General features: G+C 38.0%; 16 protein-coding genes and 1 pseudogene across 29 annotated transcripts in view; 10 read left to right on the top strand and 7 right to left on the bottom strand.

Annotated features, from left to right (window-relative positions):
• The window catches only part of LOC121772402 (probable leucine-rich repeat receptor-like serine/threonine-protein kinase At3g14840), a 7,757-nt gene extending 3,852 nt beyond the window's left edge, over window positions 1-3,905 (top strand). For 4 of the 6 annotated variants that reach the window (XM_042169492.1, XM_042169494.1, XM_042169493.1 and 1 more), the window contains 13 exons: window positions 1-45; window positions 285-347; window positions 476-538; window positions 625-657; window positions 748-785; window positions 997-1,346; window positions 1,443-1,641; window positions 1,903-2,040; window positions 2,189-2,307; window positions 2,402-2,612; window positions 2,737-2,974; window positions 3,066-3,216; window positions 3,392-3,905. The exon at window positions 1-45 is cut by the window's left edge and continues 21 nt beyond it. In XM_042169492.1, coding sequence (XP_042025426.1) covers window positions 1-45; window positions 285-347; window positions 476-538; window positions 625-657; window positions 748-785; window positions 997-1,346; window positions 1,443-1,641; window positions 1,903-2,040; window positions 2,189-2,307; window positions 2,402-2,612; window positions 2,737-2,974; window positions 3,066-3,216; window positions 3,392-3,757 — 2,014 coding nt within the window. In that variant the 3' untranslated portion in view covers window positions 3,758-3,905. Of the gene's footprint in view, window positions 46-284; window positions 348-475; window positions 539-624; window positions 658-747; window positions 786-996; window positions 1,347-1,442; window positions 1,642-1,902; window positions 2,041-2,188; window positions 2,308-2,401; window positions 2,613-2,736; window positions 2,989-3,065; window positions 3,217-3,391 lie in introns of those variants that run through there. The other 2 variants (XM_042169498.1, XM_042169496.1) reach the window with 2 other exon arrangements.
• A 5,291-nt stretch (window positions 3,906-9,196) lies between these two features.
• On the bottom strand, window positions 9,197-12,005 carry LOC121770967 (B-box zinc finger protein 22-like). The gene is made up of 3 exons (XM_042167755.1): window positions 11,611-12,005; window positions 10,400-10,831; window positions 9,197-9,582 (listed from the first exon to the last, which is right to left on the bottom strand). Exons 1-3 carry the CDS (start codon window positions 11,911-11,913, stop codon window positions 9,355-9,357), a joined length of 963 nt encoding a protein of 320 aa, XP_042023689.1. The 5' UTR covers window positions 11,914-12,005; the 3' UTR covers window positions 9,197-9,354.
• An 879-nt stretch (window positions 12,006-12,884) lies between these two features.
• LOC121772124 (trifunctional UDP-glucose 4,6-dehydratase/UDP-4-keto-6-deoxy-D-glucose 3,5-epimerase/UDP-4-keto-L-rhamnose-reductase RHM1-like) lies at window positions 12,885-16,175 on the bottom strand. 3 transcript variants are annotated; one of them, XM_042169111.1, is made up of 3 exons: window positions 16,039-16,175; window positions 13,606-15,180; window positions 12,885-13,530 (listed from the first exon to the last, which is right to left on the bottom strand). In XM_042169111.1, the coding sequence occupies exons 1-3, from the start codon at window positions 16,087-16,089 to the stop codon at window positions 13,078-13,080; spliced, it is 2,079 nt and encodes a 692-aa protein (XP_042025045.1). In that variant the 5' UTR covers window positions 16,090-16,175; the 3' UTR covers window positions 12,885-13,077. The 3 variants fall into 3 exon arrangements, with proteins under 3 accessions (XP_042025045.1, XP_042025047.1, XP_042025046.1); XM_042169113.1 differs by having other exon boundaries at window positions 15,941-16,126; XM_042169112.1 differs by having other exon boundaries at window positions 15,864-16,125.
• Window positions 16,176-29,608: 13,433 nt separating this feature from the next.
• Window positions 29,609-34,736, top strand: LOC121770909 (probable sodium/metabolite cotransporter BASS1, chloroplastic). Its single transcript, XM_042167684.1, has 7 exons — window positions 29,609-30,305; window positions 31,082-31,175; window positions 31,256-31,289; window positions 31,369-31,423; window positions 33,501-33,584; window positions 34,025-34,312; window positions 34,383-34,736. Exons 1-7 carry the CDS (start codon window positions 29,820-29,822, stop codon window positions 34,548-34,550), a joined length of 1,209 nt encoding a protein of 402 aa, XP_042023618.1. The 5' UTR covers window positions 29,609-29,819; the 3' UTR covers window positions 34,551-34,736.
• Window positions 31,460-33,368, bottom strand: LOC121770910. The gene is made up of 3 exons (XM_042167685.1): window positions 32,912-33,368; window positions 31,946-32,476; window positions 31,460-31,850 (listed from the first exon to the last, which is right to left on the bottom strand). Exons 1-3 carry the CDS (start codon window positions 32,936-32,938, stop codon window positions 31,605-31,607), a joined length of 804 nt encoding a protein of 267 aa, XP_042023619.1. The 5' UTR covers window positions 32,939-33,368; the 3' UTR covers window positions 31,460-31,604.
• Window positions 34,737-35,834: 1,098 nt separating the features above from the next.
• Window positions 35,835-40,855, top strand: LOC121772089 (SH2 domain-containing protein A-like). The gene is made up of 12 exons (XM_042169057.1): window positions 35,835-36,249; window positions 36,668-36,859; window positions 37,327-37,536; window positions 37,627-37,716; window positions 37,839-37,916; window positions 38,006-38,170; window positions 38,314-38,676; window positions 38,854-39,134; window positions 39,388-39,547; window positions 39,809-40,158; window positions 40,426-40,494; window positions 40,594-40,855. The coding sequence occupies exons 1-12, from the start codon at window positions 36,082-36,084 to the stop codon at window positions 40,610-40,612; spliced, it is 2,145 nt and encodes a 714-aa protein (XP_042024991.1). The 5' UTR covers window positions 35,835-36,081; the 3' UTR covers window positions 40,613-40,855.
• A 2,750-nt stretch (window positions 40,856-43,605) lies between these two features.
• Window positions 43,606-45,334, top strand: LOC121770869 (WEB family protein At3g51220-like). Its single transcript, XM_042167653.1, has 3 exons — window positions 43,606-43,636; window positions 43,754-43,905; window positions 44,675-45,334. The coding sequence occupies exons 2-3, from the start codon at window positions 43,765-43,767 to the stop codon at window positions 45,146-45,148; spliced, it is 615 nt and encodes a 204-aa protein (XP_042023587.1). The 5' UTR covers window positions 43,606-43,636; window positions 43,754-43,764; the 3' UTR covers window positions 45,149-45,334.
• A 478-nt stretch (window positions 45,335-45,812) lies between these two features.
• On the bottom strand, window positions 45,813-47,910 carry LOC121771316 (acyl-acyl carrier protein thioesterase ATL3, chloroplastic-like). Its single transcript, XM_042168097.1, has 5 exons — window positions 47,736-47,910; window positions 47,492-47,592; window positions 47,232-47,323; window positions 46,570-46,665; window positions 45,813-46,056 (listed from the first exon to the last, which is right to left on the bottom strand). Exons 1-5 carry the CDS (start codon window positions 47,789-47,791, stop codon window positions 45,937-45,939), a joined length of 465 nt encoding a protein of 154 aa, XP_042024031.1. The 5' UTR covers window positions 47,792-47,910; the 3' UTR covers window positions 45,813-45,936.
• A 1,675-nt stretch (window positions 47,911-49,585) lies between these two features.
• Window positions 49,586-52,021, bottom strand: LOC121772301 (60S ribosomal protein L18a-like protein). Its single transcript, XM_042169338.1, has 4 exons — window positions 51,614-52,021; window positions 50,979-51,057; window positions 50,281-50,395; window positions 49,586-49,852 (listed from the first exon to the last, which is right to left on the bottom strand). The coding sequence occupies exons 1-4, from the start codon at window positions 51,816-51,818 to the stop codon at window positions 49,799-49,801; spliced, it is 453 nt and encodes a 150-aa protein (XP_042025272.1). The 5' UTR covers window positions 51,819-52,021; the 3' UTR covers window positions 49,586-49,798.
• A 361-nt stretch (window positions 52,022-52,382) lies between these two features.
• LOC121772465 (translation initiation factor IF-2, chloroplastic-like) lies at window positions 52,383-57,919 on the top strand. Its single transcript, XM_042169580.1, has 12 exons — window positions 52,383-54,018; window positions 54,102-54,134; window positions 54,356-54,469; window positions 54,619-54,768; window positions 54,854-54,952; window positions 55,295-55,357; window positions 55,563-55,718; window positions 55,795-55,860; window positions 56,116-56,352; window positions 56,458-56,733; window positions 57,165-57,353; window positions 57,440-57,919. Exons 1-12 carry the CDS (start codon window positions 52,639-52,641, stop codon window positions 57,599-57,601), a joined length of 2,925 nt encoding a protein of 974 aa, XP_042025514.1. The 5' UTR covers window positions 52,383-52,638; the 3' UTR covers window positions 57,602-57,919.
• Window positions 57,920-58,989: 1,070 nt separating this feature from the next.
• Window positions 58,990-64,092, top strand: LOC121772481 (kinesin-like protein KIN-14Q). Of its 3 annotated transcripts, none has more exons than XM_042169608.1 (18): window positions 58,990-59,263; window positions 59,358-59,414; window positions 59,557-59,847; window positions 59,938-60,005; window positions 60,088-60,145; window positions 60,241-60,308; window positions 60,390-60,597; window positions 60,681-60,757; window positions 60,832-60,931; window positions 61,025-61,123; window positions 61,200-61,376; window positions 61,471-61,756; window positions 61,880-62,041; window positions 62,134-62,349; window positions 62,438-62,475; window positions 62,583-62,749; window positions 62,867-62,992; window positions 63,066-64,092. In XM_042169608.1, the coding sequence occupies exons 1-18, from the start codon at window positions 59,182-59,184 to the stop codon at window positions 63,891-63,893; spliced, it is 3,108 nt and encodes a 1,035-aa protein (XP_042025542.1). In that variant the 5' UTR covers window positions 58,990-59,181; the 3' UTR covers window positions 63,894-64,092. The 3 variants fall into 3 exon arrangements, with proteins under 3 accessions (XP_042025542.1, XP_042025543.1, XP_042025544.1); XM_042169609.1 differs by having other exon boundaries at window positions 60,393-60,597; XM_042169610.1 differs by having other exon boundaries at window positions 59,566-59,847.
• Window positions 64,093-66,069: 1,977 nt separating this feature from the next.
• Window positions 66,070-71,087, top strand: LOC121771859 (annotated as a pseudogene).
• A 374-nt stretch (window positions 71,088-71,461) lies between these two features.
• Window positions 71,462-76,021, top strand: LOC121770662 (protein NARROW LEAF 1-like). 4 transcript variants are annotated; one of them, XM_042167424.1, is made up of 6 exons: window positions 71,462-71,691; window positions 72,404-73,009; window positions 73,272-73,415; window positions 73,637-73,877; window positions 74,332-74,832; window positions 75,355-76,021. In XM_042167424.1, the coding sequence occupies exons 2-6, from the start codon at window positions 72,521-72,523 to the stop codon at window positions 75,774-75,776; spliced, it is 1,797 nt and encodes a 598-aa protein (XP_042023358.1). In that variant the 5' UTR covers window positions 71,462-71,691; window positions 72,404-72,520; the 3' UTR covers window positions 75,777-76,021. The 4 variants fall into 4 exon arrangements, with proteins under 4 accessions (XP_042023358.1, XP_042023360.1, XP_042023359.1 ...); XM_042167426.1 differs by having other exon boundaries at window positions 71,462-71,686; XM_042167425.1 differs by having other exon boundaries at window positions 71,462-71,680.
• A 475-nt stretch (window positions 76,022-76,496) lies between these two features.
• LOC121772675 (ubiquitin carboxyl-terminal hydrolase 25-like) lies at window positions 76,497-81,810 on the bottom strand. 2 transcript variants are annotated; one of them, XM_042169867.1, is made up of 9 exons: window positions 81,476-81,810; window positions 79,999-80,491; window positions 79,747-79,822; window positions 79,562-79,654; window positions 78,678-78,764; window positions 77,504-78,582; window positions 77,241-77,369; window positions 76,893-77,028; window positions 76,497-76,804 (listed from the first exon to the last, which is right to left on the bottom strand). In XM_042169867.1, the coding sequence occupies exons 1-8, from the start codon at window positions 81,657-81,659 to the stop codon at window positions 76,908-76,910; spliced, it is 2,262 nt and encodes a 753-aa protein (XP_042025801.1). In that variant the 5' UTR covers window positions 81,660-81,810; the 3' UTR covers window positions 76,497-76,804; window positions 76,893-76,907. The 2 variants fall into 2 exon arrangements, with proteins under 2 accessions (XP_042025801.1, XP_042025800.1); XM_042169866.1 differs by having other exon boundaries at window positions 76,497-76,807.
• Window positions 81,811-89,306: 7,496 nt separating this feature from the next.
• On the bottom strand, window positions 89,307-91,406 carry LOC121770703 (9-cis-epoxycarotenoid dioxygenase NCED1, chloroplastic-like). The gene has a single exon (XM_042167473.1). The coding sequence runs from the start codon at window positions 91,376-91,378 to the stop codon at window positions 89,585-89,587; it is 1,794 nt and encodes a 597-aa protein (XP_042023407.1). The 5' UTR covers window positions 91,379-91,406; the 3' UTR covers window positions 89,307-89,584.
• Window positions 91,407-115,426: 24,020 nt separating this feature from the next.
• Window positions 115,427-121,056, top strand: LOC121770631 (coiled-coil domain-containing protein SCD2-like). Its single transcript, XM_042167386.1, has 18 exons — window positions 115,427-115,571; window positions 116,209-116,484; window positions 116,583-117,073; window positions 117,165-117,240; window positions 117,691-117,732; window positions 117,822-117,884; window positions 118,069-118,118; window positions 118,201-118,228; window positions 118,458-118,532; window positions 118,643-118,753; window positions 118,840-118,900; window positions 119,265-119,378; window positions 119,602-119,723; window positions 119,816-119,882; window positions 120,121-120,165; window positions 120,248-120,288; window positions 120,427-120,553; window positions 120,802-121,056. The coding sequence occupies exons 2-18, from the start codon at window positions 116,263-116,265 to the stop codon at window positions 120,930-120,932; spliced, it is 1,866 nt and encodes a 621-aa protein (XP_042023320.1). The 5' UTR covers window positions 115,427-115,571; window positions 116,209-116,262; the 3' UTR covers window positions 120,933-121,056.
• Window positions 121,057-128,697: 7,641 nt separating this feature from the next.
• On the top strand, window positions 128,698-129,188 carry LOC121771227 (VQ motif-containing protein 10-like). Its single transcript, XM_042168001.1, has one exon. The coding sequence runs from the start codon at window positions 128,765-128,767 to the stop codon at window positions 129,044-129,046; it is 282 nt and encodes a 93-aa protein (XP_042023935.1). The 5' UTR covers window positions 128,698-128,764; the 3' UTR covers window positions 129,047-129,188.
• Window positions 129,189-133,595: the final 4,407 nt, after the last annotated feature.

Raw genomic sequence — 133,595 nt, forward strand, 5'->3', positions numbered from 1 at the left:
AGCAGGACCAATTCCTCAAAATCTTGGTGGTCAAAGAGGAGAAATGTGAGAGTTTGTTTGACAACTTTCTGCATTTCTTTTAGTTCTCTGAATCAAAGAGTAATAAAGCTTTTTATTTTGCTGTCCTGATATTTCATATGGTGCAGTTGTTGTCAATAGGGTCCGTAGTTGGTAATTATATGGCTCAACTCTCCTCATATGATGATTCATGTCTACTTTGAGTGTTGGGAGTTCTGAATTTCAAATTTTGTTGAATTGCTAACCTTGAGATGTTCGTTTTCCAGCTACCTGACTGGGAACTTCCTTAACGGGACAGTGCCACAATCGATGGAAGCTAAGGGAAACATGTGAGGTTCCCTTTCCATCCAGAACTTAATATTTTATATTTCCCACTTATCATGGAAGTGGAATGATAATTGTTGCTCAAAATTCATGTAGCAACATAGTTGATTGAAAGCTTACAATTTGACTGCAGCGACCTATCCTACAACAACTTCACATCTCTAAGGCCAGGACCAAGTTGTGCGAGAAACAGCCCGTGAGATTACTATTTAATGCTCATCGTTATGTGTATGCTGTGTCCAGATTTTCTATACTGACTTAGATATCGCCACTCATTTTCAGAAACTTGTTTGCCAACTCAAATGGAAACACCAGGTGAGTTGCGGATTTCTCTTTGATGCATTTTCACTTAAACATCTCATTATTCAATGTAGCATGAATCTTGATATCGCATTCTTTTGGCAGTGAGTACCCCTATTGTGTAAATCCGCAGTGTATGCCAAGTAAGTGACAACTCACTTGTATATAATGGACGATGTTTATTCAGTTAGTCATCCTTGGAAACTAAATACACCTCCTTGGCAAACTAAAAGTTAGTTCATGATTAAGAATGGATTGCAAAACAACTCTAAATGTGTAAATTATTGAGGAATATACTTATTCGTTGTGCATATCCATACTCTAAAAATTCATAACATGTTTTTTTTCCCTCAGATGATTTCTACTTTTTCCATATAAATTGTGGAAGCAACAAAAACTATGGTGATTATCAAGCAGATAGCGATTCTCCAAACTTCTACCAAGCCCAAGGTGAAAATTGGGGATTCAGCAGCACGGGCAAGTTCTGGAATCCTGAAACATATGGAGAAAGTCTTTTTGCATCAAACGACACTTCAGGGCCGGAATCTAATCTTTACTCCACAGCACGCCTTTCCCCCCTCTCATTGACTTATTATGGATTTTGTTTAAGAAATGGAAATTACAATGTGAATCTCCACTTCGCGGAGATCATGTTTACTAGTGACACAACTTACGGAAGGCGTGTTTTTGATATTTATATTCAGGTTTTCATCTAAACATCCCCCACTTTACATGAACATATGCGAAAATATTTATTTTCCAAACTCATTCTTGATGATTTTGAAAACATTTTTACTCAGGGAGAACTGGTTGAGAAGGATTTCAACATTGTGAATGTAGCTGGTGCGGTAAATAAACCAAAAATAATGCCCTATCCAGCATTTGTTGGTGATCACAACTTGGAGATCCGCTTTTATTGGGCTGGAAAAGGAACAACTTCTCTTCCCGATAGATCCGTATATGGTCCTCTCATTTCAGCCATATCTGTCGTACATGCTAGTAAGTTTGATCTGGTTCTAGAGATAGAACACTACAAAAAAAAAAACTAAAAAGAAATCAAGTTCTTTTCTGCATGTTCTCATTTCGTTGGTTGCACTTGAATTTTACCAGTTTCATATTGTACTGGAAGTTTTCATATATCTTCCGGGTATCCACCAAAGTTTTAGTGCCGCTTTTAAAAATTACATATTTGATGATAACTAATAAAGAGATTATGTTTGCATGTAATCTTACCCTACCCATATATATTAATTTGTCCAGCGTATAAGCCTGGGACTGGGAGCATCTCGACAGGAGCCAAAGTTGGTATTGCGATGGCAGCTATTTGCGCACTCGTGTTGCTTGTGGCTATTCTGAGATTGAAGGGCTGTTTGGGGGGCAAACACTCGATGCATCATGGTAATGGACTTTTTGGACATAGTGGATCTTATTTAATTTGTTTTTGCAAATTCAGTCCAACATTTTACAAATGTGATGTTAATTATTTCTTATATGGAGCTTAGTAGTCGTGTGAACTGCTCTTTAATTTACACGAAGCTGCTTACAGATTTGAAGGGACTTGACCTTCGCACGGGGAAATTTACTCTAAGGCAAATCAGAGCGGCCACAAACAATTTTGATCCTGCAAATAAGATTGGCGAAGGTGGATTTGGTCCTGTTTACAAGGTAATGACAACTCAATATTTATTACTCCTACTATAAGATGTTTTTTTTTCTAAATCCATTTTGCTGTCAAGTCTGAAGTTTTGTATATTTTAAGGGTGTTCTTTTAGATAAAACCATCATCGCTGTGAAACAACTTTCTTCCAAATCAAAGCAAGGTAACCGCGAATTCGTAAATGAAATAGGCATGATTTCCGCCTTACAACATCCTCATCTCGTTAAGCTGTATGGATGCTGCATCGAAGGCAACCAGTTGTTGCTTGTCTATGAGTATCTGGAAAACAATAGCCTTGCTCGTGCATTATTTGGTACGATTATACGACAACTTTAACGTTATTACTTCTATCTTTATGTCATACATGAACTAGTTTTCCCATGCCATGTTTTGTAATTTTTGTAAATTTCAATTAATCACATTCATCACTTTTAAAGGCCCAGAAGAACACCAATTGCATTTGGATTGGCCAATGAGGCAAACGATCTGCATCGGGATAGCAAGAGGATTGGCTTACCTCCACGAGGAATCGAGGCTGAAAATCGTCCATCGTGATATCAAGGCTACTAACGTGCTTCTTGACAAAAACCTAGTCCCTAAAATATCAGATTTTGGGCTCGCGAAGCTGGATGAAGAAGACAACACCCACATAAGCACGCGCATTGCTGGAACTTTGTAAGCATAAATCAGTCCGTACTCATTGTCCCTGCCTCAAATATTCATTGCCAAAACCAAAACTTATTCGTTATATATATGTGATTGCTAGTGGATACATGGCACCCGAATATGCGATGCGAGGATATTTGACTGATAAAGCCGACGTGTACAGCTTTGGAATTGTTGTTTTGGAAATTGTCAGTGGGAGGGGCAACAGTAGCATTAGGCCTAAGGAGGATAGCTTTTATCTTCTTGACTGGGTAACAATTTATTCAATTACCTTTCCACACAAAGGAATACATATATAATCATTTATGTTGTTTAACTTAATTATGCATCACATAAACAAAAAATGAAAAAAATGGGCATGTGTTTCTTCAATTCAACATTCTGGACCAAGACTAATTTTACAGAGCTCTTCCAATTTTCACTCAGGCTAATTCCTTGAAAGCGAGAGGAAACCTGTTGGAGCTAGTCGACCAGAGATTAGAGACGAGCTTCAACAAGGAAGAGATCACTAGAGCTATCAATGTGGCGCTCATATGCACGAATGTTGTAGCTGCAGAAAGGCCGAGTATGTCAGCTGTAGTCAGCATACTCGAGGGGAAAGATGGTGTTCCAAAGTTTGTTTCTGAGTCGAGCTTCTCAGCTGGTAAGACAAAACCCGATGGAGTGGAAATGAGTGCATTTGATAGTGAGGTTGTTTCCGCGGATGCGCCATGGAGTGGTTCTTCAACTTCTGCTGCTGATCTCTATCCAGTTGCCCTTGATACAAACTATTGGGAGAAGAGAGGTCTTTAGAGGTAACTTTTGCTGAAAAATGAAACTATCTTGTTGAATTTTTGACGGTATTGTTGAAGATACGAAAAATGACTCAGTATTGAGTTTGCGTTGTGACATTTAGAGTTTTCTCATAATTGTCTATACAAGTTTTGAATTGATTAAGTTATACAGATATTAAACTGTATAGAATACTTATTTGTCAGCACCAACTTACTATATACTTTCATCGGTTTCATTATTCATGGTATGTATTACATGATACCGATTTCTTTACTCTCCTAAATATGACTGTAAAAAATGTGTCTCGTAAACAATGGAACGAAGGGCGTACTGATTTATGGACCCCCCATACCATATGTATGTATATTATCCATCAAATCACCAAATCTAAACAAATCAAATCATTACTTAAAATTCTTCTACGAATATTAAATCTACACAAATCAATTCCTAACTTATTTGAATAAAAGAACAAAATAAAGTTAACTAATGGATTAATTAATAAATTAATTAAGATTTATTCCATATCTTGTAATCCTTCTCCATATCTTCCCATATGAGTGGATCCATGAAGGAGCGAGCTGCTATACATAAAAATTACTCCCCTAGTCCCCCGTTAATTGACACCAATTTCTTTTTTCATCCGTTACCAATTAATTGACAATCTTATTTTTTACTCTCTCCGTTCGCGAAATGTTGTCCAGTTTTGTCGTTAATTGTCCACTTTACTTTTTTCTATTTTTGATAAATGCACCTTCTATTAACTCTTTAGACTCAAATTCTATTATAAAACTAATATAAATGTGAGACTCACTTTTTCCACTCATTGTTCTTCACATTTCTTCACTCACTTTTGCCACTAATTATTCTTCATGTTTCTTAAAACTCGTGCCGAGTCAAACTTGGACAATATTTCATATACGGAGGGAGTACTACTCTTGGTAATAGACCACACATTCCACTAACTCACTTCACTCACATTTTATTATAAAATTAATATGAAAAGTAGGGCGTACATTCCTAATTTTTTCCATCCACTTTCTACTATATTTCTTAAACTCGGGTCAAGTCAAACGGTGTCAATTAATCTATACTACTATATGTGAATCTAAATCATAATTTGTAATAAAAACATAAAAAAATCTATAGTGATATATTATGCTACCATAATTCTCAACCATAAGAGCATCTGCAACGATGGACGGCCGACGTCCGTCCGTCCGTGCCGCTGGCAAGGACGAGCTCCGCCGCCGCTGCGCTCGCGCCGCTGGCACGGCGCTGCTCGCTGCATCGAGCACGTCCGTGCCAGCGAGCAGGTGACGTGGCGGCACGCGATTGGACAACGACATAGCCGTTGCCTTTGAATTTATTTATTTATTTATTAAAAATCGATTTTTAATAAAAAAAATAAATAAATTCAAAGGCAACGGCTCTGCCGTTGTCCAATCGCGTGCCGCCACGTCACCAGCTCGCTGGCACCGATTAAAAATAAAAAAATTCTGCTTCCCAAAAAAAATTATCCGTTTTTAACCGTTTTCTACCACTTTTTAAAATTTTTTTATTTTTTTCCTCCAAAAATACACATTGTCATCTATAAATACCCTCACTTTCACACCCAAAAATTCACACCACACTACACAATTCTCATCAACATTCTCTCATTTCCATTCTCATCTTTATTCTCTCATATCCATTATCATCTTCATTCTCTCATCTTCCATTCTCAACAATGTCCGGCCAAGGCGATAACCCCCCGGGCTCCCACGGTTGGAACCCCGAATGGTTCGGTTCACAACCGTTTCCTAGTCCGGAAACGAAATATTCGGCCCCTCCCCAAACCCAATGTTCGGGCGTTCCGGGTGGCTACCGGTCATACCCAATCGACGACCAAGATGCCCCCGAAGGACGATACGGGTGGACACCCGAGCCTAGGTCAACCGCCCCCTCCCAAACTCCGACTCCTCCTACTCGCGGTGTCCGCACACCGTACACTCCGGTGGAGATGGATAAATTGTTCACGGCATACTTTGAAATCTCCGAAGATCCGATGGTTGGCACGAACCAATCCGGCGATCACTTTTGGTGGCGCAACGCTCGCCGGTACAATGAAAACCGGGCGCCGGGAACAGTCGAACGCAACGAGAGTATGGTGCGCAATGCCATCTACCGAGCCAACAAAGAAATTAGCAAGTTCAATGGCTATTTCCTCCAGGAAGAGCTGTCGGCGGGGAGCAGTCGGAGCGAGGTCGACATCATCACTGCCGCGATGAGCACCTACCAATCCATGAACCACAAGCCGTTCAAGTATCTCAACGTTTGACAGGAGACGCGGACACACCCGAAGTATAGGGGAGGCATAACATCCTCCTCTAGTGACTCCTCCAAACGGTCAAGGTCGGTATCCCTATCTGACGTCGGCTCCGAAGAAGTGGCTAGCCAACTCGCCGGAGCTAACTTGGGTAGCCCCGACGCCGGCCCGAGCGGTTCCCAACGCCGACCGCAAGGAAGGAAGAAGGCGGCGGCCAATCGCCGTTGAGCCGCGGCTGCAACCGCCGATGCTTCCGTTCCCGCTCCCGTTCCCGTTCCATATGCGCCACCTCCACCCCCACCAACTCGTTGTGGACCCTTTTGGCCCAACTCAATATGGCCGATAGGTCCACTATGACCCCCACGCTACTTCGATCGCACGAGGCCATGATATTGGGCCTCCAAAAACAATAGGGAGTAGTGCCGCCGGATGAGTAGTCTTCCATGAGGGTATTTTTAGCTTTTAATTATGCAATTTTTAATTTTTAGGAGTTTACTTATGTAATTTTTAATTTTTATTATTTTAATTATGTAATTTTTAATTTTTAGGATTTTAATTATGTCTTTTTATTTTATTTGTAATTTGTAATATTTTTTGTGGTTTTTTAATGAATTTTATTATTATGGAAATGTTTTTATTTAATTGAATTTTAAATTGAATTTTGTCCGTCCTTGCGAAGAGCACCACTGTGGGTGTTGTGCTCTTGCCTAAGAGCATGCACGAATAGTGGCGTCGGGCCCACAGGCCTGCTCGTTGGCAAGAGCACGGTTGTGGGTGCTCAGTTAGCATCTACAACGGTGAGCACAAGCACTCCGTCAGTCCTTGCCGCTGGCAATGACATGCTTGTCCGCCGCTGCGCTCTTGCCGCTGGCACGGACGTGCTCTTAGCTAAGAGCACGTCCGTGCCAGCGAGCAGGGCGACGTGGCGTGTTTCTATTGGCCGTTGGCATTTTCTTTTTTTCTTTTTTTTTTGTAAAAATAAAAAATAATACCAAAAATTTTAAAAAATATATTTTCGGATTCCCAAAAATATAGCCGTTTTATTACCGTTTTTTTTTGAAATTTTTTTGAAATTTTTTTTAATAAAATTAATCTCAAAACCATCTATAAATACACACATTCATCATCCATTTGGACGAAATTCGATCACTTATGAATTTAACTATGTAATTTTTAATTTTTAGGATTTTAATTACGTACTTTTAAAATTTTAGGATTTTAGTTATGTAATTTTTATTTTTTAGGATTTTAATTATGTAATTTTTATTTTATTTGTAATTTGTAATATTACTCCGGATATTTTTAATGCATTTTAATTTTGTGGAAATGTTTTTATTCAAATTGAATAATAGAATGGTGGGGCCCTTGTGCTCGTCCTTGCGGAAGAGCACGGCTGTGGGTGTTGTGCTCTTACCTAAGAGCAGGCCGAAAAAGTGGGGTCGGGCCCACAACCGTGCTCGTTGGCAAGAGCACGGTTATTCGAATCTTAGGATAAAACAGAAAAAAAAATCTATAATGGTGAAATATTATGCTACCATAATTCTAAACCATAAATATAGTATTTTTATGGTAAGAAATATTTAGACAAAAACGTTAGTGGAAACCTTAAATATGGCAACACTCTGACCTATAAAAATGGCATGATCGATCTCCTTTGTTCATAATTTGATCATAAGAATCTGTCTTTTTTCTTCCATCCATTTGTAACAGTAATGGGGAGGCAAGATTTCTTCAGAAATCTACCATCAGAAATCAGCATCAGCATCAACATCCTCTCACGGCTCCCCATCCGAAGCATTTGAATCAGCAAATGCGTCTCTTAGGGTCGGACTATTTCGATTTCGTCAAATCCAAAATCAAAACCCCACTCCACTCACCATAGTTGGAACGCTGAACTCAACTCGGTGCACCGTTTGGGAATTTGAAGACGAAGATGAAGCGGATGCTCTTCACTTCCATCCCCTCACAGATATTCAAATCCCTTGCAATTAATGTATGGTCGTTAACTCGGGGTTCAGCAAACTTCTATACACAGAAGGGGAGTGTTATAGTTACGTATGCAATCTTCTAACTCGTGAATATATCGATATCTGCCACCCTGATGTATCCCCAATGGGCGATGGGTTGTATTTTGGATTCGGTGTGAGCAAAATTGGGCAATTTTAGGTCGTCTCCGGGTGCTGTGTATCATCATGTATACACCCTCGGAATAGGAACATGGAGGCGCATTGAAGCTGGTGCGACTTCTGGTTGTCGATTCGATGACGAAATTTATTACACTGTATGTAATGGAAACCCCTATTGGGCGGTATATAATATTGATAAAGATGATAAAACCCTAAGGATTTGTGGTTTTGATGTTGAAACAGAATCTTTTAGCATCTTCTCCGCTCCTGATGCACATGGACATGCTGGAGATGAAGGTCCTTGGCGCATGAGATTGCATGTTTTCGGGGGGCTGCCTTTGTTTGTCTTACACTCTAGGCAAAAGCGAATATTTTGTCATCTGGTCGATGAAGGAATACCAAGTCGAGGAATCTTGGACCAAGCACCAGATTAGGATTGATTGTGATCATGCGTTTGAACAGGAACATATGTATGTTGCTCCAATCAAACTTTACAAAAATGGTGATGTTTTGATGTTTTTGGACGACGTATGCCTCATCTACTACTCCAACAAGACGAGAACTACTCAGCGAGTCGGTATGTTTGACGATTGGGATGCCACCATGTTTACTCCTAGCCTCTTCTCACTCAAGAATTTCAGAGGCGAGAATGTGATCTCGTTTCAAACGAGTATGCAACCACGAGCACAAGTTGAGCAGATCGCCGACGAGGTAGAGCCGCCAGCCCCTGCCGGACGACCGCAGTGCAACCGACGGCGCCCCAAGCGATACGAGGATTATGTTCCCCATTGAGCTTGTCCTTTTTATGTTTTATAATTAATTGATTTTTTTAATGTTATGTTATTATTATGGTACGACTCTGTGAGAGTGATAAATGACAATCAATGCGTTAAAATTTGACCATTTTGTAATTATAAATTTTATGTGTATTCCATTTAGTTTTTTTCAGTGGCAAAAGGTTGATGTGGCATGTTGTTATAGATAATGAACGCACAAGAGACGTCAAAAAAACGGTATTGGATCAAGACGATAAACAACTCTGTTTTCATATTGCACACAATATTAACAAGTAGGAATGCAACATTATTTGGTAAGAATACTCATAATCATAACCCTACAAAACTAGCTAATGTGGCACAAGACACAGTAGAAGCGATAAGTAATATTGCAGAGGGGGTTACTCAAAACAAATTATCACCACCGGGGGAGCGTGCAGGTAAGGAGATGATACCGGGCACGATGGCAGCAGAATCGCATGGGGTCTGAGGAATCTTGGGCCAGGCAAGCCCGGATGCTGTCAGGGAAGATGGAATCTCTGGCACTGTCCAGAAAGCATTCGGTGACTGACCCAGACACTCGTCACCCTCGACCTCCAAATCAGTAACTCTCAGGAGAGACGAGCGATCCGACTGTAGCATACAATTATTTGAAGGTGACATTAGGTTTATATAACAAAATATAGAAATACAATTCAAGAACCATATTCCTCTTTCGTTTCAAAGAAATAAGATTAATGGGTAACGGCATTCCAAATACTCCCTCTCTTCCCATAAGCAATCAGGTGTGTCACTTTCTTTTTTAGTTTCAGATGTCACACTTTCATTTTTTGGAAAATGTAAACCTAAACTATCAACTATCGTCAATACATTCAATTATCTTTTCTATTTCATAAATACTCTAATCACATTTTCTCTCCCTACTTGAACACACTAAACAACAACTCATAAATCCTGTGAAGTGCCACCCAACAAGTGTGAAGAAACTGTAATTGAAGAAAAAAAGTGAAACTATATTTAAAAAAAATGAAAATGGTACCCAACGGGAAACCGAATCTCAACTGCCCTAACCTTCATCATCACTGTAGTGGGATCAAATAAAATCATTATTAATAGAAAACCCATTTAAATGTATTCAGTTTTACCACTTATGAAATCAACAAGCTTTATCAAACTAGACAGAAAAAAACTAGATGTCAAAACCATTTAGCCATATAAAATGACCATGTATAGACCATTACATCTTATGTTATTCATCTTTCAAAGTACCTTGAGCTATCACTTCACATCAAATGAGTATGCCACTTCTAATCTTTATATTACTCTACAATCGGGAATATCATTCATGCTCGGTAAATATTATGGCAATAACAAGATGGAAAAGAGTAGAATCTAATCGAATATCATCATCTTTATGTCCAAAACGCATATTGGTATGAGCAGAATGTACCTTGGATAGTTCAGGATCCATGAACTCAAGACTAGAGTCCCCAAGCTCAAGGAATTCATCCAACTCCCACTGTGAAAAGCTTTTAGTCGTCGAGCCGCCCGGAAAAGACAGCTTCGACAATGAAATATCCCCACCTACAGTAGTTTGGACAGGCAGAGTTTTATTGGATTGATCAGTTGTTGCTACCTGCATGGTAGTACTCCTCGGAGCAGGAGGAGGGTTCGATCCTGAGGTTTTCTCGATTGATTGAGAACGTGTCGTCCCCGAGGACACTGGTGGATCAAGTTTGGCTGCATCGAGGCCTACTTTAACTCCAGTGAGCAAGAACCTCTGATGAGCAGAGACCAAGCGATTTGCAGTGTGCGTAGCAATATCACATCTTCTGCAAAGTAGAGCTCGATCCTCAAGGCAAAAGAAGTATCCTGATGTTTCCTTCATACATGGAATTCAAACATCAAAACCTATTGCTCAGTCGAAGAAAATATACTTTGCTCTATATTGTTAGCATACTGGCCGTGCTTTTATTAACAAATGCATGCTTTTCCTTTTCTCTATTTCTTTAACTGAATCAAACATCACGTCAACAAGTTAGTAGTAGCGGTTATCCGCAACGCATTTCAGCTTTCGCAAGAACGCAAACCACCATTTTCATCTGATGGCCGCCTCCTTCCAAAATTATGTCTTGAATGTGTCATGAATTTTTTAAGAAGACATCAAACAAACGTTAACTTTGTTTTTTAAAAAACTCTCATTTACCGTTCATTCACTTAAACCATTTCCATCGAGTAAATCTTCCTTCGTCCAAAATTATGTTCCGTGCCGACATTTCTTCTTATTAGCTAGTCTTCAACTAAAAATCTATTTTATCCCTAGTAAAAGTAAAAAGAATAATCTTCTTTCCCGTTCGTTCACTTCATATCACAAACCATTTACATCTAATAAATCCACCTCCTTATGAAATTATGTTCTGAATAGTTTCTACGGATTAGCTAGTCTTCAACTTAACCTCTATGGAAGCTCGAATCTCCAACAGCTATAACTTACGACAGTTTAGTTTCCATCGAAAACACTACCAAAAGGTAAAGTACATACGATTAAGTAATTCAATACATTCCCCGTTAGATTACGTATTCTTCATAGCTTCAAACAAACCAAACATCAAACATATTGAATGCAGAAAACTGAGATCTGAAAGCATCGAGTGAATTTACCTGGCACACGTCACACTTGGGCATCTGAGACGAAGAAGCAGAGAGAGGAACCCTCTGGTGCTTACCAGAGAGCCTATTGGTGGCGTGCACCTTCTGATCGCAGTCGGCGCACATCGCGGCCTCGTCGGCGCAGCAGAGCACCTTCGCCTCTGCCGCCTCGCAGACGCTGCACTGAATCTTCATTGTGCGGGCACCAGTAGCAGAATAATCAACAGAGGCGGTGGTGTGAGATTTTTGATGAAGAGGTGGGGTTGATCGGGAGAGAGAAGGGGGCGAGGGCGGTGGTGAATTGCTTTTGCGCATGAGTTTGATACTTGTAGAAAGCGGGTGAGCACAAGTGTCGATGTGTGTGTAGTTTGGCAGGATGTGAGGTGAGGGAGGTGTTGGAAATAGAATATGAGAGTCTCAATATTATGGGAAAGAGGGTCTCAATGGAATATATCATTATTATGATAGAGTCTATGTTTATAAGTGCCTAGGTATATATAGTTCTCTAATTCTATAAATATAAATATATAATATATCTCAAATAATTTAAATAAATTACAATATAATCTTTAAGAGTTGTTCAGTTTTATTTTCCGCATTTTACTTTTCAAACAGGAGAGCGTCTGCATACAGACATATAGTCTAGAGAGAAAGTAAGCTGGCTGGAATATTCCGATATTAATATACTACTCCGTATATACCAAAATCGGTTTATCGGGATCATAATTTTGAAAATCATTAGGAACTGTAAAATTTAAATTTCTGCTCAATTTAGTTTATGAGTTTCAAATACTACAATTCTACTATTCATTTGCCACATTAGCAACAACTCAACAACTAAATTTATATCACAGCTTTGTTTTTTTAATTCATCATTTTTAGTATATCTTTATTTATATTGTGAGTACTCGGAATGCGCATTCTACTTAAATGCCGAAAAGTTGAAAAGTAGTAATAATTTTATTTAAATTAAAATATTTACATATTAATAAAACATGTACTACTCAAAATAAAAATAAGTAATACAGTATTAATTAATATTCCCAATTTAGTAAATTTATAGTAACTTGTTTCGAATAAACTTACGGAGACTTTAAAGTAATTAGACAATTCATTCAATGCGACTTTGGTGGATTAAATGAAGAATTCTTTGGCAAATTAGAATAGTTAGTTATTCTAGTTACAGAGTTGCTAATACACTTTCACGCTTTTGCATTGCCTTTTCACTTTTCAAACAGGGCAGACCTCTCAGCTGCAAATAATTGTGTGTATTATACTATAGAAAATGAAGAATAAATCAAACATTGTATAAACCAAACCGTAAATTAACCAATCTCAGAGTTGTACACTCTAAAATTCAAAAACAAGTAGCTAGAAAACTAACATATAGTAATAAAAGAGAGTAACAACAAGGTGCAGTAATGACTAATACAATATGTAATACAGTGTATGCCGCAGGTATACAGATTTGAACCACCCTCAAGCAGCAGAGGTTTTCTTATTGGGCTCGAAAACGTACTTGATCAACGACTCCTCGATGGATAGAAGCTCCGGGAACTCCTTCTTCAGCTTGGAAGCATCCATCTCGTTGTTACTCCTAGCAGCAACGATAACCTTGGCTTGCTCCTCGAGCGTGAAGTTGCTCCAGGTGAATTCCGGGTTGATGTACTTCTTGTACATCTCCAGGATCTCGTTGTGGCTGATGACACCAGGGTTGGTGAAGTTCCATATGCCACTGAGGTTTCGCTTGGCCATCTCGATTGAGATTGGGAGAAGCTCATCCAAGACTGTCATGCTGTTGGGGATGTTCACCACCTTGTTGTACCGAGAGATCTTTGTGATGAAATTGCGTGGGTTCTCTAGGTCGGAGGATATTGGCATCCGAACTCTTAGTGTGCACACATTGTCGAACTCTTTCAGGAGATCCTCAACCTGCAGATTATACATCAAGAATCAGTATACCAAGCAGAATATGCTGCTTATGCTGAGGAGTGTTCAGATCATTACCATGGCTTTGGTCTTAGAATAGTATGAGCCAGCAAAATTGGGCGTGTCTTCTTCCTTAAACCCGATCCCAGAGCCTTCGGGGTGTGCAGCATCATACTCGAATATACAACCAGTTGCATAGTTCATCACTAGAAGACCTTTCTCTCTGCAGACATCTGCAAGAGTCAATGTACCAATGACGTTGGTACGAATTGTCTCCGTCTTGTGAGATTCACACCAATCAACGTTTGGTCTACCCGTTACACCAGCAGCGTTGAACACATGAGTAGGCATAACCGCAGCAATATCTGCCAAAAGTGAAGCGCGATCCTGTAAACGCCCCTTCCCATATTCGTAAGGGATACCCTGTTTCTCACACAGCTTCCCAAGCAAACCCCCGAGCCACCCTGTCCTGCCGTAGATTAAGAACTTGAAGGCTGGTTTCTGAGGCGAGGCGCTGTTTTTGGCATCCGGGACCAACAACTTAGACTGGTTATCGTTACCAGACAATCCTGATTCAGACTGCTCAGACACTCTCTCCGCGCCACCGGGCATCATCAACATTCTAGGGTGAGGTATCAGAGCACCAGAGACATCACCCCACCAGTCGGGGTTGCTAATGTACCACTCCATCGTTTTCCTCAACCCATCTTCCCAAGTGGTCCTCTCGGCCCAACCGATATTCTTCAGCTTCTCATCATCAAGGAAATACCTCTGATCATTGAAGGGCCTATTCTCTACAAACTCAATGCTCTTATCAGCATCCATGTTAAACAGCTTGCATATATCTTGAGCAACATCGATGACCCTTCTTTCCTTCTTCGTCCCAATGTTGTACACGTGGCCGACTTCTCCCTTGTGGAGAACCACTTCAAATGCCTCCGCAACATCCTCACAGTAAAGATAACTCCGCACATTAGAGCCATCGCCATGGATAGGAAGCGTCTGTCCTCTCATGGCCAAGAGGATAAACTTGGGAATTAACTTCTCGGGGAACTGATTCGGGCCATAAACATTGTTCCCACGGGTCGTGATCACAGGCAATCCATAAGATCTACCATAGGCCATGACAAGCATCTCCGCCCCTGCCTTCGTGGCCGAGTAAGGATTCGTGGGAAGCAGCTGTGATGCCTCATGGTTGCCAACAACAGCATCCTCATCCGTCTCCCCATAGACCTCGTCAGTGCTGACATGGATAAACCTCCTGATCTGACTTCCAGTCACCTTGCAAGCCTCCAACAGGACATGGGTGCCATAGATGTTGTTCTTGGTGAACTCGAAGCTGTTGCCGAATGAATTATCAACATGAGTCTGGGCAGCAAAGTGCATAATGGTATCAATATTCTCAGTGATGAGAAGGTAGTTCACGAGGTCAGCACTACCAATGTCTCCCTTAACAAACTTGAAGTTGGGAGAAGAGTTGGATGGGAACAGGTTTTTCAGATTGGAGCAGTAATCAAGTTTGTCAAGAACAATGATCTTATACTCAGGGTAGTTCCGAACTAGCCTATTCGCAACATGTGATGCAATGAATCCGGCAGCCCCGGTAACAAGGATATTCTTGGGCGTGTACGTCGACATTTTCACCAGGGGATTCTGCAACAAATTTGTGCATAAATATCAGAATCTATGAAATCAATTTGAAACCTAAATGTTCACTTCATCCTCAGATAAAAAGCAAACTATCAATATCAAGTTTTTCCATCTCAAAATCTAATACAAAAAGAAACAATTCTGCAGAAATCACCAAAAATAATCCGTTTTTCCCCCCAACGTAGAAAACAAAACCTAGTCTAGATCATTAAATGCAAAGCATTTCTATAGCAGGAAGCAATTAAGCATGAATAAGTTAACTAACTATCCCCAAATCAAACAACAAAATCCATAACTCAAAACTTTCAGGATCTAACAAAAACAAACAAATTTCACAGAAATCACCAAAAACCATAATTTTTCCCCCAATGTAGAAAAAAAACTAGTCTAGATCATTAAACGCATGGCATATCCATAGCAGGATGTAATTAAGCATGATTAAGCTAGCTAACTATCCCCAAATCAAACAACAAAACCAGTAGCTAAACTTTCAAAATCCAATCAAATCAAACATTATCGATTACTGATCAGCAAGCACGAACTTAAACCGACACCTAAACCAAATTACACGATTTAGATCTGCAATTAAACACAACAAAACAAACGCATTGAATTCTCAACAACAACAATAACAAAAAGTCAGAACCGTGAAACAGATCTAGCAAATAAGATCTCAGAAAACTTACATCTTGCAGTTAAATGGCTCAGATTCAGTAGACGATAAAAGAGGAAAAAAGAATTTAAAAAAAAATCAAAATATTACCCCTTGAAAACAAGAGGAAACTGTAATGAATGAGAGAGGAAATGATTTAGACCAAGAAAATTGGATTTGAGTAGCGAGAAGTGAGGAATGTCGATCACCTTCCCGCCCCTATATATGCACAGCACAAGCCAAGGATCTCGGCGGATCATGTAAATTACATTTTTTACTTTTCTCTCTTTTTTTCTTTTTGAAATGCAGTTTAATTAGAAAAATAAGGCTAATAAAATAATTAATTTATCTATGTGGAATAATAAGTTTATGTGTGACAAGAATAAAGAGGAAAGTGGTTTGGTCGTGGGGGGCTGAAGGGAATATAGTGAAATGACGAAATTGCCTTTCAATATGAATTTTGAGTATGTAAACATTAAAAAATCTTGACAAATCTACAAAGATTAATCTGGTAAAGTATTTATTATGATTGACGATTTCCTTTTTTTAGCTTTTCTTTTCTAAGGAGGGAAATGAGTCATGACTGATCTCAAAATCGAAATTTATGGGTCTTAGGGCATCCGCAATGGGCGGACGATGGCACGCCCGATGGCGCGCATCGTCCGCGCCATCCATCGTCCGCACCCATTGTGGGTGCGCGCCATAGGGCGCGGACGATAGTCGCGCCCTATACTTCGGTCGAGGAGGATAGCGCGGACAATGGCCATCGTCTGCCCCATTGCGGCTGTCGCGGACGATGGCCATCGTCCGCCCCATTGTGGAGGTCGCGGACGATCAACCGCAGACGATGGCACGCAGTTTCGTTTTTTTATAAATACCGTTCATTTGTAACATTTCATTTCACTCGATTTCATTTTTGAAACTTACAATTACATAATTACTACGAAATGGATTCAAGCCCCAATAGTCCTACGTTTAGCGCAGGGGCGCATTGGCCGGGTACAGAACCCGGCGATTATCGTTCGTTCGACACCAACACCCATTACGATCCCGATTTCAGTACGGAATCGTATGGGTTGTCTGACATGGAGCCGTCTCCGCACCGCCCAACCGCAGCGGCCGATCCCGACCCCGCCGCGACCGCTTCCGCCCCAGCCAGAAAGAAGCGGAACCGGCAGCGGGCGCAGAAGTTGCCGCCTCCCGGTGATTGCGATGAGTACGCCCCCGGCCGTACGAACTACAACGACGACGAAACTCTCACCTTAGCCCGGTGTTGGGTAGATATATCGGAAGATCCGATATTCGCGAACAACCAGCGACAGATCGCGTACTGGGAACGCATCGCGAACCTCTACAATTCGGTCAAGCCGCCGACCGCGTACAAGCGCAAGCGTGAGCAACTCCGCAAGCACTGGGATCAAGTCAATAAGCAAGTGAACTTGTACGCGGCGGAGTTCGAGAAGTTCACGCGGTCACAGGGGAGCGGCGAGAGCTTGAGCGACGTGCGCGCTAAAGCGCTGTTGTCGTACCGGTCGATGTACGGCAACTTCAAGCACGAGGCCATCTGGGCGCTCTTGAGGGACAAGCATAAGTTCCAAGGTGGAATTCTGCACACTGGTGCGCCGAAGAGGACGAAGACCACTGAAGCTGGTGATTACACGAGCAGTGGCAGTGGCAATCACCCGGTTGACCTCAACCGGACGTACGTGGATAAAGGGAGTTCCGGCACACCGGTGTCCGTCCGGCGTCCTCCCGGCGTCAAGGCTGCGAAGGCCAAGGGGAAGGCGACCGCGACCTCATCGTCGACCGCTGCAACCCAAGCTCCGGTCCCGGTAGAGCTCCCGACCCAGACGACCACCACGTTTGAGTCGTTAGCAACAACGTCGATGGCAAGGACGATGTTGCAGACGCACAGGGCCCTCAAGAAGTGTACCGACCCCGACGAAGCCGAATATCTCCGGGCGTTACTCGATGAGCTGCGTCGAAAGTTGGGAATTGGTCCGACTTAGTTTTTTTTTTATTAGTTCAATGATGTAACTTTTTTTTATTAAAACTTCGTCGTTTGTTATTTTGACCGTTTTTTATTTACTCGTTACTTGTTATTTGAAAACAATTAAATTAATTAAACAAAACAATAAAATGATGATGTGGCGCGCCTTAGGGCGCCCCACTGCAGGTGGAGAGGTAGGAGGATAAAACTGCTGACGTGGCGTGCCATAGGGCGCGCCTTAGGGCGCCCCATTGCTAATGCTCTTAAGTGTCCACTATGGCACGGACACCCGTCTCCCACCGCCACCCCCCTTCTCGCACAGCCGCCCCACCGCCGCGTCCGCCCTGTTTTCATAGCAATAGATAGCCGCGGCCCTCGCCCCACTCCTTCTCCCTCAGCCGCGTCCTCGCCCCACACCCGGCGATTCCTCGTCCGCCGCCAGTCCCCCCAGCCGCCGCGTCCACCCCCGCGGCGGACACCCTTTCCACTATAAGCCGCCCGCCGCCCGCCCGCCGACGCGGCTATAGCCGCGTCCTCATTATAGTGGACACTCAATAGACTCTTCTCTCGTCTTGCGGAAAAAAAAGCATTGTCATATTTTTAGTTCGTCACACGTATATTAAAGGTGAAGGCAGTGACAATTGTCATTGTTAATCGTACGAATAATAATGAGCTCCAACTAAGTTTTCTCACACCTCATAATGACAACAATTAAAAAAACAAATTTAATAGAAAAGCGTAGGCATATCAAAGTGAGGGCTCAAGCAAGAGGCTAAAGCTACTTAAAAAAAATTCTCTTATAAATTTATAAAACCAAACTAAATTTAATATAAATTGATATGCAAAACTCCATATTAATAATCTAAATCACTCCAAAGTTACATATTAATAAAATTTGGAATACATAGATGAGTGTAATTGTGAGTATAGGATTTTAATGGCGTGTTTTGTGTGTGAAAATATTACTCCCTCCGTCCCTGAAAATTTGTCACCTATTTCCTTTTTCGTCCGTCCCTAAAAATTTGTCACATTTCACTTTTACCATTTTTGCTAGTGGACCCTACATTCCACTAACTCATTCACACTCACATTTTATTATAAAACTAATATATAAACGTAGGACCCACATGCCAACCTTTTCAACTCACTTTCTATTATATTTCTTAAAACCCGTGCCGGGTCAAATAGTGACGAATTTTGGGGGACGAAGGGAGTAATACGTAGTGGAGGTAGAGGAGATTCACAGGAGAGGTGGGTGGAAACTTTATTGATGAACAATAAATATTTAATTTATAGTATTATTCTTATTAGGGTATCCACAGTGAGGCGGACTATCGTCTGCCACTGTAGCCATGCGGACAATGGCACATCCATCGTCCGCGCCCTATGCTTCGTCCGCGGACGATAGGCCTTCGACCAGGCATCGTCCGCGGTATCGTCCGCCCCACTGCTAGAAATGCGGACGATACAACACGTTTTCATTTTTTTTAATTCTTCAAAATTTATATATATATACACCACAAATTCCTTTCACTCTTCCATTCACTATTTCATTCTCTATTTACATTATAAAATAAATCCCGGTGATTACCTAAGTCTGAATAGTCCGATGTTCGGTGGTGATGCACAGTGGCCAGGTACATACCCTGATGAATATCGGCCCTTCGGCTCCAACACCCTGTACGATCCCGATTTCAGTATGGATTCGTACGGGCTGTCAGACATGGAGCCGTCTCCCACCCGGGCCCCCGCCCCACCCCGCCGCGCCTCTGGCTTCGCCACCAAGAAGAAGCGGAACAGGCAAAGGGCCCAGAAGTTGCCGCTTCCGGAGAAGAATGAAGAGTTCGCCCCAGGGAAGACGAACTACAACCCGGGTGAAACCATCGTCTTGACGAGGTGTTGGATTGATATTTCATAGGACCCGGTGTTTGCCAACAACCAAAAGCTAATAGCGTACTGGGAGTGCATCGCTGATAGCTACAACGAGGCCAAGCCGTCGGCCGCCTACAAGCGCCATAGGGAGCAGCTCCGCAAACACTGGGATCAGGTGAAGAAGTAGGTCAATTTGTTCTCGTCGGAGTACGAGAAGTTCTTGAGGGAGCAGGGCAGCGGCGAGAGTTTGACTGATGTGCGCGATAGAACGCTTGCGTCGTACATTTCATTGTACGGCGATTTCAAGCATTACAACTCCTGGCTCCTCTTGAAGGACAAGCATAAGTTCCAAGGAGGGATTTTGCCCCTATCGGCTGCGGCGAAGAGGACGAAGAACACTGCCGCCGGTGATTATACGAGCAGCGACAGCGGCGCACCTCCGATGGACCTCAACCAGCCGATGTACGAGGATGAGAGTTCCGGCACACCGATGTCCTCCCGGCGTCCCATTGGCAGCAAGGCTGCGAAGAACAAGGGCAAGGCGAAGGCGACATCCTCACACGCCCCGACCTCGACCCCGACCCCGACTTCGGCTGCGGGACATGCCTACGCGGAGTTGGTGGCGGCCGCCAACCGGAGGACGTTGTTGGACACGCACCACACCCTCATGCAATGCGAGGACCCGGGCTAAGTCGAATACCTCAAGTGGATGGTCGATGATCTGCGCCGCAAGCTGGGAATGATGTAGAGTATGCTCTTCCTATTATATGTAGTTAAATTGTTTTTTTATTTATAACTCTTGTAACTTTTTTTAATTAGTAATATAGGATTTGCCTTTTCATCGTGGCGCTTTTTTTATAATTTTGCATGACATATATGAAAACATAAAAAATTAATTAACAAAATAGTAGTTAAAACTATAGGGCGTACTTTAGGGCGTCCCACTGCAGGTGGAAGGGTAGGAGTAGAGATGCCCAAGGTTTTCGGTTCCGGCGGTTAACCGCGAAACCGTAACCGCTGGTTCCGGTTCCGAATTTGTTAAATTGTTTTTTTATTTATAACTCTTGTAACTTTTTTTAATTAGTAATATAGGATTTGCCTTTTCATCGTGGCGCTTTTTTTATAATTTTGCATGACATATATGAAAACATAAAAAATTAATTAACAAAATAGTAGTTAAAACTATAGGGCGGACTTTAGGGCGTCCCACTGCAGGTGGAAGGGTAGGAGTAGAGATGCCCAAGGTTTTCGGTTCCGGCGGTTAACCGCGAAACCGTAACCGCTGGTTCCGGTTCCGAACCGGAACCTACACTTTTTTCTTGAACCGGAACCGCCATATTTTGAACAGCGGGCCGGTTCCGGATCCAAATTTTACGAACCGAAACTGTACCGGAACCGTGAAAAATCATCGGAAAACCGTGATATCTAGCTGGAACCTTAACCGTCGGTTTTGGAATCGGAACCGGAACCGTGAAACACCCTCACGGTTCGCTTTTGGTTCGACAATTTCCGAAACCGGAACCGGCGATTCCAAACCGTAACCGCCGGTTCTGGAACTGTGAGCATCTCTAGGTAGGAGGATAGAATGATGATGTGACGGAGCATAAGGCGGACTATAAGGCGCACCATTGTGGATGCTCTTAAGGTATTTAAGCAATAACTCCACACGGCTGTTTTTTTATAAATAACTAGTTAGTGGGTTAGTAGAACTAAATTATTTATTTAATTATTTTTAGTATATGTTTGTCATCAAGTCCAATTAATATTGATTTGCTTTAGCACACCTCATTTACTTATTTATTTATTTTTTAAGTTATGTTTGTCATAAGATTTTCACTTGAAGATAGTTCTAGTGTCTTTATTGAACTGTATAGTAAATTTTGCATTGATTTGTTTGGATTTTACGAAAAGTCAGAAGTTTTATTTTAATTTTAGTTAAGTCATTAATTTATTTATTCGTGGGGTGGGCAGCCCCGGGTAGGGGGTACGATTTCTATATTCCAAAAAATTATTGCACTTATTTTCTTTTATTATGGTTAAAGACAAAACGTAGACTTTTTTTTGTCAACTTTCTTCACGGTAAAGATGAACTAAAATCAAGTAGAGTCTGAATATAATTATTGGATTGGAATTTGCGAAAAGTTGGACTCTTTATTTACTTTACAAATAAAAGAATCAATTTAGTTATAAAATTGCAAACAAAACTTACTTTTATACTGCTGTATAAAAAAAATTCTATATGTATATGGAAATAAAAAAAATAATGTTTTTTTGGCGATGATATATAAATACAAGAATATGGATTGATTCTTTTTCTAAATATATAACGTGTTTTTTTTCCTTTCTCAAATGTGTTTATATTTAGATTTTTAGGCGAGATTCATGTGTACGTTGCAATTTATAGTTTGTTCGCACGTTGCTCGTATTATGAATTGAATATAGACAAAATATTTTTTTCTACTATAAAATTAGAGATGTCAATTCGACCAATGAGTTAAGTTAATCGGCTTTGGGTGCTATTTTAACATAAACTTAAATAAAAGTTAGTATGTTACTTTATTACATGTATATGTCACACAAATGATTATCTTTTTATAATTTATATGTTTGCTAATCACTTAAGAAACCGAAACACATTTCACATGCTTAAATATCTTATTAACGTAATCAAGAGTAAAGGAACGATGTGTGACTAGTAACTATTAAGGTTATTATAAAATGGCAAAACATATTTTTGCCCTAACCCTTGTTCTTTGTCTATCTATTTGGACCGACGAAAAATAATTTGAGAGTCATCTCGTGTCGATTTATATCATACTTATTGGTTTTGAATCAATCTCCTCTATAACTATTTATATAATAATCTGGCTTTGGAGTTATGTTTTACACTGTATTAAGTAGTACTATATCATAATTGGAGTTAAAATTAGCTGTGTATTAAAAAAAAGGTCCAGTAAATATACATAGATCTCGTGTTAATTATAAACGAATACAACTAATCAACACCAGTATATTTGAGTGTGCTATTGGCTACAATTTTTAATTATTTATTATAGAAACATGCATCCTACCAATGTTGTCCATGTTCTAGAACTAGAATATCAATAATTAATTATGGCATTGCACATGGAAGCACATGCATTAGCTAGTATATATACTTTCAAAGATTTGGAGTATTACCTAAATACATACTTACATTTTAATTTTTTATTTATTTTCACACAATTGTCAACCACCCCAAATTAATTAAGGCTAATATAAACACTTGAATGTTTACACAGCTTAAATTATGAGTATACTACTCAATGGCATAATTGGATGTCTATAACTTGGCTTCAGCTATCTAACCATGATCACATTGAATTATCACTTTAATTAGCCAATAGCCACAATGTCAATGATAATTCGCTAAATTAAAATTGATTAATTACAACGGTATTACAAATTAGAACAATTTCAAATTTGTATATTTAGAATCAAGATTTATAATTCATGTTTCACGCAATTTATGATTCATTAATAAAAATGTTTGAAGTTTGAACTACAACTTGTACCTAAATCGGCCAATGAGCTGCAAGTAATTATTTATTGAACAACATTTGCAATCTTGAACAATCAGCTGCTGGATGAACATTGAAATCAATCTTATATATGTGCACGTTACATTTTATATTATTAGGTACACCTTACATTTATTAACATAAGTATATTAATTTTAATCGACGTGAACACGATTGTGCTATTGCTGGCATTGATCATTTCAGTTTACTATTTTACTTTAAAAGCATTTTCATTAGTCAACTTGTGAAAATGCTAAGAACAATCTTATATAAGTAGACACGTATTATTCCTCTTTAGCTCTACAGACTCCAATATTAAATTTCTATTCTCCATATCAAGTGATTTTTTTTTGCACTTTTCAGGGTTATACTTAGTACTCCCTCCAACCATGTCCATAAAAAATAGTCTTATTTGTAGAAGACACGAGTTTTAATGAAAATTAGTAAAGTAAAAGAGAAGGAGAAAAATGTGTATAAGGTAAGAGAGAGGGGAAAAAAGTGGGCAAAGTATGATAGATAAACTTTTTATTTTTAGATATGGGACTATTTTTTGTGTACATCTCAAAATGACAAATTGAACTATTTTTTGTGAACGGAGGGAATACTATTTTCAATTTATTGGAAATGGATTTTGCATCAGAAATAGAATAATATCCGTAAAACGTTAGACTTAGTGTATGTAGTTATAATCCGAACTTTAATTTTTTGTTAAAAGCTTCATCATATACTTTATTTTTCAAAATCATTAAAATAATTATAGACTATAATAACAAGATGGTTATTTTTGCACTAAAGTTGCAATTTAGTTCCCAACTTTTAGATATTGTTGCAAATTAGATCCCAACTTTAAAGCAATTCAATAATGTCTGAGTCTAGCATTCTCTTTCAAATTCAACCAACCTATTTAATTTGCATGAGATTGAGGATAGATGTTTAAGCATTCATCCAACATCAAATTAATTTGCTCCAATCTTATACTTTGTTGCAAATTAGATCCAATCTTTTAACTTTAAAGCATTTAAATAATACTTGGAATTTGCAATCTGATACAACTCAAGTAACATTCGATTTAATTCGTAGGAATTTGGAGATGAAATTTACACATTTATCCCTCATTGAAACTAAGAATTTAGTAGTGACAAAATATTGCAGTTATACTTGCATAAATCCCATGATGAATATATGCGCTTATAATAATTTCCACCAATACTTTCATCATAGGTTTTACATTACTTAATTGGGACAAATCTTACTACAAACTTAAATCGAAAACTCCAATTAAAGTCATAGAAGATCCCTCAATGTGGTTGGACTAGACATCATCTCCTACAAAACCAAATAAAACCATGTTAGTTAGGAACAAAATAGTAATTACACATACAAAGCATCTTAAATATATATCACATGATTAATTTGAATATATTACACAAATGTGTCCAACCCATGGGCGGACCCACATAGAGAAAAGGTAGGGCTGTAGCCCTTAATGAATTATTTTCTTTAACATTTTTCTTTTATAAATTTTTTTAATTTATTCATAATTTATACCTATATTTATATTAAAGTCCTTATTAATCATATAAATTACTTAAAAATATTTTTAAACTATATTTTGAAAATATAGCCCTTACTAATGTTTATTTCTGTGTCCGCCCTTGTCCAACCAGGTGAACCACGAACAAACTAACAACTTAGTCAGTTCACTTACCATTCCAAATTTCAAAACATTCACCCCATTATTATTTTTTACAGTATATACTTGATTTATATCTCCTTCATTACTCGATCTTCTTGAGCGATTCTCGTGGATTCGCAATCCCTTTGTCATAGAAAAAAAAATGGGATAGTTGAAATTCGATTACCTAACTAGAGGTTATAGAGTATCATAATTCACGAGGCTTTATGGAGAAAAAATGCATTTAATGAACTACTCCTATATGCATATCATATAAATGGGTGATATAGTATATTTTTGGGCCCCTTTTTAACATGGGCCTTTTAGCGAGCCCACCTCATGCCCAGACTCAAGATCAGGCCCACCTAAGACAAACAAATTAACTAAGGTAGTATTCAGTTTTCTTAATAAAATAATAAAAGATATAATCTATGATTGAATGGCCATATTTAATTTTATAATCCACCAAATATATCAATATTTAATTACGATGAACCTGTTTGCACATAATTTCATGCTGACATTGATGAAGTGGAGAGCCTCTTTGATCATATAGAATGAGTCCACTAAACCTCGGCAGCTCACACTTCCCGCCCATCAGAATCGGCCGCTGCCACACCGCCGAGTTATGGCTCTGCCCTTCCCTCTTCACCACTGCCACCGGCCGCCGGCTCTCCTCCAACTCGCTCCCTCGCCGCCTGCTCCACCCCACCGATCCCAACAGCACCTCCACCGCCGCGCTCCTCCGCGGCACCGCCTCCTTGCATGGCTCGCTCTTCCGCCGCCGCCATACGCCGGCAGCGGCGAAGCATATTCCGATGAGTAGGAAAGAGGCGCATGTGAACATGGCTATGGCCTTTTCCGTTGATAAGTTCCATTTGTCTTCCAACTTCCACAATGCTTCCATCTTCTTGAAATATTTTTTTCGCTAAATGAATTTATTAGGACGTTACACTATATATGGGATTTGTAACAATTGTTTTCATGTGAAATGTGGGACATTTTTAGTATTATTTCGATATAATTAGCCGTTGGGAATTTAATGATCCACCGTTTGAGCCTTCTTAATTTCATTCACGGGCTCCACAAAAGTTGAAGAAAGAAATAAACTTGACTAATAATTATAGTTCTTGTATTATAACCTATAGTTTTTATGGTTTCATTTATGCAGATAGCCTAAAGCTACAGCAGCATCAAGCAATTTTAAATCCTATTGAGCTACATTGGTGGGAAGATTTTAATATGGTTAAAGCCCATATTTTGCTATGCAAGGAGGGAGCGATTTTACTATTTTCGGCTCGACCATAAGAGATATTTAGGCTCTCCGGATGACCATTGGAAAATCTATTTCACTTCTACTTTATGTTTTATTTACATCTTTTATTTTTCTACTAATGAATGAATTATTTGTGTTAGTTTGATCCCACGATTAATAAGGACTCCATTAAAAAAGATTATCCACGCATCTATCTAGGTATCTATCTTTTAATGATATTGTTCAAATGCTTAAAATGAACTTATTCTGAAATTATCTGAGATTGAATTGTTGAATTGTTATGAGATCAAATTTTTGAGCACCATAAATGAGTTTAAACTTAATTCTATACAATTTGGAGCATATATAGTAAAGATTCAGCTCACAGTCAACCATTATTAGGGTTCGTTTGATTGGTATGAGAGTATTGTGTATGATAGGGTAGTTGTATAGGGTTTTACATGATAGTGCTGATAGTATTATATCTCAATCGGACATTTGTTTGCGCTGATAGTGCAAATCATATAACTTATTTGGTCTTTGGTTGGACTACTATAAAACTATGATAGCAATACTGATTGACAAATATGCCCTCATAAACATTTTGTATTGACCAAATTTTCCCTAAGCTTGTTATGGTGTAAACGGTTTCAATGACATGATATTGTGTTGTTGAATGCTTTGTTATTTTGTCCATAGCATAAGGTAATGCAATATGGATAATTATTCACAAGGATCCTCAAACAACCATAGCAAGTCCACATTCTAAAAAATAAATTCCATTCATCATCAAATTAGAGATGAGTTTGAAATACATAATTTTGCTATCCACTTTTTGTAAAATAAAATTTCCATACATTATCGAATTGGAGATGAGTTTGAAATACATAATTCAAGTTACAAACCACAAAATAACTAAATTTAGATGATGAAACCTATGGCACAATATGAAGCAGAAAGGAACCAGTTTTGGAAAATGAAATATGTTTCTCTCGGACAATTCTACTACATAGCAAAGATTACTCAATTCGATTAGTGCAACAACCTACACATTGTTTCTCTCGGACCATATATCTCTAGCAAGATCATCTCTTTTCTTGTTCCAAGAGGCTGATGGTTCGACACTACTGATATGCTCAGCACCATCGTGTTCGGCAGCACTTTCATCCTCATTGTCGACCTCATTGTCGGCAGCACTTTCATCCTCATTGTCGGCCTTATACCCCATCGCATCTTCAACACGGCAAACGATCGTTCGATGACATTCCTTGCCTTAGTGTGTCTCAAATTGAACAACTCTTCTGGTGTTTGAGGTGCTTGTCTTCCGGGTCCCCATTCTTTCAAATGATATCAGACCCCTTTATATGGCATCACAAAGCCTTCAGCATTTGCGTATGCATTTGCGGGCCAATAAGCGTGATCATGAAAGATATAAGGAGCATGTTAATTTGATGATTCCGTATTATCTCCTCTAACAAAATCAACAAGGATGTCATTTCATTACGCCTATCGTCACCCTGATGAAGCATTACACATATTTATTAACAGATTGTTGGTGAAAAACAAATGCATATAAGCTGCTAATTCAATCAAAGCTACAATCACAAACACAAACACAATCTGGATCTATATGAAATATATCACAAAAACCAACACAAGGCAAACAATTACAGGGTCATTAATGAACACAAAGCCTACCCACAAATTGATACAGCCAAAATAAGAACCAATCCATCAAACATCAGTCCTGCAATTGAGGAAGTAGTTCACACATTTTACAGAGTGCTAGTCATACACAAAATCGTTGGTACAATCATAAACACAAACCGAATGTAAATAGCAGTGAACTCAACAACTCATGTTCTTCTAACTCAACAACTAATTATAACAAGCAGATTCGGAGAAAACTGACAATTACAAGGCCATCACCAATCAGAAACAATACACACAAATTGATATAGCAAAGATAGGAACAAATCAATCATCAGTCCAAAAAATAAGCACGTTTTGTAAGCAATTCACCCCAAAATTTCACAAAGTCAGAGTCGGCAGGCTGAATCATCGCTGGTAGTCGATGTACAGTTTCGAATCTGACTATAGTTCAACGAATTTCTACTGAGTTGATAGTTGAATTACAAATTGGTGTACCTTAGGAGCTTCTTCTTCACTAGCCATGGAAATCCGTTGCAAAATTGAGGTTCCCAAAACTGTCGAGCTTCCCAGATGGTTCAAGCACTCTGAGTCGATTTGAAGATTGGAATAAATTAGATTTGAAGATTTGAATCAATGAACCGGCATAAAACGTAGTGAATTATCTTCAATCGTACTGAATTACCGAAAATCGTCGGGGGCAAATTTATCGGCGGCGGATGTGAACTTTGACGCCGGTGCAATTTTTCGGCACAAATCAGTATGAAATAGAAGGAGAGGGGAGGAAGGGGAGGGGTGTTTTAGACAACAGATGTGTAGAACACAATCTGGATCGGCAACATAACTTCAATCACAGCCTTCAGCCTGGTTAGGCGTATATGAAAATGACAGTTAGCTATCATAAATTTTTCGAGTCATGGAGTTTATACCGGGTCTTCGTGTAGTTATATCATACCAATCAAACACTAGATAGAACCTAGATAGCAGCCAATATCTAGGGCTATCATACCAAACAAACGCCCCCTTATATGGATGGCTAACTTGCTGATAGCCAATGCTATATTAATTGTAACCTGTGCATCTTATGGTTTCATTTATGCAGACAGCCTAATGATATAGTCGAATCAAGCAATTTAATTGTGAGAAAGTCCTATTCAGCTCTTTTTGTAGATATTTATGACTATTGATTGAAATATCAGATTAATATTAATTATTATTTGCATATACAATTATGGATAACTTTTATTTTCTTATGGAGAAAATAGAATTATGATAAAATTATGGACTCGGTCTCTAAATACGATATTATCGTCAATATTATTTTAATCTATAAGAGAATAACAATAATAAATTCAAATTGACCACTTAAAAAGAAAGAAGGAAAATGAAGAAAGACGCATCTTATTCACGGGCTACAATATTTAATCGACACTTAAAACAATTTATTAACTTCATAAAATGAAAAATAATTGATTATTTATTATTATTAGGCGCAAGAGCATCCACAGCGGTGTCCTTGCCGACGGCAGGGCGCTGCTCTATGCATAGAGCACGTCCGTGCCAACGGCAAGAGCACGAGACGTCGACATGACATGCTCTGATTGGCCCGTTGGTTTATCATTTTTTATTATTATTTTTTAAAAAAATCGAGAAAGTCTGAAAAATTCAGATTTAATAAAAAAAATTTCCCACTTCCTAATAAAATATATCCATTTTTTTTCATACTTTTAATTTATTTTTTCATTATTTTTATCCCAAAATTCATACTTTCATCTATAAATACTCTCATTTCAAATACAAAGTGGGACCTTGAGCTTGTCCTAGCAGAAAAACATATATGGGTGTTGTGCTATTGTCTATGAACCGAAAGTAAAAGTGGGTCCGGGTCCACATGCTCTTACTCAAATGAATTGACTAAGATCAGTGAGCCAAGTGTCACTCTACTCCGAAAGGAAAAGCCATCGCCGCCGCATCGGAGAAATCCAGTAATGGAGTGGACCACCGCCAAATCTCACTCACCCATCTACGCTCTCCTCCGCAGACCTCCACCTTCAAACCGACCGCCACCGCCGCGTTCACCTAAATCACACTTCTCACCAATCTCAATCAAGCTCAACAATCTCCAATCCCAATCTCAATTTCGGAAGCCCCTTTTCGCAGCCCCGACCTCACGCCGCCCCGAATCGAAACCCACTCACTGCGGCAATTCGTCGAACGCCGTGAATGCAGAAGAGAGGAGCTGGATCGAAGCGGCTGGGGAGGCGGTGTCGACCGCATTTCCAGTGTGGGTGGCGCTGGGGTGCTTGCTAGGGCTGTTGCGGCCGAGCTCCTTCAATTGGGTGCAGCCGAAGTTGACGGTGATGGGCATCACCCTCACCATGCTTGGAATGGGCATGACGCTCACCTTTGATGATCTCCGCGGCGCCCTCGCTATGCCTAAGGAGTTGTTTGCTGGATTCTTCTTGCAGTATTCGGTATCTATCTTCCTTTTTCTCTTATCCTTTTTCGTTTTGTATAGTGGAATTGCAATTCTGTTGAAGTTGAAATTGAAATTGAAATTGAAATTTATATTATAGTAGTAATATTATTATTATTCCATTTTAAGTAATTGATAAAATTGTAACTTAATTTCAAAAAATTTGTTTGGTAAGTGAAAAAAAATTGAAATTTGACATTGACTTTAATTAAATAATTATTTTTTACTCCTACTTTTTCTTGATATACATATACATTAGGTATCTATATTAATATTCTATATATTCGGAGTTGTGTGTGTGTATGCATTAATGTGCAATAACTATTGTGTATGTCGTGTGTGTTTATGTGTGTTTGTCAGTGTGTGTATGCATTAATGTCCAATATTGTGTATGACTGTATGTAGTGTGTGTTTATACTGTGTCAATGTTTTCATTATTTGGAAGTACGATTATTTACTTTGAATCTTTGATTATAGACTTCAATATAAAGGATTAGGAAGATTTGAAACGGAATTAAATTTCATATCCAAATATTTTTGTAGTATCGAACAATGGATTTGAAAATGGAATTAAATTCCACATCCAAATAAACACTTCCAAATTCCCTTTTTTCAACAAGGAAAGATGTTTGGTTGGATCAAGCACAGCAAGAAACTATTGTTTTTGCAAACCTTAGCATGTAACTTGTTGATACCACATGCCGTGTGATGAATTTGAATAGATATGTTCGTTTAATTCGTAATAAAAGCTTAGAGGAGAGATTTTGGTTGCAGATAATGCCATTATCCGGATATATTGTGAGCAAGCTCTTAAACTTGCCGTCATATTATGCAGCCGGCTTGATACTGGTGGGATGCTGCCCCGGAGGTAATTGCTATCAAGTATATCCGTTGCCTATTCTCTCGTACCACAATCTTTTCAGTAGATATATGTCTTTTTTCCTACAGGAACAGCCAGTAACATCGTTACATACATTGCACGGTAGGTAAATCATTGCAATGGCCGTCTTTAATTGATCTCATATGTTGATTGCAAGTGCTGACTAGCTGTGATACCACAGCGGAAATGTGGCTCTTTCCGTGTTAATGACGGCTGCAAGTACGCTCTCTGCTGTGGTTAGTATTGACTCGAATTTTATTTGCACCTTTGAAGGGTTGAGTTTGAGGATGTTTACTGTTTGAATTGAGTTCTCTATATCTTTGATGCACTTCTTTATTTGCTTATTTGTATCACAAGTGTACAATGCAATTAGGGCTGGTTTGATTGCCTTGATAGAGTTTGATAGGATTTGATAGTCTATATCCATTTTTGCACCTTGATAGGCACCTTAAGTCCACGTGGCCTGCTAATTGCATCACGTAAGATCCTCGAGTCACCTGCAGATCCCTCCCAACCGGGCAAGACATAAACAAAGCGAAGATGTCGATCACACACAGCAAGTGTGTTTGTCGTGATCTGTCCTTTCCTATTTCTGTAGCGGGGTGCGTCAGCAAGAGGGACCCGTACATTGATATATGTGCCATCCAAAGCCCCTAGACAACCCTGCATCATCGTCTTTGATGAGGTTTAATGATTGTGTGCATTAGAAAAACAAAAAATATAATACAAAATGATAACATATGACTTCGGTACTAAACCTTAAACCACTTCCACCTTGAATCAGTGCAATCATCATCAATCGGAGTAGGTTTCACCAAAAACAAATCATAGAGAGTAAGCACTCCACGAAGAACTGTATGCAAGTATTTCGACACAGTTTGTGAAGATCGCATGAAATCATGACCGACAATTCGTGTCTTCTTATGGTGGGATAGAATGCACAGAAACATAGAAACTTGTTCCTCGATGGTAACAAATTTCTGGTCAATTAAACCTACCCGGTCTCGCAGGATGCGACATAAACGACCAAATGTGTTTCTATCCATCCTTAAATTGTCTACACATGAACGATCTGAGATGCGCACTAGCCTATCTAACTGCTTCACATGAGCAGGAATTGCATCCATCAGAGGCTCGGCTGTACCTCTACCACCTCGTTTCCTTTTACCGCCATTTGGTCGTATCAATGTGATTAACATACTTATAAGAAGGAGGTTAATTCGATGGTTTCTTAGTATCTCCTCAAGCAAAATCAATGTCGTTGTCAATGCATGACGTTTCTGTTCAACCTATATGGACAAGCAACAAAAACTGCTGAAATTGTACAGTGTACATGTAATATGCATTCATTCAGTGATCCCAGATCAACAAATCAAGGGTTGTGCAAGTTATCACAATGAAACACAAGTTATGTACACTATTTTAATCAAATCCCCTTTCTGTAAAGTGGTATATGAGCAATTAAAATCGTTTGTGCCGTAACAGACACCACTTCCTTCAATTTACACAAAAAGTGGAATGAATCCAACCATCTCTTATATTATCTTCCACCCGATTTCAATAATTGCATAAGAAAAAACTTTCTTAGGTTGGATTTCCACGATTCACATCACTATAAAGCAAGAAAACCTAACAAGTTGGGAAAACAACTAACCAAAAATTACACATAATTCAGTAGTTTTGCTTCATCGAAACCCAATTTCACTCGTTACAAATAGCATTACCTTGCTAATTTCATCTTCCATGTCCATGGCGTCTCCTCCGAAAATGATGGTCCTTCCAATTGGACTAAACTTGAAAACCGGAGAATGATCTAGGTAGCCCAATGATCTAGATACTTTACCCAACAAGAATCGGCCGATTTCAATTGTTGTCGATATTAGAATGAGCGTTGTTCATCGTTTATGAATTTTGGGGACTGTTGAATTTGTTTTTGGGGAATGTTGAATTTGAAATTGTGTACTGGTTGGTTGGTGGAGGGTAATTGCAAGTAGAAATTTATATCATGAATTTAGAGATATTGGACAATCGGTGGCTTTTTGTGGGTCAGTCATATGTGACTTTTTAAGCTAAATAGTGTGAACAGTGTCGGGTTTGCTTGTTTATACCGGGTCATAGTGCTAGACTCTCATGGCAAACAAACACTCAAAAACACATGGATAGGAATGGATATCTAGGACTATATAGGCAATCAAACCAGCCCTTATAGTATACTAAGGTAAGCACGAAAGCTCTAAATACTGTAATATTAATCTTTTGTACCATCACTTTGCATCTTTCTGCTTCAACTGAACTTCTGGCCTTCTTTGGTAGGTTATGACTCCTTTTCTCACAGCAAAACTCGCAGGCCAATATGTTGCCGTCGACGCAGCAGGTCTATTCATGTCGACTTTGCAGGTACGACGACTATGTTGCTGCTGGCAGCAATCAGAATACATATATATATATAGAGTAATGTTATGTTACATATCTCATGTGAGCACTTGGCACTATCCGTGAGTACCATCCTACCATTCTAGTTTAGTTCGCATTGGCATTTTTTTTGTTTTATCCTTTGATTTAATTCTAATACCTAAAAAATGATTATGGATGTGATTAATTTTACAAATAACATAAAAATCAAATCTTGATTTTTTTGGAGGTTATGGAGAAAATGAAATCAGGCTTTGATTTGTATGTAACTTGTAAAATTATTGCCATCAATGATGATGTTTAATGTCTTAAAATCAAACTAAAGGAACAAAAGGAAGAATTAATGCTAGCATGGATTTAACGAAAACGATGCTCACGGATGATGATCAGGTAATGCACTAACCGTATTACTATTGTGTTTTCAGGTTGTGCTTCTCCCGGTTCTGGCTGGCGCATTTCTGAATCAGTACTTCCGGGGCCTTGTTAAGATCGTCTGCCCCGTGATGCCTCCCATCGCTGTAGCAACTGTCGCGATCCTATGTGGAAATGCAATCGCTCAGAGTTCCTCCGCGATCCTCACGTCTGGCCTACAGGTAGTTCTTGCAGTGGCCTTTCTTCACACTTCAGGGTTCTTCTTTGGATACGTGCTTTCGAGAATGTTGGGGATCGACGTATCCTCTTCGAGAACAATCTCCATCGAGGTTGGAATGCAGGTAAAACCGAGAGATTTCTAGAAACACGATTTCTCTTGACAACTACTGCTTATGATGTCTGTTTTTTTAGAACTCGGTGCTTGGAGTGGTTCTTGCGACTCAACACTTTGGGAACCCGTTGACAGCTGTGCCATGCGCGGTTTCCAGTGTGTGCCACTCGATCTTTGGTAGTGCGTTGGCTGGGATTTGGAGACGGGACATCCCCAAGAAAGATCGAGACGAGAAACAAGATGCATAGTTGCAAGGCAAATCTGTCATCTTTTCTCTCTATCTGGTATTGGAATTTAGGCAGCTTTGTATCCCAACAAATTGTAGCTTTGGCGTATTGATATGGTTCTTTGTTGTTGTTGTTGTTTCGATTTTTTATTTGCAATGAAGCAGTGGGGGGCAGTTAAGGTGGTGAGCAAAAGGTTTATTTCATGAATTATTGGATTATTCATGTTTATTTCGTGATATTGCATTTTTTTTTATTTATATCTGCTTCTTACTATGACTTTAGTAGATGATACAAGATGAATGGCCTTTATTGGTATCTTTATAACTCAAAAGTAAAGGTTTTTATTTGATTCTTCTTTATATCTCTACTCCCTTCGACCCTCTTTGAATGATAATCAATCTTATCCTAGGACCTTGGTGCATTTTTTTTTCTTATTTTAAGAATAAAATGCTCACTCTCTTTTTCTCCTGAAAGAAGGAGAATGTTCATATCTAGTTTTCGAAATTTTTCCATGATGAACTACTAATGATGTGGACTGTATTGCTTGCTAATAGAATTTCAAACTATTTTCTCTTTTTCTTTTGTACTTTTTTATTTTGCATCAAAACACAAATTATTTGCAAAGTTTTTAATCTAAAGGGACGGATGAAGTATAAATGAAACGAACCCCACCCTTGCCACCCAATGCCTTGGGGCATTCTTGTCGGCGCAAATAGCCTCCGCCCACCAACTGCTGCCCAATCCCCCAAAATCAACAACATCATCGACCACAATCCAATTCCACGAAGTTAATCTCATCTTTCTTTGTTGTCGACCTCATACACACATTGAAGATAGAGGAAGAGGAAGAAGGTCATAGTCAGGTCAAGGCTATCTCGCCATAGCAAGGCTAGTAACAATTGCATTTGCAATGTTGGGCCAAAAGTGCAATCGCCGGACTCTATCCAACGACTATAAAATTTAATCAAAAGAGCCATGAAGTTTGGATTTATTAATCACTCAACGACAAATAGCATTCGATAAATCACACACCTCCAATGAATTAAACGATGTCATCTAGCTATGAGGAAAGTGTTGTCTGGTTTGGTTAAAAAATATAAAAAATGTACGTGTAGACAGAGTATAGTTTTTTAGTAGGTTAATCGCCAACATTCCTAAACTGATTTTTTTTCCCGAAAAATTTCCCTCAAATATAGATTTTCTTATTTATATTTGATCGAAAACGTTGTGATTTTATGGGACCCTATTTTTCATAATATAGGTGCGAAACATGGAAGCAAAACCCAAATTTTAGAAGCGGGGGAAAAGACCTGAAGCCGAACTGCCGAAGACTCTACCAACCGTCAATTAACAGCCGTCACAACAACTCCACTCTCAACTTCCCCACAAAACAAACCGAAATTACAGGGAAAAAAAAAAGAAAAAAAGGAACCTTCAATTCAAACCATCTTGAAATTCCACCTCACTATTGGTGAAAATCTGCAAAAACCGCCGATTCTCGCAAAGGGTTTCTGCGTTTTGAAGTTTTGATCAAGCAAAATTTTGGGGGAAAATGAGTGATTTCAGTGGAACGGAGGAGAGAGATTATGTTTCCCTGCGGAATCTCAAAGTGGATTTCAGAAGAGAAGACGATGGGGAAGTGGGAGATGGATGTTTTGCGCTCTGTTTCTGGATTTACATTGATCATTGTGCTTCTTTCCCCTCTTCAGTTCTGATTCAGGTTTGCGAATGCTTCAGTTCCCCTTTTTCTGTTGATGATGGAGTAGGGTTCTTCACTTACTCAAGAAAGTTTGAATCTTTAAGGCGCTTGTGTTTTTTTATGCATTTGGGGAATTCTTGTGGTTTGTGTTCTTCATTTGTGCTGATTTAGGTGGCTTAAGTAAATGTGGGATGTTTGGACAATTGGGTTTTCATTTTTATGTCATCTTATGAATTGATGAAGAAGGCTGTTGTGGGATGAGGATGATTTTATGTGTCGTTGCTCAGTCGTTATCACATTGTGTATCGGAAAGCTTGTGGTATGATGCTAGATGATAGTATTGTTATTGTGTTTATGTCTAGAGAAAGTGACGGTATGGTCTTTCATCTCGTTGCTCTTTAAGGTGTATGCTTAGTTTCAATGAATGAACATTATGCAGAAGCATCCAGATGTCGCTTGTAATCCGCCTTTTTTGTACTTGGACGACAAGAAGAAAATGAAGCTCTTTCCGCTGCTGTGTATGTACAAAGAGGCTCTAAATCCCGAAAATCCTATTCCCTTGACTGATGTTCCATGTATCTCCACGGAGACTGAGTTCCCTATGAAGAAATGGGTTCACGTTGGATGTGAGGTATTTGGTTTTCTATCGTTGTTATGCTTACCTACATTATGCTTCCTTTATTACAGTAGTTACTATGAATTGAATTGATCTATGTAAATCCTGTATCTTTTCTACTAAGAGAAATGATGATTTTTTGTTGATCTTGGTTGTTGAATTTTAACTAACTCGATTCTCCCTTATATATGTGGTGATTGATTCGACTTCATCTGAAAATAAATGAATATATTACTAGAGATTGTAGAAATTTACTTGATCAGAATGTATCTCCATTTTAGGAGCTTGTTATATTTTTCCATTAGAAGATCAATATTGCAAGGTGGAAACATAAAATGGGAATTGGGAAATGAGATTGCTTATATATTCCTGTGTTACTTCATAGTTTAACCTTTCTTTCTTAAAGTTTGTGAAGTTGTGAGTGTATGGTTTTTGCTTATGCCTAATGAGGTGAACCTGATAGCTCGGAAATTCCATTTCAGGTCTCGAGGGATCTTATGAGGCTTCATGTAGATGGGGAAATTGTCGGAGTCAATCCTTTGACCTGCTCAATTAACAAGGACTTGCATGAAGAGGGTTTGAAAAATATATGCTTGGCATGCCCCGACGAAAATAAAGATAAATTATATGGCTATGTTCATGGACTTGGTGTCCTGTTCCGTGAACCGTCCATCAAAAACCACTATGTCAAGGTTTGTTTGTTTATCCATGGAATATTAATTATTTTCTTGGTACGAGCTACTCCTTTGTTTCTGAGACTGTTTCCCCCTAATGATGCCCAGGATCCTCCGTTACGACTGACAATTGACCATTCTAGTGCATTGGAGATTGAAGAAGGCAGTGACAGTGTGTGGAGCATCGTTGGGGGCAAGGTAAAATCGATCATAGCACCCTTTATTTTTGTTCATCCGAATACTAATCACTGATGTCTCCTTACAAAATCAAAATTTCTTACTCCTTTAATCTATTTTCTTGTGAAAAATACAAAAAACAGGCATCTTGCCGCAGGATATTTTCTCTGGACGTTGTGCTATTGGATGCATTTGGTGGTCCAGTGAGCAAAGAACTCGAGGTATCCGATCTCCGTCTCCTTATAGTCGTCTTTGATAATCTCACAATTATAACTTTGTATTTACATGCATGCTGCTCTCTTCATCTTAGGCTGTCGCTTCTCTCCTCTACGCCGACAATGGTGTCCCTGTTGAGAACACTACTGATGCGAAATCTCCCCTTCTTATCAACTGTGACGGTATTGAATATGCTTCTCATGAGAGACCGTGCAAACTGATCAACGGGCGTGCCTCTTTTAAGCTCAAGATATCGCAGGTCTGCATTGAGTCGTCTTCTTACCTCTTTCAATATAGTGTTAGGGGTTTATGAGGAGGTGAACTCAGAAATACATCGAAACCTTTATCTATGGGTATATGTTCTTACATATAATTATACCGAGTTCAATTTTTGCATTTCAGCTTTCTTCAAAGTGTGACAACAGGCTGTTCCAGATAAAGTTTAACGTTCCAAGATTGGGAAATTACCCTTTTCTTGAGACCCTATCTATGCCTATTCGCTGTGTTTCACGCGGCAGGAGTGCACGGACAGCTTCTATTACGCTGAGAAAGTCATCCAGTAGAACTTACTATGGTAATGGATGTGAATCGCCTAGTCCTGATGATGGATCAATGCAACTTATCACCAATATTGTTCGTGAAGCCAAACCAAGTCCATCATCAAAGCGGATCAAATTAGGACAAGATATGCCGTTTGCGATGTTCAAAGAAGAAGTTAGGCAATCCAACAAAGTTCACCACTCTCGTGCTTGGACTGCTAATCAGGTAGCCTTTATGCCTTTTTCGACCATATGTTGATTTCTTATCCCTTTTCGTTCCTTTACACTCACTTTGAATATTGCGTGCCACATTGGGATCTCTTTCATTATCTTTATACTCAACGTATGTTTCGTTTGATCGTCCATACTAAATTCCTAACAATCAATGATTTGTCGGAATTAGGGCAACGCACATGCAAGGAGTATGAAGCTGAAACCGGAAGATCATTGTGGAACAGAGAACAATTCATGTGCTTCTGATAATAGCGAAGCAACAAACTCTGACCCGAGAAGTGTGCTCAGTGTTCCGAGTCCGATCTCAGATTTAATAATATTCAAGTACTGCCTGGGAGGTCCAGCGGAGAAATGCCATCTTCTCAAGGAAATTGCTATTCCAGCTACAGAAGAGCAACTAGCCGATTTTGCAAATCAGGTTTCCCTGTTCTCCGGTTGCTTACATCACAGGTAATATACTCTCTCTCACACACACACAACTACATTCAAACATTCATTTTGATTTATTCATCGAGAATTACATATGAGATCTTGTAACTGGTGTCTTGTATGAGCCCTCCATGCTTGGAAAAAGCTTTTAAGAGATTAACAATACACCCTGTATGATTTTCACTTTTTTACGGTTGAACCTGCTTCCATTTTGCCTTGTATCGTTTTATTCAAATATTTTCATTCATCAGTGAAGGAAGCTTGTAAATTTCAGGCATCAAATAAAAATGGCAAAGAGATTGGTCGAGGAGGGGATTCAAGTCTGGACATCAGTATCAGGGAACAACCACCACGTTCTATGGGAGAATCTCGTTTTCATCATTAATGAACAATTCATGAAGATAGCCTGCTCTACTCGTCCTTTAATGGAACAGGTGTCGCTCCTCTCTCTCTCTCATGTGACAGGAAAGAGAATCAAATTAAATGAGTAAAATATACAGTAACTGCTATGTTTTATCTCATAACATGTTCGTTCACTTCGCCTCATCTGCTTACTCATTTATGATTCTGCTTCTTAACGGTTGGGTGATAAATCAAATTCTCCAAAAAAGATGTGCATTTATACGCTGCTCGTTGTTTTCTCCTTAATGTAAAGTTCAAGTTAGGATTACTATTTGATTCTCTTGAACTTACAGGACCTTGAGTGCTTGAGGAGAATAGCAGGCTGCCGGGATGTCGTTATGCAAGAAGATTTCGAGAGAATGTGGTCGTGGCTATTCCCAGTAGCTTTTACCTTGTCACAAAGTGCGGTTAACGCAATGTGGGATTCATTGCCTCCTACATGGATCGAGGGGTTTATCACCAAAGAAGAAGCGGAATCTACACTTCAGGGCCCAGGAGGTCTTCAAGATCCCGGAACATTCCTACTGCGATTCCCTACGTCCAGGAGCTGGCCCCACCCAGATGCCGGTAACCTCGTTGTGACTTATGTTGAAAGCGACTACATCATTCGCCACAGGCTTCTCTCCTTTGATTTCATTCACAGGTTGATCTCTTCTCCCTCCTTTCCAGTTTAGCGGGACTATGACTTGCATAATGCCAGCCAGCTTCATGTTTTAACAGTTTATCCGAACACGGGAAATTCCTGTATACATGTACATGTACTATACTTAATCCATTGATTGTGCAACACGCGACAGTTGGACCTATCATTATCCAAGAACGTGTTAACTTGTCGTATTCGTTCTTATTCATTGAACAAGTTTTGAGATGACCAGTAATTAAGACGCGTTTGCTTTCTTGTCTACTGCAGTTCTCCTTCCAAGGAAACCACACTACAAGACCTACTGCTCCACGAGCCCAAACTCTCACGATTGGGAAGGTACGGTCTCGACTTTTCTATGTAAAACCGTGGTTCCGATTTTTATCAGATGAGTTTGCAGTTGGTGATTGATTGCCACTGTGTGTTGAGATGTTGCAGAGTGGTAAGAAGTGAGTAGAGGCATTGCTGTGGTGAAGGAAGTGAAGATTACGATTTTGCCCCTCGTTTTTGGCTGACGCTTACAGCTTGCTTACTTATGTGTATACTGTATAGACTGCACAATTTATACAACTTATTTAGTTTTTTGTTTACTAATTAGGTTAGAACAAATTAACACTCCCATTTTATGACTAAATATTGGTTATGTTTTATGTTTTATTTACCTCTTTTATTTTCAACTAATGAATGAATTATTTATCAAGTTAGTTTGATCCCAATACTTATTCCTCGACTATCATGTGTACACTAAACAAGGATTCCATACAAAAAGATTATCTATCTATCTATCTATCTCTTAACAATGGTGATCGATTGCTTAAAATTAATTTGTCCTGAAATTGAATTTGTATGAGATTACCTTATTCTAATCAATTTTGACCATACTAGTAAAGATTCTGCCCAAATCCACCATTATCATATAGGGAGTAGTAGTAGAAGATAAAATTTGAAGTGAATAATTGGTCCGGAGAAATTTGTTGCTCATGAATAAGTTGATATTTTAATGGTAAAATAAATGTATTAAATAGTGATATTTATATATATTATTAAAATGTGTCGTAAAAAAACGACTATATTACTAATATTTACGGCATAAATAATTTAGACAATAAACCGTAAAAACGCTATACCTATGGCAGCGTCTTCCTAGAGATGCCCAAGGTTTTCGGTTCGGGCGGTTAACTGCGGAACCGTGAGATTTAAATCGAACCGAAACCGTCACTTTTGGAACCGTGGTTGGGTTCAGGTTCCAAAATATCGGAACCGAAACCGTGCCGGAACCGCGAAAAACCGGTCTAGACCGGAACCTTGTTGCTTTTTGGAGGGGATGAAAGTCGTTTTGCTCTTTGATAGATATTTGAGGAAATTTTGGGGGATATATTTCAGTGAGCTTATGTTCTTGTATCTTTGTTGAATGCCTTTCATTTCCTTGCTTTATTTTAGAGTTGGAAATTAATTTTGGTTACTGATAAAGTTTTATGCTTTATAAGCATATCAAGTGTACTAACTTCTAACTTGTAGTGTATAAACTAAAAGTTTGTTTTGCTTTTGGAAATGATGGCTTCGCTGAAATTACATGTTGCAAGTGCTTTATGAATTCCTTGAGATTCTTGTCTTCATTGTTGTGCTGCATAGCTGTTGCCAGTTACCAGGAATAGGAAGGCTCCGTAGAAAAGCATGCCTTTTGTCCTTCCAATATCCATTATCGTAAACTCTGATAGATTTTCACGTGTTTCTAGTTCGAGTAACGCAACTGTTTTCATCTGCGTAGTTGTATGCAAGGATGAAAAATATCTGTGTTTATGGAAATGTGGTATTTTGGTCTTACAATCATGTTGTTGGAATGGATATACTGATATCGATAAAAAAAATTCAAATTTTGCTATATTTTCTTGATATTGTTTAAAATATGTTCCACAAACCAGCTGCTATCGACGTTCATATTGGAATTTGCTAAATTTCTGGTGGAAATCCTGACCCCTACTATTGAAATCGGCGAGCTCTGGAAAGGAAACCTTGTTGAAATGTTCTGGAAAATGTTTATTTAAATTCCTTCTTTGTCATCAATATCTTTTCGACATACTGTATTAGAGAAAAAGTGTGAAAGGGATATCCATCTGGCATGTGTTGTTAATCAACTGCTATCAAAACCTCTTAGTATTAGTTTTCCATACATATTTAACTTCTATAAATAAAACTGATGCATTATCAAGGAATATTAAAATCTGATTACCTTTGTGAATGACAGATACCAAAGGGTCATGTGTGGATTCAGGGAGATAATATCTATGCATCAAATGATTCACGACAGCATGGTCCTGTTCCTTATGGGCTGGTTTTTGGCAAAGTCTTTTGTAGAGTAAGCCTTGCCACCATGTTCTTGATTAAATATTTGTATACTTTTAATTGATCAATACTTTCACTTTTCTGGTGCACTGGTTTGAAGTTTCAGTCTATATCCAGCAATTGAGACTGTTTGATTTATAGCCTCCCTAAGAATTGTTTGCATCTTTTACTGGGTTCGTTATTCGTAATTTCAGAATAAACTGAAAGAGGTTCGTTAGCCAAAATTGCAGCGTCTGTTATTTCATGGTCGTTGGCGTCTTCTTGGGTTCTGCATTACGACCTCTATCCAATAGCGTGTGTACGAGCTTCCTCCGGAGAAAGTAACATATTTATGTTTTCGACCCAACCTTGAGAGCAAGACTGTTTTGACAGTAAGACAGTTGATATTTATGTTTTGTTTAGTTCTCAAACAGATGTATCTGACTCTGAGTGATCAATTTGTTTGTATCCCACTTTGTTACATCCCACAATAATCAATTCCCTTTCATAATGTCTTTCAAACTATTACACAAACAACTTGTGAACGTCAGCTATCATAGTTGTTGTGCGTTATGCTTCTTATGCCCACATTAACTCACAACTATATTTACTTTTACCATTGCATAATGACTATATCTCAAGTTGCCTCTTACTACAAAAAGCTTAGAACCTCTCCATCACAAAATCAACAACCAACACACATATAAATGTGTGTATCGTGATTGTTGGGATGTGTTCTTGACAACAAAAATAACAAAATTGGGTTCCACAAGAGAGGAGACAAATCCACATCAACAAAATACCTCTTCTAGTATTCTTCATTCAAACCCTTTCACTTAAACCAAACTTCACACCACATACAACCAAGTTGCACTACTTATGGTATTACTTCAATAAATACCCATACACAAGATTGTGACAATAATATTATTTTAAAAAAAATTCTAAGGTGTACATATAAAAGATTTAACTAACTAAGAAAGGCCAACCACCACCTCTCACATAAAATAAAACCCATCAGCATCAATTAACAAAAATGACTAGTGAAGTGGACGCCAAGAAACTAAACAAACTCCTCTATGACAATCATTTCTTCTTTATTTAACTTCCATTTAATCAAAACTCAATACTTATCCCTTCCACCATTCAGCTAACTTAGGTAAATTGTTATTCTTGTTCCACCACACACATATATATAGGTGCTCTTGAATTTTAACATAATCATCATCACATCCAAATAATAATATCTGACTATAGATAAATTTTTCCGGTGTAGCGGAGTTCGAGATGCAAGGAGGAGAAGGGGTGGTGGTCAGAGGCCGAGTCGAGATCGACACTCGACAGCCGTTTCGCTCCGTTAGGGAGGCCGTGATGTTGTTCGGGGAGAAAGTGCTCGCCGAAGAAGTTTACGGCTACAAACTCAAAGAGGTACTCATTTTTTGTTATATAAACTTAACTATTTCTTGTAATTTTATAACACATGCATTTACTTAGCCAATATCAAATAGTAGCCAAATTTTAAAATATACCGTTCTTACCAAAATGTTTATAGTAATCTAAAATCAGAAAATAATTCAAGTCGAAGGTTAGTTCTATTTGCATGATCGCGTGAACCTCTCTGGCATCGCACGAATTTACAATATCACATGAAATCGTTCAATTCTTGTGATCACACAAAACTTTTAATTTGCATGCACATAATTCACTTTTATATGACAATTAAAATATATAGTCTGTATAAAAAAGGTGAAAATTATATTTTTATTCTTTGGCTATTATATATAGGGAAAATTGCCAAAAAAATTGTGATTTTGGTCAAATTCTGGTTTAAAAATAAACTAGAAAAATCGCAATTATCCAATTGCAAAAAAATCAGCTCTCCTACGTGTTATATTTGTTGATGTTGTTCAACTAAGCGATGTTATTTTCTTTATGAAAAAAATGACATTGTTAACTCATCGGCAGTGGCATCCACACATGGTTTCCCGGCTTCATATCAAATAGTACAATTTTCGAATTATTATTTATTTTGTCGTGGGATAGTTTATAATGAATCCAAACGTAATGCTTTTTTTTGGGATAAACCAAAATTGGACTAAAATTCATTATATTTCTGGCAATTTCCCCTTACTAAGCAAAGTGGCTATTTTTTCCACCACGGCCATTAATACAAGTCCATTAAATCATGCTAACTTAGATGCAAAACAAAGCCAAAAACCAGCCATCAAAGCTGGGAGCAGTGAAAGCGGAGCTAGAAGAAACCAAAGAAAGCCTAACAAAAGCAAAAGAAGAAGGAAACCTCATGGCCCACTGCTTAAATTCACTAAGGCAAGAACTCGAACAGACCAAAAAGGAGCTTCGACAACTCAAAACGAGAGAAACCCTACATGAACGAGAGGTCGAAGAGATCAAATTCATCGACAACACGAAAGACATCGTGGAGATGAACACGATTCGAGAGAAGCATGAAGAAGGCGGCAAGATTGAGCTGCAGAAGAAGAGATCAGTCAAGTTTGCTAGCCCACAGCTGCTGACGAAGGTGCTGGATGATGAAGAGTCGAATAAGGTGGTGAAGACGAAGATGAAGACGAAGAAGAAGCCTTTGGTTCCGTTGATCGGAGGGTTGTTCTTGAAGAAGATCAAGAAGGGAGCTAAGGAGACTGAATCTTGAATTTTTTTTTTCTTTAGTTCAAAAGAATTTGGAATATGTTTTGCATGAAAATGGAAGGATTTTACTTTTTTTAGAGATTACTCGAAATGTTGGTTGTAAACACAGATAAAATGAGATCTCTTGAGACCGAAATCCTTCCTTTTTCATGTTTTTTACTATTAATTGAAAGTGGTTGTTTGAGGTTAATTTTTAGTGCATTGTAGATTGACTTTGTTGTTCATATACATTGATTATGAAGCCATTTTCTTGGAATAAATATCATTTGAAAATGTTGAGGGGTCACATATATGATATGACATGTACAAAATACTTACAATCACCTTAAGAAAGAAAGAACAAAAGAAAAGAAAAAAGTTATGGTATCTTTCAAACTTTTGATAGTACTATTTGTTAAAAGTAATCTTTGCTGTTGATTTCTTATCTCATTATGTTTATGTGAAAATACTACCTTTGCTATTGATTTCTTATCTCATTATGCTTTTATGGTTTATAAAGACGTTCATGTGCTAGAGACTCCATCTCCGGGATTTAATATTTATCTTTTACGTGATAAATTAGATGTTTCTAAGATTCGTTAGTTGTTTTTATTAAAAAGTCTTCAATAATAAAAGAACAACACAAACTTATAGTAGTATCTAAAGTCTCAATCAATGCCGCCACATAGTTAAGGAGAAACCATTATTAATCTTCTTTATAAAAACAACAACACAAAAAAAAACAATACTCGTATAGCAAATAACAATAAAAACACAAAATCCAAGTTTATTAAAACAAAATGCAACCATGCATCAATTGTTGGTGTGTGTTTGGAGAAATTTATTGAATTGGGAAATCATGAAAGGTGTGATACGGGTAGGGCGTAGCTTCTCATCTAGTAGGACCAAAGTGGCAGTACCCCATACAACAGGCTGCATCGAAAAATATTGTCGTAAATGAATTAATTGCCTTTAAAATCACAAACTTTGTATAAATTCTAAAAAATCACGTGAACTTAAAAATTGCCACGATGTTCCATTTTTTAAAACCATTTTAATTTTCGCTGATTCTCCACGTGTTCTAATTCCAAAAATCAAACGACACAATTATGTACTACCTCCGTCCCGCATTAACTGTCACATTTAATTTTCTGCACCCGTTTTGTAAAAATAATAATAAATAGTTAAAGTGGAGAAATAGTAAAGTAAGAGAGAGAATAATGTACAGAAGACTCTTCTCTATCTTATTCTCTCTTATTTTACTATTTCTCGACTTTAACTATATTTTAAAAAAACGAGTGCAGAAAAGTAAATGTGAAAATTAATGTGGAACGGAGGTAGTAGTATACTACTCTAACTTAATCCCAGATCTCACCAACTTCATTTAAATTTTTATAAGTCAATGTAGAATTCAAAATAAAGGGAGACAGAAATAAAATGACGAACCTTATAATCTGGTAGCCTGAGGATTTGGTCCTCAAAAAAGAATCGAGTAGTAGAATAGTCATATAACCTCAATTTTAGCACATATTTGTCTTTCCTCTGTTCACAAACCCAAAAAGAGAAAAACAAATGAGATTATGAAATCTGAGAAGTATATACGATTGATGATAGATGGAGCGACTCATTAAAATTATAGTGGTATCAATTTTCTCTTTACATGTTTCATTTTAGCCAACAATAAAATCAGACATTTCAAGTTGGGATCAACTAAAGACATTTCACGTCTTGATGGAGTAAGTAGTAATATTTGGATATAAAGTGAGTTAAAATAAGGGCAAATCGCCAAAAAAAAAACAAATTTTATTCATCCTGCAACTTTAAATTTGGTTGTAAAAATCATGAATTTTACAATTTTTCTCAATTTCATATAAGTCTAATTTGGGTGAAATTTTATTTAGTGTGACATTCTGAAAAATTCTACTAAGATAAGACTGCTTGTGAATTTCACTAGTATAATATTTCTACAAATAAGAAATCAGAATATTTTTCTATGAGAAAAATTAAAAAATAGTTAAATTCAATATTTTTATGAATAATTTTTAAAATCACAATAGAAATTAGAATTTAACCAAAATTTAGCAACCTTAAAATAAAAGGTTTCATACCTTCAAAGGTGAGAGGTATTTGATTGTCACTTCAGACACTGCTAACTTTATATGTGCATCAAAACCGATCTTATCGAGGAGTTTGTATGTACCTGGTCAATTACAATACGTCAAGTAATATTACTCTTTCTTAAAAAATACGTAATCAATAATAAGTTCTCTTTTATTCGACAGACAAATACATGAGAAACAAAATTTCATAAATTTATTTACTTTTTTAATACACATATTATAAATACATTGAGGTTTTGCAGTCTTACCATATTCACAAAGATTGGAATATGTAGCATGATTCACAAGTCCAAGCTGATCCAATTCATATTCTCGAACTTCTTGTTCCAGTTCATAAAACCAACTCATCCTGTCAAATCCACCAACCAAAATGTCACCATGAATTATTAGTTCATTCACTACAAAATTACTATCAATTAATTGTGACAAATTGTATAATGCTAAAAATATATACTATAAAAAATACAAAAAAAAGCCATCTATGAATTTTACCCTTTCCCACCTCCAGTCAATCTGTTATTGACCGCAAGGCTTGCAGAGCTCCTCATCGGCGGCAGCGGCTGCCGTCTGACGAGAGGCGGCAGCTGCTCTGCATGCCGCCGCGGAACGGCAGGGAAGCTAAGCGGCGCTGTTTGTGTGGAGACGTGAGTTAATGAATTATTCAACATTCTTCAAAGTGGATAAATATTGCACCACATGAAGTAATATATACATATATTTATAGGGACATGTTAAACCGAAAACGCTCCCTTATATGCTAACAGAGACCAAATCCTAGCCGTTGGATCTAAGAAATTTGCAAAAAAAAAAGTAATTTGTATATATTTATAACGACCTACATTTGCATTGTTATGATACTCTAAGTTAATGTACATAATGCTTTAAATGCAATTATATAATGTCAAAAAATATAATGTTTAAGACTTTAAGTGTGTTTAGTAATTTGCAAGTACTATGTATTTTCTAATTATATATGTATATTTATAATTTCCAGTAGGACCATTTCATCCTTCAATGACTTATTCGCGTGTATATAATGGACACGGAGAAACTTAGATCCACACCATCTATTTTTAATCTAATGGACCATATTTAGTCTTAGTTTTTTTTATTCATATCCTACATATTATGCATTTACTTAATGTAACAAAATACAATATCTTGATAGAGGTGAGACATAGATTTTATGTTGATAGGAGCTATACATTCTAAATTTCAAGTTTAGAATATCAAATTTCTAGTAATAAATTTTCTATGTTTTGTTGTGATGTTAGAATTATTGCACAACTAAAATTCGACGATGTATACTAATATAAAAATTAAATTTGTTTGATGAGAAATTAAATCCCCACATGCTTGCATATGTGTATGCCATTGTATGCTACCCAACTTTTTATAAAATTTGTGTTACACCAACATGTGTGTTATTTTCTGTTACATAGTAGTACTACTAAAAAGTGAAGCTTAAAAACCTATATACCCTAATTCCGAAATGACCAACCCTATCTAATTAAAAAATTGTCATTTAAAAGTGACATATTAAATGTGAAGAAATGAAATATAAGGCCTAACTGGATGAATGAATCCTAATTTATGATAATAATTTAAAAGATTTAACTAATGCACTCGAGTGGGATACGAGACTCCATGATTATAAGACTAAATCGATGCAACTATACTTTCTAATGCCATCAATAAACTTCTTTACTGTATCTGACTTCACGAGTTAGTTTCTGGATGTGATCGGTCTCATATAATTAATTTATTGTAAGTAAAAATTTAATTAATTGATAAGTACTAAATTCGAGTTGGCCTAACCATCATGAAAGTAGCTATTAATTTATATGCTTAGGGGTTAGGGTGGGTGGGGTGAGACTACATTCAAAGATATACAACATTTTGGATTTAATGAATGATGAAATTTTATGTTGTTAGCCCCATAAAATAAGTAGCAGCAAATGCACTTTTGTGACCAATTTTTTATTTACACTTTAATGACGAAACTAAATAATGAGATACCAGGAGTACATTTTATAGTCTACAATGGACACTTCGTCTAATTTTCTAAATAGAACAGAGCAAGATATGTAATTTGAGATAAGAAATGTAGTCGGAGTTAAGAATGTTATTGGTATTTAAATGATCTCATATCGAAAGTTAGAAAAATATGCAAGCAATATATAGTTACTTATAGTTACAAGAGTATGTAATTTGGGATAGGAAATTCTAGTTTTGTATATCAACATTAAAATTTGTATGGAAATTACTAAACTATTTTATTCTGATTTTGCAACCAATCTATTAGATTATTCTGCAAGATTTCAACATGAAAATAATGAAAATATACAACAGATGGGAACTGTCATTTCACAAATATGGAATTACAAGATTTTGAGTTTTACCTTACATTACAACACTGATTACAAACATGCTTCATTACAGAAATATAATCCATATAACATATATGTATAACAAATAAAACTTCACTGGAGCTCAAGTATACACACAGCAGGCTAGTTTCTTTCAGATGTTTTAGGTTCCCTGTGATTGTTTCATCAGTCGTCGATCCTAGTCAATCCGAAGACGACCGCAATAGCAGCCATCACAGCCTACACAAAGAGAGAAATCAGCACCAAAAACTCTTGCAGAGATTCTAAACATGCCATTAAGGTATCAGGACTCGAAACAGTTGATAGCAACGAAGCTCGGAGAAATAACAGAGAAAATGGCTGCAGAGGGTTTTGCAACTTTCTTAGTTACTAATAGATCATATGTTAGATATAAAATGTTCATTGGCCAATCACAAGCTGTCATAAACCAGGGAGAAGTCGCTATCGATATTTCGTCCTAGGTACCGATTAGCTATGCACGACTTAGCTCGATTTCTGGCTCCACTCACTCCTTCCCTATCAAGTGTTCACTCTAGTTGATGGCAGATTGTATAATTATTAAAATTAAGATCAGATCGTGAACTTGCCGGCATAAGAAGAAGCCTAACTTTAGAGTAGGATGAGAAGGTGAAGATGAGAGTACTTACAGCAATCGTGCAAGCAACGTATCCTGGTTTCTCACGAGGGTCAACTCTGGAACAAATTAGAAGCAATGCACCAACATACCATGGGATTCCGGCAATGAAGAATCCAATAATGAACCTTCGCGAAACAGAGAAATTATTTTACCGATAATTCAAAACAGTAGGTATTTACTACGCAAGAAACTTCGAAAGAGGGAAATTAATATAAGAAAATCAAACGAGATTAAGCAAGAAAGTTTGAGCTACGTAAACTTAATCTCTAGAGTACAAAATTATTCATCCATATGTAAAATTGAAGATGAAACTCTTTATGGGAAAGAAATAACAAAGTTTTAACTTGAAAGAGGAAAATAAATGTAACACACTTTCACTTAAAAGATATCTAAACTCTGTTACTAGAAAAAATCAATAGAAAGATGGTTATCTAATCGAAATTTACACAGCCCTCTTTGCAAAGGAAAGAGGCAAGTGCCCGCCAAATATTCAAAGAACTACTAAAGTATTCTGATATCTTCATAAGATTTTTATTCTCAAGGTTCTGCATCTAAGCAAGCAAAAGATCGCAAAGAAGATCTCAATCAAGATTCATCATCCCAAGTAGCCAACAATGAATTTCTGACAGAAAGTAGCATTGCACCAAACATGTTATAGTTTCAACAAGTTTGGCTGAATTTCGAAAATAAGGAAAAGTTATCCCTTACAAGAACCAGCCGAGGCCGATTCCACAGCAGGGAAGTCGCTGCTCCCTAACAGGTCTTCCAGTTGCAACAGCAGCATAACCTTCATTCATACACATCTCTTTTTATCAGCAAAATTAAGTGTACATACACCCCATCAAAAATGAACTGAATTAGTGCAAAAGATCAAAGATATACTCTTCCTTACACTTGCCATAATCAAAACATCAGATCATATAAATTCAAAGCTACACTCTTCCTTACACACATATCTCTTGGTATCAGCAGTGTTAAATTAGTGCACAAAATCAAAGACATTCCTTTACTTTCCACAATAAAAAATTAGATCATAAATTCAAAAAGAAAAATATTAGCACAAGTTACGACCAATACAAAGATCTCAAAATCAAATCTTTAGGCTCTCTATACATCGAATCATACTTCCTTCTAGTATTTGGGTACACAAAATTACCCAAAATCTCACATTTTCTTACATCCAAATGTCAACAACCAAAACCCCCAACCAATAATTGAAAAAAAAATCTCAAACTACAACAAAAAGTCAAATACTGATCTTGACAAATTACACATTAAGACACAAAATTTCTTCAAGGGTCAGTGGAAAAATCAGCATCTGAGTAAGAGATATATGTATATACCTGGGACAGCTTGATAGCCGTGGGCGTAATAGTGAGATTGCGGCGGCGGAGCTCCGGAAACGCCGGGCGGCGGGACGGGCTGGGGGAAGCCCATGGCCGGCTGCGGAGGGTGGTTTGCAACGCCCTGGAATGTTCCGTACGGAGGCGGCGGTGGATGGTCATGGACATGGTGTTGTTGATAGCTCTCCCTTTTCTCTTCACTCATGATTGATTGATCTTTTTAGCTCACTTTTCTTGTGAATCCTTTCTTTGAGGCAATTCTGTGTGTGGGATGCTGGAAAGATTGAATCTTTAGCAGGGAATTTCGTGATTGAGCTTTGGAAAGACGAAATCCAAAATAGGGAGATGAGACAATAATGTTGCTGTAGAAAAATTGATGGATATTATTATCTATTTTTAAATAATACTACTATTTCTGAAGTTTCACAAGGCTGAAGAGGTGGAAAATTACTGAGGAAACATCTACAAATATCCCAAAGACTTACCAAATTTTTAGTTTAATAATTTTGTAGTGCTTGATTAACATACTTTTAGTTTTAAAAAACATTAAAAAAATCACACATTTAATTTTTTTAAATCAATGATTCGTTATGTGATCTTAAATGCTGAAGTAGAAAGTTAAGTTCTTCATTTCCATAGATTTATTATTAAAACGATTGTGATGCTTAATTCCAATAAATTTTTTTCTATAATTTTTACCTACAATTTTCTTTATTATAAATATAAATGAAACTAGAAAAATAATTAGTTGATTAATTAATTAAGGATATCCAAAACCCATTGCCATCTCCACTAAAACAGAGGATTGTCCCCAAATTTGCCCCTGAATTTTTGCCAGTTTTTCTATCAAATCGTTGCTAGAAAAGTGATCTGGGGATTCACAACAGCTGCATAATCTTCGATTCTCATACAATCAGTAGCTCAAATTATGAATTGCTAAGAAACTGCAGTAATGGAGTGGCGAATTGTTGAATTTCGGTTTCGATACGGAAATTAGAGGTAGGGTTTATGTATAAACTTGAACAATGACTTCTTTACCTTCTTCGCTGAATTTGGGCTCAAGTGTGAGTGCGACGGTTTCATTTTGCAATTTCGATAGTTGTGTGTGTTTGATTAGGAGGGTTCCTTTTCGTCGAAATGGGGGTGTTTTCGCGGCAAGTAATTACATTGCGGAACATGGGAGTTCGATATCTGTTGATTCTACATACAGAGGTAGTAAAGACAACGATGCTGGTTCATTTCTTATAGGAGCTCCCAAGCCAGTTTTGAAATCAGGGTCCAATGTTGATCCCCTTTTAAGCATGGCCTGGGATGAGAATAGCCGTGGGGGGGATTCGGATGGTGAGACGATTATTGATAAGGAGAAGGAGAGAAGTAGAGCGATTGAGTCGCTAGGCGAGGTGTTGGAGAAGGTGGAGAAGCTGGAAACTGGTAAGAAGGTTATTTTATGTGGTGAGAGACCTCCAGCAGATGAGAGAGCTGAGCAAAAGAAGGTGATGCCGATTAAATCAGGGAGTCGCAAGTCTAAGACGATGAAGAGTGTTTGGAGGAAGGGTGACCTGGTGGCTTCTGTGGAAAAAGTTAGGCAGGTTCCTCGTGTGGATGGAGGAGGTTCGACTGGCTCAAGAACTGTTGCTCGGGTTAGACCCTCTCAGCCACCTCAGAAAGTAGAACCCAAGTTAGAGACAAGGCCGTCTGGTGCTGCTCCTCCGGTCAGAAGACCTGTAATCTTGAAAAAGTCACCTGTTGGCGGTCGGAGTGATTTTATATCTGAATCTAAACAGCGGAAGCCATTACTCATTGACAAATTTGCTGCTAAGAAGCCTGTGGTTGATCCTCTGATTGCTCAGGCGGTCTTTGCCCCTCCAAAGCCGAGGAGGAACCTGACAGCTTCCAAGTTTAAAGATGATTATAGAAAGAAGGGAGGACCTCGTAGAAGTATGGGTTTTGGAAAAGATGATATTCGTGATGATGATACGTCCGAACTTAATGTTTCCATTCCTGGTGCTGCTGCTGCTCGTAAAGGTAGAAAATGGAGTAAAGCAAGTCGGAGGGCTGCTAGGCTCCAGGCAGCCAGAGATGCTGCGCCCGTTCGGGTGGAAATAATGGAAGTTGGTGAAGATGGAATGTTGATTGAAGAGCTGGCGGAGAATTTGGCCATCAGTGAAGGGGAAATTCTTGGGTATTTTTATGCGAAGGGAATAAGGCCAGATGGCGTGCAAAAGTTGAGCAAAGATATGGTGAAGATGGTATGTAACGAGTATAAGGTGGAAGTCATTCATACTGTCCCTGTCAGGGTGGAGGAAATGGCAAAAAAGAAAGAAATTCTTGACGAAGATGATTTAGATAAACTAAAAAATAGACCTCCTGTAGTGACTATAATGGGGCATGTTGATCATGGCAAGGTTAAGTAATTTGTTGATTGTTAGTTTGATAAACTGTGTGATTCCTTGCTAGCTCCAACTGACATATTTGTTTCCTTGCACAGACGACACTTTTGGATTATACAAGGAAAAGTAAGGTATGAATTCTATTAATCTACATAACTTGAAATGCTTTTGGGTAAAATCTTTTTTCATTGGGGTATCTCTCCGACTATTACCGCAGGCTACCTACTAGTTAACCATACTGATTTTAATACATTGCTGTGTATAGACTATTGGGCCACATTACAATTATTAACTTAGATCTCATTCATAACATGTAGCTCGAAGGAATTTACCTATACTTCTATATATTTAGGTTGCAGCAGCTGAAGCTGGTGGGATTACACAAGGAATTGGAGCTTATAAGGTTCAAATTCCAATTGATGGGAAGACTCAAACATGTGTGTTTCTCGATACTCCTGGACATGAGGTAAAGCTCGTTAGATTATTTTACTCCTTTACAATACTTTAACAAGATTATCTAAAGTGATTTCAGAAATCATTGTTCGTTGGTAAAAGTTAAATTTTGATCATTGAGTCGTTGTGAAAGCTGCATCTTGATTGTTGAACATCTTCCAGGCATTTGGAGCAATGAGGGCACGTGGAGCCAGAGTGACAGACATTGCTGTCATTGTGGTTGCAGCTGATGATGGGCTCCAACCTCAAACACATGAGGCAATTTCTCATGCCAAGGCAGCTGGGGTGCAAATTGTTGTAGCTATAAACAAGGTATCTTGAAATTTATAGTATTTTTCAATTCTGATGTTACGTTCTGTTTCGATGGATCTCTAATTTCTTTGTCTACTCAATGTAGATAGATAAGGACGGAGCTAATCCAGACCGAGTTGTGCAAGATCTTTCTTCGGTCGGCCTGATGCCTGAAGAATGGGGTGGTGATATACCAATGGTTAAGGTGACAAAACTTTAACTTGATTTTGCAGTTTTAAGAGAAAAGTAGTACTCCCTCCGTCCCAAGGTAGTTGGGGCATATCTTTTGGGCACGAGATTTAAGAAATTGATTTGTTAAACGTTAAAGTGGAAAGAGGAAAGTAAGAGAGGCAAAAAAGTAAGAGAGATGAAGAGAGACGAAAGTAATAGAGGGAATAAAATTTTACCAAAAAAGGAAATGACTCAACTACCTTGGGACAAACAAAAAAGGAATGCAACTCAACTACCTTGGGACGGAGGGAGTACTTGATTTCATACTTTTAGGGTTCTCATGGTGCTAGAGTTCTCATGGAATGTTCTGTAACAGATAAGTGCTCTAAAAGGGGAGAATGTTGATGAATTGCTTGAAACAATCATGCTTGTTGCTGAGGTAACTTCCAATTATACAGATTATTAGTAATTTAGTATGACTATATACACAGTTGGCATAATTTCACTTGTTCACTTTTAAGGGCTAAAGGTGTGAGGTTCAACTCGGTGAAAATATTGTCAATTTTGTTTGTAGTTGTTTATGCTTTGTTAATTTGTTATGTCTAAGTTAATTCTCAGTTTCTGCATCTATTTTGTATATCAAGTTGCAAGAATTGAAGGCAAATCCACATAAAAATGCTAAAGGAACAGCCATTGAAGCTGGTCTTGATAAATCCAAAGGGCCTGTAGCTACTGTCATTGTGCAAAATGGAACACTCAAAAAAGGGGACATAGTAGTTTGTGGTGAAGCATTCGGAAAGGTTTGTTTATGAAAGATCTTTTGTGCTTTCTTCATTTATCGCTTATTCTGAAAGATTCCTTCTTTGCGAATGTCAGGTGCGGGCTCTATTTGATGATAGCGGAAAGCAAGTCGATGAAGCAGGACCCTCTATTCCTGTTCAGGTAAATTAATGGTTAGATATGTTAGTATTTAGCTATTTTCACAACCCCATATTGTAAGATGTAATAATCTATTATACATTCAATGTTCTTGCTAGTTATATTAGGAAACCATATGTAGTTGATTGCACTAGAATAAAAAACAAATTTAGTGGACTCACGACTCTTTGCTCCAATTTAGTTTTCACAAACTCTCCTTTCTCTTTCTGAACCTATATGGAGTATAACTTACTATAATACTCCACAACACTTTCGCAGGTAATAGGGTTGAATAATGTTCCTTCAGCTGGTGATGAGTTTGATGTTGTTGGCTCCCTTGCCGTTGCTCGAGAAAAGGCAGAGTCACGAGCAGAGTGTTTGAGAAATGAACGTATAACAGAAAAAGCAGGGGATGGAAAAGTTACACTTTCTTCTTTTGCTTCTGCCGTTTCAGCAGGAAAAAGTGCTGGATTAGATTTGCACCAACTCAATATCATCCTGAAGGTTGATGTTCAGGTATGCGTATGCCTTAAGACCTTCGGCACGTAGTAAAAGATATGGAGTTGTTAGATGATATGGTCAGCTTCATCTGGTATTAAAACTATCTTAAATGATGGCTAGGGATCCATAGAGGCTGTCAGACAAGCCCTGCAGGTGCTTCCTCAAGACAACATTACTCTCAAGTTCCTACTGCAAGCAACCGGGGATGTGAGTACGAGTGATGTTGACCTTGCTGTGGCTAGCAAAGCTATTATGTTTGGATTCAATGTCAAAGCACCTGGCTCAGTGAAGAAGTATGCGGATAACAAAAACGTTGAAGTTCGGCTTTACAAAGTTATCTATGAACTCATTGATGATGTGCGGAAAGCGATGGAGGGACTCTTGGACTCTGTTGAGGTAAATCATTTTTCATTTAATGTTATTGTGGCTGTTAGTGATCCTATTTTCATTAAGACTGAAAAACTCTACATTTTATGAGTCTGCTTTAATGGGGTTCCAAGCGCTTATAGCAGGTATCTTGTGAGATTTGATCTTTCTTTAAGTAGCCTTTTGTTAGACATTTCCTACTGTTCACAAACCTACACGGTTGAACTGGAATTTAATTGTGGGAAAAATTATCTTGATATGACTGAGATCTTCAGTTCTTTCCTCCCTCTTTAATTTTTTTAATAAATACATAAGCTCGACTGGATGGCACACAAAAAGAAGCAGCCTAGTTGAGTAGACAGGCCGAGGTTGAAGAAGATTCGACTGAAAGTCTGCATTAATAATGTTGCTACTAATGTTATCAATGATTAAGAAATTAAAGTTTGTGTTTTCTTTGGCAGGAACAACTGCCAATAGGTTCTGCAGAAGTAAGAGCTGTATTTAGTTATGGCAGCGGCCGTGTTGCTGGATGCATGGTGACTGAGGGAAAAGTCGTTAAAGACTGTGGAATACGTGTCCTGAGGAAAGGAAAAGAAGTTCACGTTGGCGTTCTTGGTTCCTTGAAACGGGTCAAGGAGATGGTGAAAGAGGTCATTTTCATAATCCTTTTAGGCACAATCTCAGCTCTAGACTTTGAGTGCGCTTCTCACAGGTGTTCCCTCTGTAAATTTCACAGGTGAATGCGGGGCTTGAATGTGGAGTCGGAACTGAGGACTTCAAGGATTGGGAGGTTGGGGACACGGTTGAGGCCTTCAATACAGTGCAAAAGAGAAGAACACTCGAAGAAGCATCCGCCTCAATGTCAGCTGCATTAGAAGATGTCAGAATACAGCTTTAGTGAAGGCATCACATAATACAAAATTTTGAAGCTTAGTAGCATTCCCCTCACAATGGCTCGAGGAATTTGACTCGTGCGTGGTGCAAACCAGTCTACTTGTGCCTGCATATAATGCCGTTGCTACTGTAAATAATTAGGTACGTCGCGATCGATCTTTCCTTCTTTAGTTTTTTTTGTTTAGGGGTCAGGTTTTATGTTGAGAAAACATCAGAAATTACATGTTATAGATGCACTTGGAAAAAAAAGAAAATGAGCTAATCTATTTTATTGTAACATGAAACTATATTTCCATAGTGGTTCTAAAAATATTTTTTGTAACTCTTTAAGGTGTTTTGGATTTGATTGGGGTTTATATTACATTTCCATGTTCCTTCAAGAAATTCTCCAAACAATGTGCTTTAATTTTTTTTCAAAATACAAATCACCAATTTACCCCATGATCGTGATGACTCGAAGCTGATCTATTAATTATTTAATTGTAAGATTAAAGTGAAAAATATTACAGTATATCATGTCTCATGTGGTCATGGTTATTCGAACTTTTAACTCATCAGTTAAAGATGTAACATATTGCTAATTAAATTGGCTATCATCATCTCAATGCCTTAAAAATTTGGCATCCAATGCCCCTAGCTTTGTGATACCAAACAAGTAAAATATCAAATTAAAATGAATTATGCTTAAAATAAACCTAGTATGAATAGAATAGCATGTCATAGCACACATTGCCATGGATGTACCAAAATCCAATCCCTTGGATAGTTGGATAGGTCAACTATCTTTGATGTAAGAATAAAAATGATCTTTGATTAAGAATAAAAATACCATGACATCATTTTATCAAATTTAATAATAATTTTAATTATAAAATTTAAAAATTTATAGTTTTATTTTCTAGTTCCAAAAGTTATTAAATTGATAAAAAACGAATAAAAAGCTACTATAATTTAGATGGAAATTATTTCTTTATTTTAATGTGACAACAAATGCAAAAACACAAACTCAAAGTACAATTTGTTTTAATAACAATTGAAAATACGGATTCATTTCAATGTTTATGATCAAAAGTTTTCGTGTTCGAATACAACGTAACACCTCATTCAAATAAAATGATACAATAACAAAAAAACTATTTCCACCGTATCATTTGGTTTCCTCTCATTTCAAGAATTTTCACTGATTTAATCGGAAGAAAATAAATAACTAATATGATCACGATACACTAATTTAATTTAGGAAAATCTCAAATTTACTGCAAAAGGTAAAAGATCTACTAAACATAATTGATATTCACATAATTAACTTTCTATATAAAAACAAATATTACGATTTTGCCCGCTTCAAATATTCAAATTTGAAAATCTTCATCACAACGGCACAACGAAATTAACTGTCTCTCTCTCTCTCTTCTCACTCACTGAGCCTCTGAAGAGAGTAGTGATTTTTACCAAAAGCAATATAATCTCACTTTTTTCATCTTTTTTCCTCTTGAAACCGAACGATTGTAATAAGTGCTCTTTTAATTTTTGATTTAGTTTTTGGTGGTTTTCAAATCTGAAAAGGAGACCGGTCCTTTATCAATGGGAGATTTTGAATGGAATGACCCACTTCTTATAACTGACGTTTCTTCCCTTCAACATCCGCATCAAAGTCAAACTCATTGTGAGTTTATCCACTACTCAATTTACTTCATAGAAATGTCAAATTTTCAAAGCCCTAACAGTTTGTTAACCCATTCGGTTTTCCCAAATTTCAGGCGAATCGCCGATTTCGATGGACATCGCGGATGAATCTAGCCCGGCCAAGTTTGACGGTAATGTGATCGAATTCATTTGTTTTCAGCATCGCATTTGTCATTTAGTTAATGTTTCGATTGTTTCTTTTACTTTTTGAATTTCAAGAAATTCTCATCTTGAATGGAAAATTTCGAGTATTTGAACATGTGCTAATTTTAGGCCATTCAGCATTGGGGTTTTCATTGGCGTCGCCTGATTTAGTATGCGTTGGATCGCCTGATTTCACTAACCAAAGATATGAGGAATCACCTGAGTGTATGTTGGGTGAAAGAGTTGATGTCTCTTTAGAAAATGGGATTAAGGGTTCTGAAATGAGGGATTCCTTTGAGGGCAAAGTTGCAAAGATGGATGATTTGTTAGCTGAGGCTTCTTTCGAGCTCGCCACTGCTCCATTAGTCGAAGAGGATTTGTCGAATAATGTGGGATCTACAAGGAGTGTCAAGTTTGAAGGTGAGTTGCATTTCTACAAGGAGTATGTCGAGTTCAACATATTTGACGTTTTCTCATTGATGATTGTATACATTTCTTTGTTGATTTCAGGTCTCGATGGGGTTGGACTATCTGGAGAAGTCGAGTTTCAGTGCTTGCCTCCTAGCAAACCGATTAATGTATCTTCTTAATTTCACAAATCTAGTTAGATGTTGGTTAGTTAAGCTCGGGCCAGCCTGACTAATGTTGTATACTTTGTAGGAGGAAGAGAATTGTCCCACTGAGGGAGAAATTATTGGGCTTCAAGTGGAACATGAAGGTAGGTCGGCTGCATTTCCACAAGGGAGTATGTTGAGTTCATCAGCTTTGATGTTTTCTGACCGATGATTGTATACATTGCTTTGTTGATTTCAGGTCTCGATGGGGTTGAACTATCTGGAGAAGTCGAGTTTCAGTGCTTGCCTGCTCGAAAATCGCTTAATGTATCTTCTTAATTTCATAAATTAAGTTAAACATTTGTTAGTTAAGCTCAGGTTACAGATTTGACTGACTAAATTTTGTAGAAGGAAGCAAATTGCTCCACTGAGGGAGAAATTGTTGGGCCTGGAGTGGAACATGAATTACAGAAGGAGCTCTCGGACACTAAGAAGGTTTTGGAGGAGCTGAAGAGGGAATACAATCTCAAGAGTAGAGAATGCCAAGAAGCTTGGAATTCTTTAAAAGAACTTCAAAATGAGCTTATGCGAAAATCAATGCATGTTGGATCATTGGGTGAGGAAGTCATTTTAGTCACGTTAATCATGTTTCCATTGATGATCAGTTCTTGCACTTTGTGCTGACTTTTCATTCTCTAGCTTTTGCAATTGAGGGCCAAGTCAAAGAAAAAGGCAAATGGTTTTCATCACTACGAGATTTGACAAGAAAATTGAAGGTATTGTTAGATTTTAATGTCATTCCAGTTTAGCTGGGGCACGTTTTTATTGATTTTGGGTCTGATAATGACAGATTCTGAAGATGGAGCATATCACGCTTTCAGAAGAGGCGTCTCTCTTCAAGCAGTACGTTGTGGAGATGGAGGGTGTCAGATCCACTCTGCTATCTACATGTACTCTATTATACACTATTTCAACTATCTATCTTAAAATCATCTGCTTAAATGCTTATATTTAGTTTTATATGTATGTATAATGATTGACAGTGAGTACACAAGTACAACTACACGAAGATATAAAAACTAAGTTCCTCCAAACGGTCAAGGAAAGGAAAGAACTCTACAACAAAGTTTTGTCACTGAAAGGTAAGGGATAAAATCATTCTTGAATCTTGATTTCTACATTTGAATGTGAAGAACCTTGATAAATAACTTTGCACAGGAAACATTAGAGTATTTTGCCGCTGTCGTCCTATGAATTCCAACGAGATTGATGGAGGAGCTTCAGTGGCAGTCGACTTTGAGGCTGCAAGGGATGGGGAAATAACTGTTAAATCAAACGGGGTATCTAAAAAGACCTTTAAGTTTGATGCTGTCTTCAGTCCAGAAGCTGACCAAAGTAATTGCCCTCAGAACCATGCTTTTCCGTTGATAACAATTTATTTATATAGCCATTCTCTTACATCACTTTCCACTTTGCTTCTTGAGTGCAGCTCATGTTTTTGAGGAGACAGCCCCACTAGCAACTTCAGTTCTCGATGGATATAACGTTTGTATATTTGCTTATGGACAAACTGGAACTGGCAAGACTTTTACTATGGAGGGAACGAATGAAGCACGGGGAGTTAACTTCAGAACTCTCGAGGAGCTATTTCACATCATGGAGGAACGAAAGAGCACATTCCGATATGAAGTATCAGTGAGTGTGTTGGAGGTTTATAATGAGCAGATAAGGGATTTGCTAGTTTCGGATTCACAGCCTGCAGCGACTTCAAAGAGGTAGATCTTTCATAGATCCTCGGGCATCATGCATTACTCCATTTGTTTAGTGCAACACATAGTCTGTGATATGCTTTAATTTATACCGTTATTAATATTCCATTTGAATTGGCATAAATGCAGGCTTGAGATAAAACAAGTAGGCGAGGGAGGACATCATGTTCCGGGATTAGTTGAAGCACGCGTGAAAAATGTGAGTGAGGTCTGGGAAGTCCTTCGGACGGGTAGTAACGGGAGGGCAGTTGGATCAACCAATGCAAATGAGCACAGCAGCCGATCACACTGGTTTGTATTTCTGTGCACCTTATTCCATTGTATATCTTTGTCACTATCAGAAAGGTACATCAATGCTGAAATGATGTATTTCTTGGATACAGCATGCACTGTGTGATGGTGAAGGGCGAGAACATACTAAACGGAGAATGCACAAGAAGCAAGCTTTGGCTGGTTGACTTAGCAGGGAGCGAGAGAATAGCCAAGACAGAAGTGCAGGGAGAAAGACTGAAAGAAACTCAAAACATTAATAGATCACTTTCTGCGCTTGGAGATGTGATATCTTCTCTTGCAACTAGAAGTTCGCACATCCCATTTAGGTACAGAAATTTTAGTCACTTAGTCATTGCAATGTGAGATTCCATTCGCTGTAATTTTGCTAAGTTTTTTGCTTTTAATTTGGTGTAGGAATTCCAAACTCACCCACTTGCTCCAAGACTCTTTAGGTATGAAGCAAAATTCATTCGTGCATCTTTCTTTAGCACTTTAATGTCCCTATTCGCATGATAAATAATTGCATAGGTGCTGTAGTTTCTAACTTCTTGAATTGCAGGAGGGGACTCCAAGACCTTGATGTTTGTGCAGATCAGTCCCAACGAAAACGACCTAACTGAGACCCTTTGCTCTCTAAATTTTGCTAGTAGAGTTCGCGGAATCGAGTTAGGTCCTGCAAAGAAGCAAATGGACAACAAGACTGAGCTATTCAAATACAAACAAATGGTAATAGTAGCAACTGCAATATGCAATTCCTCTTTTCGAACAGCATAGTTCATGTTTCCTTCTCATTTGTGATATCTGGCAAAGTGTGTTTACATATTAGAAGTTTTTTGTTTGAAGGCTGAGAAACTCAAACTAGACATGAAGGCAAAGGATTTGCAAGTTTGGAAATTGGAGGACACCAACTATGGTCTCAAGGTAAAGATAAAAGAGAGAGATATGAAAACCCGAAACCTTCAAGAAAAGGTATGTTTATATTCTTGATGCACATTCTCTCTCAGCACACATTTAGTATAGTTACTGAACAAAATAATATCAGATCAAAGAATTGGAATCACAATTGATGGTGGAGAGGAAGTTAGCAAGACAGCATGTGGACTCCAAAATTGTAGAGCAGCTGCAGCGACAAGAAATGAAACAACAGCACGAGGAACACCGGTCTGAACTAGGGAAATTTCATCCTCTTACAACTATAGTGCAGGGAGCCAAATCTCAAGTGGAAAGCAAAGATCAAACAAATGTTTCTCTTTCTGCTGAAGAAGATGATGACTTCTCATTCTATCCCATTCCCATGGATGGAACTGCTAGGAACGAAGTAATGGATAAAGAAAACATCCCTGAGATGGCTCAACAACTACGCCCTCAAAAGCAAACGGGCAGAGCGTCTGCCTGTCCAACTGTTCAGAAGGTTTATGCCACACCAAGTCTACGTCGCTACTCCCTCATTCCTCAGCCAACTTTACCAGGAACACCTAAGCCACCACCTACCTCGTTTCTGCCACTGACTCCAGTTCAGGTCAATAAGGCCGAATATGGGGCTGATCTGGCGGGCTTTCCAGAGCAAATACCTTGTGAAAGTTCAAAAGATCAAAGAAACAGAATCAAGAAACTTAATAGTGCACTAAGGAAAAGCCTCCACAAGAAAATCAACACAAAGGGTCCAATGCAGCCGCCCCTTCGTAGGATTGGTGTTAATGTTGGTATGGAGAAGGTCAGAGTCTCGATCGGGGGGCGAGGGAAAATGGGCCAAAGGGTGCTTCTTGGGAATGCTAGAAGAGCAGTAAAAGATGTTCAGCAGAAGCAAAGCCACATAGAGAAAGAAAGAGGGTGGAATATTGGAACAACCTCAGCTAGGACTCTTCTTTAGTGGTTTGAGCTCTTCATGTTTCATGTATTTATCAAGTTAATGCATAGGGATTTCCCCTTTTTTTTCAGTTTCTTTTTTCGATTTTTTTATTGATGATGCTTATCATCTCAGGCAGTGTTTATTTGTTTGATGAGAGTAGATTAGATTTGCTAGTGTACATAAACAAATGAAACTAGATTGAATCTTGTTTTTTTATCAATCATTGTGGCATTTGTATCATCATTGGCAATGTTGTTATATCATTCATATATTTCATCTAATTCGTAATATCTTACTAGTATTTGGTAAGTATGAACCAAAAATCTAAAAATATTATATGGATTTGTGTGATTCTATATGTCACCTCACAAGTTGGTATATAATGTAGTAGTACATTATAAATTAACAAATACTAGTAATTAGGAAAGTATTAGATGATTAAGTACTCATTTAAGTATTACCCTTAGATTAAGTACTCATCTGTAGCATATGGTTTCCCGTTTCAACTAACACATGGCATAGTTGCATACATAAGTAGTTTTATTTTTTATTATTTGCTTCTTTATATATTTCACAATAAATGATTAATGGTTTCTCTTATATAAATAAAGTCCGTAAGCTAAAGAAGCATTAAATTCCTGTCACTCATGGCATTCGGTCAGCAGACATATTCATGCGATGACAAACGAAATTTATTAATTAAAAATTTTATTCGAGTATACGTATTCTATTATATACCAATGTGCAAATTTGTTACTATTAGCTTACAAATTTACACCTACTTTTTTTTTGTTTTTCTAGTTAACACCTACTATGAAGAAGAAACTTAACATTAAGATGAAATGAACATCTTAGTTAAAGATTATTCGATTTTAGCATCATTTGTCACAAACCAATTCCTCAAATTTTATTGTAATGTGACATTCTGTTTTGATAATACACGTATTCCATATGTAATAATGCCATTCAACTTAAAATATATTATCATAGACCGTGTAAGTGATAGATGTTGTGAATAATTCACAATCACACTTTGCAAAAATGACAAACATGACAATAATCAATGGTGAAGTGAAGGACTAAACTAAAAGTTGAGATTGAGATTTACTTATATTCTTTATTTCTCATCCATTGTTGGAGATCATCTTCGTCTAATTATTCAAGATTGAGATTTACTTATATTTTTTTTATCATCCATTGTTGGAGATCGGTGAAGTGAAAGATAAAAGTTGAGATGAGAAAGCATTATCACGTGCCAACTGCATGCAGCCTAAAATTATTATTTCTACCATTTTCATTATTTTAATGGATGTATAGTAATGATGCATTATATTAAGTTGACCGGTGCTACACCAAATAATTGATGAATTATTCAGGGAATAAAAACCCCAACCCTTATTTTATACTACTAATTTATACAACTATGTATATTTCCTTTAGTACTCGTGAATTGGAGTGTAATAATTCACGATAAAAATGCAGCTTAAACAAGTAAAATTCAATGAAAATGAATACTATATAATAATCAAATATGGTAGTGGTGCTTGGTTTACCAATTACCGCATCGGCTGAGATAGTAAGTGAGAAGTGTATAAAATGAGTGATATGGGATTGCGTGGACATGGTGTGGGGCCCGGCTTACACGAGCCGATTAATTGAACCCTAAACTCATTTTCTGTAACAAGATTATTTAAATACTAATAGGAAACTTTTTTAAATTATTTAATCTTTGAATCCACCTCCTGCAACAAGATTTGATGCAATAAGGGTACGGGACAAAGTCTGGGAAATCTATAAATGATAAATCGATAGTCAGTAAATTGTTGACGAACAAGCATACATGAAGCCCATAACTAATATGGAATTGAAGTCAAATTCATGTCACATATCATAATATGTTATTTCATATCAATTTATTGGTGTTTTTTGAATCGAAATGGTGAAGTACAGTTCATTGTATATGGTCGCTCTCCATATTTATTTTCGTCAGATAGTAAGATTTTCTTTTGGTTTTGTCGGAATCTTTTATGTCCAAAAAAAGTTTGTAGGGATTGAAGGAAAAAATAAAGTAAGGGAATCCACACATCATATCTCATATAGTGGAATAAGTGAAGTTAATGCTCATATAAGATCTTATTAAAGAGGAGAGTGGGATGCATGTGTGTTGATATATATAATTAACTCAAAAGTTTGGCACATTGTTATTAAGACTTACTACTCCTATTACATAAGTACGTGTCTACATATGAACTAAAAATCATCTCAAAATATGACATTCATGAGTTTTGCCCTAAATTTGTTATCCTAATTACCAGTGTGAAATTACTATTTTGAACTTTTGAACAAACATGAACTTCTTAGTTCAACAAATTAGTGCATACTTTTTTATTTAGAGTATCACATCACAAACTAATGCACACATGATACAAATATGTTTATGTTGTACTATCACACTTTTTTCACTTATTTACAACTTTAGCATACATGACCCATAATCTATAAAGATTTGTTATGGATAGCCTCAATGGATCACGAATAACACAGATTTAGGTAAGGTTATTTAGGGGTTGAGCGACCTCACCGCTGGTTGGCCTATATGGATCGTAAATCCACCAAATTCAACCTTTAAAGTCACTATTGAAATTATTCAATTCTTTTTTCACCCGTCATCCATTCCCAACAATGACCACCGTGCATCATATATGTCTTTCGATGTCGGTAACAACCTTTTCCATCGAAGTGGGACTCACAAGTTACATTCTCCCAAATCCATCATTGAATAGAACTCCATCATGTCTCGTAAACACACACTACACTCTCTTCATCCATTAACTAAACATGCATTTCTAACACACTTTGAAGATCAAGACAAAATGTGACCAACGTAGTTGCATGAACCTAACACGTCATCAACATTAATTTTATGTTCTCCCTCTGTCTGTCTGTCTCTCTCCACCTACATGTATAAAAGAGTAACAACGCATGCACTCCACAACCAAATCCAATCAATGGATCAAAACGACCCAATCTACTCCTTAACAGATTCCGACCTCGACCTCAGCTTCACCTCCACCACCACCACCACCCTCTCCGCCCGCTCCAGCTTCAACGAATCCCGCCTCTCCCCCGCCCCCACCGCCAGTGGCGGATCTAGGGGGGGCAGGAGGGGGCGGTCGCCCCCTCCGTGCGACTATTTTTCCCTTATCGGGATGTAAATTTACCATGTCCGCCCCCTCCGTTTGCCTCCGGCGTCGCCCCGAACAATAAAAAAATAGCCATGTCCGCACTAAACCAAGCTAATACTATATATTCCGCCCCCTCCATTTCCGGATCCTGGATCCGCCACTGCCCACCGCACTCACCACAACCCCAACTGGACCGCCATCACCTCCACCGCCGCCCTCTCCCCCTCCGGCTCCCTCCACCTCCGCGATCTCAATCTCCTCCGCCTCGTCGGCTCCGGAAACCTCGGCCGCGTCTTCCACTGCCGCCTCCGCGGCCACGACCAATCCAATTTCTCCCTCAAAGTCGTCGACCGTGAAACCCTAACCCCAAAAAACTCGCAGACGTCGAAACGGAGGCGCGAATCCTCTCCTCCCTCGACCACCCCTTCCTCCCCACGCTGTACGCACGTGTGGAGGCCTCGCACTACACGTGCCTCCTCATCGATTTCTGCCCCAACGGCAACCTGCATTCTTTACTCCGCCGCCAGACCCGACGCCGCCTGCCGCTTCAGTCCGTCAGATTCTTCGCCGTCGAGTACCTCCACGCGCAGGGGATCGTCTACCGCGATCTCAAGCCGGAGAACATCCTCCTCCGCGAAGACGGCCACGTCATGCTCTCCGATTTCGATCTCTCCTTCCACTCCGAGTCTCCGACGTTTCCCCAACCCTAGATCGGCACCGCAACATCGTCTCCTCATCCCCTTCCTGCTTCGGTAACCGCCGATCGGAAACACAGATCACGGAATTCTCAGCTGAACCGACCGCGGCGTTCTCGCGATCGCGGGTCGGAACTCACGAGTACCTAGCGCCGGAGCTCGTCGGCGGCGAGGGACATGGCAGCGGAGTCGATTGGTGAGCGCTTGGAATCCTGATCTACGAGCTTCTGTATGGAACGACGCCGTTTAAGGGAGGGAGCAAGGAGAGTGTTGGATATTTTATACACAAAATATAGGAGCACTCGGCAAGGATGAATTATTAAGGATAAGTATTGATAGGTTTCTCACAAAAGGATTGCAAAATACACAAACAAAAGTGCTTCAGCACTACACAAATCTTTTCTCTCTTTCTAACTATGAGCTACGACTATTTTCTCTCTATTCTCACTCACTTCATTTTTTTCTCTTGATAGATATTATAATGAACTACAACTATCCTATTTATATCCTATTTATAGATTTCAAAGATAATAAAGTAGTCAACTATATGTGGCTAACTATAATACATATACATGCTAAGTCACCTCCTCATAATCATTCTTGAAGACAAATTTACTTAGCTATGAAGAGATTAGAGATTGATCACTCATTCCACCGCCAGGTGACGTAGAGAGACTGTAGCCTTCTCATAAGCCATGAAGAAATTACAAAATTTCATCAACTAAGATGAGGTGGTGATTCACCTACTTATCATTTCCACCAAGCCATTTCTTAATATTGAAGCAATTGAGTTTAATAACTCAACAGAGAGCACGCTTCGGAATATTGCGTCGGAGGAAAAGGTGAGGTTTCCGGTGGCTGAGGAGGAGGAGGACGGCGGCGGGATGGCGGAGGCGTGGGATTTGATTGAGAAGCTGCTGGTGAAGGATCCGACGTGGAGGCTAAGGTGCGCCAAGGGTGCGATGGAGATAAAGTGCCACGTGTCTTTTAGCGGGATAAAGTGGCCGTTGATCAGGACGTACCGGTCGCCGGAGGTGCAGGGGATGGTGGTGGAGCGGGGTCGGAGCAGGGCGGGTGTGGGGGGAGCGCCGCCGCGGGGGCGGCGGTGCATTTGGAAGAGGCTAACGGATTTTGCGAGGATTAAGAGCATCCACAATAGGAATAGCCCAGCAATAGCCCAGCCATAGCCTAGCCACAAACTCCTCCTGCCACATCATCAACACTAAAAATCCTCCTACCACATCATAGATAGCCCAGCAATAGCCTAGCCACATCATAAATAGCCCAGCCACATCAATAGCCACATCACTAATAACAATTATATAAAAATGAAATAATTAACAATCACACAATATACGGAATTTAATTTACGAGACATATACGGGAAACATTAATAATACTATTAAAAATTTAAAAAGTACAATAATTTAAAAAAAGTACAATAATTTTAAAAAATTACAATAATTAACAAAAAAGTACAATAATTCACTCCTCTGGTCCGTCGTCGTCTCCTCCGTCGTTGTCGGCACCATCGCATCCGCCTCCGTCGCCGCCGCCGTCTCTACTCCCGGCGGCTTCCCTCCGTGCCGCCTCCAAATCCTCTTGCATGCTCAGGAGCAATGTTTGAAGCAAACTCTTCTCCACGGGGTCCACCGCCGCCCGCCATTCGGCCATCGTCTTGACCATCTGAGCGCGCGTTTGTTGACGCGCGAAGAATTTGAGATCCGTTGTGGATTGGCCAAGGGGGGATGCCGACTGGACCTCCTGGGAACCCTCGGCGACCCCCCTCGCCTCCCGTTGAGCCCGCCTGTGCCCAACCGGGCGAGTTCGGCGAGCGAACGAACGAGGGGTCGGGACCTCCTGGGCCGTCTCGGGGAGGTCGTGGGAACCACCGCTGCTGCCGCTGAAATCACCGGTATAGTTTAGTCGTTGCTTCCAGCCAGCGTCGACACCTACTCAGAACTTCTCGGAGTCGTTCAGCACAAGATAGCAGTTCCAGTAGGTGAAGTCCTTATACACCCCCTTCAGGGGGAAGGCTTTCTCCGCTATCATCCTGCAGTCTTCCTCCGTTTGGCCACTGCTCATCATGCGGAGGGCGTTGGTGTACAAGCCCGAAAATCGGGAGACCGCAGCCCTGATTCGGTCCCACCCCTTCCGACAATCCTCCCCGGTGCATCGCCTCCCCTCCGGGCAAAACCTCTGGTAGGCTGCTGCTATCTTGCCCCACAAGTTGACGATCCTCTGGTTGTTCGAAACGAGAGGATCGTCGCAAACACTCACCAACGCCTTGGACAGCGCGACGTTCTCCGCATCCGTCCACCTCCTCCGTACCGAGCTGTCGTCCTCACCCGGCTGCGAGGACTCGCCGACCCTCTTCCCCTTGTTTTTCTTCTTTGGGGCGCCACGACCCCGCCCTGCGCCCCCCGTTTGAACGGGAGCATCCGGAACACCGAGAAGATCTAACCCCAATTCATCGAAGGAGAAAGTGTCAAATTGGGGCAACGACTGCGCCTCCGTTGGGGTCGATGTGTGCGACGAACCAGTAGAAAAACTAAAACTGGGGCGATAGACGTCCCCCGACGTCCCCTGTGTCGCCGGGGATCCCCCCGTCATCCACTGCGTCGCCGGTGCCCCCCCGGCGTCCCTTGCGTCGCCTGTACCCCCGGGCATCATCTGCATCCCGGGTGCCCACCCCGACATCATCTGGGCACTGGGTGCCCACCCCGGAATCGCCGGAAACCCCCCGTCGGACTCCCCTCGGCTGGCATCCCGGGCATCATCTGCTGCCACGGGTACATGTTGTAGTATGGTGGCATCTGACTCCATCCACTTCCCACGGGGACCGGGGGAGTTTGACCTTGAGACCCGCTACTCCCTGAAGTAGGCTCGTTGTTGAGATCCATTTACCGTTGTTGATCTTGTACAGAAATTTAGATAGAGAGAGTACTCGTTAAAACAAGTGGTGCGAATGAAAACGACGTGCAAGACGCGTATATATAGTGTTTCGGAAAAAAAAAATCGCGCTAGGCGGTGCGCTAGGCGATCCGGACGCTGCAATAGCGCCGAGCGGATCGCCCAGCGCACCGCCTAGCGCCACGGAACCGCCGAGCGCTAGGCGGTTTTTAAATCCGGTAACCGCTAGGCGGTTGCAATAGATCGCCTAGCGCACCGCCTAGCGCCGGCGCTCGGCTAAGCGGTGCGCTAGGCGCTATTGTGGATGCTCTAAGGGGTCGTCTATGTATAGGTTGAACTCTATTCATAATTATTACTCTTATGTTAATCAAAAGATATACGGTTTTTGGTTGATTAAGATATTGTGTGAATATTTGTTGTAAACTAATTTGTAGATGTCAATGAGCAACAAAAGTTTTCAAATAACATGAGATTTTCGTCGTTCAGTATGAAATCTATGTGTATATTTGATTCAAATTCTTGGAGATTATGAAACGATTGAATACAATACATTTTTATGTCTATGTCTATTTATCAATTATCGTATCCAAAAGCTAACCCAAGCTGAAGTAAACTTGATCAATAAAAAATAACCCAACGAAACTCAAAAGTGACATACAGATGCAGTACATATTTTTATGAGTGGGCAATTTTGTTATTCTCAGTTTAACCCCAGAGTTTATGGAATTAACATATTTGACCCGTAGCCTACTTTACTGAAGCCTCCTCACACCTAAGTCCCAAATTCGTGATTAACTGCAAAACTCTGCATTCTTATGTCACTTTCCCAAAATCAGCACTCGCCAACCTCAACCTCCGCATTTCGCTCGTCTGCTCATGCCACCGGCCAACGTACGCCGGCGATCGTTTGTTTTTGAAGCTTTCGGCGAGCGGCATGAAGAGGAGCTGAATATCTCAACGAGCTATTGACGCCGCTCTCCTCCCCGCCTGTCTCATCGTCAGCTATCCACAATCGGTATTAGTACGGTTGAAATCCTCTCTTTTCCTCCATTACGTTTCTGTTACTATTCTAGGCGGTGGCTGTGGTGTCAGTTAGTGATTCAACCAGAAACGAGTCTGCAAAATACGTTAAAGTGCGAAAGTTTGATGAATTTTGTACGTTTGTTAGCCTTCGATCGAGTGTGTGTGTGATTAGAAGGTATGGTGATTTCAGATTTTTAGTGCGGATCGAGGAAATCGATGGTACATGAAAAGGAATTTATTCAGGCTAAGCGCACCGAAGATGCTAAGTATTACTACTATTTAGGAATAAATGTCAACTAGGTGAGAATCAAGTAGTTGATCAAGCATTTTCTGTTGGGAAAATAGATATAAGAAGAGAATGAATCTTACTCATCACTTCATTTCAAGTAGTCATGGATATGTCGTAAATGTATATGTTGATTTACGAGCATTTTCATTGAAGGTTGTCAGTTTCTGTGTTCCGTTCCTTGATTTATATATGTATGTCAGTTTCTGTGTTCCGTTCCTTGATTTATATATGTATGATAACCGTATTATACACTAGAGTATATAAGCAAATGAATGTATAGAAATACAATCCAATGAATATGGTATAATCATTATTTGTGCTTACTTATGATGCCAGCTTCTTTTTGGATAATATCATTTGAAGAATTTGCTTTACAGCTACTTGTGGTTGTATTGCTTTTTTTGTCTGATAATCATTTACTTTCAGGTGCATTGATGTACAACGAAGACCAACTATTGTGGTTTGCTAGAACAAGCACAGTTTTCCTTATATTGGCCTTCTGACTTCATAAAGCCGAATCATCTCTCTGAAGTATACCTACAGATGGACCAAGGAAGGTCACAGTCTAGAACCCGAGGCTCAGGCTCTACACCGTCGGATGAATCATCTTTGGATCTTGAAAAGTACAGTTGCAATCATTCCTTCCGCACTTCACTAAGCCCGTCATCGCTTCAACCTCATGCAACAGGGGGGCAACATTGTGAGAGTAGTGCCGCATACTTTTCGTGGCCGTGTCGAATAAAAGATGAGGCTGAAGAGAGGGCAAACTATTTTGCTAACCTACAGAAAACGGTCTTACCTGAAAGTATTGGACCATTTCCGGAAGGCCAGCGGGCACATACGTTACTGGAGCTCATGACAATTAGGGCTTTTCACAGCAAAATTCTGCGCTGCTATAGTCTTGGCACAGCAATTGGCTTCCGTATTCGACGCGGTGTTTTGACCAATATACCAGCTATACTAGTCTTTGTATCAAGGAAAGTTCACAAGCAATGGCTTACGCCACTCCAGTGTCTGCCAACTGCTTTGGAGGTAAGAGAAAATGCTTATGTTTTGGGATCCGAACCTTCAATTTGTTGAAAATGACTGCTTCAATTTTTTCTCATTTTCTAGAAATAAAGAGATTTGAGTATAATGTTAGATCTAAAGTTTTGCATTCCTTTCTATATTTTATTTTTATTTAGTTTGAAGGATCAGCATGCTTGAAATAGTAAGAGTAGATGCCCGGTGAAGGGTTACTTTCTGAGTGTTAACTCAAATTCTTGATATTTAAATGATACTTTTCTCTCTTCAGGGACCAGGGGGCATCTGGTGTGATGTGGATGTGGTGGAATTTTCTTATTTTGGTGCACCGGAGCCTTCTCCTAAAGAACAATTATATACTGATATTGTTGATGATCTGCGTGGCAGTGATCCCTGTATTGGTTCTGGCTCTCAGGTACACAAACTTTCTTACAAATTTAAGAGTGATTTATAACTCTCAGGAAAGGAGGGTGGGAGCATTGAGTTTGGATATCAAGGAACATACTTTCGAAGTTCCACCAACACAAAAAATTCTTGTGATTGTTAACTTTTGGGTTTGGACAATGTTAAATTGATCTTTCATATTATTCTTAGTTCTTACCACTAATGCTGCATCACCACAATTGCCACTGCCAGGTTGCAAACCAGGAGACATATGGAACCTTAGGTGCTATTGTGAGGAGTCAAACAGGCAGTAGACAAGTTGGTTTTCTCACGAATCGCCATGTTGCAGTTGATCTAGATTATCCAAATCAGAAGATGTTTCATCCTTTACCACCAACCCTTGGACCTGGGGTTTATCTTGGTGCAGTTGAGAGAGCAACTTCTTTCATCAGAGATGATTTATGGTTTGGGATATTTGCTGGCATTAATCCAGGTTAAATATTTTGTTATGTATTTTGCTGGATCAGATCCCATTCAGTTGGAAGAATAGATACAATATATGATTAATTAGAAAAAAAGTAGTTTACATAATACAAAGTTAAATGTGTTATTAATCAATCAAGTCACTGAACTGATAAAATTATTTACTTCAAATAATAGTAATTAAATGTAAAAAGATAGATTTCTTTTGAAAGGAATTTAAGTAGTAGATTCTACATTTTAAGACCTAGCAGCATTTGAATGAGATGGAGCCGAATGTTTTAAATATGGATGTTGGATCCATAATTCCACTTGCTGCTGCTGTTTGATGGGATTATATTGATGCCTTGTTGGTGTTTCCCTCTCCTTTCTTCCATTTACCGCCAGAACTTAATCACCCCTTATAATTTGGGTTATTATTTATAACCTCTAAGTTAACTGAATGACGCAATTCTGAATTTATGCAGAGACATTTGTAAGAGCAGATGGTGCCTTTATACCGTTCACAGATGATTTTGACATGAGCTCTGTAACTACATCTGTGAAAGGCATAGGAGAGATTGGAAATGTCAAAACCATTGACTTACAGTCCACAATTGATAGTCTTGTAGGAAAGCAAGTAACGAAGGTTGGAAGAAGTTCTGGTTTGACTACTGGAACTGTATTGGCATATGCTCTCGAGTATAATGATGAAAAAGGAATATGTTTTCTAACTGATTTTCTAGTTGTTGGTGAGAACCAGCAAACATTTGATCTTGAAGGGGATAGTGGGAGTCTCATCATAATGAAGGGTGAAAATGGTGAGAAAGCACGACCAATCGGGATAATCTGGGGTGGAACTGCCAATAGGGGCCGTCTTAAGCTAAAAGTAGGTCAACCTCCAGAAAACTGGACAAGTGGTGTTGATCTTGGGCGCCTTTTAAATTTCCTGGAACTTGATCTGATCACTGCTGATGAAGCACTAAGAGGTTGGTATTGTTTTGTTTGAACGTTTTAATGCAACTCCTTTTACTTCACTTGCGAAACTAAAAAAGTATATATTCAATATTTCCATCTTTACATCAGGACTTCATTGTTCTATGACATACTTTGTATATTCAAATTGTCTTGATGCTGGAGCGCGCTTTAAAAATTGAGATTCAGCTTGTTGAGCTTGTATAGTTGGGCTCAAACTTGAGCTCAGGGGCAATGGTTTCCTTGTGCTTGGTTTATTCATGTTCAGCAGAATTTAGCTTGAGCTTGAATTTGAGATTAACTATGCTGACAAGATATGACATTTCTGTGAAATTTTGATCTATAATATAGCTAACCATTGCTAGTATGTTTGTCTGATTAATATACACGCGGATTTCATGATTATTGTTAAGTTGAATATGCTCTAGCTACTAAACTTCATATGTTAATTTGATAGGGAACAAAATTATTGACTGTTGAAAATGTCAGTGATTTAATGGTATCTTAAATCTTTTATTGTCTTTGCATCTCTACAGTTGCAGTTCAAGAACAAAGAGCTGCTTCCATGACAGTGGTTGGTTCAACCGCAGGGGACTCGTCGCCTCCTGAAGTAATGCTCCCCAAGGACAAATCTGAGCCTCTTGGTCTCCACATCCAACACATCCCCTTGGAGGATTGTGCAGTCGGGCCAGATATAAATTCGTCCCCCAAAGAAAGCAGTGTATTTGATTTGGAAGATGGGGTGAACACAGGTCTTAATTTCGAGCATCAATTCATACCCAGCTACAACAGGAAGCCCGCTATGCATCATGATGATCGACAAGATAGAGTGGAGTTTGAGAATCTGTCTGCCTTGAGAAACGCCTGTGATCAGGACCTAAATTTTTCTTTGCAGCTGGTCGAGAACGAGCCCAAGAGAAGGAAATCCGAGCCTGCACCTGCATCTGGGACGAAGTAACCTAAGTGGTTGCTTCTTTTTTATGATTGATGATTGTCCCAGTTTCTTGGTGGTGTTTTTGGGCCTTACGAGTAACCTCTCACTCTGACATTGTTTTACCGAGGCTACCAGCTGGTTTTTAATTCAAATTGTAAAATGATGAAATTGAATTTTGGTACTAACTTTAACATTTGTGTATGTTTTGGTTGAAAGGGCTTGCCCGAGGGCCTATTAATCTATCTGATGAAGTGTAGCTTGGTTGGTAAGATGTGTATACACCAATCAATAATAGTATCTATTGAGAAGCTATCTCTATTACTACGAGGGATGTCTGGTTAACCAGAACTGGTAGTTACAATTACCAAACTGAAAATATCTTATTCATCGCCGGCAGTTCTGATTTCCAAACCAAAACCATCTTAATGATTCTACCCATCCAGTTCTAGTTCCAATATTTTCATATTAGAAACAGCGGTAAACTCTCGATTCTGGCCCAAGAAAATTGGTAAAACCAATGAGAAACAGGGGAAATTTGTTCAAATTGGAAAAAACCCAGCAAAAATCATCAGTTTGAATTGGAACCAGAATAATCAATTCCGGTTGATATGGGTTGGGTCAGTTCGGTTATGGTTCCACTCGATTGGAACCAAAGCAGCTTGCTCCGAACCAAAACCAACAGCAAATGTATGTAACACAATACTCCCTCCGCGTTCACCAAAACCAAAACCAAAACCAAAACCAAAACCAAATCGAACGATGCCTGTAGATTTTATAACATTAAAAATTGCAATACATCCAAAACTCCTCGACAGACAGCAATCAAAACTGGAAACGGGTCTATAAAAATGAGGATTGAGCTACGAACAAAAATAATTTTGTACAAAGACTGAATTGTTATCTCCCTCTCTCTCTCTGGACCAACTGTGCAGCTGCGCCGCCTCAGCAAGCAAGACTTACCTAACTCAACCAACCGGGTTATCTCAGTTTGCATCCGCAAAATATTTACAATCATATTCATCGAATGTGAACAGATTACACTCTCGCCAAAACTGCTGCAAGACCAAAATATGAAAAATAAACACTATGCATATGATCATAAAGACACTGTTATATCAAACATCGAAGTGCAAAGCATACCAATGTCTTGCTCGGTTAAGTTCCAGACAGTTGCTTCTCTTGGCTAAATAATTTGAGACGCTCAACCAATTTTGCTTTCAGTGATTCGGGAACCTTAGAAAGAAAAGCTCTCTTCGCTTGTGAAACGAGTAAGCTCCTGCTCAGCCACCATATATACAAATATATTAATGAAGTGTTCGCAGGAATATCTCAAAACTGAGAATGAAGAAAACAAAACATCCACCCGTACCAATACGACTAAACCAAATGCATCAACAAACAAAGTCAAGTATTAAAACCAACCAGATTGGAGCCAAAGCAACAATTAAGACTGGATTTTAAGAAAATTATAAATACAAGAGAGCTCACTTTTTCTCATCGTCATTCAGTGCAGAATTCCCTGTTTCTTGACACAACTTTTTTGTTGCCTGCATGAAACTGCGCACTTCCTCGGACCATCCACATGAACTTAGAATCACAGAAGCTTCCTTCCCAATCCTGAGGTATGTGAAAACATTATTTAGTAAAAAGAACTTAGTCCTGGGAAAGCATGATGCATTTTCAGCAGAAAAATGAGATAATTAGAAAAAAATTTCAATTCTCTACTTAATTATTCAAGTAAAGTGACATACGACTCCTTGAATGCTTCCACTCTTGCACGAGATTGGTCATCTTTGGAAAAAAAAATGCACGGACAATCATCTTCTATCTTCCTCTTTACACATGAGTTGTTAGAGGCCACAATATTTCCATTGGGCAAGTCTTGGCAGTTAAGACTTATTTGTGAGTCAGTCATGTGAGCAGATCCATTTACTTCTGGCAATCTTTTCTTTAAGGAGTTCACCGCCATAGGCCCGTTGCCGTTACTGTGTGGCAAACAAGATAACCCTTCCCCAGTACTCTGAATATCAGCTGACATTTTACCCATACAATTACTGTCACTTGTCAAGCCAGTTCTCTCCTTTTCGACTGAAGTAGGCGAAGCTGCTATGTGTCCATTTTCCTCCACGGGCTCTTTCTTATGAATGACAATCTTCATATTCCCATGGGCAAGGACCTTACTGGTACTCCCAGAGTCAGTAAATGTTCTCTGCTGACTAGGGCAGTCATGATCAATCTTAGATTTAACTGAATCACTTGTCTGGCTGTGGTGGCCAGAAGACTCTTGAATGTCTACATGTTTCACACAAGCACCAGACGTTTGTCCATCAGTTGAACTTAACTCAAGTGAAGTGATATTACTCGTCTCAGGTTGGTTATCAGATAGATCTCCCATATTAGCAGGGCACTCCTCATTATCAGACCTTTGGCATGTATGTGTCTTACTGCCATTGGTCACAAGGATATTATTTGACCTCTTAGTGTTAGAATGATTGGCAGAAATTTTCATGCTAAATGGTTTCTCTGCACAACCTGACTTCAGGATAAAGGATCTACTGCCATTAGTTGACTTGTTGGTCTCTTGAAGATGATTGGAATTTTGTTTGTTACAAACAGATTTATCTGTAGAACCAGATTTTGGCATTGTTGATATTTTATTGCCATTAGGCTCGTGTTTCTTAGATCCATTAACCACTGCATCAACCTGAGTCCTAGGCCTCTGTTTTGCACGGGAGAAGAAAAGCATATACACTTTTTCTGATAAAACCTCCTGTAGGGTGGAGACTGAAACATAAGAATCATTGCAGCAGTACCAGCGGCCAATCGCATCCTGATTATACAAACCAAGTCAGACTAATATACTTCAGGCTACAAACTAAAGTCAAGAGAAATCAATTTGAAGAAATGCAACAACTATAAAAAGACCTTGATATATGCATAGTAGTGCCCAGAATCGGGAGAGAAACCTGAATGTACAACAGTACCAAAGAGGTTATATTCAGGTTGTTGATCCTGCGTAAAAAGACATCATTAGTGAATCAGGATAAATGACTACATAACAATCTTATGATAATGGAATTCTTTACACACCTATCTAAGAAAACCAATTACCAAAACATTTTTCAATTACATATGAAAAGGCAAATGATATAGTTTCCAAATAGAACAGCCTCAGCTCAAACATTTCATCAGTGCATGATAAATTAATCCATGTTTATCAAACAATAAAAGGATATCCTGAATCAAATGTGAAGATACTGCTTTAAACTGACGACCTAACTGGTAAATGATAATGACTTTGAATCCAGTCCACAGAGCAAACTCAAGGATGCCAATTATAATGTCCAGATTATGCGATCAAGTGAGAAGATGAATGGTCAAAAAAGTTGCCTGAGAGAATTTATTTAGAATAAAAAATAAGATTGGCAGTGAGATCATATAATGGAGGAGGTGGAACAGCAACTGAATAACTGAAACTGGTTAGGCCAAAGGTTCACAATAATAGAAAGTGGTGGAAATATAGGAACTATAAAGGTGCAAGAAAGGTTACTCATTGGAACATCGCATTCCCTCCGTTGCATAAAAGAGGATGTAATTAAGTGCGAGATCGATATGACTGAAGTACAGCATAGGCTTTTGAGTACCAAGGGGTGCAGGAAAAAGTTAATAGGATTGGAAACATGAAATAGTAATTAACGAAAGAGGAACAGCAAGTAGGGTGTTACCATATTTACATGTTTGCCTCGGTATTCGGTAACATTTCATGCTTGGAGGAAGAAAAAGAATAGAAACTGTTTCCAGAAATGTACCTTGCTTCCTTTGCACATGTGACTTGACAGCACCAATATCTCGTCAAATGCGATGGGCTTATCAATCTTCGAACCATATATACTCTCAAACCTCTAACCATAAAAAAAGAAGATAAGGAAACAATATTATTCAAATATTCTAAACCAAACTTAACAAATAAAATAAGTCACAGTAACTACCATACCTTTAATTGAATTACAACAACATTTGGAGCTTCAAGAATCGACATTTGCTTCCTTGCTGCGACCAGTTTCTTACATCTAAAAAAGGAACAATTTTCCATGACAGGGATCAGAATTTAAATCAGCAGTAACAAAAGCAAAATATGTTGGTAAAACTCATTCACACACAACTTAGTTATATGTGTAAAGAATAACTGGGTGTGGACAAGTAAACTAATCCATGTTCATAAAACTAAGAAATCCAATATACTTACTTATCACACTTGTACTTATTATTTCCATCCAAGATCTCAGGCTGAAAAAACTTCTGCAAAGCTTCTCGGACTGATCCACTATGCAAAATATCCAGACTTATATCCATTATCTCGTCCACCTTATTTGACTCAGCCCCACATGACAAACATTTTACTTGACTCTGTAACGCCCCTCCAAAGATCTCCTTGATCACCGTTTCTCCAGCCCCAGCAATATCACCACCATTGGCAGTCCCATTTCTCCCGCGCTGTAGCTGCTGCAACTTCTTTAATCTTAAGCAGGTATTATGGCACGCATCAATCACATAACGCAAAAATTCATGTGCATCCTCTTGCCTCCCAGTGCGAAAATGCTCAGCATAAATACGCAGACAGCTATTTATCTTTACAGGCGCATCTGAAACTGCTTCACTACTCAAAGAGCGAGAAATTCGTTTCTCTAATATACAGAATGGACAATCACCCTTCTTCTCCTTTCCTGTCCCGTAGTCACCTATAAATATTTATGGTGTTTATAAGTTTTTGGGCTCAAGTATCCACTATTCATCATTATACCATTGGCAAACACTTATGCTAACTATACATTAGAGAACATTTGAGCTGACTATAGTATCTTTCAATAGCCAGTTAATGAGGCCAGGCAATATGAAAATAAAGTTATAATATCATGAAAAATGCAATTTAAAATTAATACTCCGTACAAGTATAGAACAGAAGTTAAATTTACTTGTTAATTACAGAATAAAGAAACTACAATGTAATCTTAGACAGTGTTTTTGGTCGCCCTTAAGATTGTACGATTTGTTTTTAACATCAACAATTGAAAGCTCTAGCCACTGAAAAGGACAAACCGGGGTCAACATCTCATCAACAAAATGTCTCTAGTCATAAACAGTTATTATCAATTTGAGTTTAATTCCCTATAAAGCTATCCTCGGTACCATCTCGACTCTTTCTAGCTTCATTCCCCTATAAATTACACACCTCCGGACCATTAGCGACAATATATACGCAAGCTCAATCTAATCACTTAGAAAATACTTTACAAAACTAACCAGTATTCCACTGTTATAACATTAATTACATCAGCTCCAATCCTGAATGTTAACTACGAACTAGTAGCACAATAACTGTGTGATAACTAAGTTCCACAAGTAAATCTTACAAATCTAAATGAGCGCATCAAGTATTTTTCTACAAATAACAAGCACAGAATAATCCCCAACCATCAGCTCAAAGTTCAAAATTAATAAACACTGCCAACTGAAATCCTACTCTCCGATACAGTAAATACCACAATCAGATTTTAAAAAAATCAATTAAAGTAAAATCAAACCATAATAACAACCAAATGCACGAGATTCAGTAATTATCAGGGGGAATAGCAACAAACACATGGAAACAAAACGGAACTCAGCACGAAACACTAACACACAATAGATGTAGAGAGAGAGAGAGAGGAGACGAGGAGGCGTACAAACGGAGGAGTGGAGGTAGCGGAGGCATAAATTAGCGAGGGGAGGGGTGTAGGTGAGGCACTGTAGGACGGAGTTGAGGTAGCAGGTGTTGCCGAGGTTCCGGAGCCCTAGCGGCGGCGAGCCGTGCCTCCGCTTCAGCGACTTGAGAAGGCTCGGCTGCCACGTCATCTGCAGCATGACCATCAACGCGCCGCCGCACCATTGGCCGGCCGCCACCTCCGAGATCGCATCAGATGCTCTCCTTCGTCGGATTTTCCCTTTTCCTTTTTTCTCGATTGAAATGAATCGGGAGCTAAAGAGGGGGTTTCTTTCTGGAGTTGGAGGTTTTCAATTAGTAGTTATTTTCAGTTTTTATTGCGTTTTCTTCTTTTCTTTCCTTCGCTTTGTCATTATTTTGAGTGGCTTTTTTGGTTGTTACTATTATAGAAAATATTTGTAATTCAATTAATTAAATTGAATCAATTTTGACTGTTTGGATTTAGTAGAAAATTTTGAAAATCCTGATTACTGGAATTAAATTGAAATAATTTTGAGCGATTGGATTTTACTGAAAATTTTGAAAATCCAAATTATATTACGCACAACATTTTTATTTAAATTAAGCTATATTACTTGCATATTTCTAGTCTATATAAAATGACTAAAATATTATTTAGATTTTTTTAATTTCTCGAATTTTACGGATATGTTTCGGTTGCAATTATAAACATTTTGGATTGGTTATGAACTATACTTACAAAATTCAGATCATTTTGTGCAAGGAAAAACTCGATCTGGAATCTGAATACTCGCTCTAGTTACTACTGTATTATGGATCGTGGGCCCATAGGGAGCTGCGGCTCTCAACTTGGGCCTCAATAGTTGGGCTTGGTTCAACGTTTTTAACTTTTATTGTTCTCTTTTTGAAAAAAAAAATTATAGTACTATATTATCCTCTCAATTAAATACTCCGTATAGTACTAGATTGACTATTTTATATCTAATTATGAAGTATATTCCTTTCTCTTGATGTGTAATAGTACTATAGATGCTAGACATATATTTATCAAATGTATTATAGGTGACATTCTATCAAGTTTTCTTTTACACTCATCAAAAAGCAGTGAAGCAATCCATTATCCATTATCTTAAACAATAAATTTTGCTCTTGGTCGACTGGTCCTAAAACCAAGATTTTCTTGTGAAATTCTCATACATTCAATTTTAAAATGTTTGTACTGGGATGATGAAATGCAACTTTATTGATAAAACGATTTCCCTTTAATAAATCAGTGGTACTTGACATTTTTTGGTCATTTGGAGTAGCGAATTTATTTATTCAACTTAAAAGTAACTGTAAAAAAAAATTCTAACGTCTCTATTTCGGGTTAAAATATCTTGGTAAAAAAAAATTCCAACGATAATGAGAGGTACATTAGAATGTAGAATTACTTTAGCCTATAAACCATAAGGAAAAAAACATATTCAACTTATCAAAAAATATTGATCTACCCAAAATCATTATAAAAAAAAGCAATAAATGAACTTATGAAAACAAAACTCAAATGAACTAACACATAATCATAGTCCACACGACAAAGTTCTCATCATCCAAATTACTAAAAGGAGAAAAATCACAAATGCAATCAATACACACAAATAAACAACAAATATAAAAAAAATGAAAACCTACTATGATTGAGCAAAAACATCCACTTTTAATGGGCCCAAATTCGAGGATCACACCATTTGTCACAAAAACCAATTAAACATACGTTTCGAACTCGAATACTTTAACAAATAAATAAAATAATATGAACACATGAAATAATCAAAACCGAACATCCTAGTCATCATGCATGGCACATTCTAGAACATTAATAATAGTACTATATCACTTCTGAAACTCTCTTGCTAGAAGCTTTACTTCTGGCCTAGTAGCTTCCACGTCTCCCTACCTATTTTCTTCATAATACTTTTATTGGGTTATGGAGTAATATATATAGTTAGTTAAGAAGTAGGTGAAAATTGTCTTACGTTATATCAAAATTTCGAGTTTTCTTAGTGGGTGCAATGCAATATTTGATGCATTGAATCAACATTCTTGATGTTGACATGAAGTCAGAAGGTGGACGAAAAAACAAAAACTTATTTCGATAGAGGCTATATATTCTTAATTTTGAGTTCGAAATTTTGTGTATAATAGGTTATTTCATACATATGTTACATTCATCCAATACCTATATACGAAATGATTCCAATGAGAATGATAAATATCGGTGAAATGATAATCATCTTTAACTTTTGAACAAATAGATTTGCGATTGACGGGTTTTTGACGGGTTTATGCATTTATTACTGGATAAATGCAACACACGAATTCGAATCTCATTAGCCTTTTTGGAAATAAAAAGACACATTTTGATGCATGTGGTGAAATCTTGACTTTGTTTATATGCAGTGATCATGTGTAGAATGCTTCAAAGTTTGAGCCTCTTCAATTCTGAAAAGGATGAATTTGTATTCTTCTCTTAATTTAGAAAGTTTGGTTTCTGAATTTTAACTGCGTATATTATCTTGTCTATGCACTTAGACTATTGAAATGAAAACAAAACTGTCCAAATTCAACATGTCCAAATTCAAAATGTATGGATGAAATTTTATCCCAACTAGAATACGTTCAACACCTTTTATCAATCTGTTCCGACATTTTTTGTTATTTGATTCTTTTTTATAATCTATGTTTTATCGATGGCAAAGTAGTCCATGATATTAATTAAAGCATGCATATATTGATTAAAATAATAGAAAAACCTTATAATATGCCACTTTTATCAAGATCCACGTGTCTGTGTAAATAAACTTGGAAACCCTAAACTCAATAAGGTGGACAGTTTTGCTATATATAGTAACACGAATGGTTATTGGATACTATAATATATAGGAGTAACAAATAATTCAAGATTCTACATATGTAACTAACACGTCACCCTTTTTGCACTGCCCTTTAGAGATCATCATGAGCCAAAAATATTTTCGATGAGATCAATATTTTTTATATATATCCTTAGAATGTTACAGATTTCTCCAGTTTGAGGTTAGGAAAGTTTATTTATTAATAATGTGTGGTGCAGATTTTAGCACGTCCCTTTCAATGTATAAAACGATTTTGATCGTTTAATCGGCCGATCGCTTGATACTCATTAATAATGTGGTTGTGTAACACAAACAATATTTTATCATGCTTAATCACAATTTATTTCACGTGAATGATCAAATACGAATTATAAAACATACCACTTGTATAGTAAAGGTATATTACATAGATTATCAAAATCATTTAGTATTTGATACTAGTAATAGTTTGAGTAGGTCTAGTAAATCATGTAGGTTGGATCATTGGAGTTAGGTCTAATCTGAATTTTACATGTAAAGAAAACTCTCAATTATAACATGAACCTGACTTGCTATCTTCAAACTCAAACACAACTTGAACACTACACATGCCCGTTAATGACACGATTTAATTTGGATTGGTACAACACGGACCTGATATTGCACAATAAAATCTGATTTTAAACCTGGTTTTACATGAACTTGAAGAATAAAACTAAAGTATGATGTTTGTTTAATAAATAAAAATAGATAAAACAATCATATTACTACTACTTTTAAGGAGTTACCTGAACATAACAAAATCCAAACTCAATCTAAAATTACTAGGTTCTTAACGGTTTAACTCAAAGGATATAAACCAAATAAATTTTTTTCTTTACTCAAATTCTTAATTTGTGCGTGTTTATGTCAAGTTTTAATCTCAAGTTGAAATTGACAATTTTAGTATTGAATTAATAATATAGAAGTACTATATTCTTTATTTGCATCATCGTATTTAATTCGTGACTCGTAATGAGGTCAGGAATCACTATATAATTAACGTGAAATCTGACATGGAAAATCGAAACCATATATGGACCAATCCAGCTAGAAAAAGTAGTTTTTTGCTATTATTAGTGAATGAGAAATTTCGTACTACTATAATTCTAGTTTGAGAATACAAATTCTAGAACTAAAATTAATGGCTGTTGGTAGTTTGCAAATGTAGTACATGGTTTTGAGTTGAATATAGTAGTACTAGCATAGGAGTATAATATAAGCATGCTTACACAATTACTACTACATGTCATCATCTTGTGCAGGTGAAGATTGTGAGGCCAAATGGAATGCCACCCAAACTAATTAAAAACCAATTCGATGTACTCCACCTCTAAAATTTGAGGCTACAATTATTCCATTACTATATATAATAGTAATACATATATAGTTTCTTGAAAATGCATGGTTACATTTTTTTGTCACGTGGGTGTGGGTTCTAATTTGAGTCCCTAGCCAAAGGTATATGCTAAACATAATATTCCATTTTGTACAAGAAAATAATGGGGCGTGAAACAGATTTTTAAGTATAACCTTTATTAGTATTTATAATTTAATTTAAATTCAAAAAGTACGTGAAAATGAGATTTCGTCCAAATAAAAGCAGAAAACAATATTTTGTCACAATTTTGATTTTGTTAGCAATATTATAATGCATTGCAATTTATTTTTTTGAAAAATTAATACACAGTGATATTCCAAGTCATCAAAACAACTTCATCAATTTTCTAATATTTTAATGTAGTATAATATTTTATTGAAGTTGTAACGTTAACATTTAATCCCGTGAATCATTGCATGCAAAATCGACGTGTACACGTATAACTAGGCGTTCGTGAGCATAACATATTAAAATATGGTAAATAAATTACAAAATCTTCGAGTCAAACTGCTAAACTATATATAGTAACCATTGTGAAACCTAATTAGAATATATAAATAATATAATAAAAAAATTATGGAGTAAAATAGAGTTAGGTAAAGAATTCCTTACAAAGTTAGAATATGCTGGACTTTACTATTTTAAGGCTAGTGAACTTTCATCTATAACATTATTAACATATATATGTAGTTTCAAGGAAAGTTCGACGGCACATGATCATATGTATTGCTATTAATTTATACATGAATAGACTAATATAAATAATAATCTCGAAATTGAGTTACGATTACTTCATATTTTTGAAATCTTGACTGGTCTTAAATGAAAGTGCAATTAGTTAAAACTATGTACATTGATAGAAACATCCAAATATTGTCAGAATCCCTAAATTGTGGTTGATGTCGTATGATTCAAAGAATTAGTATATATTGATCTCGACATGAACTGATACAATGCATGCAGTGACGAAGGGAGGGTAACCGAGGTGTAACGCCCAGGGAAAAAGTAGGAAATGATCGTCGGTGCATGCATAGACATGAAAGTGGCAATCGGGGAGTGACCTAAATGATTAAAAGACACAAAAAAGTGAAGGATTCCAAAAATATGCAAGTATGAGATTGCAAATTCTAGGAGGGCTTCATAGATTTATAGGTATGTTGGAGAGACTTTGTATTGGTATATGGGAACAACCGTCAATTTATGAGCCAGAGTTGTTACATGGGGTCAATAGACCCCCAACAATCTAAAAAAAGGTAGAAGAAAAATAAATTAACCATCTTATATCCACTCAAACAATACAATCGTATAACCCTTTGTCTCTCTCCCAACATGTCGTTGCTCGTCGTTGTGTCATCAGCAAAATCACACCTCGCATCTTATTTGTCATTGTTGTCATAGCCAGCGATTCTCTCAAAGACGCCACCACCCATCATCGTGCTCCAGGCGACGCCCATCATTTTGTCGTCGTCTCTGAACCCCATCTTGTCTCGTTGTACCCTAATCAACCATACAACAATGCTGATAAATTTCAGATTTTTGTCTTCATTGCAACAATGGACATGTACATTGATGTAACTTGTATTATTGAGATATGAATAGCAAAAGAACAGAATTATTAAATTATAAGAGTCATGTATAATATGAGTACAAAAATTGGTAAGACCCACCAATTTTGAGCAACATAAAACATTTTCTCGAAGATGGAGATAGCTAATAAAGATTGCAAGTTGCAACTAGCACATGTATTGCTTTGAAAGCAATTTAGCCATGTGAAATACTAGTAATAATTAATATATAAGCTACAAGATATTAATAAAACTTTTTTTAATAAAATATGACTTGAGCAGAATTACAAAATTTTAAATGATCTATTCATTTCACAAAGAACTGTAGGGAAAGTTACTAGTACAATAAAAGAACGTATTGTATGCATGAAAAATATAGTATTCCTAATTTTAAATTTCGACGTCGGAATTGTGAAAAAAAATAAGAATAATAAAATGGTAGTTGCAAGTGGAAAATTGAACTTGGAGGCTATTGGATCCCAGTCCCATGGTAAAGGAAAACTATGCATTTATTGTGTCCACATGTATTCATTTAATTCTTAATGTTATGATGTAACATGTTGCTACAATTACTAGAGATAGGGATACATATTCGTGGACTCTTTGTTTCTAGTATACTGTCATAAACATTATGACAAAAAAATCATCATCTTTAATTTCAAGCCACGATTATGACGTTTGTACATACCACATTAGAGCTATATAGAAATGAGTAGAGTATAACCAACATAATTGGTGGGCTGGTTATCAACTCATCCTTTAAGCATAAAGTCAGAGATTCGATCCTAGTCCATATGAATGAAGCAATTCATTTGACTAATCATCTACTATACTTAGTATTTTGACCGTTGTGATAAGGAATTACTCCTTTGGCTATCAAAAGAAGGGATATTGTGGGAAATAAAATAATGATAGCTAACTAGGATACTCTTCGATAGCCATAAATATTGGTCACACATTGGATTTCGATCAAATTCAAGAAGGGCTTGAATTATTTTTTTAATTAACATAATATCGTTGAATTTTTTATATAACTATTGTCATTGTCATTAGCATGCGTAAATATAGTAAATTTAAGTAATACAATTTGACTTATCCTACTAGTTATGGTATTCGACCATTAGCATGTTATCGATGTAGTGATGTATGACTTGAGGTTTGGATTTTCAATTGGGCCGTTAACGGTGGAGCGACAGAGACATAGAGAGATGGAGAGGGAGTGCACCCCACTTGAACCGGCAGATCATCTGCCTCCACATAAAACATGATGATTTTGACTTGGTGATATTTGACATGTGTGCAATTTCACATTATTAAAGAAGATCAAGATAAAAAGCAAACTTTGTTGAAAGTATATTCGCATAATATTTTATAAAATATTCAATTATTAGCTTTTAACAGTAGTGAAATTGGCACTGTACTCATTGAAAATACTATTGGTCGTCGGTAGTATTTTTCTCTTTACTATTAAAACATGGTACTCCAATTCACAGTTACATTCGAAATCCAGGTTATCGCTTTCTTGATATAATTATGTTTTATTTGATGTTACAAAATAAAAATAAAAAAACTCATATGTTGACTTCATGTCGGGATGTTCCAAAACCAAATAGACAAATTTATGTCTTGTCGAACATATATGCAGACCTCTGCACTTTTGCGGCGACATATCAGATGAATTCAACTTGGTATTTCCCTCACATTTATTACATCAATCTTCCAACGTGGTATTTGATTTAATGGATAAACACATGATTTCTTAATCTCAACGGTAATGTTGTCCTCTTCTGTGATCAAATTAATCTCGGATGAGTTCAACGTTTAAATAATCCAGCCATTCGGGGATAAGTTCATCTTAAACAACCAAACAATATTGGGGGTAGATTTTAAAGAATTACGGTATATGATTTGAATTATTCTTTATCCACCCTGGAATTTGTGTATAGAAAGGCAAAAACAGGGGAATAACAGAGCAAAAACAGATAATATTCATGAACATATACAAGATTGATTTTATTCCTAACTAAATATATATATGTATCGAAGTATGAATTTTACTTGAAGAAAAGAAACTGCTGAGCTTCCATTTTCTATGTACACCAAAGCTACGAGCAGAGTCCATCTTAAACCCTCTCACACTCTCATAATAATCCCTAAAACCCTAAAAAATAGGTGCCAAAATCAGGATGACGGCGGAGGAACTCCGGGGACGCATCTCTAGACAATCCCTCAGGCAATTCTCCGCCGGATCACGCCTGTCCGGCGAGCTCCTTCGCTCCGATGAAGGTGCCGTGGAATCCGTACGGAACTCTCGACGGTAGCTGGACCGTCGCCTCGAGCTCCATCGTCGCCGCGTTCACAATCTGCAGCTCCGATTTCCACGCCGCCTCGTCGTGCGCGAATGCGAGGATGTAGCCGTCGTCCTCTGCCTCCGAGTTCGGATCTCTCGGCAGGAAGAGCGGCTCGCCGCCGTACTTGTTCTCGCCGTAGAGGAATTTCTTCGTCTCTCCGGTGATGAGGTCGACCTTCGCGAAGCCGGAGACCTTCGGCCACGGCTCGGCGATTGCGAGATACGCGTAGCGAGTTTTCCGGCCGAGCTTGTTGCGGTTTACCATGCCGGCCTCCAGGTTGACCTGATCGCCGGCGGAGAGGATAGGGCGGCGAGTGGATTTTCCGGTTTTGAGATTGAGGCGGATCTCGGAGAGGACGCTCTCCAATCCTTCGTCGCATTCGTTGAAGATCGAGTCCGGCGGCGTCATACACGAGCCGATGACGACGATCTCGTCCGTCTCCGGCTCCTCCCACGCGTTCCAGAGGTGGAAGCAGAAGCAATCCGGCACTTCCACCCATTTCATTCCAGAAGCATCTTCGGCGTACTTGCTCAACACACCAAATTGCGCAATTTTGTTTTTATCGTACACCACCGGAGATCCGCCGCGGATCATCTCCGATAGCTTGAAAACCACCTGCTGATCTGGAACGATCACGAAATTCTCCGTGATTGCGAAATCGTGCATCATCGTAGGATCGGAGACGAGGATTTCAACGTCGTTTGATTTCTCACCGTTTTTCGAGAATCGGAAGTATTTGAGATAGGGCTTTTTGATGACGTCATAGCTCAGGGCGAAGAGCTCGCCGGAATCAGGATCCACCTTAGGATGCGCGATCATAGTGGAATCCAGCTGTCCGTCGAAATCATAGCGCTCGACGGTTTCTAGGTCTCCATTGCCGGTGACGCGGACGTGGTAGGGGAGGTCGTCCTCCGACATAGCAAGGAGGCGGTTGTTGAAGTAAACAACGCCGGCGTTGGCCACGCCGCAGCCGCGGCGGTGGTCGACGAGGTCGAATAGGCCGCGCGCGTAGAAGAGGAGGAGCCGCGCCACGCCGGAGTGGCCGTGGAGCTCGCCGATGGCTTTGGGGAAAATGGAGCGGCCGAGGGCGCGCTCCTGCGTAAGCCTCTCTGTCTCCGTAAACCGGCAGGCGTAGCTAGCATCGCCGCCGTCGAATTTAACGGCGTGGATCATGCCGTCGCCGTCGAAGAAGTGGTGGCCGGCTTCGGGCTCGAATAGCGGATTGGCGCCGTTGCGGACGTAGACGCCTTGGATGGAGTCAGGGATCTTCCCGACGACCGGGAGGCGGTGGCGGACGGGCTGCTCCGGCACCGGCGAGAAGTTGCCGGAGATTTGGACGCCGGGGTCGGTTGTCTTCGGCAGGGGATGCTGGAGCTCGTGGTGTTTGAGGGCTTTTTCAACGGCGTCAAGCGCCATTGCTGCGGCTTTCTGAATTATGTTCCATTGCGGTTTTGATGGAGAATCGGTTTTCTTGATCACTCTCTGCAGCGGCGCGGCGGGGGAGAGCGGTTTGTAAGCTGGCACCGTGGCGGCGGCGGCGGATTGATTGGAGAAACGGAGAGTGGGGGTTTGGAGGGAGCATTTGATATAATTGGTGTTAAGATTATTTCTTCTTGTGGTGGTGAATGGCAATGATGAAGTTGACGATTTGGGCTTAATCCAAGAATTAGTGCATGAAGTTGAAGCTGCCATGATTATCTATTTTGGCACTAGAATGAGTGCTTTTGGAGGGAGGGAGGGAGGGAGAGAGATTGTGTATTTGATGAGAGAGAAGGGAGGGGTTAGAGTATATATAGATAGTGAATTGTGGGGAAGAAGGTCCACGTGTTGGATGCATGGAAAAGTGATGCATGACAATAAATCAAAGAGCTTGTCATCCTTTCTTCAAACTTCCACACCACCATGTGTGCCTTTTACTTCACCATAAAGAAATTCTTGTTGCACAAAAATTATACTAGTACCCCATAAAGCTCTCTTGGGGGTTAGGGGTTCAACAACCGTCGATTTTGGTTCAAAATGGACCATCTTCTACCAATTTTCTATAAAACTGCTTCGTTTTTATATATTTCAGCAGTTTTTTTTTTAATATTTTACAGCTTTTCTTAATTTTACACCGAAATCGATACATAACAATCGCTATGGTTCCAAAAAAATTAGAACCAAAGCCAGATCTCACACTCAATGGATTGGTGGATATTCAGCCTATAAGAGGAGAATAATGTTTGACGATTGAAATTGTCAGTCCAATTTTGATATGTATAGTCGGTTCTGATTTAAACAATCGTGTCCCTAAGCTCTCTTAGGGATGTATACAATATAAATTCATTGATTATGAATTAGAACTAACGATTTTAATTTGGTTTCAAGCCCTAAGTCTGACATATAGAGATACTTCATCTTCATGTTGTTATTGTGTTAGTAATCGATACTAAATCAAATAGTTTGATGAAAATAAAAATTTGTCGAATGTGCAGTCATTTGTGGTGTACAATGATTACTTGCAAGATGTGGGCATTAACGGCTTAATCTATATTAATTAATGGTCTAATGAAAATATTCGTGTGCATGCTTTTTTTAATATTACTTATTATACAATGTAACATGCACGATTGGTTATGCAGTGCATGATCCACGATAATTCTATGTCAAATATTAAGAAATGTGACAGTGACAAATAACTAATACATGGATTAATGGAAAAGAAAAGACTATGTTAGTTAATTAGTTATAGTTATAATTACTTGGACCATTAGCTTATTATTTTCCTTTATTCTTTTAATTTTTTTAATAAAAAAAGTAGTTATATTACCAACTTAAGATACGTACATACAGTTATAAAGATTTGATAGTATGCAGCACCACATGATTTGTGTCTCCAAAACTAATACCAAACCTTGCAACATATCTTATGGGTTGATCGATCTAGTGGTAGATGTTTTTTTGTAGCCATAGATTCTGAAATTAAACTTCACATTTGTGAATATTTCATTTTTATATTCCATAATTTATGTGTTACTTAATAAGGGATAATATAAATAGGCGACAATAAAAAAAGGTAATTACCCACACAATAGAGAAGGTTGTCGCTAACATCAGAAGGTAGAGGCAATGCAGAGACTGTTATCGACAATTGATGATGGACAAAGAACGTAAATTAAATGAGCCCCAATTTAAATTGGTTGAGCGGAATTATCGCCTCGTGGATACTATTAGCTCCGAAAGCTGAATATAATGAAAATTTTCGACCAGATAAATGAATCGGTGACTCCCCTCAACTTCAATAGAATCCGTCATTTTCTTATCACTACTCATTTGAATTGTAATTTGTAAAGTTATTGATGAAAGTGATTTTTGGCAAAAGGATGAGGTAGGTCCAAAATTTGTGAGTGGTGAAAACCCCGCGTTGAATCCTCTAAAATAGAAGGGAGAACAGTACACGTGGCAGCAAACATGAATCTATGTCAACATCACAACCACTGCCTTTTTATCCGGTCGCCGGTTCAATACAACGTTGCCCAATCTTATTCCGGTTTCTCCACTCGACAATAATGGCAACCTAAATAAATAATACTACTACGCATTTTCATCCTATGCCAAAAATAACACTTTAATAATTGAGGGAAGAGACTATTTAAATTCACCATAAACAATTACTACTACTATTATATATACTATATGGCTTAGACTTGTAAACGTATAAGGCCATCCATAATAGGAATAGTCCAGCAATAGCCCAGCCATAGCTTAGTCACTGTCACATCATCAGCTGTAATAATGGAGTGCTCATTTCAGTTGGAAGAAGAAGGCAGAGTTCGGTAAGCTCGGCTTACCGAGCTGGAACTAGCCTGGAACTAGCCGAGAAGAAGAAGGCAGAAGAAGGAAGCTCGGCTTTGAGCTGGAACTAGCCGAGAAGGAAGAGTTCGGTTGTGAGCCGAGAAGGAGTTCGGTCTTGAACCGAGGAAGGAGTTCGGTCTTGAGCCGAGGAAGGAGTTCGGTCTTGAACCGAGAAGGAAGAAGCAACCTAGCCGAACTAGCCGTTGGAGCAGCAGTTAGTTAGCTGAGATGTAGCGGTTATTCTTCTTGCTTTCTTGATTCTTCTTGTAGTTAGTTAGTAGCAGTTGCTACTTGATTGTAGAGCTTTAAATAGCTCACCGTGTATGTAGTTTAGAGAGTAGTTTAATCAATAAAGAGTTTTCCAGTTTCTCTCCAAGATTATCATCTTCAATACTCAAAGTGTGAGTGTGTGTGTTTCTGCATTGTGTGATCTCATACAACAGTGAGTGTGTGTGTGATCTTCTTGAGTGTGTGAAAGCCTTGTGTGCGTAAATCCCAACAAGTGGCGCCGTCTGTGGGAAGGGATATTGAAGCTGATTTGCAGAGGATCAAACGGTTTCAGAGATGGCAGCAAGGCTTGATGCAGAAAAGTTCACAGGCAAGAATGATTATAGCCTGTGGAAGATGAAGATGAAGGCGGTTTTGATTCAACAAGGCTTGGCCGCAGTTCTTGCAAAACCAGAGGAGAAAGGAAAGGCTCCAGTGCTTGATGATAAAGCTCAGGCAAAGATGGAGGAGATGCAGCTCAAGGCACATTCTGCAGTGATTCTGTGCCTTGGAGATAAGGTCTTGAGGGAAGTTCAAGAAGCCAAGACTGCGGTGGAGATCTTGGACAAGTTAGATGAAGTTTACTTGGCCAAATCCTTGGCTAACCGGCTGTATCTCAAGAAGAGGCTGTATGCCTATAGTTTTTCTGGAGATAGGTCCATCATTGAGCAGCTAGAGGAGTTCAACAAGATCATTGATGACCTGGGATCTGTTGATGTCAAGATTTCAGATGAGGATAAGGCCATTCTCACATTGAATGCCTTGCCTAGCTCGTATGACCAGCTAAGTGATGCAATTATCTATGGAAGAGATAAACCTATCACCTATGCAGAAGTCTATTCAGCCTTGATGGCCAAAGAACTCCAGAAGACAGCCAACAGAGGCTCTGCAAGCTCCAATGTTCAAGCTGCAGAGGCCTTGAATGTGAAGAAGTTCAAGAAGCAGAACTTCAAGAAGAAGTTTGAGGGCTCTAAACCCTCAAGTTCTGATGCTCAGAAGGAAACCAGAGCTTGCTATTGGTGCAAGAAACCTGGACATTTGAAGAAAGATTGTCATGCATGGAAGAGAAAGATAGCCTCTGAGGGACACAACCAATCTGATTGTGTGGAGAGTGCTGATCCCCCGGCTCAACTCATGAATATTAGTGACAGTGGGGTCAGTCATAGGTGGATTATGGACTCAGGGTGCAGCTTCCATATGTGCCCAAATAGGAGCTGGTTTCATGACCTTCAAGAAGCAGCCGGCACTATGGTGCTGGGTAATAATCACATTTGTCAGATCAGAGGAATAGGGAAGGTAAAGCTAAGCCTACAAGATGGCTCTATAAAGATCCTAACTGGGGTGAGGTACATTCCAGAAGTGAAGAGGAATCTCATCTCATTGGGAATGCTGGAGCAGAAAGGGTTCACCATATTGATGAGTCAAGGAAAATTGTTTGTTAAATCTGGAGATGCAGTGATGATGGAGGCTGACAGAGAGCATATTCTCTATTATCTGAAGGCTAAGGCTGTTGATGGAGAAAGCAATGCAGTGTCAGATGATTCCATAATGCTATGGCACAAGAGATTGGGCCACCCAGCTGAAGGAAGCTTGAAAGAACTCATCAAGAAGGGTCTGATCTCTGGAGATTTCAACAAGATGAACCCCTGTGAGCAGTGTATACTTGGAAAGGCTAAGAAGGCACCCTATCCTACAGGTATTCACTCTTCTACAGCCCCTTTAGACTACATACATAGTGATCTTTGGGGGCCTTCACCGGTGTGTTCAATTGGTGGAGGAAAGTATTATCTAGCTATCATTGATGACTATACAAGGAAGTTGTGGGTATATATTCTTAAAGAAAAATCTGAAACACTCACAAAGTTCAAGATATGGTGTAAGGAGGTTGAGCTAGAGAAGGGTAGAAGTGTTAAATGCTTAAGGACAGACAATGGCCTAGAGTTCTTGTCTGCTGAGTTTGATCTGTTTTGTAAAGAGAAGGGTATGAAGAGGCACCGGACTGTTCCTGGTAATCCTCAGCAAAATGGTGTTGTGGAGAGGATGAATAGGACAATCCTAGAGAGGGTGAGGTGCCTACTTCTTGGTTCTGGTTTGAGCAGCAGGTTCTGGGGTGAGGCTGTGTATACAGCAACCTATCTCATCAATAAATGCCCATCTACTGCCCTGAAATCTGAAACTCCTGATTACATGTGGTATGGAACTCATAGTGACTACTCAAAATACAAGGTGTTTGGGTGTGTGGCCTATGCTCATGCTAGGCAAAGCAAGCTTGAAGCTAGGGCTCTGAAATGTATTATGTTGGGGTATCAGAGGGGTGTTAAGGGGTATAGGCTCTGGTGTATTGAGCCCGGTAAGCAGAAGGTCTTGGTGAGTAGGGATGTGGTGTTCTTGGAGGATCAGATGTCATACCTGAAAGATAAGCTGAACTCCAGTGAAGATGAGGGTGATTTCTTCAAGGTGGAGCCTGTGGGGGTTGGCCTAGGAGCAGGTGGAGTTATTGACTCAGGGAGTGAGTCTGATTCAGATAAAGAAGAGGCTCCAACTCAGGGCAACCAGGCTGGTGAGTCTATATCAGACTCTATCAGAGACTATCAGCTTGCAAGGGACAGAGTTAGAAGAGAAACAAGGCCACCAACAAAGTTCTCTGATGTTGTGTATTATGCTCTGTGTGCAGCTGAAAGTATTGATGGTGCAGATCCATTCACATATAAAGAAGCTATGCAGAGTAAAGATAGAGAAAGATGGATTGAAGCCATGAATGAGGAAATAGAGTCTTTACTCAAGAACAAAACATGGATTTTGGTGGACAAATCCAAGCTGAGTACAGATGGTAAGGAAAGGAGGCTGGTAAGCTGTAAGTGGTTGTTTAAAAGAAAGATTGAGACCACTGATAAGGATAGAGTCAGGTTCAAGGCAAGGCTGGTGGCTAGAGGCTTTACACAGCAGGAGGGAATCGATTTCAATGAAGTGTTTGCACCTGTTGTGAAGCACACTTCAATTAGGATCCTATTGGCTGTGGTGAATCAGCTTGACTGGGAGCTACAACAGCTTGATGTGAAGACAGCCTTCCTAAATGGAGATCTAGAGGAAACTATCTTCATGGAACAGCCAGAGGGCTATGTGAAGATTGGAGAAGAAGGCAAGGTGTGCCTGTTACAGAAAAGTCTTTATGGACTTAAGCAAAGTCCTAGACAGTGGAATAAGAAGTTTGATGCACAGATGAAGAAGATTGGCTTCTCCAAGTCAGAATATGATGATTGCATTTACATCAAGAAGGCAGGCAAGACTCCCATTGCCTACCTATTACTCTATGTGGATGATATGCTACTTGCAGGGCCTTCTATGACAGAAATTCAGAAAGTTAAACAAGATCTGAAGTCAAGCTTTGAAATGAAGGATCTAGGAGAGTCAAGGAAGATCCTAGGCATACATATTCAGAGAGATAGAGGCTGCAAGAAGCTGTGGATGCTGCAAACTGACTATATTGAGAAAGTTTTGCAGAGATTCAAAATGGAAAATGCAAAAGTTGCATCAACTCCTCTGTCCTAGAGTTTTAAGCTTTCAAAGGAGCAGGCCCCTAAAACTAAGCAAGAGGCTGATGAGATGGAGGCTATCCCTTATGCTAGTGTGGTTGGAAGTGTTATGTATACTATGATTTGTACAAGACCAGATCTTGCTCATGCTATCTCAGTGACTAGCAGATACATGGCAGACCCGGGGAAGGAGCATTGGAATGCTCTTAAGTGGATATTGAGGTACATGAAGTCAACTAAGGACTGGGGGATTGTCTTCAATGGCTGGGAAGGTGAATCTGAGGAGGTTGTGCAGGGCTATTGTGATGCAGACTATGCTGCAAACCTGGACAACAGGAAGTCCCAAACAGGTTATCTTTTCACCATGTTTGGAACTGTAATCAGCTGGAAATCAGGGTTGCAAAGTGTTGTTGCTCTCTCAACAACAGAATCAGAGTATATAGCTCTCACTGCAGCTGTACAGGAGAGTTTTTGGATTCAGGGAGTGATTTCTGACTTTGGTTTTGACCAAAAGACAATGGTGATTCATTGTGACAGCAGCTCAGCTATGTGCTTGGCTAAACATCCGGGTTTTCATGAAAGGAGCAAGCACATAGACATAAAGTTGCATTTCATTAGAGATGAGATTGAAAAGGGGAGAGTGAAGGTGATTAAGATTAACACCTTGCACAATCCGGCTGACATGCTAACAAAGTCTCTAGGTAGAGACAAGTTTGATCATTGCAAGAAATTGATCAATGTTTGTGCAAGAACTGAGATGAGCCCTCAGGTGGAGAATTGTAATAATGGAGTGCTCATATCAGTTGGAAGAAGAAGGCAGAGTTCGGTAAGCTCGGCTTACCGAGCTGGAACTAGCCTGGAACTAGCCGAGAAGAAGAAGGCAGAAGAAGGAAGCTCGGCTTTGAGCTGGAACTAGCCGAGAAGGAAGAGTTCGGTTGTGAGCCGAGAAGGAGTTCGGTCTTGAACCGAGGAAGGAGTTCGGTCTTGAGCCGAGGAAGGAGTTCGGTCTTGAACCGAGAAGGAAGAAGCAACCTAGCCGAACTAGCCGTTGGAGCAGCAGTTAGTTAGCTGAGATGTAGCGGTTATTCTTCTTGCTTTCTTGATTCTTCTTGTAGTTAGTTAGTAGCAGTTGCTACTTGATTGTAGAGCTTTAAATAGCTCACCGTGTATGTAGTTTAGATAGTAGTTTAATCAATAAAGAGTTTTCCAGTTTCTCTCCAAGATTATCATCTTCAATACTCAAAGTGTGAGTGTGTGTGTTTCTACATTGTGTGATCTCATACAACAGTGAGTGTGTGTGTGATCTTCTTGAGTGTGTGAAAGCCTTGTGTGCGTAAATCCCAACATCAGCACTAAAAATCCTTCTGTCACATCATCAAAATAAGCAAATAGCCCAATCATAGCCTAGCCACATAATATCCACGTCACTATTAACAAATATATACAAAATGAAATAATTAACAATCACACAATATACGAAATTTAATTTACGAGACATATACGAGAAAAGTTTAATAATACTATTAAAATTTAAAAAAGTACAATAATTTAAAAAAGTACATTAATTTAAAAAAATACAATAATAAAAAGGAGTGACAATTCACTCCTCGTCTCCGTCGTCGCCGCCTCCGTCGCTGTCGCCACCATCGCCGCCGCCGCCGCCGGTCTCCCTCCGTGCCGCCTCCAACTCGTCTTGCAGGCTCATGAGCAAGGTTTGAAGCACGCTCTTCTCCACGGGATCCGTCGCCACCCGCCATTCGGCCATCGTCTTGATCAACTGAGCGCGCGTTTGGGCGCGAGCGAAGAATTTGAGATCCTCGGTGGATTGGCCAAGGGGGGATGCCGACTGGACCTCCTGGGAAGCCCCGGCGTTCCCCCTCGCCTCCCGCTGAGCGCGCTTGCGCTCAATTGGGCGAGGTCGGCCACCGACCGAACGCGGCGTGGGGAACTCCTGCGTCGTCTCGGGGAGGTCGTGGGAACCACCGCTGCTGCCGTTGAAATCGCCGGTGTAGTTCAGTCGTTGCTTCTTCGGCCAGCCAGAGTCGACACCTACTCGGAACTTCTCGGACTCGTTCAGCACAAGATAGCAGTTCCAGTAGGTGAAGTCCTTGTATACCCCCTTCAGTGGGAAGACTTTCTCCGCTATTCTCCTGCAGTCCTCCTCCGTTTGGCCACTGCTCATCATGCGGAGTGCGTTGGTGTACAAACCCGAAAATCGGGAGACCGCAGCCCTGATTCGGTTCCAGGCCTTCCGGCAATCCTCCCCGTTGCGTGGCCTCCCCTCCGGGCAAAATCTCTTGTAGGCTGCTGCTATCTTGCCCCACATGTTGACGATCCTCTGCTCGTTCGAAACGAGAGGATCGTCGCAAACACTCACCCACGCCTTGCAGAGCGCGACGTTCTCCTCGTCCGTCCACCTCCTCCGTACCTCCTCCTCACCCGGCTGCGACGACTCGCCGACCTTCTTCTTGTCCTTCTTCTTTGGGGCGCCATGCCCCCGCCCTGCCCCCCCTTGAACGAGAGTTTCCGGAGCTCCGATAGTATCAAACACCAAGTCATCTAATGAGAAACTATCAAACCCCAAGGGCGTTTGAGTCGATGTGTGCGAAGAACCAGTCGAAAAATCAAAACTGGGGCGATAAACATCCCCCGGCGTCGCCGGGGACCCCCCAGGAGTCCCCTGTGTCGGCGGTACCCCCCCGGGCATCATCTGCATCCCGGGTGCCCATCCCGTTGGGGTCGGAATACTTGGTGCCCACCCCGGTATCGACGGAAACCCCCCCGGCGGACTCCCCCCGTTGGCATCCCGAACATCATCTGCTGCCACGGGTACATGTTGTAGTACCCGGGCATCTGACCCCATCCACTTCCCACGGGGATCGACGGAGTTTGTGACCCGCTACTCCCGAAACTAGGCTCGTTGTTGAGATCCATTTCCCGTTGTTGATCTTGTACATAAATTAAGATAGATAGAGTACTCGTTAAAACAAGTGGTGCGAATGAAAATGACGAGCAAAGCGCGTATATATAGTGTTTCGAAAAAAAAAATTAAATTTCGCGCTAGGCGGTGCGCTGGGCGATCCGGGCGCTGCAATAGCGCCGAGCGGATCGCCCAGCGCCACGAAACCGCCCAGCGCTGCGCGGTTTCTCTCTCCATTCGTCCGCTGGGCGACTGCAATAGACCGCCCAGCGAACCGCCCAGCGAACCGCCCAGCGCCGGCGCTCGGCTGGGCGGTCGGCTGGGCGCTATTGTGGATGGTCTAAATATTTCTTCTATTACAAGTTGGGGATTTATTATATTTTTTGTTAAAAGTGCATGAAATATAAAAGATTCATTTTTCATCATTATATGCGTATTTTATACATATTGATTGAATTCATTCATTATGCATGCAAAATAAATTTTATTGTATACTACTCCATATGACATAAATGCATAAATATTTCTTTGTTCCAAGTTGGGGATTCAGAATAATTTTTTTGTTAAAAGTGCATGAAAGATAAAAGGTTCAAGTTACATCATTATATCCATATATATTTATGTATGTAGTTGAATTCATTTACTATGCACGCGCGTGTGGGTATAAGTACATATAAATATAGTCATGATTAAATTTTCTAATGCTTTAATTCCTTATATTTTACTCCTTAGTTAGTCATATGCTCCTATAAATTACGATCAATTAGAAAGTAGTAGTAAATATTTAAACTTTTCTATGAAGATAATTTACAAATTTGTGGGACAAGATAAAAATTAAGATTGGGTTGCGATTTGATTATTTATCTTGGCAAAACTAGCTACTACTTTATTTGGTACGAAGTTTGTTAATTATACACGTTAAAAACCCTCCTGATATTTCAAAAGAATTTAGGAACGGATTCTTGACAGACTAACTTTAGTTAGCTTTTATTTTAATAATTAAACATGAAGATCATAGATTAACAACCATATCTCGACTCATATTTAAATATATATCCTCTAACGAGATTAATTCATTTAATAGGAGTATAATATAGAGTTTGCAGCAGTAGTAGTGTTTTCCATCATGTCATTGATGACTGCAATAAACAGAAAAAGAGCTCATATAAAAATCGTTAATTGGTAGGGCACCAAAAATCAATTATTTATATGCAAATATAAAGGGCTTATTTTGACAGAGATATTAACTTTATGACACTTGCACCCTCATCCCACCTTTCAAAATTAATTAGATAGCTACGTGTTGTTTTTCGACAAGGATTATGTGATGGGGTCAAAACTCCATTACGTATATTTTTTTTATAATTTTTTAATTTGAATAATTTACGTGGGAGGAAGTTTGAGGTGGACTACCCATTCAAACATAAAAGCATTTATATTGGTTAGTGATTTCAAACAAATTTAGAAGATAATTGGTGCATGCATGATGTTAATTGGTGGTTGGTGACCTTGGCAATTCAACGAACAAATTTTTCATATAAATATTAAGAGAAAATTATAATAATTATAGAAGTCTTATATGTAACTCCACTTATCACCAATTAATTTTATAAATGGAACATTTATTATTGTTGGGATTTACGCACACAAGGCTTACACACACTCAATAAGATCACACACACATTCACTGTTGTATGAGATCACACAATGCAGAAGACACACACACTCACACTTTGAGTATTGAAGATGATAAGCTTGGGGAGAAAACTGGAAAACTCTTTATTGATTAAACTCTACTCTAAACTACATACACGGTGAGCTATTTAAAGCTCTATAATCACGTAGCAACTGCTACTAACTAACTACAAGAAGAATCAAGAAAGCAAGAAGAATAACCGCTACATCTCAGCTAACTAACTGCTGCTCCAACGGCTAGTTCGGCTAGGTTGCTTCTACCTTCTCGGTTCAAGACCGAACTCCTTCCTCGGCTCAATACCGAACTCCTTCCTCGGCTTACAACCGAACTCTTCCTTCTCGGCTCGGCTTACAACCGAACTCTTCCTTCTCGGCTCATTCCAGCTCAACGCCGAGCTTCCTTACCGAGCTTCCTTACCGCTGAGCTTACCGACTTCTGCCTTCTTCTTCTCGGCTAGTTCCAGGCTAGTTCCAGCTCGGTAAGCCGAGCTTACCGAACTCCTTTCTAGCCGAGCTTCTTCCAACTGAAATGAGCACTCCATTATTACAATTCTCCACCTGAGGGCTCATCTCAGTTCTTGCACAAACATTGATCAATTTCTTGCAATGATCAAACTTGTCTCTACCTAGAGACTTTGTTAGCATGTCAGCCGGATTGTGCAAGGTGTTAATCTTAATCACCTTCACTCTCCCCTTTTCAATCTCATTCAGCTTGGATTTTTCCACCAAAATCCATGTTTTGTTCTTGAGTAAAGACTCTATTTCCTCATTCATGGCTTCAATCCATCTTTCTCTATCTTTACTCTGCATAGCTTCTTTATATGTGAGTGGATCTGCACCATCAATACCTTCAGCTGCACACAGAGCATAATACACAACATCAGAGAACTTTGTTGGTGGCCTTGTTTCTCTTCTAACTCTGTCCCTTGCAAGCTGATAGTCCCTGATAGAGTCTGATATAGACTCACCAGCCTGGTTGCCCTGAGTTGGAGCCTCTTCTTTATCTGAATCAGACTCACTCCCTGAGTCAATAACTCCACCTGCTCCTAGGCCAACCCCCACAGGCTCCACCTTGAAGAAATCACCCTCATCTTCATTGGAGTCCGGCTTATCTTTCAGGAATGGCATCTGATCCTCCAAGAACACCACATCCCTACTCACCAAGACCTTCTTTTTACCGGGCTCAATACACCAGAGCCTATACCCCTTAACACCTCTCTGATACCCCAGCAAGATACATTTCAGAGCCCTAGCTTCAAGCTTACTTTGCCTAGCATGAGCATAGGCTGCACACCCAAACACCTTGTATTTTGAGTAGTCACTGTGAGCTCCATACCACATGTAATCAGGAGTTTCAGATTTCAGGGCAGTAGATGGGCATTTATTGATGAGATAGGCTGCTGTATACACAGCCTCACCCCAGAATCTGCTGCTCAAACCAGACCCAAGAAGTAGGCACCTCACCCTCTCTAGGATTGTCCTATTCATCCTCTCCACAACACCATTTTGCTGAGGATTACCAGGAACAGTCCGGTGCCTCTTCATACCCTTCTCTTTACAAAACAGATCAAACTCAGCAGACAAGAACTCTAGGCCATTGTCTGTCCTTAAGCATTTAACACTTCTACCCTTCTCTAGCTCAACCTCCTTACACCATATCTTGAACTTTGTGAGTGTTTCAGATTTTTCTTTAAGAATATATACCCACAACTTTCTTGTATAGTCATCAATGATAGCTAGATAATACTTTCCTCCACCAATTGAACACACCGGTGAAGGCCCCCAAAGATCACTATGTATGTAGTCTAAAGGGGCTGTAGAAGAGTGAATACCTGTAGGATAGGGTGCCTTCTTAGCCTTTCCAAGTATACATTGCTCACAGGGGTCCATCTTGTTGAAATCTCCAGAGATCAGACCCTTCTTGATGAGTTCTTTCAAGCTTCCTTCGGCTGGGTGGCCCAATCTCTTGTGCCATAGCATTATGGAATCATCTGACACTGCATTGCTTTCTCCATCAACAGCCTTAGCCTTCAGATAATAGAGAATATGCTCTCTGTCAGCCTCCATCATCACTGCATCTCCAGATTTCACAAACAATTTTCCTTGACTCATCAACATGGTGAACCCTTTCTGTTCCAGCATTCCCAATGAGATGAGGTTCCTCTTTACTTCTGGAATATACCTCACCCCAGTTAGGATCTTTATAGAGCCATCTTGTAGGCTTAGCTTTACCTTCCCTATTCCTTTGATCTGACAAATGTGGTTATTACCAAGAACAACCGTACCCGATGCTTCTTGAAGATCATGAAACCAGCTTCTATTGGGGCACATATGGAAGCTGCACCCCGAGTCCATAATCCACCTATGACTGACCCCACTATTACTGATATTCATGAGTTGAGCCGGGGGGATCAGCACTCTCCACACAATCAGATTGATTGTGTCCCTCTGAGGCCATCTTTCTCTTCCATGCATGACAATCTTTCTTCAAATGTCCAGGTTTCTTGCACCAATAGCAAGCTCTGGTTTCCTTCTGAGCATCTGAACTTGAGGGTTTAGGGCCCTCAAACTTCTTCTTGAAGTTCTGCTTCTTGAACTTCTTCACATTCAAGGCCTCTGCAGCTTGAACATTGGAGCTTGCAGAGTCTCTGTTGGCTGTCTTCTGGAGTTCTTTGGCCATCAAGGCTGAATAGACTTCTGCATAGGTGATAGGTTTATCTCTTCCATAGATAATTGCATCACTTAGCTGGTCATACGAGCTAGGCAAGGCATTCAATGTGAGAATGGCCTTATCCTCATCTGAGATCTTGACATCAACAGATCCCAGGTCATCAATGATCTTGTTGAACTCCTCTAGCTGCTCAATGATGGACCTATCTCCAGAAAAACTATAGGCATACAGCCTCTTCTTGAGATACAGCCGGTTAGCCAAGGATTTGGCCAAGTAAACTTCATCTAACTTGTCCAAGATCTCCACCGCAGTCTTGGCTTCTTGAACTTCCCTCAAGACCTTATCTCCAAGGCACAGAATCACTGCAGAATGTGCCTTGAGCTGCATCTCCTCCATCTTTGCCTGAGCTTTTTCATCAAGCACTGGAGCCTTTCCTTTCTCATCTGGTTTTGCAAGAACTGCCGCCAAGCCTTGTTGAATTAAAACCGCCTTCATCTTCATCTTCCACAGGCCATAATCATTCTTGCCTGTGAACTTCTCTGCATCAAGCCTTGCTGCCATCTCTGAAACCGTTTGATCCTCTGCAAATCAGCTTCAATATCCCTTTCCCACAGACGGCGCCACTTGTTGGGATTTACGCACACAAGGCTTACACACACTCAATAAGATCACACACACATTCACTGTTGTATGAGATCACACAATGCAGAAGACACACACACTCACACTTTGAGTATTGAAGATGATAAGCTTGGGGAGAAAACTGGAAAACTCTTTATTGATTAAACTCTACTCTAAACTACATACACGGTGAGCTATTTAAAGCTCTATAATCACGTAGCAACTGCTACTAACTAACTACAAGAAGAATCAAGAAAGCAAGAAGAATAACCGCTACATCTCAGCTAACTAACTGCTGCTCCAACGGCTAGTTCGGCTAGGTTGCTTCTACCTTCTCGGTTCAAGACCGAACTCCTTCCTCGGCTCAATACCGAACTCCTTCCTCGGCTTACAACCGAACTCTTCCTTCTCGGCTCGGCTTACAACCGAACTCTTCCTTCTCGGCTCATTCCAGCTCAACGCCGAGCTTCCTTACCGAGCTTCCTTACCGCTGAGCTTACCGACTTCTGCCTTCTTCTTCTCGGCTAGTTCCAGGCTAGTTCCAGCTCGGTAAGCCGAGCTTACCGAACTCCTTTCTAGCCGAGCTTCTTCCAACTGAAATGAGCACTCCATTATTACAATTATTGTTAGTGTTTGAGCTCATCAAGATCGGATTGAGCTGGTGGAAGAATCAAGTCAGGAAATAGCCGTTGGGAACCAAAACAGGAACTAGCCGTTGGAAACGGTTATAACCGTGTTCGGCAAAAGGAAGCTGTTCAGCAATTGGAAGCTGTTCGGCAAAAGGAAGCTGTTCAGCAATTGGAAGCTGTTCGGCAATTGGAAGCTGTTCGGCAAAAGGAAGCTGTTCAGCAATTGGAAGCTGTTCGGCAATTGGAAGCTGTTCGGCAAAGGAAGCTGTTCGGCGGTTTTCTTGATCGATACTTCTTAAGGGAGTTGCGATTCATTCCGGAACTAACAACAACAGAAATCAAAAGTGATAGAGAGAGAATTCAAGAGAGGAAGTGTTATCTTTCAGCTGTGCGTTTTTAGCTCTCGAAGCAAGAAGTTTTCGGGCGAGTTGAGGGTTTTCCATCTTGTAAATTCTTGAGAGTTTTGAGTGCTCTTATGTTTGTAATTTCTCGAGTGATCAATAAAGAAACACACCAGATTCTGCCCGTGGATGTAGGCTTACGCCGAACCACGTAATTCGCTTGTGTTTCTTCCTTGCATGTTGTCATTTCATTAATTTGCATTTCGATCATCACAACCGTAGGTTCGTTCTTCACAACGTGGCGCCGTCTGTGGGAAATTCGTCCACTGAATTGATCGAGAAGGCATAAAGTTTTGGGAGTTCTTTCTTTGTTTCCTCAAGAAGGCGCTCAACCTGTTTGAATAATGGCTGCAGCAAGGTTTGATGTTGAAAAGTTCACAGGCCGAAATGATTTTGGCCTATGGAGGCTGAAGATGAAAGCAATCTTGATGCAACAGGGTTTATGGGAAACCCTAAATGGTGGAGGCAGTAATGAGGAGAAGAAGCCCGAGCCTGATGAAAAGGAGAAGGCAAAGGCTCAAGACAGAGAGTACAAGGCATATAGTACCTTGATACTCAACCTCAATGACAGAGTCCTCAGAGAAGTTTCAAAGGAGGAGACAGCGGCTGGAGTTTGGTCCAAGTTGGAGTCATTATACATGGCCAAATCCTTGGCAAATCGGCTGCACCTGAAGCAGAAACTTCTCACTTTCAAGATTGCTGATGGAAAAGGTGTGTTGGAACAGCTCGAAGAATTTGGGAAATGCATCGATGATCTTGAGAACATTGATGAAGAGATTAAAGATGAGGACAAGGCTCTGATGTTGTTGAATTCCTTGCCACCAAGTTATGAGCATTTCAAGGATGCTATACTTCTTGGTAGAGAGTCCAAGATTGGATATGAAGAGGTGTACTCTGCTCTAAAGCTCAAGGAAATCCAGAAATCTAATCCAAAGTCCACTGAAATGGTGTCTGAGAGTCTGAATGTTGCTGATCACAAGAAGAATGTGAAAAGAAAGTCACAGAAGAAGCCTTGGAAAAACAAGACAGCTGACTGGAAAGAGACCAGATCATGCCATCACTGCAAGAAACCAGGCCACATAAAGAAGAATTGTTGGGTTTGGAAGAAGAAGCAGGCCGAGGAAGAGAATGGCAAGAACAATGCTGATATTGCAGAAGAGTTGGTGGTCCCGGAGGCTCTGTGTGTGACTGAGGACATGGAAGAACTTCCATGGATCATGGATTCTGGATGTAGCTTCCACATGTGTCCAACTAGAAGTCATTTTGAGGAAATCAAGAATGCAGCTGGATCAGTTTTGTTAGGAAATGACCAGATATGCAGAATCAGAGGAATTGGGTCCATCAGGCTTAGACTTCATAATGGCTCCATCAGGTTACTCACTGGTGTGAGGTTTATTCCAGAGATTAAGAGGAATTTGATCTCTATTGGAGTGTTGGATGCAGCAGGATATAATTGCATATTATCTGATGGGATTATGAACATCGTCAAGAATGGTGATGTTGTTATGATGGCTGAGAGAAAGAGAAGCCTATACTATCTAAAGGCAAGTGTGGTTACTGGATCTGTGAATCTGGTGCAGGTATTAGACTTAAGAATGTGGCATCTCAGACTCGGACACTTGGGAGAAACTGGAATTAAAGAATTGGCCAAGAAGGAGCTGATTAAGCTGGAAAATCCCAATGAGCAGTTGGGTTTGTGTGAGCAATGTGTGCTCGGAAAGAGTAAAAAACTGCCCTATGGAAGAGGAATTCACAGCTCAAAGTCACCACTAGACTATGCCCACAGTGACTTGTGGGGCCCAGCTACACCAGCTTCATTGGGTGGAGGTAGATACTTTCTATCCATTATTGATGATTTTTCTAGAAAATTATGGGTGTTTATCTTGAAGGAAAAATCAGAGACATTCATGAAATTCAAGGAGTGGTGTAGGGAAGTGGAGGTGGAGAAAGGGTGTTCTTTGAAGTGTTTAAGAACTGATAATGGGCTGGAATTTCTGAGTGGGGAGTTTGATTCTTTCTGCAAGCAGAAAGGTATGAAGAGGCATAGGACATCTCCATCTAATCCCCAACAGAATGGAGTTGCTGAGCGCATGAATAGAACCATCCTAGAGCGAGTTAGATGTATGCTCTTTGGCTCTGGAATGGCTAAGAGATTCTGGGGTGAGGCTGTGAGTATGGCAGCAGTTCTCATCAATAGAAGTCCTTCTTCAGCTATAGCTTTTGACACTCCTGATCAGAGATGGTATGGAAAGGCCATGGATTATTCGAATATGAAGATTTTTGGTTGTATGGCTTATGCACACATCAAGCAAAGTAAGTTGGAGCCAGGGGCCTTGAGATGTGTGATGATTGGATACCAAAAGGGAGTGAAGGGCTACAGACTGTGGTGCATAGAGCCAGGAAATCAGAAAGTTATTATCTCTAGAGATGTGCAATTTGAAGAAAGTAGGATGCCATTTCTAGAAAAGGCTCAAGAGAGCCAGAGGCCATCTCATTCTGAGAAAGAACCAGAGCCTGAGAGGATGGTGGAGATGGGTGTTCCAGAACCTGAGGAGGCTGAGGAATCAGTTCAGGTGGAGGTTTCTGGAGCAGATAGAATTGCTGAGCCTGAACAGCAGATGGGAAATCATAGTGAACAAGAAGAAGCAGATGCTGATGTCTTGAACCCTGAAGAAGAGCAGCAGGATTTGGGTGACTATGTTCTAGCCAGAGATAGGGTCAGAAGAATCCCTAAACCATCTACAAGATACAGTGAAGAAGAATACTTGCTATATGCACTATGTGTTGCAGAAAACATAGAGTATGCAGAGCCTTCAAGCTTCAAGGAAGCTATGAGTTCTAAGGAGAGCAAGCAGTGGATGGAGGCTATGATAGATGAAATACAGTCCCTGATCAAGAACAAGACATGGGTGCTTGTGAAGAGACCCTCCACACAAAAACCAGTGAGTTGTAAGTGGATATACAAGAAAAAGTTGGAGGTTGGGAACAAGATTAGGTTCAAGGCTAGGCTTGTAGCTCGGGGGTTCACACAAGAGGAGGGAATAGACTATAATGAAGTATTTTCTCCAGTGGTAAAGCATGCCTCAATAAGAATTTTGCTAGCTATAGTTGCTCAAAGAAGTTGGTTTTTGGACCAACTTGATGTGAAGACAGCCTTTCTTCATGGAGAGCTTGAGGAAACTATATACATGAATCAGCCAGAGGGATTTGTGATACATGGGAGTGAAGATAAGGTTTGTCTACTAAAGAAAAGTCTATACGGTTTGAAGCAAGCAAGTAGACAATGGCATATCAAGTTTGATGAACATATGCAGAGTATGGGATTTATAAATTCCAGATATGATAGTTGTGTCTACTTCAAATCAAAGTCTGAGGGACCTGCTGTGTATTTGCTATTATATGTAGACGACATCTTGCTTGCTGGACCAGATAGACAGGAGCTAGATAGGGTGAAAGCCTTATTGAAAAAGGGATTTGAAATCAAGGATCTGGGGAGTGCTAGCAAGATTTTGGGAATGGATATATTCAGAAATGCAGATAAGAGGGTGTTGTGGTTGTCCCAAGAAGGCTACATTCAGAAAGTACTGCGCAAATATCAGATTGACAAGAGTAGAACAACCTCAGTTCCACTATCACAACAGACTAAGCTGTCCAAATCACAATGTCCCAGAAATCAGCAAGAAGAAAGAGAGATGAGCCAGATACCTTATTCCAACATAGTTGGGAGTGTGATGTATATGATGATATGCACAAGGCCTGATATTTCTCATGCGGTAAGCGTGGTGAGCAGATACATGTCCTGTCCGGGAAGAGAGCACTGGTTGGCTTTGAAAGGGATTCTCAAGTATCTCAAAGGAAGTAGTGATCTGGGAATAATGTTCAAATCAGAGAATGAAGGAGATAAGGATAGCATTATTGGGTTTTGCGATTCAGATTATGCAGCTAACCTTGATAATAGGCGCTCACAATCTGGGTACATATTTACCTTGTTCGGCTCCGCGGTGAGCTGGAAGTCTAATCTCCAATCCGTGGTGGCTCTATCGACGACGGAGGCAGAGTATATAGCTCTTGCTGAGGCAGTAAAGGAAAGCTTCTGGCTTAGGGGTATAGTTGGTGATTTTGGGGTGAAGCAAGAGAATGTTGTGATCAAGTGCGACAGCAATAGCGCGATTTGTCTCTCGAAACATCAGACATATCATGAACGCAGCAAACATATAGACGTGAGGCTGCATTTCATTCGAGATGAGGTTGAGAAGGGTGCGGTGAAGATTGAGAAGGTCAGCACCGAGCACAATGCGGCTGATGCACTTACTAAAGCCCTACCAAGATCCAAGTTCCGACATTGCTTGGATTTGGTTGGGGTGGTCCGAAATTTGTAAGTATGGGAAGGAAGGTGGAACTGGTGGTGATGGATCTTAGATTGCTCAAAGGTGGAGGATTTGTTAGTGTTTGAGCTCATCAAGATCGGATTGAGCTGGTGGAAGAATCAAGTCAGGAAATAGCCGTTGGGAACCAAAACAGGAACTAGCCGTTGGAAACGGTTATAACCGTGTTCGGCAAAAGGAAGCTGTTCAGCAATTGGAAGCTGTTCGGCAAAAGGAAGCTGTTCAGCAATTGGAAGCTGTTCGGCAATTGGAAGCTGTTCGGCAAAAGGAAGCTGTTCAGCAATTGGAAGCTGTTCGGCAATTGGAAGCTGTTCGGCAAAGGAAGCTGTTCGGCGGTTTTCTTGATCGATACTTCTTAAGGAAGTTGCGATTCATTCCGGAACTAACAACAACAGAAATCAAAAGTGATAGAGAGAGAATTCAAGAGAGGAAGTGTTATCTTTCAGCTGTGCGTTTTTAGCTCTCGAAGCAAGAAGTTTTCGGGCGAGTTGAGGGTTTTCCATCTTGTAAATTCTTGAGAGTTTTGAGTGCTCTTATGTTTGTAATTTCTCGAGTGATCAATAAAGAAACACACCAGATTCTGCCCGTGGATGTAGGCTTACGCCGAACCACGTAATTCGCTTGTGTTTCTTCCTTGCATGTTGTCATTTCATTAATTTGCATTTCGATCATCACAACCGTAGGTTCGTTCTTCACAATTATGATATTTAAGAAAATTATCGGTCCGATAATATATCAGTAACCTAATAGTATATCTAGGTTAGTTCGATGAAGGATAGATCTAGGACAGATCCAACCCGACTAGAAAAATTATCTTATGACCATTTGATTTAAGTGTAACTTATAGATTGAATAGTTCTTTAGAGACAATCTATGATCAAGTTCGATATAAAGGACCACTTAATTAGAAAAAAAATTAGTCCGGCTACTTCACTTTATCCCCGATTAGTTATAAGCTCCAAGTTCAAAATTTCGCGTTAATGTGGAGCCTTGAGTAACTATTACAGATTTTTTTTTTGTCATAGTAATAATTGAATACTAATTAGAGCCTAATTAGACCGAGCTTATTGGCCAATTTCATTAATTAGATAATTAATGTTTAAATGGACGTGTAAGAAGTTTGGTTTAATTAATGGTGATATATATGTGGTCCATCGCATAAAAGTTAGGCACAAGCCCCACCCAAGTTACAACTTTTTTTCTATTCAATAAATATTTTCTTTTTCTTTTTTTCTATTGAAAAAAAATGTTGCAACGTAAGTATCTATCCAATGATCATTGTTGCAACACGAAAAGTTTCATCTTCTTAATCAATTAGTACTACTTAATAAGAGGATAATGAGATGCTTTATAGAAGAATAATTAGGTTATTACCAAGATAAGGATATGATGTAAGTGAACGAAAAAAAATTAAGCTATGTCCATCTAGTATATGCTAAAAAGGAAGACTTTTTTTATTATTAGTATATAGATATAGCTGTAAACTATGTAAGGTTTCTATCATCCCCTTATAGTAGAGTGAGAGATATGAGTGAGAATTTACAAGGTTAGATACAATCACATTTACTAAAATGTACCTAATGTATAAAAAATAGATTAATCTATCTTTAGTGAGGTTTCTTCCCAGTGACATATGGTTTACTTGGTATTTAAGTTGATTTCTTTTTACTTGTCATCTTCGATGCGGAGTAACTCACATATAAATATCTCAATATACTTCCTCAAAAATTCAGATTTTACTATTCTTTTCCAAGAAAAATTAGGAGGATGTAGTTAGGATATAATGACCACTATCTGGTTTTTTTATAATATTGATAAATAATCATTCTTTGAACTCTTATCAGCAATTAGCATGAGATAAGATAAATTAAAGACTATTTACTAGATGATAAGAGCCTTTATATTAATGAGGAATAATTAATCCACACAATTAATGATTAATTACTATATTTGAACTCAAGTTAACTTCTATATATGGATTAGTTAGTTAGTACTACTAGACAAAACAGCCACTTCATGCTGGAATCTAACTGTGACACCTACTTCTACAATATTGGTCGTTTGTTTGTGTATTAGTAACCAATAATCTTAAAAGAGATTTTGACATTTGAATAAAGTCATTGATCATTGTGCATGGATATAATTATGGTTGACCTTTGATATATTGATATATATATATATAGTCATTTGACACACTGTTTGCAGCCTCATTGAAGTAGTTGAATTGAACCAAATTGAGAAAGTTTGAGAATCAATTTTCTACAAAGTCACCAAATTCATTATTTATTCAAGATTAGGTCTAGTTTGTGGCTCAAACTTTTGAGCTTTTCCAAAAAAAAATGACTTTCATTTTTTTTAAAACAACTCGAATTTTGTAGAAAGTTTCAATTTTAGTCCATAGTTTAATGTCGAAAAGCTAATCAATTCTCCATTATCAATTTCTTTTGGTATTTTCTTGAATCAATGAATTGAACAACAGATATTTCGTATGATCTCTACATTAGTAATACATGAAAAATCGATGGGATGTTGAATGGAATTCCAACAAATTGACTCAACTTTCAGATGCTGGATATTTTATTGGGGGCAATATTGAAATTTTCTAGCAAAGTTACTATACTTTTAAGAGCTTACCATAGATCATATACTGACTCATTTGTTTATGCATCAATTATTTTACTACTACACTAATCATATCAATTAGATTGAACAAATAGTAGTATATAGTTTAATATTATAGTTGGTAATCATTCAACATTTATTGGATTACATTGTTGATGAAAAGCCCCAATTGTACCTTAAATTAAACATATTCCACGCTGTCGATTGCTTATCATTGCCAACTTTCTCTTTCGAAAAGTGATCTAATTGTGATTCTATAGCCAACCAAATTATTCTTAATTACAACTTGACGACAAAAAAAAGTGTTGTGTTTAATGTTTTTATCATCCAACAACGATCTTCTTTATGGTTTTGTGTTCAGATTCCCATATCTTTTGAGAGCTTTCTGAATCTGTCAGTTGTTTGATTTAAACTCTTAGTTTAATAAAAATATTCCATATAGTATAATCAATGAAATCTCATTAAATCTTGGAATCGAGAATGTTACCTACACACATCCCTACACAAAAAATGGTAAGAGTAATAGAGACTAGAGAGTGATTAGCGGTACTTTTATGTGATAAAAGATTAAAAGTTACTCCCTTCGTCCCTCTACAGTAGAGACGCTTCATTTTCATCACTCGTTTTGAAAAATGATAATAAATAGTTAAAGTAGAGAAAAAGTAAACTAAGAGAAATAATAATATAGAGAAGACTCTTATCTATATTATTTACTCTCTTACTTTACTCCTTCTCCACTTTAACTATTTATTATTTTTTTTCCAAAACGAGTGCTCAAAATGAAACGTCTCTACTACAGAGGAACAGATGGAGTATAATATTAATAATTACACTTATTAATTAAATTGTAGTTATTGTTAAATAGGAAAATGATATTAGACCTACTTAATATGAGAGTCACTCGTGAATGGCACCATCGTTTAATGTATGTTTAGTTTAGCGTTATATGTTTTGTTTTATGTATTTGATTTAGTTCTAATACATTAAAAATTGTTATTGCTACTTTTAGTACAATTTGTATAAAATCAAAGTTTATTTAATACTTTATTCATTTATTTAAGCTATATAGAAAACGAACAAATTATTAATGAACAATTATAACCATAATATGCTCTATTTGTAAAAAGAATACAAATTCTAATACATTTCTTTTTTATTTTTCTTAAATTGATACAGTAGGATATACTCCCTCCGTTCCATAGTAGTGGCCAGTGGGGCAATTTATCGGCTTGGAGATTAAGAAAGTAGAGAGATGAAGAGAGAGTAAAGTAAATGAGAAGAAATGTGTTGACTTTTACTAAAAGGGGAAATGACTCTACTACTATGGAACGTATCAAAATGGAAAAATGACTCCACTACTATAAGACGGAGGGAGTAGGATATTATAATACTATCAAACTACTATATATTTTTATTATGGCGTGAAAATTTTAAAAATATTAATAAAAGTAAATTAGAGAAAAGAATTTGCATGGTTATTGGCTACTTAGACCATCCACAATGACGCCCAGCCGACCGCCCAGCCGAGCGCCGGCGCTGGGCGGTCTATTGCAGTCGCCCAGCGGGCGAATGGAGAGAGAAACCGCGCAGCGCTGGGCGGTCGCGTGGCGCTGGGCGGTCCGCTCAGCGCTATTGCAGCGCCCGGATCGCCCAGCGCACCGCCTAGCGCGAAATTAAAATTTTTTTTTTCCCGAAACACTATATATACGCGCTTTGCTCGTCATTTTTTTTTTCCGAAACACTATATATACGCGGCGACGACGGAGACGAGGAGTGAATTGGCACTCCTTTTTATTATTGTATTTTTTTTAAAATTAATGTATTTTTTTAAATTATTGTACTTTTAAAAATTTTAATATTATTATTAAACTTTTCCCGTATATGTCTCGTAAATTAAATTTCGTATATTGTGTGATTGTTAATTATTTCATTTTGTATATATTTGTTAATAGTGATGTGGATATTATGTGGCTAGGCTATGTCTGGGCTATTTGCTTGTTTTGATGATGTGACAGGAGGATTTTTAGTGCTGATAATGTGGCAGTGGCTAGGCTATGGCTGGGCTATTCTTGTTGAGGATGGTCTTATGACATGCAAATGGAGAAAATATAAACACACGTGGCAGTGTAGGGAACTTTGTCTCTTCTCCTCTCTTCCTTAAATTCTCCGAACCGAACTCCACTCCCCATACAAATTCAGCTCTAACTGCAACAAGGAAAAGGTGATCCGCAATCGGAACACACAGATTTATCAAGAGACAGAGCCACAGAAGAAGAATTTGATCTTTTTTCCCCCAAATTTTACAAGGTACGGTGTAATTCCTCATGCATAATTAACACTTTCCACGCAATTGCACACATCTTGTTTGTCGAAATGCCGTAACCCTATTGCATGTATTCGAAACTGAAAAGTGCGGTCACGGATTGATTGAATTCTGGTATGTGATCTTTTCTTGATAAAAGATCGTGTTTTTTTTCTGATTGATTTTCGGGCAATGATGTCGGATGCATTGATTGAGTTCAATGGTGTGTTACTGAATTATGATTTTGGAGCAAAATTGTCAGTAGTTCCTTTGATTGTCCTCTAGATTTTCTTATTAGATAGTTAGATTTAGGGATTTGAACAGCTAGTCTTTGGGCTTATGAAGTAGTTCTAGAGCTTTTTGCAGAGACATAAATTTAGAGAAAAAGACAGAGTTTCAAGTTAATTTAGTTCAGGCAGAGTTATAATCTTTAGTTAGTTTATGTGAGCAGACAACATACTCATTTTTAGTGATGATTTTACTTGAGAAAGAAATCTTGGCTGATTGTATGTAGCATATTGAGGACATTTTTGTTTTTGGTATGCATATATGTAGTTGTGAGTATGTTGTTTAGGATTGTATCCTTAGTCAGGATTTTCTCTAGGCTTCATCCCTTTGTAATGCTTCATCAATTGTTTACAGAATCGGATTGGTGATATCCAGAGCAAAAGAGTCTACCTTCCTTGAGTTTTCACCATGACATCACCGATGCATCAACACACTCGCTCCACGTCATCTCACCTAAGTATGAAGAGACCTCAGAACAAGGCAGCTGCTCAAAGGCTTGCAGAGGTGATGGCTCAGCAGCCAGCCGATGACGAAGAGGAGAAGGATGAACTATACGATTTCAGCTTGGGCGGTCCGTCAGCTGGTATAGGACTTGCGGGGGGAAGGCAAGCTCGAAGTAGTTCTCCGATGGTAAGAAATCTTGTGTAGTTACCAATTCGTATGATTAAGCATCAACTTTGTTGTACTTTTAGTAGCTTTCATACCTGAACTTCTTTTTTACTTTCTAGTCAGTTCGTAACTCAGTTGATCAGCCTTCATCAGCTCGTTACCGACCTGCTCAGCCCAAGCCTTTTGAACCATTTTCTGTCTCACCAGAACAGCACCAGCAGCCTTCATCAGTTCGTTATCGACGTGCTCGTTCCAAGCCTCTTGAACCATCTTCAAATACGGAACATCAGCAGCCTTTATCAGCTCGACATGCTCCTTCCAAACCCTTTGAACCATCAACTGAACAGCAGCAGCCTTCATCAGCTCGTCATCGGCCATCAAAGCCTGTTGAGCCATCGCCATCTCTAAACTATTCTATCCCCGGCCGTTCCTCTAATCACATGAACTCTTCGGAGGAACCACCACAGCCTTTGTCAGCTCGAGTAGTTGGCCGGCCAAATTTAAGGGTGAAGACAGTTCCCATGGTGCCATCAAGTGTGTCTCTGTCACTTAAAAGAGTTTCATCTGTAAATCCAGCTGATTCTCAACTTGATAAAGTTAGGGATAAAAGGTAGATATCTACTTTAACTTCCATTGGTTTTCTTCAATTCAATTTTTTTTACTGCAGTTAGAGTTTTGGTCTCACTCTTTATCATTCCCAGGTTATCTCTGGATTTTGGAACTTTCAAATTAAAAGAACAAGGTGGTCAGCAGTCTTCTTCTGCTCTACAAGACGAGGTACAATATTTCATGCATGATCTTGATATGATCCCACATTGGATCTATGAAAGTGTGAATATCATATAAGTGAGAGTCAAACCTTTACCTTTTACCTTTGACTGTGGTTTTAGGTTATGTTAGGGCTCTCTAACTATATGCTTAAAATTTGGTATGGTGAACGTGGATTCGGACGGCCTACGGTTACTTTCACTACCATATATTTACTCCACGGGAAATGTAGGCCGTCCGGATCCACGTTCATGCACCAAATTGATATGGGTATAAGCTAGGAGCCCAAAACCATGGTCAAAAGTTATGAATATTTCGTTCCATTTTATCACTGAAAGAATGCTTGGATTTACTTTGCTATGCTTTCACGTGGAACCAGTGTGAAACTTTCCTTTCTAGTAATGCTAGCAATGTATATTTCGTTCCATTTTATCACTGAAAGAATGCTTGGATTTGCAGCTTGACATGCTTCAAGAAGAAAACGGGAGTTTATTGGAAAAGGTGATCGTTCTAGACTCCTTTTTATATTTACAACTTTTTTACTTATATTCATCTATTGGTTAGCATCGTAAAGTGGCCATCTGTTTCAGCTCAGGATAGCAGAAGAACGGTATGATGAAGCAGAAGCAAGAACTAGGCAGCTCGAAAAACAGGTGAATGATCCTTTGTGTCTATTATAACCTGCAGATGAAAACATTCAAAAAAAGAATTTCTCATATTAAGTTTACTATAATGTGACTTTACAAATTTATTTTTCTGGTTATTTTTATTACTTGTGTGCATTTTCTACACTTAAAATGTGGCTTTCATGTACTATTTTCATGTGTATTCTTTCAGATTGAGTCTTTAGGAGAAGGTGTATCTTTAGAAGCTCGGCTGTTAAGCAGGTGGGTTATGATTTTCCGAACTCTTTTGCTAAACATCGCAATTTCTGTGTGTAAACGTCTCCTTGCTACGCTCACTCTTCAGGAAGGAAGCTGAAATTCAGAAACGAGAGGTATGTAGATTATTTACTAGTGACTCTGGTTTTCCAATCCATATTTATCGGTAAGCGACACTAATACAATTTCAAGCTCCAACTGAAATATCAGAAAGTAAAGCTTTCCCATAAAGACCTGAAAATAGTAACAACTTGCGACATCTCATCAGTAACTTGTGTAGCTCGTTAGTCTTTCGACAGTTTGACAAATTAGTGTGCAAGTTGAACAATGTTTTTCTCCTTCCAGGTTGCTCTTAAAACTGCAGCAGATACTTACGGTGGAGGCAATGAGGAGCTGGCAGTCCTCCGAATGGAGATTGAGGTATGTGGGAATATTAGACATCACCCTTGCCCTTGTTCATTTTCTGAACAACATATATTTTGTCAAGTTCGATTATTTTGAAGTGACGATTTATGTGTTTTGTCTTTAAGGCCTCAAGGGATGAAGCTAACTCTGCTCAGGATCAACTCCACGAAGCCGAGCAAGAAGTTAAATTGCTTAGGATAACTACACAGAGAATGATATTGACTCGCGAGGAGATGGTATCTACCGGTTAAACCAGAACTTGGCTCGTTACTGTCATTCTTTGCTTGTCCTTACTTATTTGATTGACAGTCTAATACTTTAGGAAGAGGTTGTTCTCAAGAGGTGTTGGCTTGCTCGATGCTGGAGCTTATGCATTCGCCATGGTGAATTTTGCTATTCCCGCCTGTCATCTATTCTTTGAATCTTTCCTTTCTCCAACTGAATGTCAATTTGAACTAAATTATCAAAAGGGGTGAAAACCTACAATAGAATGAAACATAGCATTAATTAATGGAAACATATACTCCCTTCGTCCACTACCAATAGTCTTGCTATTGGACGACACAAGTTTTAATTAACTTTTGGTAAAGTAAGAGAGAAAAGGTGGTTGGAGTATTTTTAGTGGAGAAACTTGGGAAAAGAGAAGGTGACTAATTTTTGTGGACGACCCAAAATGGAAAAACATGACTATTGGGTTATGACGAAGGGAGCATTACTTATAGATATATTTTCGTTCATTTTATGCAGGGGTCCATGCTGAGATAGCTGAAGCAAGACATGAATATTGGTCACGTTTTGCTTCACGCCCAGTCGAAGTTATATTGGCAGTCGGGCACAAAGCCAAAGACGCACAATATTCCGGTAAGGCTCCCTTTTTGCTCAACCTTATTTTCATTCTTCGACTCAATTCTTTTCTTCTCAGAAGATTCAAGATGTTTACAGTAATGAATCATGAATGGTGAAGTTTATTTGTTATATCCAACCAAGGCTCTATTTTTATCTGATAGTATTTTCTATGCAATCTATGATTTGGTTGGTGAAACTATACTCCAATTGATCAGTATTTCTCCTGTCTTGTTGTCAGCTACCGATGGTTTAGAAGAAAGGGAGAGAGTTCTGAAGGAAAAGGAAGACCTTACAAACAGGGTCGATGTAGAAAGTATGCTTATGGTTGAAAAAGGTCTCAGGGAACTGAGCTCCCTCAAGGTTCAGCTCCCAATCACACTAATTCTATCAGATAATTCTTCTGGATAATTCTAACTGAACATGAAAATCGTTCGTTTGTCTTTCTTTGAAAGGTAGAGGAGGCAATAGCTGTGGCATTGGCCCAAAAGCGTCGCCCTAGTATTTTAAAATCTAATACAGGTATGTACGGATTCATCTCGCAAGAGTCTTCTTTCTTAATGACTAAACAAGCTATTGCTTTCTTTCGAAATGTGAGCAATATGATTTATAAAGCAACTAAATATCAAAAATATGTTTCTAACCCATCAAAGATGATAGCTTGAAGGAATTCTCTATAGGTTCTATTACTTGTATCTCTGTATAACTTTACAGCCTGAATTGTGTTATTTGGTAACGCCGTCTCAAATTCGATCTGCAGATGAAGGGAAGCTACCAGCTGAGTCCAACTATTCCGATACATTTGGTAGATTACTGTCTTCATGTGTTCTTTCTGTACAATGGAAAACCTGATATCTGAAATATTTACCGAGCATTCTTCTTTTCAGGATTGAGTCCAGATGAGTGCGAAGACGTGCTTCTTAAACAAGTAAGTCCGAATATCTTAGTGCTATATATGTTTTCAGTTGCCTTGATTTGCTTTAGAAATCATATTGATACCTCATAGATTAATGATCATATGGTGTGGCTAATAGAGTCGAATATGTTCATATTTGTCGTGTTCAAGGCTTGGCTTTTGTACTTCTGGAGACGAGCAAAAACTCTAGGGCTGGAACCTGATATTGCTGATGATAGACTGCAATTCTGGATCAACCAAGAGTCCCGGCCGCCTAATTCACATGATGCCGTTGATGGTACTCTCTCTCTCTCTCTCCACCAGCAATGTGACTTATGATTTGTGTTTACTTGCATCTTCCTTCTCTTGTTCAACTAATCCTTCATAGTTTTAGTCCACAGCGTGCTAGCTAGTGCCAGTTGAATATGCCGTAAAAATGATATGATATGAACGAAGACAACACTAATTTTTTTTAAAACTCCAATGCTTACGCACATATTTTTTGTGACGAGTAAACATAAGTATATATATGTGATCGTGTGACAGTTGAGTGCGGCCTTCTGGAGCTCCGGAAGCTGGGGATGGAGGCGAAGCTGTGGGAGGAGTCACGGAGATTGATCGATCATAACCCCTCGCACAAAACGCTGCTGGAAACTGAGTATCAAATTTTGTCATAAGCTTTTTTCTTCTTCCACATTTCCCCTTTTTTATTCTTGCTACATTTTGGTGCGTTGCTTTTATCATTTTATGATCAATCTTGATTGGAAAGTGAGCTATTTCATCTAATATTTTCCTTTTCCATATCGGAGTGTAAATCTAGAGATAACTAAATTTTATGAGGAGTTATCGTTCTGGCACACTAGTTATTTAAGTCGATCTTTTACTTCACACTTTTTACTTAAGAGAATGCGCGCGCACGTGAATCTGAATAGGATCACTCTTGACCTCGTCACCGGTCACCTTTGGTAACATTCGGAGTATATATTAAGTTTGAAATTTTGAAATAATAATTTTCATATATTCTGTTACGATGCTGCGGGCTTTTGCACTTCAATTCGCACAAATATCAACAACTTGATAAGGGCTTAAAATTTCAACAGTTGCTCGGAAATCACAAACGGATAAAATTTTTCCCTTAATTAATTTATATACTTATGAAACTTGAATAATAAATTAACTTAAACTTGGACGAAAACCGTTACCAATTCCATTTAGGAAATTGATTGAGTATATATTCTTTTTCTCCTAATCAACAAATTATTATGTGGTTAGTGTGAATTGGTCCACAAAGGAGTTGTTATATTCAATTACAACTGTTAACTTTTCCCCTTTTTATTCAGTCAAAATGGAAACAATAATGCTATTGGCGCTGTGGCGCAAACTTGTCATGTAACAACAATACACTTTTCCTATTATTGGATAATTTAATCTTCTTCTCGTCTTCTATACTCTAGAAAATCATTTTCTAGATATGATTTTTTTTATTATTGAAATGAATTTTTAATTTTTTTAAGTATCATTTGGATGTGCAAAAGAATCATAAGAATGTAAAATGTATTTTGCATCATGATAAGATGTTGCTATTCTCTTGTACAACGTTTCATATAAAAATTCAAAAATTTAACGATATTATATGAATAAAAAAGATTATTATATTTTAGCAAACTGTATGGCGCCTCGCTATCTTTGTGTGTCTATCAGTGGTTGCTTGTACAATTTTTTCAATAATTTTGTCTCTCTTCTAGAAGTCTTTTCTGAAGCCCGGTCATATGAATATTAAATAATTTGACTGTCATATGAATATTATAAATATTGATACTTATTATATATTGTTTTATTATGTTACATAATCAATGTATATTATAATAAGAAATTGTCATTTCATGAGCAACTTGTGTATTCAAATGTGAAACAACATTATTTTGTTCATATTGATAGGCGATAGCCACATTTATCTCCAATTGTTAAATGTGATTTTATGACATCACAAGTCACTTTTAAGCTGAAATGGGCACACAATTTGACGGATTAAAAGTCAAATTGTCATAAAATATAGACTAAGTTAGTGTGTTTTCATTTTTCACATATATGACTATAGATATAAATGCGTTTTGTTAAGTGGATGTGATTTTATAAGTTTAATATTCCCTCTTTCCCTGAAATATTGTCTCATTTTTTCATTAAGATATAGTGTGATAGAATTATTTGCGTTAATTTGTGTTGTGTTTGAATATATTATTTGATTGATTGGTAAACAAAATTGAAGGATTGTGACTAACATGCCCAAACAAATAGAAATAGTTAAGAACAAACAAAACTAATACAGTAATAACTTAGTAGTATTATGATTTTTTTTATTAATACATTAAAATATGATAAAGAATCAAGTTATATTTGGGTGATAAAATGATCACGCCGTTAGATGATTAGGTGTGGACCAAGTTGTTTATCACGACTCTATCCTTAAAACCAAATATTTGATATATTTGAAACATTTTATCAATCATAACTTTTTTTTACTATTAAACCAAAATTAATAAGCCAATATTGACTTAATAATCTATCCTACAAAAGCTAGACAAGACATAAACAATCACATCCTAGATTTTTAATTAAATCTTTTAAAGACTGAAAATTAAGTCATTTGATTGGTGGTTGTGTTTTGTTCATGTGTGAACATATATAGATTCTTATATACGCCAATTGAAGTCCGAAGATGGTAAGTAATTTCTCCAATTATTCATATTCGTATACAATTATGTGAATCAATAAATTTGAATTATTTTCATTAATTGATTTTGCATAAATTATATTTCACACTTTTGTAAGAAAACCTTGCACGAATCAATAGCAGTACGCATTCCTTCTACAAATTAATAACTCCGTTGCTATTTACACGTGTTTTAATAGTAAATAGATTAATTCTATTGAGTTATATATCGATCTTACTTTTATTATAATTTTAATTTGATTAATTTTGTGAAATAGATTATGAGTCAAATAACGATACCACTTCTAGCTCAATTAATAACTGTAGTGGGTTCAATGACAATTACTAGTAAATAAGCGATAATATTGAAAATAATAATTAAGTGAGTTTGTGTATGAATTATGTACTAATTCAAATACAAGGGACCCTCAAAAATGACAAATTGAATTAATAAATGGAGTGATATTTTGTTTTTCCGTATGAGGGAATTAACTTCTTTGTTTATTCTATGTGTTTGCTTAGTTGCTATTGGTTAATACATATCACTTTAAGTTTAATCAGTATTGTTTGTGAGTAATCTGTCAATGGCATTGCCACACGTCACTAGTAAGTTAATTTATATAAAGAGATTATCTTAATTATGAGCCTTTGAGTAATTAATTAATTGATTTGTCTTTTTTCGGAAACAAATCGAGATTAGTATGACAAGTAAGTATAAAATAAGCAGCTAGTCAAGTCCAAAATTTGAGGAGATCGTTCATAATATTTTAGTTGAAATAAAGAATTCGTGGACAACAATCATCATCGATGATGATGTCACACATTTTAGCATTTTTACGTATTGAATGAGAAACCCAAAAGACAATAAAAACGTTAATTTGCAGTTTTTTCATCGATATTTTTTTTAAATTAAATTATAAATTTAGCTCGATTTACTTAAATTAATAAGAGAATTTATATTATTTTATTATAATTTTATATATTAATCTTAAAATAAAAGGGAATAGCAAAGAAAAATAAATTAAGTAGATAAAGGATTAAAGTTCCATCATAACATTCCAAATTTTAAATTTAGGTAGTCAAGTGTACATATTAAAAAAATAAGTAAAACATAAATTATTAAAATAATCTTAGAAATAATAATGTGGCCGAAAAAATGAAAATGTTATATGTGAATTTTCATACAATTAACATTTAATTATATGAATTGTAATTAAGAATTTGTGCGGTTAAATTTAACCACCCAGAGCTAAATAAACACTTATTTTTACCCTTATTTTAACATCTAAATCGAGTTCAAATTACCACAAATCACACGATATCTATTAAATGCTCTTATTGTATGTCAAACAATTAGTTACAAGTTTTGTTACAATTAAAGCTACCTAGTGTACTTTATTAAAATTCTGAAAACTAAAAACGAAATGTCAATATTACAAATTAATGCTTCTTCAATGGATGAATTTTGAGACCATGAATAATGAAACCATTTAGGTCATGTTTGGTTGTCAGGATTCTGTCTAGGAAAGTAATCTGATTCCTTAAATTTTAAATTCTTGTGTTTGTTTTGATTTTTAATCAAACTGGGAAAATAATCAGAATCCTTAGAACAAGGAAAGTTAGTACAACTTTCCAGGTCCTAACTTTTCTTAGGTATTATTTTTCCCAATTTTAGGATTCTTACATATTTAATGCAATATGTTATTATTATTATTATTATTATTATTATTATTATTATTATTATTATTATTATTATTAATTATAGTATTTTTAAAATAATTTAAAATAATAAAGCATACTATAATTAAAACTTTCATAATTATAACCATGTTATTATAATATTTATATATAATTGTTATTATCATAATAATAATTAATAATTTATTAAATAATTAAAATATAATTATATAATATAAATTACTATATAATAGTAATAAATACTAATTACTATTTTATAAATTAACAATTAATTAATAAAATCGTAGTAAAATTTTATATTATAAAATTTATTTAATTATAATATCTGTAAGTATAATAATAATAATAATATTATTATTATTATAATACTCCATGTAATTATAATTATAATTGTATTATTATATATTGTGATGGATGATCCATATTTAAACTATACATCGTAATAATAAATATAATAATATAATAATTATTATTATTTGTAATTAATAGTTTATTAAATTTTTTATTATTATTGTTCTTTATAAATAAAATATAATATGTATATTTTCAGTTTGATGTGTATAAAATTAAAAATCTTGATATTTTCCAAACACGGGAAAATAAAGTTATTGGGAATCATATTCCCGGAATTCATTTTCCCAGGAATCATTTTCCCTGCCAACTTTACTTTCCCGCCAACTAAACATGGCCTTAATGAATTATCCAAATTTTGAAACGCTCAAGGCATTAATTCCCTATTCTCCTACTTCTGAATGTGGGAGGAACCTTCTAATAACGTAATAACCCGAATTACATAATTTATTGTAGATATTAACTAATGCTCTTTGACTATTTACTTAGTCATTGCCCAAAAATGAAATACGTACCCTTTTCAATACAATCCTAATTTTCCATGTTCCGACGATTGTATTTACAATCCAATTTGTTTGATTGGATACACTAGTAGTATAATTAAATTTCTAACCGTAGTTATAATTAAAAGAATATTTAATGGTAGAAATGTCAAATAGAGCAATATCAAATACGTATTTAATAACAGAAGAATGGAATAATTTACCGAAAACTAAAGATGAAATATTTCAGTGTTCTAAGTGTCATAAATCATTAATGTGGCGTGAACATGCGTAGCAGTCGACATGACTGACTAGATGTATTAAACGACGATATTCTAGTTTCCTATATTTAAATTAAAGACGTGGTTTCAACTAGGTGTATTCTTCATCATTCATATCATACTTAATTTTCCATAAATTAGAGACTATGAGTCATTAAAAATAATATGGAGTACATAAAACTACAATATACTCCCTCCGTCCCCAAAGAATATACATTTTGAGTTCGATACGGGTTTTAATGCATAATTGGTAAATTAAGAGAGATGAAGAGAGAAAAAGTAATTAAAGTATTGTTAATGGAGAATGAGTCCCGCCTTATTAGAGAAAAGAGTTTTCAAAATTAGAGAATGCATATTCTTGTGAAACGGACTAAAATAGAAAGAGTGCATATTCTTGTGGGACGGAGGGAGTATTAATCAATTTTTTTCAATAGTTAAATTAACCGGGGAATTGATGAAGCTTTGTTGAAAGTTGTAGTTAATGTGGTGCGCCCACAGAGTTGAGAAGGTACGGATGACTTGATTAATAAGACAAAGATCAAGCTGCAATCCGGTCAGCACATTTTTTATTGACGCGTCACTGCCCTTTGCGGCTTCAATTCCACCACGACACATACTACTAATTTTATTGTATTTTCACATAAATTCAGCAAAACAAAAATACTCCGTATAATTTTTCTTAATTACTGTAAAGTAATTAACTATGAATATCAAAATCAATTCTCGCTTTCACCTAGGGCTGGGAAAAAATACCGAAATGCCGAAATAGTGGCCTTATCGTACCGAAAAAATACCGAAATACCGATTTTTTGGTATACCGTGATTTTCGGTACGGTATGATACCTTACTGAAATATTTCGGTAAGGTAATGGTATGAATTTTTATATACCGCGGTATACCGCGGCATACCGAAATCCAGTATATACCGTAATTTAAGGTATATACAGTAAAATATGAATATAATAATATATAAAGTATTTTATATATTTTCAAATTATAAAATTTATTGTGAAATATAATATAATATGAATAAAATATACTAGTATTTAATATCCTGTATATTATTTAAATTACTATAATTATAAATAGTATTCTAAAACTCAAATATTCAATTTTCATTGTTATTGAAAGTAAGGTATACCGCAATAGTATGATATACCGAACTTTGGTACGGCATACCGAAAATGAGGTACGGTATCGGTATGAAAATTCTCCATACCGAAAATAAGGTATACCGAAAATTTTGGTAAGATAAATGTATGATTTTTTCGCATACCGATTTACGGTAAGGTTACGGTATGGTGGTTTCGGTAAGGTATACCGTACCTACCCACCCCTACTTTCACTCAGGAGACCCGGGTTTGTTCCCGGAAAAGGAAATATTTTACATTTTATTCTTTAATTTTTTTTATTATTCTTTCACCTTTTTAGTGCTAATAACTTGACAATTTTCACTATTTTCACAAAATTATGCCAAACACTCTATTAGTACATAACAAATTAAATCAAGGGCGGGTCTTGACAAAACAAAGTAATTAAGGGCGGATCCAAGACCAACTCTACTGACAACCCATGAAAGTGTACTAAATAAATTGTCGGTAATCCTACAGTGCGACAGCTCCGCCATAATCCTCGAGAGGTTAGCTTTCATTCTTCGTCCTTGCAACGTTGACGGCAACATTGTCTATACCTTGCAACGTTGACGGCAACTTTCTTCGTATGTGTTCGATAAAAACATTTTAATTCATTAGATCCGCCATCAAATCAAATCCTTGAGGTTTTATGACTGCTCAACTCAATCCTTGAAACTCCCTTAGAAATGGGGTGATTAGTAAGCTTATTATAGAGATTTTATAAGCTTTGGAGCTTATTAAATATTTCAAGAGTTATACATGCACCAAAAGTTTATAAATTGTGAAAACGTAACTTCAATTTGAATTGGATTTCGACTTGACTTTAAGACATTGTGACCTTTATGATTAGATCCTGGGTTTGGTACCTTGGTTTATTTCTTTGTGTTGCTATATATGTCAATATTATGAAATTACTATCTTCTTATAGCTACGTGGCTCCACCTAAATTTTATTGTGGATGCAAGTCTGGACCACACACAAGTTAGGCTGATATATTGACCAATGTTTAGTTTTAGATCGATTATAAGACTTGGAAATAATTGGATCTTGAAAATTTTATTTAGAATCAATGATTAAATTGCAACTAGTGTATGTCAATGAAAATCAAATATAGAGGCTTCCTGCACAAATATAAAAGAGTGTCATATGAACTACTTGTATTTCTTTTTACTATATAGTGGTACTTATTAAAGTGACAATGCAACTTCTAAAGTACAGTATTTTAAATCAAAGTGGAGACAATAAACCGAAACCCTTCTCAAATAAAAACCGAAAACAATACTGGAAATGAGCCACTCACTCCTTAAAAGGGGTTATAAGGGGGAGAATTATCCACACTTATATAGAGGAGCTAGGATCATCATCAAGTCGATGTGGGACAAGATTTAAGTTAACACGCCCCCTCACATGTGGGATGGAATGACACATCGAATTTCAATCACGTGGGTAGGCAAGAGAAAAGATAAAGAGATAACTCTATCATCGACTTGTATCGGCTCTGATACCATATTAGAAATGGGAAGAGTTATTCACATTTATATAAAAGAGTTAGGATTATCACCAAGTCAATATGAAACTGAATTTAAGAGTTTTAACGAGCAATTCTCAAATGACACGTAATCAAACTTTTTAAAATGATGTAAACTTCCAGCGAGGTAAGTAATCTCATCAATTATTTATTTTTCCCAATCGCGTGGTTTGACTTGATCCTTGCAATTGCATGAAACGACGGTCAACTTATTTCATCTCTCAAATCCGTACACACGCCCACCCGTATAAATACTCCTTCTCAACTCAATTAAATCACAAATTAAACAAAACACACACACACACAGCGAAGGAAATTGAATCGAAATGGCAATGCGCGGCGGCGAAAGGAGCGGAGTGAAGGTGGTGATAATCAACACCGAGTACGTGGAGACGGATGCGGTGAGCTTCAAATCTGTGGTCCAGAGGCTCACCGGGAAAGACGCGACGGTGGCGGAGTCTCAGCCGGGAATAAGAAACGAGGCCGCCGCCGGCGGGTTCTGGAAGGCGCCGGGGCTGGATAAGATGATGTCGTTCAAGGATTTCGATAGGATGCTCAAGGAATTGCCGCCGCTTGATGAATTATACAGGCTTTACGCCGATAATTAAGCTTCCGATTTGGGGGATTTGGGTTTTGTTTTCTCACAATTCCATTTTTACGTATATATGAATAATTATTTATTTATTCTTTTGGATTTTTGCGGTGTGTATATATATTGTTTATAATTATTTTCTTATTTATAATATCTGAGTCAGCTGATTAGCCTGAATTGGACGTACCAACAATTATCTTTGAGGTTATATTTTATTTGTTGTCATTTTAAATAATGGCAAAAGTTATACTAAAATTTAGATTTTATTGCAATTATTTATCACTAGCTAGTATTTTATAGGAGTATAAAATTGTACTAACATTGATAAATCAAGAGAATGTCAATGAATTAAACGACATCATATGTTCATAAAAAAAATAATATTTGAATAATTTCAATATATCATAACTTCATGATTTTTCGAATTATAATGCTCGGGTATTTTTCTTGGATTAAAAATTACAAGAATTAAAGAAAATATAGGTACAATTAAAGTCCAAATCATTTAAAATATCATTCTGAAAGTGTCCAAAAATATGTTTAAATAATAAATATCATTCTAAAAGTGTCCAAAAATAGGGTCATTTGTTTATTAACTTAAAATTATAATTATTGGTTACCCCAGTGAGTGAAAAATCTGCCCAAGTTAGTAGACCAGATCATGAGTTAGTGCAGTTCTATATATTTATAATTAATGGAGTACTACTAGTAGTATTATTTACCCCAGTCGAAATCAGATCAGAGTTGGTGAAGTTTTAAGAAATTAACCTACATAAAAAATATGTGGATAATTTATTTTATGCTTGAGAATCTAGTTGATTAGAAGTTAGAACAAATAATTTAACATTTTGATAGTTGGTGTTAAGTTGTTGAACGCATATCTATATGTCTAATAGGAGTATAATCTAATTCTGGTGTACAATCGTTGGTCCACCGTATGGTAGAACAAATCAGATTTTGCTCAACAATTATAGACCTCATTATATCAGTTTTAATATTGAGAAAAAGAAATATGTATATAACATGATATTAAACAATAGGTTCACAAGAAACTGAATTTACGTTGTCGAACATAGTTAAGAAGGTCGTTGGCACTTGGCGGTGTTGGCAGCATATGGATGCAGCGACTCGACAATGAATGACGGAGTTTCCACATCGTGTATAGGTGGCAGCTTGGCCCAATTTAACAAAAAATGTCCTTAATATTTTTCGGTATTGTAGTGACTTGACCATTTCCTCTACAATCCAATGACTAATAAATTAATAGTGATAATAACTAATTTAAGCTCCTTATTAAAAATTCTAAACAGAAAGGATTAATCATTTAGAAAAAACTAATTAGGTTAACCAACCTTAACAAAAATTGTTGGGTTTATAATTTTGAGAATAATTTAATATTAATGCATATTATAAGGTTAGCGGAGCTACAACCATTTATTTATAAGTATCATTTACTGCCTATATCCCTAGGTGTTTTATTTGGAGGGTAATTTTGTGTTGAATACAGTGATCCATTTAAATTATCACTTTGAAATTTGATATCAAACTTTTTCCTAATATTGTTTTCGATATGCAATTTCTCAACAACTATAGTAAACACATTAAAGCGTATACAATAGTACATAGAATTTCCCAACACAATTTTTTATGACACTGGAGTAATGTATTTAAACAATTTATTTAAAGATTGATTATAGTTTGGATTAGCTTTTGTAATATGGTTTTAATTTGTTGTATTGTTGTCATTTTCTCGTGATTGTTTGTTGACGACCTGAGAGGTATTGTTATTCCCACTTATTTTTCTCTTATTTTGTGTGCATGTAGTTCTTTGTATGTGTCTTTAAAGTATATTAATTACGGAGTATAATTTATGGCAAATTTGTTAGTTCCTCAAACTCTCCGAAGACATATTAGCAACCAAAATCATATATAATCATAATATGATAAATATCCAAATAATGACACAAGATAGATGAATTTTATTTGCTGAATCAGGTGAAGGAAACAAAGCAAGTATACTTCAACTGAACTTAGGTTTATAAGGAAACTTCCTAATTTTTTTGTCTCAATAATCGCCGAACCATAAAAAAATACAAACAGTTGTACAATATTGAAATATAATCTCCAAAAGCTGAATCAAGTTTAATTAGGCGTAAATAAAAAACTATTTCTTTGTAGAATAATTTAACCAAATCAAACTGAAACACTATTAAATTAAGTTCGAATTTTTTGATTGGATTGGATTGGATTTTCATTTTCAAAATTCAAATTTTCAGTTTGATTCAGACTGGTTTTTCAAAATCAAAATCAAGTAGTATTAGTATTTTACCATACATGAAAACTACCTAAACAAAATAATTTGACATTCATACCACGATAAAGTTGAAACATATATAATCAAGTGAACTCAAATTTTGAAACCATTGAAAGTAATGATAACTAGTACTCCACACTAGTTATAATTGGAACCCTAAGCTATATATGTCATTATCACATTCCATTTTCTTAGGAATATGATTATATACTATTTTCATACATAACAGTAAAAATATTGCAATGATAAGACAAAAAGTGAAATTAAAAGAAGAAAAAGGGCCAAAAAAAGCAATACATTGTACAAACAACAAACCAAAAAAAATGATAATGATAGTGTAGGGGCATTTGTATACACGCATGATAAGTTGCGCGTACAACACTTTCATTTTTATCTTATTCTTTTTTTTATAAATACATGAGCATTTAAAGGACCTCAAATTAGTGACTTGCATATGAATTAGACTTATATATTCTATTCATGTGTGGAATCGGTATTTTACAGTATGTCCGAAACATTCGCAACAACCGGATCACAAATAAATTTAAACATATATTGCTCATGATCCCACCATACTTATTTAATTTATAGTTAATATTTTTATTTCAATATTCTCACACATTTTAAAAGTATACTAATATTTATTTATAAAACAAAAAGCAATGAATAAAATGCATATTTAAAATAAAACATATAGAATTATTAATAAAAAATTAATGAAGAATTAAGTGAAAAAGTAAAGAAAACAATGAAACATTTTCGGTGAAAATCCGAATCGCAAAATTGATACATGGATCAATGTGAGTGGCTAGTTATACTCGGCCTGGATAACACTATAGTCTGCATAAATCGCTCATGCCTTGATCCACGGCTCGCCTTCCAGTCCCTCGCAACACATGTGTCTAGCCCACGTATCAAGTCCAACCCAGAATTGACACATCACTACAAAAAAATTAATCTTTTCAGGACACAAAAATTAAGACACAATTACTAGCTTTTAAAATTTTTATAAATATCATAATATAGTACGCAAAAGAAGCGTCCCTAATTTTAGTTGAGACACCAACAATAAAGACATTTTATGAAACGTTGGTGGTATAGTTAGACACATAAATTAGTGTCCTTAACCTTTTTTTTATTGTAGTGCATTGAAAAGTGAATGACTACTTTCACTCGGTCTGGATCACACTATAGTTTGCATAAATGGCCCATACCTCGGTCCACGGCTCGCCTAGCTATCCCCCGCAGCGCATAAGCCAAGGCCATGTATCAAGACAGTCCCAAAAAGATTTCGTTAAACATGTCCTAATGTCTAATAATTTATGTTTGTCCCTTAATTATGATGATTTAAATCCCGACTTATTGAATCAACAAGAAGTGTGATAGTAGGTGAACTTATCTTTATTCTTCGTATCAAAAATAACACAAATAAAAATATAGTAAAAAAATTCAAAAGAATAAAAGAAGAAAAGAATAAAAAGGAAGATATATATTCTTCAACTATATTATTTATTCTCAAGTCCTCGATTCTTTCCGGCTATTGCACTCCATCCCTTTGCTTCTGTCCATTACACTCCCACTCATAAATTAGAATCTTAGAGCATCTCCAACAGTGGTGGAATGCTGCTCGTCCGTCCTTGCCGCTGGCAAGGACGCGCTCCGCCGCCGCTGCGCTCTTGCCGCTGGCACGGACGTGCTCTTAGCTAAGAGCACGGCCGTGCCAGCGGCAAGAGCACAAGGCGTCGACGTGGCATGCTCTGATTGGCCCGTTGATTTATCATTTTTTATTATTTTTTTTAAAAAAAATCGAAAAAATCTGAAAATTTCAAAATTAATTAAAAAAAATATTGTCTCACTTCCTAATAAAATATATTCATTTTTTCACACTTTTAATTTTTTTTCCATCATTTTTACCCCAAAATTCATACTTTCATCTATAAATACTCTCATTTCAAACACAAAAAATGACACTATACTAAACAACTCTCTCAATCTCAATTTTTAGGATTTTAATTATATAATTTTTAATTTTTAGGAGTTTAATTATGTAATTTTTAATTTTTAGTATTTTAATTATGTAATTTTTAAATTTTAGGATTTTAATTATATCTTTTTTATTTTATTTGTAATTTGTATTATTTATTGTGATTTTTTAATGAATTTTAATATTATGGAAATGTTTTTGTTTAATTAAATTTTAAATTGAATTGTGCTTGTCCTTGCGGAAGAGCACATCTGTGGGTGTTGTGCT

This window comes from Salvia splendens, chromosome 16 (genome assembly GCF_004379255.2).
Source record: "Salvia splendens isolate huo1 chromosome 16, SspV2, whole genome shotgun sequence".
Classification (NCBI taxonomy): Eukaryota; Viridiplantae; Streptophyta; class Magnoliopsida; order Lamiales; family Lamiaceae; genus Salvia; species Salvia splendens.

Coding starts and splice junctions, on each gene's coding strand:
- LOC121770967 (XM_042167755.1), bottom strand. CDS start 11,913: ATGCGCAAAAGCAATTCACCACCGCCCTCGCCCCCTTCTCTCTCCCGA. Junction 10,832..11,610: donor CCAAGTGTGACGTGTGCCAG/GTAAATTCACTC, acceptor CCATGTATGAAG/GAAACATCAGGATACTTCTT. Junction 9,583..10,399: donor TGGATCCTGAACTATCCAAG/GTACATTCTGCT, acceptor TGTATGCTACAG/TCGGATCGCTCGTCTCTCCT.
- LOC121770662 (XM_042167424.1), top strand. CDS start 72,521: ATGGACCAAGGAAGGTCACAGTCTAGAACCCGAGGCTCAGGCTCTACA. Junction 73,416..73,636: donor GTATTGGTTCTGGCTCTCAG/GTACACAAACTT, acceptor TGCCACTGCCAG/GTTGCAAACCAGGAGACATA. Junction 73,878..74,331: donor ATTTGCTGGCATTAATCCAG/GTTAAATATTTT, acceptor GAATTTATGCAG/AGACATTTGTAAGAGCAGAT.
- LOC121770909 (XM_042167684.1), top strand. CDS start 29,820: ATGGAGTGGACCACCGCCAAATCTCACTCACCCATCTACGCTCTCCTC. Junction 31,290..31,368: donor ATCGTTACATACATTGCACG/GTAGGTAAATCA, acceptor GTGATACCACAG/CGGAAATGTGGCTCTTTCCG. Junction 34,313..34,382: donor CCATCGAGGTTGGAATGCAG/GTAAAACCGAGA, acceptor CTGTTTTTTTAG/AACTCGGTGCTTGGAGTGGT.
- LOC121772301 (XM_042169338.1), bottom strand. CDS start 51,818: ATGAGTGAAGAGAAAAGGGAGAGCTATCAACAACACCATGTCCATGAC. Junction 50,396..50,978: donor ATCGGCCTCGGCTGGTTCTT/GTAAGGGATAAC, acceptor TGTTTCGCGAAG/GTTCATTATTGGATTCTTCA. Junction 49,853..50,280: donor ACGTTGCTTGCACGATTGCT/GTAAGTACTCTC, acceptor CTCTTTGTGTAG/GCTGTGATGGCTGCTATTGC.
- LOC121770631 (XM_042167386.1), top strand. CDS start 116,263: ATGACATCACCGATGCATCAACACACTCGCTCCACGTCATCTCACCTA. Junction 117,885..118,068: donor CTAGGCAGCTCGAAAAACAG/GTGAATGATCCT, acceptor GTATTCTTTCAG/ATTGAGTCTTTAGGAGAAGG. Junction 120,289..120,426: donor AAGACGTGCTTCTTAAACAA/GTAAGTCCGAAT, acceptor GTCGTGTTCAAG/GCTTGGCTTTTGTACTTCTG.
- LOC121772481 (XM_042169608.1), top strand. CDS start 59,182: ATGGGAGATTTTGAATGGAATGACCCACTTCTTATAACTGACGTTTCT. Junction 60,146..60,240: donor GCTTCAAGTGGAACATGAAG/GTAGGTCGGCTG, acceptor TGTTGATTTCAG/GTCTCGATGGGGTTGAACTA. Junction 60,758..60,831: donor ATTTGACAAGAAAATTGAAG/GTATTGTTAGAT, acceptor TGATAATGACAG/ATTCTGAAGATGGAGCATAT.
- LOC121772089 (XM_042169057.1), top strand. CDS start 36,082: ATGAGTGATTTCAGTGGAACGGAGGAGAGAGATTATGTTTCCCTGCGG. Junction 37,537..37,626: donor TCAAAAACCACTATGTCAAG/GTTTGTTTGTTT, acceptor AATGATGCCCAG/GATCCTCCGTTACGACTGAC. Junction 37,717..37,838: donor GGAGCATCGTTGGGGGCAAG/GTAAAATCGATC, acceptor TACAAAAAACAG/GCATCTTGCCGCAGGATATT.
- LOC121772124 (XM_042169111.1), bottom strand. CDS start 16,089: ATGATCCGCCGAGATCCTTGGCTTGTGCTGTGCATATATAGGGGCGGG. Junction 15,181..16,038: donor GCATATATAGGGGCGGGAAG/GTGATCGACATT, acceptor AATTTGTTGCAG/AATCCCCTGGTGAAAATGTC. Junction 13,531..13,605: donor ATTCTAAGACCAAAGCCATG/GTAATGATCTGA, acceptor TATAATCTGCAG/GTTGAGGATCTCCTGAAAGA.
- LOC121772465 (XM_042169580.1), top strand. CDS start 52,639: ATGACTTCTTTACCTTCTTCGCTGAATTTGGGCTCAAGTGTGAGTGCG. Junction 54,019..54,101: donor GGCATGTTGATCATGGCAAG/GTTAAGTAATTT, acceptor TTCCTTGCACAG/ACGACACTTTTGGATTATAC. Junction 55,861..56,115: donor GACCCTCTATTCCTGTTCAG/GTAAATTAATGG, acceptor ACACTTTCGCAG/GTAATAGGGTTGAATAATGT.
- LOC121771316 (XM_042168097.1), bottom strand. CDS start 47,791: ATGAGGAGCTCTGCAAGCCTTGCGGTCAATAACAGATTGACTGGAGGT. Junction 47,324..47,491: donor TTCCAATCTTTGTGAATATG/GTAAGACTGCAA, acceptor GTAATTGACCAG/GTACATACAAACTCCTCGAT. Junction 46,057..46,569: donor TCAGGCTACCAGATTATAAG/GTTCGTCATTTT, acceptor TTTTCGATGCAG/CCTGTTGTATGGGGTACTGC.
- LOC121770869 (XM_042167653.1), top strand. CDS start 43,765: ATGCAAGGAGGAGAAGGGGTGGTGGTCAGAGGCCGAGTCGAGATCGAC. Junction 43,906..44,674: donor ACGGCTACAAACTCAAAGAG/GTACTCATTTTT, acceptor ATGCTAACTTAG/ATGCAAAACAAAGCCAAAAA.
- LOC121771227 (XM_042168001.1), top strand. CDS start 128,765: ATGGCAATGCGCGGCGGCGAAAGGAGCGGAGTGAAGGTGGTGATAATC.
- LOC121772675 (XM_042169867.1), bottom strand. CDS start 81,659: ATGGTCATGCTGCAGATGACGTGGCAGCCGAGCCTTCTCAAGTCGCTG. Junction 78,583..78,677: donor ACTACTATGCATATATCAAG/GTCTTTTTATAG, acceptor TTGTATAATCAG/GATGCGATTGGCCGCTGGTA. Junction 77,370..77,503: donor GTGGAAGCATTCAAGGAGTC/GTATGTCACTTT, acceptor CACATACCTCAG/GATTGGGAAGGAAGCTTCTG.
- LOC121770910 (XM_042167685.1), bottom strand. CDS start 32,938: ATGGACATGGAAGATGAAATTAGCAAG. Junction 32,477..32,911: donor TGGAAGATGAAATTAGCAAG/GTAATGCTATTT, acceptor TTGTCCATATAG/GTTGAACAGAAACGTCATGC. Junction 31,851..31,945: donor CAAGGTGGAAGTGGTTTAAG/GTTTAGTACCGA, acceptor ACGATGATGCAG/GGTTGTCTAGGGGCTTTGGA.
- LOC121770703 (XM_042167473.1), bottom strand. CDS start 91,378: ATGGCAGCTTCAACTTCATGCACTAATTCTTGGATTAAGCCCAAATCG.